Source organism: Lithobates pipiens, unplaced genomic scaffold, assembly GCF_037356315.1.
Source record: "Lithobates pipiens isolate NorthernLeopardFrog02 unplaced genomic scaffold, aLitPip1_a1.2 Scaffold_30, whole genome shotgun sequence".
Lineage (NCBI taxonomy): Eukaryota > Metazoa > Chordata > Amphibia > Anura > Ranidae > Lithobates > Lithobates pipiens.
Genome location: NW_027507791.1, coordinates 156,247,189 through 156,391,367, shown reverse-complemented (window position 1 = coordinate 156,391,367; position 144,179 = coordinate 156,247,189). Strand labels below are relative to the sequence as shown.

The 144,179-nt window shown below is 46.1% G+C and overlaps 1 long non-coding RNA gene across 1 annotated transcript; it reads right to left on the bottom strand.

Annotated features, from left to right (window-relative positions):
* Nucleotides 1-29,414: 29,414 nt before the first annotated feature.
* Nucleotides 29,415-88,777, bottom strand: LOC143942147 (uncharacterized). The gene is made up of 3 exons (XR_013264715.1): nucleotides 88,618-88,777; nucleotides 30,393-30,557; nucleotides 29,415-29,625 (listed from the first exon to the last, which is right to left on the bottom strand). It is a non-coding gene; the product is annotated as an uncharacterized LOC143942147 (long non-coding RNA).
* Nucleotides 88,778-144,179: the final 55,402 nt, after the last annotated feature.

The window sequence follows — 144,179 nt, the reverse complement described above, 5'->3', positions numbered from 1 at the left end:
TGGGGGGCCTGGGAGGAATCCCCGTCCACGGCTGAGTCCCAGAGGGAGGGGGGTCACTCACTGGATCCTGCCTCAGGCCACCTCCAGGACCGCGCGATCGGTGGTGGTTCCAGTGGTTCCCCCTGGCGATGCTCCGGTCGGGGGGGCCGCTCGACGGGGGAGAGTGGGGTCCTCGGGCGCCGGCCTTGTCCCGGAGGCGGCCGTCGGCCTGCCACGTGTGGGCGCCATCTTAGCTTCGGGGGGGGGCCCATTAGAAGATGCAGAGCGGCAGTCGGGTGGCCACGCCTCCGGGCATGTTTCTGTGCCTGGGAGGGAGGGCCAGCGGAGGAGCAGCGCGCGCGCACTCGGCGCGGCGCACGCTGATGACGTCGGCGGAAGTGAGGTCGGCGCGACCGGAAGTGATGTCCTAGTAAACAAAAAACATGGCGGCCGCCATGCACAACGACAGGAAAACGGTCGGGAGCGGCCTGGGCCGTCTGGCACACCAGCGCAGAGGCCCCCGAGGGTCAGAACACTGATGAAGGACAGCAGCATGGAAGAGGGAGAGCTGCAGGAGGACGAGTGCAATCCGGCGGCGGCAGTAGGGTCAGCGGCTGGAGAGCCTTCCAGGCAACAGCAGCCCGGTAAGTCCTTGGGGTCTGTGGGGGGGTTTCTTGCGGGGGTGGGTGGGGGGGCGAAGGGGGGGGGGAGTTGTTGGTGGTGTTGAAAGAGCTGCTGCGCAGCCTGCAAGGCGACTCGGTGCCGGTGCACGCCCCGAGTACTCCATGGGTAGGGCCGCCCGCCGCGGCTCGGGTAGAGCTGGGGACGGCTGTCCCCCCCGGGTTGGGGTTGTCGGTGGGTGGGGTGGCAGCGGAGACGCAGACGGAGAGGGAGGTGCTGGCGCGGAAGGACGGCGAGGGACCAAGTGGGGCTGCGGTGGACAAAGACAAGGATGCTGAAAAAATTTGCTTGCCAGATGCGGCGAGGAGCGAAGTTTATGTGTGCTTCGAGGGACCGTTAGGGGCGCATTTGAAGAAGGAGGTGAGGGAGAAGATTTGGAAGGACGAGTTTGTGGAGATCTTCTCGTTGTTGCCGTTGGAGAAATTTAATTTAGACAGGGTCAAGCCTGATGAGAGCAGGAAGGAAGAGGAGGAGAAGAGGAGATATAGGCTTATTCCACGCACGTTTGCGAATTGGCTGCAAGCGTTTGCGATTTTAGCTAGCGTGATTGGGGAAAAGGCGCCGGAGAATTGTTCGGCATTGTTCTGTTACCTGGAGGCCATTAGTGAGGCGCACAGGGTTTATGGGGGCTTGGCCTGGCTACGTTATGACGAACAGTTTCGTCAACGCAAAGCGGTACGGACGTCCATTAGGTGGGACCACAAGGACATCAGCCTGTGGATGAAGTTGATGACTTCGGCCCGGGCCCCGGGACAGTTTTTTCCAGGGGGGGCCGGCGCCGCCGCCTCAGCGGGATCGCTGGCCCCAAAAAAGAAGGGGGTCTGCTGGCAATTTAATGACGGGACGTGCAAGTTTGGTAACGCCTGTCGTTACAAGCACGAGTGTTCGGGATGCAGTGGAGGGCACCCCTTCGCACGTTGTTTCAGACAGGGAAAAGGTCGTACTGGAGATTTCGCTGGAAAAAGGGATGACGCCGGTGAGGCTGGAAAGGATGCTTCCTTTCCTCAGTAGGTATCCTGATCGTGCGGCGGCGGGGTTGTTGGAGGCTGGTTTTCGGGATGGGTTTAGGATTCCGAGTGCGTTGAGGGAGGTTCCCCCGCTGGCCAAGAATTTAAGGTCGGCTTTGCTGCATGAACACGTGGTGTCGGCAAAATTGGCTAAAGAGGTGGCGTTGGGCCGGATGGCCGGCCCATTTCTTGCCCCTCCGATGGCGGATCTGGTGGTCTCGCCTTTGGGGGTTGTTCCGAAGAAGGAACCGGGGCAATTCAGGATGATTCACCACCTGTCTTACCCCAGGGGCGGATCGGTAAATGATGGTATTGACCCGCAAGCTTGTGCGGTTACTTATACATCATTTGATGCAGCGATAGCGTGGGTGAGAAAGTATGGCAGGGGGGCTCTTTTGGCTAAAACGGATGTAGAGGCGGCGTTTCGTTTGTTGCCGGTACATCCAGGGAGTATGCGCTTGTTGGGTTGTTGCTGGCAGGGGTCGTATTTTGTCGATCGCTGCTTGCCCATGGGATGTTCTATCTCGTGTGCACTTTTTGAGCGGTTCAGTTCGTTTTTTGAATGGGCTGTACGGGAGACGGCGGGAGTCAACTCGGTCATACATTACCTGGATGACTTCCTGTGTGTAGGGCCGGCAGGATCCCGCGGCTGCGGGATACTACTGGGGACGTTGCAGCATTTGGCCGAACGGTTTGGGGTTCCCTTGGCGAGGGAGAAGACGGAGGGTCCCAGGTCGGAGATAGTGTTTTTGGGAATCACGATTGATTCCATGGCCATGGAATGTAGGTTGCCTGAGGAGAAGGTGGTGGCGCTGCGGCAGGAGGTGGTCGCGGCGCGGGGAAAACGAAAACTCAGGTTGAAGGAATTGCAATCGCTCCTGGGCAAATTGAATTTTGCTTGCAGGATTATGCCTATGGGGAGAATTTTTTGCAGGAGACTGGCGGCAGCCACAGCAGGGGTGAAGGTGCCCACTCATTTTGTGCGGTTGTCCAGAGAATTACGGGATGATCTGGGTGTATGGGGGGTGTTCCTGGTGGAGTTTAATGGGAGAGCGATTGTGCAGGAGGGACCGGTCAGCAACGCTGATTTGGTTTTGTTTACTGACGCAGCAGGTTCGGCAGGTTATGGAGCTTATTGCCAGGGGCAATGGAGTGCCGAACCATGGCCGGACTCTTGGAGGGGGGCGGGGTTTTTAACTAACCTGGCGTTACTGGAGCTTTTTCCCATAGTTCTGGCGGTGGAATTGTGGGGGGACAAGCTCCGGGATAAAAAAGTGCGCTTCCATTGTGATAACATGGGAGTGGTGGTGGCCATAAATAATGTTTCGGCCTCCTCCCCCCCGGTGGTTAGGTTGTTAAGGAGGTTGGTACTCAGTTGTTTACGGATTAATGCGTTTGTTTATGCGGTGCATATCCCTGGGATTGAGAATAAGTTGGCGGATGCTCTGTCTCGTTTCCAGTGGGAGGACTTTCGCAGACTGGCTCCGGACGCGAACAGATGCGGGGACCCGTGCCCTCCAGAGATGTGGGGGATTGCGTTGGAATCATCGGAGGACTGATTCAGCAGTCGTTGAGTGAAGGTACTCGAGCGGCTTATAATGCAGTGTGGAGGGAATGGTCGAACTGGTTGGGTGAGGTTGGGGGGTCGGAGGGCCCGGCGGAGCTGCTGCGGTGGGTATTGGGTTTTATCTGTTACAATTATGTGTCTGGGGTGTCGGGCTCGGCAGTCAGCAAGAAAATGTCGGCTTTGGCCTTTTTGTTTCAATGTAAGGGGTTGGCGGATGTGACTAAGAATTTTTTAGTTAAAAAGGCGTTGAGGGGTTTTAGAAAAGGGGCGGCAAAAAGGGATTTGCGGCACCCGATTTCTTTTGAAGTTTTGGGTATTTTGTTGAGCCACGTCCGGGAAGTGTGTTCTTTGGTTTTTGAACAACTACTTTTCCGAGCTGCTTTCCTGGTGGCATTTTTTGGGGCGTTTCGGATAGGAGAATTGGTATCGCCATCTAAAACAGCTCCGGGGGGTTTGGGGAGGGGTGACGTTTCATGGGCCCCTTCTTCGGTGGTAATTTTGGTCAGGAAGTCCAAAACGGACCAGTTGGGTAGAGGGGTGCGGGTAACATTGTTTCGGGGGACGGACCCTAGTTTTTGTCCGGTGGAGGCTTTAAGGGTTTATTTTGGAGGTTCGCCCGGACCGGGACGGTGTGTTATTCATGCATGCGGATGGTTCGTGCCTTTCGCGGTTTCAATTTACGGCGGTGTTGAGGAAGTGTTTGCGGAGCGGGGGTTTGTCTCCGGGAGAGTATGCTGCTCATTCCTTCCGGATAGGGGCGGCCACGGAGGCAGCTAGATGGGGATTGCCGGAAGAGGTTATTAAGCAAATTGGGAGGTGGGAGTCTCGGAGGTATCAGCTTTATGTGCGACCGCACCTCGTGTAAAAGGGGTGGGAGTACGGTTCATTGGCGTGGTCGACTATATGTTTTGGTTGTTTTGGGTTGGGTTGGTTAATTTTTGGTTATGTCATTTCAGAGCCGGGATGTCTCATTTGGATTTTGGGACATTCTTTTGTGTTCTGGGGGGCTAGACGGACGGATGTACGGCCGGACGGCAGACAACTCAGACTGTCCAGGGATGAAGGCCGGGTTCGATGGATTGGCATCCCGGGACTGATGTGGCACAGGGTGGTGCCAGAGGTTCATCGCTATGCGGGCCTGGATCGGGCACCGGACGTACTGGTCATACATGTGGGAGGTAACGACTTGGTTGTTAGGCCGATGCGCAACATCATAAAAGACATCAGGTGGGACTTCCTCAGGCTTCGTACTGCCTTCCCGGACATGATTATTGTGTGGTCCGATATTGTGGCCCGCATGTCTTGGAGGGGGGCCCGGTCTTGTGAGAAGATTAATAAGGCCCGGATAAAGGTGAACAAAGAGGTGGGGAGGTTTGTTGCCCGGAATGGTGGTATTGTGGTGAGGCATTGGGAGTTGGAAGTGGAGACGTGGAGGTATTTACGGGGGGATGGTGTCCACCTTAACCCAGTGGGGATTGACCTGTGGGCTTTGGGTTTGGAAGATGGCATTGGCAGGGCTCTGCAGGTGTGGCGGCAGGCACAAGGGTGAGGTGTCACTCTTGTGCTGCTGTGGCGGTAGGGTCCTTGACGGCTGGTATGCAATTTATCTGTTCCAAATTAGGTTTTGGAAAAGTTAGGACCCATCATGGGTATGGAGTCCTCCCGGGTGGTCTGGTGGCTGGCCAGACTGACGGGCTAATAAGTTGGGGGTCTGTGGTCAATTGGTAAGTCCCCGAGGCAAGTTGGCGGCTGGGGACGAATGCCATAAAAAGTTGGGATTACAGGCTCAAGTTGAAATGGGGTCGTCAGGGATCAACAACTGTTTATCTGATGAGCTGGTTTTGGTTACAAGAAAATATATGGTAAAATAAAATGGTTACAGAAGTTTTAAAGAAAAAGTTTTAGTTTGGTTTATTGTTTAAATAAAGGCCTGGAAAGGCCATTTACATCCAGCAGGTGTCTGTGTCATTTTTTATAAGAAAAGGTATAAAAGGGGTGTACATGTATGGATTGGCGTAGTAAGGTATCTGGCTACCTTGTCAAGACATGTACGTAGCTGTAGTGCAACGTAAGCGTAGGACATACATGACAGGGTGCAAGGCTTACGCAGCGGAATGGTACGAGGGGTTAAGAAAGTTACAAGGCTTTCCTGATTGGAGGATGGTGTAAGAGGGGGTGGAGTAGAGTTGATGTGAAGGCACGTGAGTCTAGGAGGGTCAGCAGTCTGGAGCAGCAGGTCAGGAGGAACGTTCCCGCCCGCCCGCCCGCCCTGTTAATGGGGAGGGTTGGTTGGATATGGGGTGACCATGAGTACGAGTGGCGGTAGGGTCCTTGACGGCTGGTATGCAATTTATCTGTTCCAAATTAGGTTTTGGAAAAGTTAGGACCCATCATGGGTATGGAGTCCTCCCGGGTGGTCTGGCGGCTGGCCAGACTGACGGGCTAATAAGTTGGGGGTCTGTGGTCAATTGGTAAGTCCCCGAGGCAAGTTGGCGGCTGGGGACGAATGCCATAAAAAGTTGGGATTACAGGCTCAAGTTGAAATGGGGTCGTCAGGGATCAACAACTGTTTATCTGATGAGCTGGTTTTGGTTACAAGAAAATATATGGTAAAATAAAATGGTTACAGAAGTTTTAAAGAAAAAGTTTTAGTTTGGTTTATTGTTTAAATAAAGGCCTGGAAAGGCCATTTACATCCAGCAGGTGTCTGTGTCATTTTTTATAAGAAAAGGTATAAAAGGGGTGTACATGTATGGATTGGCGTAGTAAGGCATCTGGCTACCTTGTCAAGACATGTACGTAGCTGTAGTGCAACGTAAGCGTAGGACATACATGACAGGGTGCAAGGCTTACGCAGGGGAATGGTACGAGGGGTTAAGAAAGTTACAAGGCTTACCTGATTGGAGGATGGTGTAAGAGGGGGTGGAGTAGAGTTGATGTGAAGGCACGTGAGTCTAGGAGGGTCAGCAGTCTGGAGCAGCAGGTCAGGAGGAACGTTCCCGCCCGCCCGCCCTGTTAATGGGGAGGGTTGGTTGGATATGGGGTGACCATGAGTACGAGTGGCGGTAGGGTCCTTGACGGCTGGTATGCAATTTATCTGTTCCAAATTAGGTTTTGGAAAAGTTAGGACCCATCATGGGTATGGAGTCCTCCCGGGTGGTCTGGCGGCTGGCCAGACTGACGGGCTAATAAGTTGGGGGTCTGTGGTCAATTGGTAAGTCCCCGAGGCAAGTTGGCGGCTGGGGACGAATGCCATAAAAAGTTGGGATTACAGGCTCAAGTTGAAATGGGGTCGTCAGGGATCAACAACTGTTTATCTGATGAGCTGGTTTTGGTTACAAGAAAATATATGGTAAAATAAAATGGTTACAGAAGTTTTAAAGAAAAAGTTTTAGTTTGGTTTATTGTTTAAATAAAGGCCTGGAAAGGCCATTTACATCCAGCAGGTGTCTGTGTCATTTTTTATAAGAAAAGGTATAAAAGGGGTGTACATGTATGGATTGGCGTAGTAAGGTATCTGGCTACCTTGTCATGTAACAACCAGGAGTTGTGCTTTGACTGCTTCTGCTTGACTGCTTCTGCTTGCAAGTGTTGTTTTTGGGGGTGTTTTATTTTCTCCCCTCCTTTATTTGATACATTTGCTAGCAGTTTTTAAAAGACCTTTTTTCTGACACTTTTTAAACAGCATTTTTTTCCCCTCTTTCTTCCTGCCAAATTAGGGGAGGGGTTAATTGTTCACAGGTGTATAAAGGTAGTTATACAAACTCCCCCAGGAGCTTGCTCCCTGATTGTGGCTTGCATGTGCATTTTGTGAACACAAGTGTTTTTTTTTTTAACTAAAGTGGAGAGTTAACAACCAGGAGTTGTGCTTTGACTGCTTCTGCTTGACTGCTTCTGCTTGCAAGTGTTGTTTTTGGGGGTGTTTTATTTTCTCCCCTCCTTTATTTGATACATTTGCTAGCAGTTTTTAAAAGACCTTTTTTCTGACACTTTTTAGGCCGGGTTCACACCGCTGCGATGCGGGAACGCCGCGAATCCGCGGCGTTTTCCCGCATCGCATGACTCCCGCCGGCAGTTCACACTGCCCTATGCGGACGGCTGGGAGTGTCAATGATATGTTAATGACACCCCCAGATCCGTCCGCATATCGCAGTGCGATCTGCCGACTCGCACAGGAATCGGATCGCATGGTGTGAACCCCCATGCGATCCGATTCTGTTGCGGACCAAAAAAGGGTCCCGTGCGAGTTTGCTGCGGGAGCGATGCGAATTCAGCCATACTATCTGTATGGCTGAACTCGCATCGCTACGGAGATCGGATGTGATTTGCGGTGCGAATCACATCCGGATCTCCCCCCGCAGCAGTGTGAACCCAGCCTTAAACAGCATTTTTTTCCCCTCTTTCTTCCTGCCAAATTAGGGGAGGGGTTAATTGTTCACAGGTGTATAAAAGTAGTTATACAAACTCCCCCAGGAGCTTGCTCCCTGATTGTGGCTTGCATGTGGATTTTGTGAACACAAGTGTTTTTTTTTAACTAAAGTGGAGAGTTAACAACCAGGAGTTGTGCTTTGACTGCTTCTGCTTGACTGCTTCTGCTTGCAAGTGTTGTTTTTGGGGGTGTTTTATTTTCTCCCCTCCTTTATTTGATACATTTGCTAGCAGTTTTTAAAAGACCTTTTTTCTGACACTTTTTAAACAGCATTTTTTTTCCCCTCTTTCTTCCTGCCAAATTAGGGGAGGGGTTAATTGTTTACAGGTGTATAAAGGTAGTTATACAAACTCCCCCAGGAGCTTGCTCCCTGATTGTGGCTTGCATGTGGATTTTGTGAACACAAGTGTTTTTTTTTTTTAACTAAAGTGGAGAGTTAACAACCAGGAGTTGAAAACAGGAGTTAAGACAGGAGTCTCTAACCTCTATCCTACATCCATCCTCCCATCCATTTTAAAGATCCCACTGCAAGGGGCAACCAGACAGCTTTCCAGAAACGTCAGGCTGACAGCAAGCCAGATTCACCGGAACCAGAGTGTTTAAAGGGGACAACCGCAGCCAGGTAAGCTTGCACCTCCACTCCCCCCCCCCCCCCAGTGATTGTTCCAGGGACTCCGTCCGACCGCCTACGGGGGTCAGGAAGGAATTTTTGCCCCACTGGTGCGTTTGGCTGCTACTGTCAGGGGGTTTTTCGCCTTCCTCTGGAACAACCATAGGTTAGCATACCCCTACCTCCGGCCTCCTTTCCATTTTTTACGCTATCCTAGGACGACTATTCCAGATCACAGCCAGACTTCTTTTCTGAGCGGAGACCTCCACCTTAAGTAAAGGTAGCTGGAACAGCCAGCAACCGAATACAACAAACTCCTTCCGCATCCATATAGGCATCCCCTGATCAACTTGCGCGCTAATAGCCTCAAGCACGGCGGCAAGTCTGATACCTAGCCCCACCTCAGGATCAATACCCTGATCAAGATCATCATATTAGGCCCATAGTACCATCAACAGCATCCACAAACCATGTGCTACTTCAAATACTCAGCTGAAGTTCTGCACAGACTAAGGAACATCAACACCACACTGCCATCTTCCATACAAAAAATACTTCAAAGAGAACAACTATTAAAAACCGGACGACAACCAGCTCCCAACCACAGGAAGACATCTACTCGACCACTACAATTAGATTGCGCCTTGATTAACGCCAGGTCTGCAGTCAAACATAGACTGGAAGTACACGACTTCATCATCGAGAACAATGTAGACTGCCTCTTCATCACCGAAAGCTGGTTAACCTCTGACTGCAACACCATCCTCACCGAATTGGTGCCGGAAAACTACAGGATCCTAACCGAACACCGGATAGGGAAAAAAGGAGGAGGCCTAGCAGTGATCTTTAAAGGTCACCTGGATCTCACTAAACCATCATCTCAGAACCCAGTTCCTTTTATGGAAACCCTGACGCTACATCTTCAACCAACACCCCATGACACCACTCATATTCTACTGTGCTACAGACCACCGGGACCAAAGTCCAATCTTCTTTCACCCCTCACGGAATCCTTTGCAATGCACACCCTAAAATTCTAAAATTTCATGGCACTCGGAGATTTCAACCTTTGGGCAAACTAGCCTAAAGACCCCATCGCGACTGCCTGCATCAATCAACTAGAAGAACTGGGTCTACAGCAACTGATAAAGAATCCCACTCATGGATCAGGACACACCCTGGACCTCATTTTCAAACAGAACATCGACGTCAACATACTCGACAACATAACTCTGCCATGGACGGATCACCACGCCATCAAATTCAAAATCACTACCAACATCACCAACGCAAAACGGAAACCTGTAACAACGCACTGGACCAGATCGCATAAAAAAACTGTACTCCGAAGCCTTCAAAACCACTCTGTCCAAAAAGAGATCTACAATAACCTTAAACCACTCTACGGAGGAAACACTCAACTCCCTGAACAAGGCATTACTGCAATCAGCAGACTCGGTAGCACCAAAATGCAGGGCACTCATCAGGAAGAAAAATGCTGGATGGTTTAATAGCTCCCTCTCCGTACTAAAGCAAGAACGCAGAAGAGCGGAAAGAACATGGAGAAGAAATCCCACCGAGGAAAACCTATTTAACTACAAAGGTCTGACAGGGAATTATTGGAAAGCAATCTTCAAAGCCAAAAAGGACCACTTCTCATATACAATCTCAACGGCCGCAAACCAACCACGGGAACTGTTTAAACTGGTTAATCAATCAATGAATCCGGTTTGCCTAGAACCCCCAGAAAGCGAATCCCAGGATTACTGTGACAAACTGTCGGATTTTTTCATCGATAAAGTCAAAACCATCAGGGAAACAATTTGTCAGAAGAAAACATCCAACCTCAGCCAGCAAATACATAAAGAGGATGTCTGCACCAACATACCGCAACCGCCAAAATTTTCACTATCCCCAATTACCGTAGACACCGCAAAAAACATCATTAATAAACTGCGTGACAGTACCTCACCTATTGACATCATCCCCACAAAACTACTGAAAGAATGCTCCGACATCGTGGCTCCAACCATAACCCACCTCATAAACCGATCATTCCACGAAGGGATTGTTCCCAGCATCCTCAAACAAGGCATCGTCAAACCTCTACTCAAGAAACCAAACCTGGACCCTCAGGATCCAAACAACCATAGGCCGATTACAAGCCTCAACACCATTTCTAAGATCATAGAGAAAGCTGTAGTACATCAGCTACAACTTCACCTGGATACTCACAAACTCCTGGACCCGCTGCAATCAGGCTTCTGCCCGGGTCATGGAACAGAAACAGCTCTCTTAAAGATTTGGGATGACGCCCTCGAAGCAGCAGATGACGGAGAGCCGTGTCTCCTCGTACTGCTAGACCTAAGTGCAGCGTTTGATACAGTAGATCACAATACTCTACTCGTCCGCCTCACAGAAGTAGCCGGAGTCCAAGACATAGATCTCCAATGGTTCGCGTCCTTCCTAGGAAATCGGTCACAGACAGTGAAACTAGGAAAATTCCTCTCCGAAACTCGGGCAGTCACCTGCGGAGTCCCTCAAGGCTCTCCGTTGTCACCCGTTCTCTTCAACATTTACATTCGCCCACTCCTTCAAATCATCAGATGCTCAGATCTCTGCTTCCACTCTTACGCTGACGAAACGCAACTTTATTTCCGGATCAATGGAAAAAAAGATCACCAACAACAACTTGAAAACTGCCTCAAATCAATAGAGGACTGGATGACCACCAACTCCCTCCAGCTGAACCAATCAAAGACAGAGCTTCTTATCTTACACCCAAATCATAAGCCCGCAACCAAAACCTCCTGGTCTCCACCAACCGTCTTTGGGCAGACTATCTCCCCAAAGACCAAAGCGAAGAGTCTCGGGGTTATTTTAGACGCACAAATGTCAATGGATGCGCAAATAGGATCTGTAGTCAGTCGATCTCACCATCTGCTGCGCATGCTTCGCAGACTCATCCCTTTTATCCCAAAGAATGACAAAGCAGTGGTAGTTGGAACAATCATTAATTCACGACTGGACTACGCAAACTCGCTTTACATAGGATTACCACAATATCAACTTGCGCGATTACAACTGATCCAAAACACCCGGCAAGGCTGATAACAGGAAAAAAACCCTGGGAATCCATTTCTCCTTCACTGAGGAGCTTACATTGGCTAACCGTAAAAAATCGGATCACGTTCAAGACCCTTTGCCTCACCCACAAATGCGTGCATAGAGAAGCTCCGCAATACCTAATGGAGAAAATAAATCATTACACACCAAACCGCAGTCTTCGATCAGCCAACAAAAGCCTCCTCCTCGTGCCCAAAGCCCAGTATAAATCCAAGGGTGATCGGAGATTCGCTGTCCAAGGGCCTCGGCTATGGAATGCTCTACCAATCAACATCCGCCTGGAAGAAAATCACCTGGCTTTTAGGAAAAAACTCAAGACCTTCCTCTTTTAGCAGATGATCAAAGCTCGCCACAGCGCCTAGAGGCGATTCAGTTCGCATTGTGCGCTATACAAGTATTTCATTCATTCATTCATGTTCCTCCATCCCCACTTCCCCAATTTCTTTCTAGCAAGTGCACAAAACAAGACCAAAGGGGTTGCCATAGTTTTCCCCAAAACCTGCAATTTTACACTCACCGCGGAAGTAAAAGACACAGAGGGTAGGTTTCTCGTAGTAAAAGGGACTATTGAAGGACACCTATACTCCCTCATTTACTACTATGCACCCAATAAAGGCCAGGCCACATTCTTCATTGCCATGTGTATGATATAATTATATTCTTATATATATTATATATTTTTTTTATACTAATATATGTTCCTGTATCTATTAGCCCCCAGACACTTTTTCAGTGCACAGCCTCGTCTGTGCTCATCAGCCTTCAGATTACACCTGTCATTCCCCCTTTCGTCGCTCCATCCCACAGCTATTCTCACTGTCTTTGTTCCTCTCCCTCCCGCCTCAGCCACGCCCCCTTCCCAGCCTTCACTTGTCCCTTCACTACTCTTCTCAGTCTGTATATTCTCTTCGTTTGTGTCAGCCACTCCCTCCCTTAGCCGCGCTAGCTACCCCCTCTCTAGTTTCCCCCGCCTTAGCCACGCCCCTCCCCTGCCCTCACTTGTCCTATTACTTATCCTCCCTGTCTGTGCAGCCCTTCCGTTCTAGCCATGCCCCCCAGTGCTTCTCCCACTCTAGCCATGCCCCCTCTGCTCTTTATCTATCCGTCCTTACTTTCTCTCCCCTCAGCTTGATGAAGGAGTGCGGCTGACTCCCTATCTCAGCCCGTACACTCACGAAAACCGGTTGCAGCATGCCAGTGACATCATCATCCTCCGCCTGTGTTCCTCCACCTGCTCTATCCACAGCAGTTTCTTGGATTTGACAGCTTCCAGTGTCTCAACTGGCAGGATGTGCAGACTGATCTGATGACTCCCACTCCCTGGATTGTTTTATCCATCGCACTTTCTTAACCTTTGAAATGTGAGTTTTTTTAACTTTATGTGATTAAAACTGTTTTTAAATCTACACCCAGAGGCGCCTCTCCTTTTGTGTATCTCTTATAATTTGGGACATGGTTTCTGTTTCCTTTGGGGCTGCCCTGTGTGTATGAACATCCTGTCATCGGATCCTCATCTCTAACTAAAATCCTTTATGGACACTTTATATTATATGGACTCCGTTTTGCTTAAACAGCATGTGTATATAGTCTCAAGCTACCTGCTCTGTGTGTGTAAAAAATTCTTAGTGATCTGGTTCACTGCGCATTTACTTGTATATCACATTCTTCAAGCACCTGCCTGTCCTTTCCCAGTACTGGAGGGCACAGTCATATTTGGAGGGGACTCCAACTCCGCCTTTGATCAGGCTTTAGACAGATCTAAACCCCCCACTACCCAACTGACCCGGTCAACCAAAGAGAACCTTAAAAATAGCCAGACTCATCCATGCTCAGGGCTTTGTGGACGCTTGGAGAGAACTTAACCCTGGCAAATGCAATTTTTCTCACTTCTCCAACCCCGGATTGACCACCTCCTAGTCCACCTCCTAGTCCAGACCTGCACTGTTCCTCTCCTGGTTTCAGCAAAAATACACAATACAGTGCTATCGGACCACTCACTAGTTGCCATGACACTACACAGACAACACCCGAGGCCAGGAATCGGACATTGGAGACTGAACGAATCCCTACTCTCTGACCAAGTAAGAGTGAATATGCTAGAGAGATCCCTTAAGGAATACTTTACACTTAACCAGACAGAGATATCAGCAGAAACTTTGTGGGCAGCCCACAAGACGTTTATGAGGGGAGAAATTATCAAAATGGGAAGCAGACATAAAGAGATTAGGCGACGAATATTCCTCCTTGCGTTCACAACACAAAAGACACCCCTCTCCCTCATTGAGAACTCAACTTGACAAGGTCAGATTGGAGCTCAATCTTGCCCTCATGGCTAAGGCTGAAAAACAAATAAGATGGAGCAAAAACAAATTCTATACCCGGGGGATAGATTGGGATCCATGCTGGCCTCTAAACTTACACCTAAATTCTGCTCCTTCATTATGCCCAAGATCAGAATCCCAGGACAGGGCACCTCGACTAACCCTACAAAAATCCTCAAGGTCTTTCATGACTTTTATTCCAAATTAAACAGCTCCCAGGACACAACTCGCATCTCAGAGTACCTGACGCTCTCCCTATCCCCTCTCTATCTGCCGACCATAGAGACGTACTGGAGGCCCCCTTCTTAGAAGAGGAGGTTCAAGCAGTTATCAAGGCCCTTTGGGCGGGTTTGGCACTGGGTCCGGATGGTCTATCAAACCTCTACTATAAGACATTCTCTTATATTTTGTCCCCTTTCCTGACTAAATTCTTTAATACAAAGATGCAGGGAACCTCATTTGATCCTCATCTTAACACTGCCTATATTGCAGTAATACCAAAACCGGATAAAAACCCAGAAGAAGTTAGTAATTACAGACCCATCTCTCTCATCAATAGCGATTTAAAAATCCTCACCAAAATTCTAGCAAATCGTCTGGTTTCTTTCATCAATCGGTACATACATAAGGATCAAGTGGGGTTCATTCTGGGAAGACAGGGCGCCGATCAAACCAGGATGAGCCATTCACATAATCTCCATTCTCCAGACAAACTAAGACAAACAAATTTAGGGGGCCCTAAATAATCAGGCATGCTTATTTCTCTAGACCTTCAAAAGGCCTTTGACTCGGTCTCTTGGCTGTACATCTTTGCTATCCTGGAGCGCTGGGGTTTTGGTGACAAATTTATGGGTTTGATGCGAGCACTTTACTCGAACCTGAAAGCGCACATTAAGCTACAGGGTCACTTTTCAAAATCAATACCCATAGCTAAAGGCACCAGGCAAGGTTGTCCTTTGTCATCGCTTATTTTTGAAATAGCTATAGAAACACTCACCATCTCCATTCGCCAGAACCCCAGCATACAGGGCGTTACCTGCGGTCCTCAGACTCAAAAATGCGGTCTCTTCGCAGATGACATACTCTTGTTCCTCACTTCCCCCACAACCTCCCTACCTAACCTATGCCATTCCCTAGACAAATTTTCTAAGATATCCGGTCTCCAGGTAAATTATTCTAAGGCCGCGTACACACGGGCGGATTGTCTGGCCAACTAAGTTCGTCAGACAATCCGACAGACAGTCCGTTCAAAATTTGCATGAACGGACTTGACCACACACGATGAGCAGACAGTCCGCTGAAAGCGTGCGCGATGACGTGTACAGCACGTACGACGGGACTAGAAAAACGACGTCCTATACACTGCAATGCAACCTTCGGCCGTGTAAATCCTTTCTGAGCATGCGCCATACTTAGTCCGTACAACTTGCCTACACACGAGCGGACTGTCCGCTGAAACCAAGTTTGGACGGACAAAACCAAGTTTGAACGGACAAAATTTCGGAAATTCCGTAAGACTTTGTTCGTCAGACAGTGAAAAAGTCCGCTGAAGCCCACACACGAGCGGATTGTCCGCTGAAACATGGTTCAGCGGACTAAGTTGGACAGACAATCCGCCCGTGTGTACGCGGCCTAAGTCTCACGCTCTTAACATCTCCCTTCCCCCTGAAACCGTTGATCTCCTATGAAATAACTTTAAATTCCAGTGGAATTCTTCCTCCATAAAATACCTAGGTATAAATCTTACGGCGAAAATCTAAACATTCTACAGTAGCAACTACCCTCCTATATATAAGAAACTGGACCATGATCTTACAACGTGGTCTAAACATAACTTATCTTGGCTCGGGAGGATTAATTCAGTGAAGATGGCTCTCCTCCCCAGACTCCTTTACCTGTTTCGATCAATCTCAATCCTTATAAGGAGGGACCACATTATATCTTTTCAAAGAAAAATCCTCAAATTTATTTGGGAGAAAGCAGGCTACAGGATCCCACAACAAACACTGTATCTACCCAGGAAAAAATGGGGTCTGGGATTACCTCACCTGCATAAATATTACTTGGCAGCCAGAATAGCCCAACTCTCAATGATCTATTCAAGATACGAAAAGCCGTATTGGGTCCACATAGAAAGACAGGCAATACCGCAATTTACCTTTGACTATCTGCTTTCGTTCAATCCAAAAACTCGCCCTCCAATCATGGCCCCCACCCTCTCTCATATGTTTGCGCTCTGGGACTCTCTGCGATCCAATACACCTTTAGTATCTACATACAAACCGTTAACCCACATCTTTAATAACCCGGCCTTTCCCCCAGGAGAAAATATCCAGGAATTTAAATGGTGGCTGGATAAGGGGCTATACCGAATCAGACACTTCTTTACAGCAACAGGCCTTATTACCCTTTCTTACTGTGACAAAAAGCTAGACCTACCAAACTTCAAAAGTTCAGATTTGGACAGATCTCTAATTTTCTTTCCAAACTCTGGAAGGATAGACCCCTCCCTCCACAATTTACTGAATTCGAAATGTGGTGTGGTCAGGCCATGGACCAAAAAGGGGGAATATCGATTGTCTACTCGTCACTTACATCTCTACTCATTTTCTTTCCAACGCACACATCCCAAATATCTCTAAGGCCTCCCGGAGGCTTATCCAGTTCATTCTCTTGGGAGCCAAACTTACAGTGTCAAAAGCCTGGAAAAATCCCAATATTTCTTTCCCAGCTGTTATCCTAAAGGTCTCCTGGATAATGACACAGGAGAAGTTATCCAACATAATCTCAGATTCGGTTGGTAGATTTGAATCCACCTGGGAGCCATGGCCCATTTTTGAAGGCTCTCCATTGACCACTAACTCGCTACCCTCCTGAACTGAATTGACTTGCGTAACCTAATTGATGTTCCACTTCCTTCTTCCTCTTTCTCCCCCCTTTTCCTTCTACTCCTCCTCCTAGCCCCCTCTTTCTCTCCCCCCCCCATACTCCATACACCTCACTCCTCATATGTTGATAACTGTATGGAAGGTGATGAGTTTCTCCACACATTTAATGTATTGAGTTTTATATCTCCACAGGAGAGGGTTATTTTCTTGTTCGATAAGCAATGTGACTTGGGGTGTGGGGCCTGGGCTCCTCCTACCAGACATAGATTGATCCCACTCAGGGTGCCGGGTGAGGGTGAGCCCTCCCACCACACCACTGGGAATCCTCAAATAAACCCCTTCCACCTTAAGAGTGGTCTTAAGTTAATCAATATATGGTTCTCATGACATTACCAACCTGATAGTTATGGCTATATTGTATAATCCAATTGTTACTTTATGACAATTGTATGGAACATCTTTGTCAAATACTGGTTCTTTGTTTTTCACAATAATAAAATAATTTGAAAAAAAAAAAAATGTCAAATTTAGAGGTGCGCCCATTCAACCCACGCAATTGCATTTACATTGCTTGACATTTACTAAGATTTTGGCCATGCAGTGAACAAATGCATTTGAAGGAGCGCAAGAGCCACTTGCGCATCCGCAGTGCTTACATTGATCTCACGCAATTCTAAACGTACTTGCAGGCACAGCAGGCTTGCTCTGAAAAAGTTACTTTCTCATTCTATTTTGGGCATATTTGTTACTTGGGCAGTTGTTACTAAACTTCCTCACGTCACCCCACATCACCCCATAATAGTGACACCTCCATCTTGTGTTAATATTAAATTAAAGATGTTGTGTGCCATGTCCATAGTGACGCACTGATTGCATTCTCCCGTGTGCCAAGATCACTTTAGTACATGGGGGATTTGCGCACCGTTTTCTTAAATATGAAAATGTGCATTGTGCCTCACCGGGAGCCTCTACTGATGGAACGCGGCTTGTGTAAATCAACCCCAAAGTGGCACATAATTGTGAAGTAGAAGGAAAAAGGATAAATGTTTTTTCAAAATTTTTTTACAAATAAATATTTGAAAGTGTGGCGTGCATTTCTGTTCAGAACCACCTTTTGCTGCAAGTCTTTTTGGGTATGTTTCTACCAGCTTTACACATCTAGAGAGTGATATTTTTGCCCAGGTGTGGCCAGACCAGGGTCTTGTAGAGTGGGAGAATTATCGTTTTATCTCTGGAGTGAATCCCCTTTTTAAACGTATGCCCACATTCTGTTGGCTTTGCTTGCAGCCGCTTGGCATTGCATGCCATTGCTGAGCCTGGGCTAGGACCCTCAGAGGCAAAGTAAAAGCTTTTTATTATTGTTAAAAAAAAAAATGTTCACCAAGGTATACAGCAAACTTAGATTAAAAACTGACGGGGACATGGTCTGGAGCCGGTCCAAGATGGACGCATAGACCCAGACCTCCGTCTCCCGAGGTCCAGCTTCAGTAACAGCGGCATCGTACAGCGCCGAACGAGCACCGGAACATGGTGAGAACCCCCCGGAGTGACGCGGGATCCCGTTCACGTTCCCCGCGGGGACCAGATACCCAGGCAAGCGGCTAAATCCCCGCGATCTTCAGATCGCGGCCTAATAGCAGCATGCAGGCCTCACAATCCCCGTCCTCTCGTGAGCCGCACTCCCCGAGCTCCAGCCCACACCGCAGCGGTAACCGGAGCCAGCCTGGTGCAGAGTCAGGGCAGAGTCACCCACATGCAGTGAGCCTAGCAGATCTTCACAGCGTGGCGGCAGATATAAAGAACACCCTCATGGCGGCCATCACAGACATGCGCTCAGATATACAGGCCATAGCCTTATGTGTGGAAGAGGTGGAAATCACTCAAGCCCGCCAGGATACTGCACTAGGCCACGTACAGCAATTGACGTAGTCTCATGCCGTCCATCTTAGAGAGATCAATCGCCACATGGAGGACTTAGACAATCGCGGGAGACGTCGAAACCTCAGGGTGAGAGGAATCCCAGAATCGATCGATCCTAGTTACCTCTCCCTAGCGGTCACCAATATCTTTAATGATCTCCTGGAAAGACCCCTGGACACACCAATAGTCTTTGAGCAGATTCACAGGGCGCTATGCCCGAGGGGACGAGATTTGGACCCCCCTAGAGATGTGGTTTGCTGTCTTATGGATTTTCCACTGAAAGAGGAAATTCTCCGCAAGTCAAGAAGCAGGAATCAGCTCGCATACCAGGGGGCGACGATAAAGATTTACCAGGACTTATCAAACATCACCCTACAACGCAGACGGGAGCTACGGCCCCTTCTGGAAACTTTGAGATCCAGATCTATTATCTACCACTGGAAGTTCCCCTTCTGTCTTTCGGTGACGCACCAAGGACGTACGGCAAATCTCAGAGTTCCGGAGGATCTGGAACACTTTTGTTCTACATTGGATCTCCCGATGGTCGCTCTCCCAGATTGGTATAGTGACTTCCGCTTGCCGTTACCCAAGAGAGCCACTTCCATGGAAGGAGTGGATGAAGCAGGCACCTACAGCATCAGCCGCTGCCGAGCCTACCCTCCTGCACCACTCACTCCACCACGGATACCAGGAGCCCAACGCAATGGTAGCCCAACGGCTTCCCCAGCTCACCGCAGGGCCCGCATTACCTAGACAGGTACTCAGGCCCTCCTTCTACGCTTTTTTACTTTTTGTTGTTGTTGCTTCTCTTTGTTCTATGGTCCCTTCTCATGACAGGGCCCTAGCTCTCCTCCTGGCGAGAGGAGGGGATGGGGAAAAGACTTCAGCCCGATAATAAGGTAGACTTTTCTATATTTGCAACGTATAGACGATACCTATTGCCTGGAACCAAACTGAGACAATACTTCGTGCCCACCATATCTTTAATTTGCGCGGATCGGTTATAACCCCAACATCCCTTACTCTTCCTGACTGACTCACGTAACGTATACCACTCCAAAGGAGCAGAGAAGAGGCCCTCACCTCCACGATGTGTAACTGTCATCATTGGCTCTTTACCCTCCGACTGAAACTATTATACTATTAATAAACTATTATATTTCACTTGCCTTCAATGTTTCTCTACACAAGGTATATCAAAAAGCAGATTTTTCAGCAGACTTCTACGCCTGGCTTATAGTTTACCTGAATATCCGTAACAGCTCCCCCTAGAGACACACGAAATAACAGGGAAGTAACAGGTCACTTCTCTAGGTGAAGGGCCTATCACTTAAATCACTTAACTCTCTTACTTTTTGGCCTGTCCCTTCTGCCCTCCTTTCCTTCTGTGCTCTTATCTCACTGCTTCCTGCTTTTTTTTTTTCTTTTTTTTTTTTCTTTCCTTCCCCTCTTTTCCTAACCATGTAGCTCTTGTCTTCAGGCCAACAAGAATAGGCCTATATCCAGATAATGCATGTTGCAATAACAACTTTTTCTGCCATTGTAGGAATGCGAGTATCCTTTTTGCCTATGGATCAGCTATGATGGTGGGCGTGGAGCGCCAGGGGGGGGTCGCGCACAGGTAAGACTTCCAAATGATGATAAAACGCATAACCACGCTTCTTCTAAAGAGGCAGGGTTGCGTGTGACCCCCCCTGGTGTTGTGCCTTTGTTTACTACTTCATCAGAGCATAGTCTTGTTAATGGTTACTACTTATTTGTTTTTTGTCAATGTTAGTGTTACCATGGTTGTATTCATTAATACATAGTTTTCTAGCTCTGTGTCATGGGAACCATCAATTCTAAGTGTTCAGTTATTTGTCCAGATAAGCTAAAGACATACATACACGGTGCTCACGCAACATCTCTCCCCCCCAAGGCCCTGGTATGTGTTTTTTTTTTTTTTTTTTTTAAACAAACCATAGCCCCTTCCACTTCCCTAAACAGCGGATTGAATCAAATCCAGGCTCCTCTCTAATTAGCATAGTACCTAAAATCGGACATACCCCATTATCCGAAACATACTCATGTTCACCGTATCATTGCTCTAACGACAAGTTATCTAGATTATTCAAAGGGAACGATTACCCCTCACCTGGCACCCGGAAATTCCTAACATAATAATTGCACTCATTTGCACCATAGACCTCTTAGAGACGTGAAACGCGCCCTTTTGTTGATCGTCACCTGCCAATCCCCCCAACAGTGGAATCTGGTAGATACCGCTGACATCAAACGGAGTATCCCTGACTCTTGAGTGGGATTGCAAGACAATTCCCACTTTCGGTACCCCTACATTTTTCCTCACCCCTTACCAGTAGATTCTTTCTATCATATCATAACCTACCCCTTCTCCACCCTCTAGTCCCTCTCTAGCCTCTCCAACTGTACGTCTGATCACGCTCTCCCTCACCTCTCTCCCCTACCGATCCGCGTCTCTGGCTTCCCCAAATCAATTTACTTACAGAGGCATCTCCCTACCTAAGTAAAACATGGCTTCGTCCAAGTCCAGTAGACAAAACCTCTCCCTTAAACTTGTTTCCTTGAACACCAAAGGCCTGAACACCCCAGAGAAGCATTCTCAATTACTGTCTAACATGAGAAGTATGAAAGCAGACATAATGTTTCTCCAGGAGACCCATTTTTGCTCGCAAAAAATGCCATCCCTGACTAACAGATTATACCCCGTCAGCTACCACTATACTTCCCCGAATTCAAAGTCCAAGGGGGTCTCTATACTCTTTTCCAAAAACGTTGATATTGACATTAAAGACAAAATCATTGATGACCAAGGCAGATTTATCTTTCTGAAGGGTACTTTTAAAAACCACCCCATCACATTGGCGAACATATATAGTCCCAATAAAGCCCAAGTCCCCTTCTTTCGGGCCATCACGCGAATGTTAGCTAACTTCCAGGAGGGGATCTTGATCCTTGGGGGGGATTTTAATGTTCCACTTGACCCTCTCCTGGACTCCTCCACGTGACATTCCCATTTACCCTACCGAGCCCTCAAACAAATCAAAAAATGCTTCCAAGAACTGTTAATCCACGATACATGGCGCACACTTCATCCAAACGATAGGGACTATACTTTCTTCTCCAACACCCATAAAAAATATTCTCGTCTTGATTATTTTCTTCTCACGCAACAAGACCCCCCCCAAATTGCAAACGGCAACCATAGAACCAATGACACTCTCGGACCACCACCCGATCACGATAACCCTTGTTTTCCCAGATAAGATCAACCATGCCTATATTTGGAGGCTGGATCCCACGATTTTGACAGACAGTTCAAAAGAACAAGAGATCAGGGAATGCCTTTCGAAATACTTTACTGATAATGATACCCCAGACACATCAAAATGACACAATGGGAGGCTCACAAATGCGTCATACGAGGCAAACTGATCTCCCTGACGTCAGCAATCAAAAAAGAAAAGACACTCAAACTGGCTAAGCTCTATACTAAACTCAAAAATCTTGAATCTCTTCATAAACATAACCTAGCTATACAAACACATAACTAATTTGTCACGTCGCGCACCCAGATAAAAGAGGAATTGGGACAACACTTACGGAAAAAATATACATTGTCCCAGAAACTCTTTTACGAATACGGTAACAAGTTCGGCCACCTCCTAGCACAAGCCCTACGTAAAAAAAAATCTAATGTAACAGTTCACCAGCTTCGATCCAAGATGGGCAAATCGATAACGACAAATCCTGACATAGCAGCGGAATTCAAAGCATATTACACTGCGTTGTACAACCTCAAGGGCACTGACCCGAACTCCCCACTGCCTCCCAGAAACATGGAGGCGATAAAGTCGTTCCTAGCCCAATACTTCCCTGACAAGATCTCCGCCGAAACCACTCATCTCGACTCCCCGATCACCATAACGGAATGGAACCAAGCGATAAAACAATTGAAACCAGGAAAGAGCCCAGGCCCAGATGGCCTCTCCTCGGTCTATTATAAAACATTCTCCGATACCCTACAGAAATCCTTCCTTGCTGCTTTTAACTCTATATCCCACGAGAACCCTCTCTCTAGGGAAATGTTAGAAGCACACATTGTTGTCCTCCCCAAAGAGAATAAAGACCCAACTTGTACGAGTAACTATAGACCCATATCTTTGCTAAATGCGTATGTTAAGATCTTTTCCAAGACACTTGTGAATAGAATCTTGCCAATACTGCCTTCACTCATCTCCCAGGATCAAGTGGGGTTTATCCCTGGCCGAGAAGCCAGGGATAACACTATTAAAGCAATTAAACTACACTATCTGATGACGCACACGAACTAAAAAGGTTTTTTCCTCTCTTTGGATGCGGAGAAGGCATTCGATAGAGTGTCATGGGATTATATGGGAGAGGCCCTTCGAGCATTAGGAATGGGCCCGCGCTTCATGGACCTAGTCCTACATGGAGCCCTCGGCCAAAATACGAGTAAACAACACTCTGTCGAATGCCTTCCCCATCCGTAATGGAATGAGACAGGGATGCCCCCTTTCTCTCATTCTCTTCGTACTTACACTTGAACCGTTCCTCTGTAAATTGAGACTCAACCCCGATATCACGGGTATCCGAACACCTGACAAGGAGTATAAGTATGCAGCCTATGCGGACGATATACTGCTATTTCTAACGAACCCAGTGACCTCACTACCAACTTTACTGGCGGAATTACGCAACTTTAGTCAACTATCCAACCTAAAAATCAATTTTTCAAAGTCCTTTGCCCTCAACATCTCCCTACCCTCACCTTTAGTCTCCCAATGCAAAGATAACTTTCCATTCCAATGGAAGCGGGATTCTATCTCATATCTGGGAATACAGCTGCCATCCAAGCTCTCGGATCTATACACGATGAACAAACTTCCCTTTCTGAATAAATTATCCTCTGACCTCACTTCATGGCATAAATCTTTATTTTCCTGGTTCGGTAGGGCGGCGATCCTAAAAATGAATGCTCTACCGAGAATGCTCTATATATTACAACCACCATCCGTATTCTTCAAAGCATACAGAAGCATCTGCTCCAGATTCCTATGGGGGGACCGCAAACCCAGAATTAGCTTTTCCCAACTTTCCCGCCCAAAAAGACTAGGAGGAATAGGTCTCCCAGACCTCCTAAATTATCATATGGCCATACACCTTACAAGAATAGTAGACTGGAATGTGCACTCGGCCCATAAGGACTGGGTTTCACTTGAAGCATCCTTCTCTTCCTTGGATTCTCCCTAAACATATACCCCAAAGTTTAAAACAACACCCCCTAATTGGCTCCACGCTAGAGTGTTTTCGGAAATTATGCCACATAACCCCAATATCCTCCATTCCGGGCCCACTAACACCAGTCAGACTAAACCCAGACTTTCCGCCGAGCTTGCATAGCCGATTCCTCACAGAATTCTGGCCACACGATCATATGCGGGCACACCAATTCTTCCACCAAAATAAACTACTGACAGCTTCCCAGCTGTCTACACAAGGAGATAAACCACCCATTCCTCCCTGGACATACCTATTGCTGACGCACTTTCTAAAAGCCCTTAACAAGGACATGCAATGCTCTAGGCAGCTCACACCCTTCGAAAGGTTATGCACCCAACGATCACCACAAGCCCACCTAATAGCTGTTACACATGAGCTCCTCTTCGCTAATTTGCCAGCCAACGACAGCCCATCATGCAAAGCATGGGAGAAAGACCTAGCCATATCGCTCTCAGAAGAGCAATGGGAATCAATCTTTCTGAACATCCATAAAGGTTCCGTTAACGTTAATACCCAAAAAAACGGATATAAAATACTAACCAGATGGTACCGTACACCTTCCCTCTTACACAAAATGAACCCAGCCATATCAGACGTCTGTTGGAGGTGTCATCAAGAGAAAGGCTCCTTACTTCACATCTGGTGGTCCTGCGCCTCCCTTCAAATGTTCTGGAAGGAAGTTTGCCGGATCACATCCCAGGTCACCTCATACACACTTGATTTCACTCCAGCCCAATTCCTTCTCCACCACTCATCCTTACCACACCATTCATATCACAAGTCATTGGCAATGCATATGATTAATGCAGCAAAACAATGTCCCCTTATTCTGGAACTCCAATTGTGCACCTTCACTCACGGACTGGATTTTCAGACTCAATAAAGTGGCTGAAATGGAAAAACTCATTCAAATTGCACGGGATACTCCTACGAAATACAGCACGAAATGGGCCTGCTAGTCTCATTTTCAGTCAACACCAGAATATAGGGCTATAATGGCCTCACCCACGCAGAAGAGAAATTAACAAGAGCTCACTCTTAGGCATCTTACCCGTAACTCCACTATAACCTCCTTCTTTGTCCTCCTCCCTTATCACTAGTAGGACATGCCATACAGAAGTTCATCCCTACCCCTGGCACTTAGGTCCCCTACTGGACCTTAGAGGATTAAGAGAAGTCAGAGATGCCCCCCCCCCAACATCCACCCTTGACCCGTCTCCTTTCCTTTGTCTTCCCCCCGCCCATTCCGTACCTTGTCCCCAAAACATTCCCCCGTTTTCCTTATTTACGCACTCTAACCGGCACCTTATATCTGCCGGACACATATCTAGTTCATCCCTCCCTTTTTACAAGGCCCAAGAATGAGAAGCAAATACCCATTACATGACTGGGAGAACGCCAGACATCCCTCCCACTCACTTGGTCGCATATAGTTAAAATTCTTTTAAGCCCCCTGGATTAAGCCCCCTAGACTCAGCCACAGCACACCTCCTTACAATTAAGCCCCCCTCCGCTCTAATGTTTTCTACCTCCTTCACATTCTCTGCCTAACCACCAGGCATCCGACTCAGAACAGCAGGGAAGGTTACGATTCCTGACTCCCAGTCTCACTTGCTACTGTATGTTTTTGTACTATGAATCTTGTAATAAGGTGAAAGTCTTGGGCTTTGTAACCCCTTAACGTGTGTTCATGTCTACTATTCAAGACTTCTGTAAGTTGTTTGCTTTTTCTTAATAAAGTAAAATTTCGGGAAAAAAAAAAAAACTGACAGTACCTGGAGGCTGGAGTCACATGGATGACCCAGCACAAAGCCATTGGACAAAGAACACAGGAGTATGTAAATATAAAGTGCAGCGCTAAGGTACAGCTACATACAAAAATTTGTGTATGTGAAAAAATATATATTGTAGCACTAACCCCCGAAGGAGCTACTGGTTTTATTGGGCTTACCGTTACCTTCTTCACCTCGATTTGTGTCTAGGGGTTCCCGTGGTAGATGGCCCAGAAACTTTAGAGACTGATAACAGATCCGCTTAAAGGGATTTTTATTTGCAAAAAACTTAGTTAACGAACAGTATCTTATTATAGGATCAAAGGGTTAGGAGGACAAGTACAGGTACTCTTAGTGTCAAAGTCAATAATAAAGAACTCTCTTACTTTGACTAAATCCAGAGAATAGCCATTCACAGCTGGATGTTCACTCAAGTTGGACAGTCCCTCTCTCACAAGGCCTAGCAGCCAACAAGGTGCTTAAATCAGGAAATAGTCTCTGCCACAGAAATTGTTGTAGAACATGTAAGAAACTAGAACTTGTAGAACACTCGTGTAATACCTGGATCTTTCAGACAGTTTGGCGATATCCACGAGATTGAATTCACTTAGGTACTTCAGCCCTACCAGGCTCTTGCTAAGAAACCAACCCGTATGTGGCCTTCTTCTGAAGAGTCCTCCCTGGATAGCTACGAAGTCACTGGGCCTCTCCACAACCGGAGACGGCACCGGACCACCTCAGAATCCTTTCTTTAGTTTCCTTGCCTCGGAATAGCCAGCCCTGAGACATAAAGTCGGGTGGATCCGCACCCCAGGCCCTAGCCTTCCTGGGGGCTGGTCAGGAGGACCAGGACCATTGAGTCAGGACATACTTTCTGGACCGGAAGCCCGAACCACGTGATATCTGCCAACTGTCAACAGCTCTCATTGTTACCAAGGCATTAGTTTGAGAAACATCCTCAGACAAACCTGATCTCTGCAATCAAACTAGTCTTATAGAAAAATCATATATTTTATATCAAACGCAACATAGCAAGCCATCTGGTTCTGGTGATTTATTTATGTTAAGTTTTTCAATTCTAATTCTAACTCTGTCCTCTGTTAGCCATGAGGATGCTTCCAGTGACATGCTATGAAAATTAGAATTTCTTTCTTTCTTAGAATTGCCTTTCTTTTGCTTCTATATGCATTTTTACATTGGAGTTGAGCCACCCATGATTTTTTTGAGCCCTTTTAAATTTATTTCCCATTGGAATGCACTTGCAGGTACCTTTACTTAGTATGCCCTTAAAGCACTCCCCCTTTTCCTCCCTGTTTTTTGTTCCTAGGATTTTATCCCATTTAATATCTCCTAGCAAAGAGCGCAGTTTAGGGAAGTTGGATCTTTTGAAATCCAGTGTCTTTGTATTACCCTTGTGCTTCCTATTTCTGTGATTTATACTGAAGCTAATTGACCAGTGGTCACTGTTTCCCAAGTTCTCCCCTATTTTCACATCTGCAACCTAGGTCTGTATTGTTAGTAATTCGTAGGTTTAGTAACACATTGTTTCTTGCTGGTGCATTCACCATGTAACCCATTAAATTGTCCTGCAAGATATTTAGGAAATGACGAGCCTTCGATGAATGCGCAGTCCCTTCAACCTAGTCTGTATCTGGATAGTTAAAATCCCCCATTATAATGACACTTCCCATCCTTGCTGCCATTCTAAACTCCCTCTGGTTTGGGGGCCTATAGCATACTCCCAGTATTACTTTTTTCTTAGTTTCCTCCCTTTGATGCTCTACCATAAGCACTCCACCTCCTCATTTGCTCCATTAGTGATGTCGTCCCTCACATTCACTTGCACATCATTCTTGATGTACAGGCATACCCCTCCCCCCACCCTTTTTTTACCCTCCTTATCTCTGTGATAGAGGAAATACCCCTGGATGGTTACCAACCAATCATGAGAGCTGTTAAATCAAGTCTCTGAGATTCTCACAAAATCAAAATCCTCTTCATACATCAGCAGCTCCAGTTTTCCCATCTTGTCAGTCAGACTTCTAGCATCAGTGTACAAGCCTTCTAGTTTTGTATTTTTTGTATTATTACTTTCATATGTTTGTATTTTATTTATATGGTTCATTGGTAACATTGTACAACAGTGTTTTATAGTTACACTGGTGTGAGTAATCACAGAGAGAGGGATTTGGATACATTTAATGATAATTTGTTTGCAGGGATTACACTTCATAATATTTTGTTAATTTGCACTGGGCAAAAGAAGCACAGCACATTTTATGTTTGTTTAATTATGATGTACACCAATATGGGGTTATGAGAAGTGCTAGCAGCTGCCGTTTTAGATCATCACATTGGATATAGTTGCTCGCAAGATCTTAACTGATTTATAAAAAACAAAAATAAATGGTTTCCAAATGTCAGTCTTTTAAAGGAACATGCACTAAGTTTCTGGTGTTACTCAAGACTAGCTGGAAAACAATTCTACCACAAAAAAAACATGGTGCTATATTCCTCATAAAAAAATAACTGTTCTTACCCTAGAAATAAAAGCTAAATAAAAAAAATAAAAAAAAATAAAAACAATTGTCAAAAAGCAATTTAAGTCAATATCCATGTTCAGTCCACCTGATTGTAGTGTGTCGAATTTATAGATCCATTTAGTCTCTCTTTTTTAGACCTCTTTAATTAAATCAACCCCTCTCCTTTATACTATTTATTCCATAAAAGGCTAATCCGCTCTGATCTTTTTTACATTTCTCTCTGAAATGCTTAAATGGACTATGCTATACAAATCTATTCTTTATATTATTTATACATTCACCTATTCTTGTTTTTAATGATCTTGTAGTCCTCCCTACATATTGTAGCTCGCATGGGCATTCTAGGACATAAACAACATGGGGTGTGTTACACAAAATGAATTATTTATTTTCATTTGTTTTGTACTTTTTTAGAAATTATGTTACTTCGCTTTTTGTTTTGTTTCTTAAACATTATACATGCCCTACATATATTGCGCTTATTAAATCCATTCCTTCAAAAAAAAAGATGCAGGTCACTTTGGGGGATCTATCACATTATGTCCTCATTTTGTTCAAAGTGATTCTTTTTTTCTATATACAAACTTCTTCTTTTAATAAGATGGGCCAATGTCTTTTTGCAATCTTTTCTATTCCCCTAAATTGCACATTAAAATCTGTAATAAAATCACATCCATTATTCTCTTTTTCTGTCTATCATCATTTAAAAGAGTATTCCTATCTCTTTTCTCTTTTAAAAAACCTCTCTCCTCAGATTTTCCAGGTCCTCTTATAAACTTTTTCTAATCCAAATAGTCATCATCCAAGTTTCAATTTCTTCTAATCCTTGTGAATTGACATGTGTGCTATACTCTATATCCATCTTGGACGGTGGCAACTTGTGGTAGGAATATAGCTGTTGCAGATTTCTCTTTTTCTTCCATTTTGGCTTGGATGAGTCATGCAAGTAAGAACTGGTGTTGAAGTGGGTTAAATGTGGGGTTCCTTTAGTTAGATAGAGATTTAAAGCACTTTTATACTGGGGTTTGTGACACCAGTATTAAACCTCTAGCGATTTATTAGATTGTCTGGTGGTGGTCAGCATATCAAAAGAGGTGGATTCCATAAGCATTGAAGGAATTTGAGAGATAAACACCTTGGGTGCAGTTTACAAGTTTGGCATGGGACACTTTTATTATTGGAAACAAGTGCTGGTTCATATAAAAGTTTTTTGCACATATGCACAAGACATTTTGTTACGTACCTGGGATGTGAGCCTGACGTGCAGAGGAAGGCCTCTCGTACAACTCCGGCTCGCGGACCACTGGTATTGATACAGCAGCCACAGGAGCACTGTGGGGTATGAGTGCCTGTAAACAGTTCAATAGTCCCTGTAGTAGTGGTGATCAGCAGGCAGGTAGTGGATGAACTCACACGAGCAGTACCAGATGCTGGTTTGCAGGGCTGGGAGCTGAAGCAGGCTGGATGAACGAGATGCAGGGTCAGACAGGCCGGGTCAGTAATAATCAGGCAGATCGGGCATAGACAGTAGGCAGAAGAGAGGTCAGGTCACAAGCCAAGTAGTACCGGAAGATCAGCAGACAGAATCAGCAGGCAGGATCAGAGTCAAAGGAAAGCCGGGATCAGAACAGGCAGCAGGCAATCACAGGTAACGACAAGCTGGATCAGATTCAGAGGTCACACAGGAAACAGGATACAACACAGAAGCTGCAGATCAAACAGCAATGAACCTCTGTAGGAGCCCTGTTTAAATAGCCCGCCTGACTTCAGTATTAGTGACAGGTGTGTGTCTTAAAGTGCTAGTACCCATGCATGCACGCCGGGATCTTACATGGAAAGTCCGTCTCCCCTGACATTGCCCCCTCCCTACGGGCAACCTCCGGGTGCCCAAATGGTTCCTCTTTTGCGGATTCCTGTGGAAGAAGGCATGGATCAAGTTTGTGGCATGCACATTTCGTGCAGGTTCCCAGGAATTCTCCTCTGGACCATAACCCTTCCACTTGATTAAATATTGCGTCTGACCCCTTCTTTTCCTGCAGTCTAAAACAGCCTCAACCTCAAATTCCTCATCCCCATCAATAATAATAGGTGCGGGAGGACCTGGTCTATGACCCGGAAATGGATCTGGCACAACAGGCTTCAGCAAGTATACATGAAACACTGGGTGGATTTTAAAAGACTCAGGCAAGGTTAATTCAAAAGAAACATAATTAATCTTTCTCCTTACCGGAAATGGTCCTACGAACCTTGGTGCCAGCTTCCTTGAAGGACATAGCATTTTCAAATTCGTTGTTGAAAGCCATACTTGATCTCCTGGTTGCAAGGTCAGTTCCCCCCTTCTTTTCTTGTCAAATGATTTCTTACTGTCTTCCTGTGCTTTCGCGATGGTTTCCTGTAACAACATATTATTGTGAGAGAAAAAGTCCAGAGTATCCTGGACAGCTGGAACGGAAGATTCTGCAACAAGATTAGGTAAGAAGGTGGGATGGAATCCACAATTAGCAAAGAACGGAGATTGCTTGGTGGCAGAATGGTTGGCATTATTATAGGCAAATTCCACCAGGGGTAATAATGATACCCAATCATCCTGGACAAAAGAAGTAAAACAACGGATGTATTGTTCTAGGGTTTGATTAGTCCTCTCCGTCTGCCCATTAGTTTGTGGGTGGTAAGCAGAAGAGAATGAGAGTTCAATCTGTAGGATCTCGCACAAGGCCCTCCAAAATCTGGATGTGAACTGGACACCGCGATCAGACACAATATTTGCAGGGACTCCATGGAGTCTGACAATTTCTTTTATAAACACCCGAGCAGTTTCTGAAGCCGATGGTGTACCCTTTAGAGGAATGAAATGAGCCATCTTTGATAAGCGATCCACTACCACAAAGATAGCAGTACATTCTTCAGATGGTGGAAGTTCAACTATAAAATCCATAGCAATCATCTGCCACTGTCTGTCAGGTATAGGCAGAGATCTGAGTAATCCCCAAGCTTTGTTACGGGAACTTTTACTCCGGATGCAGGTGGTGCATGCATTTACATAGGCTCCACAGTCTTTCTCCAATCCTGGCCACCAAAATGAGCGTTGTACAAGTTGGACAGTCTTATGAACCCCAAAATGGCCTGCCAAAGGGTGGTCATGACAAACCCCCCAAGATCATTGCTCGAACCTCCTTAGGTACAAAAATCTGCTTACCCCTCCATAACTGGGTGTTTCTGCAGAAGCTTGCTGTAACTGAGACAAAAGGTCAGTGTGTAATAGTAGGAAGTTTCCAGCTGGTAAAACGGTGTCTGGTATTAGGATGTCTCTTGGATCTTCAAAAATGCGCGACAACGCATCAGGCTTAGTGTTCTTTGATCCGGGCCTGTACGTAATATGGAATGAGAATCTTGAAAAAAAAGAGAGTACCCAACGAGCTTGGCATGGTTTGAGGCGCTTAGCGGATCGCAGATATTCAAGATTCTTATGATCAGTGTAGATCAGGATTGGATGGGCCGCTCCCTCCAGCAAGTACCTCCATTCCTCCAATGAAGCTTTGATCGCCAAAAGTTCCCGATCACCTACATCGTAGTTTCTTTCAGCTGACGTGAGTTTGCGTGAAAAGAATGCCACTGGATGGATCACTTCTTTGAGGCCTTGACATTGTGATAGAATGGCCCCAACTGCACTTTCTGAAGCATCCACCTCCACAATATAGGGCAAGGTAGAGTCTGGGTGACTTAAGACAGGAGCAATGGTAAACCATCTCTTCAAAGTTTCAAAAGCAGCTGGAGCCTCAGAAGTCTAACAGAAGCAGATACCTTGTTTGGTCAGCTGTGTAATAGGGTGAATGATAGCGGAAAAGTTCTTGATAAACTTGCGATAAAAATTGGCAAAGCCCACAAAGCATTGTATTCCCTTCTTATCTGTGGGGGCTGGCCAATCTAGTATCGCTGAGACTTTCTGTGGGTCCATCTTGATCCCTTCGGTCGAGATGATCAGACCTAAGAACTGGATGCTCTGCTGCTCAAAGTCGCATTTCTCGGCTTTGGCATAAAGTCCATATTTGCGGAGCCAGCACAATACACTTTTAACATGCCCTCAGTGCACCTCTAGTGATACGGAGAATATCAAAATGTCATCAAGGTAGACAACCACGAAAATATCCAGAAAGTCTTTGAAAATATTGTTAATAAAGTACTGAAAGGTGGCAGGGGCATTACAAAGGCCAAAGGGCATAACCAGATATTCAAAGTGCCCAAATCGGGTAAGGAAGGCAGTTTTCCATTCACCCCCTTCTTGTATACGAACCAGGTTATAGGCCCCTCTTAAGTCCAGCTTGGTAAAGATTCTTGCTGATTTGAGTCTTTGGAACAGTTCAGGAACTAGAGGAAGGGGATAGTGATTCTTCACTGTTATTTTATTTAGGTCACGATAGTCCACACATGGTCTCAGGGAATGATCCTTCTTTTCTACAAAAAATATACCAGCACCAGCCGGTGAGGTAGAGGGACGGATGAATCCTTTCTGCAGATTCTCATCAATATAGTCCTTCAAAACTCCTGATTCCCATTCAGATAAAGGAAAGATGCGCCCAAATGGAATCTCGGCCCGGGTAGGAGCTCAATAGGGCAGTCATAAGGTCTGTGTGGAGGAAGAGTGTCTGCTCCTCATTTGCTGAAAACGTCCAGGTATTCGTGGTAAGAATTTGGAACTACTCGACATAATTCAGGGTCTGCGTCCATACACAGCAGAGTAGCAGGTGATGGTGGTGAAGTTTCCAAACAGTGTCTCTGACAATATGCTGACTGGAACTTGACACTTCCGGATTCCCAGTCTATCTGTGGGTTGTGGGCCTGTAGCCAGGGCAAGCCCAGGATGACGGGGAACAAGGGTGAAGAGATTGCGTCTAAACGCAGCAGCTCTCGATGGTTGGTGGAGGTGATGGTCAGCATCGGTGGGGTCTCCTTGGTTACCAGTCCAGATTTAATGCGAGACCCATCGGCCAGAAATACAGTGAATCCCTGTCCTCTGGTTTGTAGAGGAATGTGTTGCTGAGCTGTGAAGGACTGGTCGATAAAACAGCTACATGCTCCAGAATCAATAATAGCGGTCACTGATACGGTTCTTCTCGACAGCTGGAAGGAAACAGGCAGAGAGATATGAGCTGAGCGGGCAGGGGTGACTGGTTGAGTGAAGAGAGGGAAAGACACCTATGCAGCTTGGCAGGACAGGTACGTACAAAGTGACCGGCTTCTCCACAGTACAGGCAGAGGTTATTTACTCTTCGGCCTTGGCGTTCTTCTGGAGTCAATGAAGAACGAATCAGGCCCAATTGCATGGGTTCAGGCGCCTCTGAAGTGGGCAAAGCAGAGTTTCCAGGAGTTGGGTTAGGAGGAGCAGGGATCTTAGGTAACATCCAGGCTGGACGGACGTGCTGTGTGGTTCTTTCAGACCTGCGTTCTCGTAGGCGGGGTCAATCTGAATGGACAGAGTGATTAGGGCTTCCAGAGAGCTTGGCACCCCGACCCTAGCGAGCTCATCTTTCAGGCTTTCCGAGAGACCCAAACTAAATGATGACGCAGGGCTACGTCATTCCAGCTAGTGTCTGCACTCCAGCGCCTAAAGTCAGTGACATAGTCCTCAGCCGCTCTACGGCCTTGCTGGAGTGCATGAAGGGTGGCTTCAGCAGTGGAGGTACGTTGGGGGTCATCATAAATCAGCGCCCTAGCATCAAAGAACATTTGCATGGTGTTTAGTTGTGCGTTGTTCTCTTCTAACAGCCAGTGGGCCCAAGACTGTGGTTCCCCTTGGAGGAGGGAAATAATGAATCCCACCTTGGTGGTTTCCAGGGAAAAAGTCTGTGGCTGGAGAGCAAAGTAGAGCTGACAGGCATTGCGGAAGGCTCTAAATTTACTCCGATCACCGGAAAACCTCTCAGGATTAGGTACACGGGGCTCAGGGGGTAACATCATTACTGTATGGCTGGCTGAAGTCCCAGCTTGGGTGGTAGAGGAGGCAGGATCAGATGCAGGAGCTGTAGTTGTTGGAGTGGACAGGGACTGTACCCGCTCTTCCAGACGCACATATTCTTCCTGCAGCGACTTAACCGCCTGTATAAGAGCAGCAAGGTGCTGACATATTTCATCCACTGGAGAGGGATGGCTGTTTGGTACTGTTACGTACCTGGGATGTGAGCCTGACGTACAGAGGAAGGCCTCTTGTACAACTCTGGCTCGCGGACCATTGGTATTAAAACAGCAGCCACAGGAGCACGGTGGGGTATGAGTGCCTGTAAACAGTTCAATAGTCCCTGTAGTAGTGGTGATCAGCAGGCAGGTAGTGGATGAACTCACACGAGCAGTTCCAGATGCCGGTTTGCAGGGCTGGGAGCTGAAGCAGGCTGGATGAACGAGATGCAGGGTCAGACAGGCTGGGTCGGTAATAATCAGGCAGATCGGGCATAGACGGTAGGCAGAAGAGAGGTCAGGTCACAAGCCAAGTAGTACCGGAAGATCAGCAGACAGAAACAGCAGGAAGGATCAGAGTCAAAGGAAAGCCGGGATCAGAACAGGCAGCAGGCAATCACAGGTAACGACAAGCTGGATCAGATTCAAAGGTCACACAGGAAACAGGATACAACACAGAAGCTGCAGACCAAACAGCAATGAACCTCTGTAGGAGCCCTGTTTAAATAGCCCACCTGACTTCAGTATTAGTTACCGGTGTGTGTCTTAAAGTGCTAGTACCCATGCGTGCACGCCGGGATCTTACATGGAAAGCCCGTCTTCCCTGACACATTTGAAGATGTGATTTAATGGGGGGGGGGGGGGGGCGTGGCCAGAAGTGATCAAGGCAGCACACGTCTCGTGTAGCTCCGTGAATCCTGGCATAATCCGTGGAATTAGGGCGAATTAATCTGTTTTTTACAACAGACATCTGAGGGAAGGAGAGAGGATCAAAATGTTGCAGTCCTCTGCATCCAAAAGGACCCAAAAGCCGCTGAAAGACCAGCGATTTACACACTCCACGTGGGAGCTGGACCCTTTCTTGCCGGCTCAGAAAACAGAGCATCTTGTCAGCACTAAGATGGTCAAGATGACTCAGCCTGAAAATCTGGTGGAGGCAGGCTCTGAAATGTATGGCCTAGAGGAGCAGGTGTTGGCTGTGGACACAGAGGCAATCACACGGCCAAAGCCATAAATGTGAGTAAATCAGAACTCATGGGGTGCATAGACCTACTCTCGTCAGAATGCACGCTAATCAGACACGATTTGGACAAAATTTGGGGCAGGCTCAACACGGTAGAGGACAGGGCCTCGGGAGTGGAGGATACTAACCACTCTTAGCCCTTGTACACACGGTCGGACATTCCGACAGAAAATGTCCGATAGGACCGTGTTGTTGGATAATCCGACTGTGTGTGGGCTTCATCTGACTTTTTCTGTCAGAATGTCCGACCAACAAAGTTTGAGAGCTGGATATAAAAAATTTCCGACAACATGAGAATTCCGATCGGACAAAGTGCTACGCATGCTCAGATCAAATTCCTAGACCAAAGCTATTGGCTACTAGCCTGAACGCCATCCCGTCGTAACTAAATAACGTCATCACATTACGAACGATTGGATTTTCCGACAACTTTGTCCGACCGTGTGTATGCAACACCAGTTTCGGACAAAATCCGTCAGACAAAATCGAACGGATTTTGTTGTCAGAATATCCGACCATGTGTACAAGGGCTTAGGGTGCACACGTAGCTGAACTCCAGGGACCTGGTGAGATCCCTACAGCGCAGACCAGATGACGCCGAGGACAGACAAAGGAGAAACAATGTCCGGGTGGTGGGCCTGCCTGAAGGAGCGGAGGGTGATAAACCTGTATTGTTTGCTGAAACTTTATTCAAAAACCTGCTCTCATTGAAGGATTTACCCCCCCCTTATGTAGTGTAAAGAGCGCACAGGGTCCCCACTGGCAACAGACCCCCCCAGAGCATACCCTCGGCCTTTTCTAGTCCAGTTTTGGAACTATAGGGACAGGGACATGATCCTACCCAAGTCCAGAAAGATCAGAGAGCTGAAACTGCAAATGCACGGGTTATGCTGTGTCCGGATTTTTCAGCGGCCACACAACAGCAATGCCGCTTCTTCAATGATGTGCGCAGGCGACTTCGTGAAAAGGAGGTACAGTACAGCATGCTATATCCAAGCAGGCTCGGACTATAATACAAAGGCAGTTTTTGACAATCCTAATGAGGCGTGCGAATGGCTGGATAAAGAACACTCCTAAAGGCAATTTGTCTGCCAAACTTGAATCTGGGAAAAGGAAGAATTGCGAGTTACTGAATAATGATTTCACCGTTTGTGCCAGCAAACTTTACCATGTTATTATAAGGCCACAGTAAAATTGGATGTTAAAATTATGTAGACTGAAGGACACATATGTCAGGGTTGTACAACTCACCATGTATACATGTAAAAAAATGGACCCTCGCGCTACTAAGTGCTAAACGTGAAAATATAACTAAGTGTGTGAAAAAAATGGAAAAATAGAAAATATACTAATATACAATCAACAGTGGAGTGATACAAAAGTGCAAGTGTTGCTAAATAAAAATGCAGCGGGACAAAATAGTTAACACCAACTATCGCATGAAAATAAATAAAGTAAAGAGTCCTGCGCAAATCGTGCCACTGAAAAATTATTGAAAAGATAAATATAAAAAATAAAAATAAAAGTCAATAAAAAATCAATCATAAAATCAGAAATAACACACCGATGAGTGGAAATAAAAGTGAAGAGCAGGAGAAAAAACTGGATCAAATGTTCCAAAATAGATAAATCCAGGCTCTCAGAACTCTCACCTCAAGATGAAATAATCGGGCAAAATGAAAATAACCCCAAAAGCTTCTCCTTTATTTCTGTTAGGAAATTCCCTTGTGATCAGTAAAAAAAACATCAGGTGTTCTGAGAAGCAGACAATTTATTTCTGATGTTGCCCACAACAGGGAGACATGCTTACAGGACGAAAGCTGAAGAAAAAGTCTCAACAAAAGAAAGTGTTCCGCCCTCACATATCCCACAAGAATAACATCTCTGTGCTTCTATTGGCTGAGGGAACATAAATAACGTGTCATGGCACAGGCTGGCACTTTATAAGCTATACATATTCCAGTACATTCTTAGGCTATCATATTTAGTTAAATCTAATCATCCTACTTACTATGGAGTTAATTAGGACAAAACAATACAATGAGTTAATACAATAATGTGCTCAGAAGTAAGCTTTTTAACAAATCAGTCTCAGGACTATTGTTTTTCTAATAGTCACACAATAAACATTTAAAACTTTTCTAACATTCCCTCCTCTTTGTGTGACTATTTTATCTCCACACATTTCGATGATAGTCCCTGTGTTATACACTTTCGGACTGTATGTCATTAAGTTGAGCTTCAATGTCCACATAGGTCTCCTCAGAGGTAGAGAGGGTTTGATACATTATTCTTGAGACTGCAATGAGTTTTTGTGAAAGTCCTCGAATACAGGGAATGCAGCAGCATCCGCAAGTGACCAAAACAGCCAAAGCCACAGCGATTGAGATCAAACATGATGTGATAAATCCAGTCCATTTACCGAACCATCCTTCAAGCCAAGTTGTGAATGGATCATTAATACCTGAGTTTTCCGCCAATTCATTCGATAGCGCAGTCAGTCCTTCCAAGGCTCTGGTCACGGTCCCTCCAGGAGCTGTATTGTTGGGGATAAAGGTACAACACATGCTACCAAACATTTTGCATACCCCTCCTCTTTCAGCTAAGACCATATCTAAAGCCATTCGGTTCTGCCAGGTCATTAGAGATGTGGGGGCCAACTGTTCTGCTAGGCCCTTCACAGCATCCCTAGTATAGTTTACAAATCGTTGTTGGTTATAATATATATATAATTAATCCAGTCAACATTTTTATCTATAGTAACCCACCAGAGAAGAGACTCAAACCCAGCTGTCACCTGATTCCTGGCTTTAAACTCGTCCGGCACCCCGCGAGGAACCCCAATCTCATCTATGTAGATCTGAGAATCAAATGACCCCAAGGGAGAGGTGTCCCTACGATACTGTCGGTGACTCTTAGTCCACGGGTATTTCTGACAGGATTCTCAGGGGCATAGCCAGCTGGACCATAGCGCAATCCCCTTGGGCATTGGCGGGTAGTCTAGCTCGCAGTTTCTTATCCCCACACATCCACCAGACATCAGCTCTCTGAATGTCATGTCCAACCCAGTCACCGTTGTCCGTGTTAATCCTCTCCACACAGTAGTCATCAGGTAGTGACCCAAGATCCACCTCGCTACGGTTCCCTGGGAGTGCAAAACAAGTAAAGTTGCCCGGATAAGCGGTAACCGCTGGAGGTATCTGAGGTCTCTGTACTGGGGGAAACAACAACCTCAATGTGTGACAAGTAGAATTTGTTTCAGGTTTATAGCTCTTATTATACAATTGCAACATACATTTTAAACCTTCTGGATCTGTATTGTGATCTAGAGGAAAAGGAACTGTTGCTAAATGTGGTCTGGCTCCGGCACAAACTAAACAGTTTTCCTTTTTCAGAGTTCTAACCGTGTACCTCAACCATTCTAACCACTCATTTTTTCCTTGGTCGCCCGTCTCCAAAGCTATGGCATCTTCTATTGTTAGGTTAGTGAATCTTATAGTTATACTCAGAACTTCTATTTTAGTATGGCCTTCTTCTTTCCCTTCTGAGTCTACCTTTTCCTGTTGTCTAGTTTTATTTGGTGGTAATACCTCAAGGAAAAATATTCCTGAGGGGTCAGTTCCTGACACCCATGCTCCCATGGAATACAACCGCTGATCTTCCTTCCTCGGCTCCTTTAATGTTATTAATAGTTGGTTACAGTTCTTACTATTGTGAAGGGGGAGTTGGCTGCTTTTGTGATTATGAGTCTCTCCTTTATACCACTCTTTTTAGCCCTTGGTTGATTATACCCCCAATCTTGATGCGCTGTAGTCCACAGGGCCTGATCCCATGCTTGACATCCTGCCTTATTCCAGAGCCAGCAGATATATTTATCTGCCCATAGAAGTCCTCTAGCCCCAGTTGTATCCCCACAATCTGCAATCTGACAGAAGTCTACCTGTATAGTGCTAGTTATTCCCTCTATAAAGTTTTGGATTTAATGCTTTTCCTGTTCTTTCCCAATCCAAAGGTTCCTCTACTCTTCCATAGCGCCTACCCCCTCTTATGGATGCCTCTCCTAGAGTCACCAGTAACCCAAGGATAATTACTGTCCCTTTCATCCTAACCAGCTACAGAGTTCCAGCGGATAGGATAGGGGAGTTGGAAGGGGAGGGAGACTTCACCGGTTTGAGACAAGTCCCACCTTGTGTGAGACCTCCCTTTGTAGCCGGACTTTCTGGACCTCTTGTAGCCAACTGGCGCTACTCTGCCTGTAAAACCTTCTTACAATGGGACTGGTGAATCCAGGTAGACCTCTCTGCAATCCTTATCACAGTAGGGGTAGTTAAAAGGACTTTGAAAGGACCATCCCACCTTGGGGAGTTACCACTGCTTTTTTCTTATTACTTTTTATTGAGACCCAATCTCCCACATGCACCTTTTCATCTTCTTTTGGGGGTGTGATATACATACTGGTCACAGCTACTAGTAAGCAATACATCCAATTATTTTTACCTATTTCTTCCATAACTTTTCTCAGTTTGCTTTTTAGAATGCCATTATGTCTTTCTACCAATCCAGCTGATTGGGGATGATAGGCACAATGGTATTTCCCTTTAATTCTCATCACTTCTATCAAATGTTGTATATTTTTTAATTACAAAATGGGGTCCATTATCACTGTAAATCCTTTCAGGGATTCCAAATCTAGGAATAATATCTCTTAGTAATGCTTTGGCTACAGTCTGTGCATCTGCACTTCCTGTCGGGAATATCTCCACCCATTTGGTCAGGGTGCCTGGGTACCAAACAATATTTCTTCCTTTCACATTTGTCTAATTCAATAAAATCCATGCAAATGTGTTGGAATGGATATTGTGGTGTAGGGAACTTCCCTTTCTGTGGTCTTATACCTCCCTGAGCATTGTGTCTTGCACATATAAGACATTGAGAGCAAAAAGTTTTTTTTTAATAATTTGTGAATCCATAGGCTGTACATACTTTATTTAACATCTCAGTCATCCCCCTGTTTGACACATACGTTACTCCATGTGTCAATACTGCTGCATACCTAAATAAAGATTTTGGTAATACCGGTTTCCCTTCAGGTGATGTGTAAATATCATCAATTATTGTGCAACCCTTTGTTTTCCAATATTGTTTTCCCCAGGGGGGGCATTTTGCTGCATATCAGTAAGGACTGTATGATCTATCACTATGATTTCTCGTCATTATTTTATGTGCAGATTCATCTGCCCTTTTATTTCCCTTTGAGATGGGGTCCGTATATTTTGTGTGTGCTTGACATTTACAGATTGCAAGCTTTTTTGGTAACTGTATTGCATCTAGGAGTTCTAAAATGAAGTCCGTATGTGAAATTGGTTTACCACTGGAGGTGACCATCCCCCTGTTTTTCCATTGTTGTGCAAAAACATGCACTGTTGAAAAGGCATATTGACTGTCAGTGTATGTGGTTACAGATTTCCTTCTGACAGTATACATGCTCTTGTCAGTACTACAAGTTCTGCAACTTGTGCTGAATAATGTTTTGGTAGTGGCCCCGCTTCCAAAATCTCATCCTGTGTCACTACTGCATATCCTGTTGCATTTGTGCCATCTGGATTTTTCTTACTAGAACCATCAACAAAAAGTATCATGTCAGGGTTAGATAATGGTACATCTTTCAGATCACTTCGTGGCAGTACCTTTTCAGCGATGGCAACAGTGCAGTCATGTTTATACCCGTCAGTAGGAAGTAGTAGTAGCGTGGATGGTTTTAATGTAGTACACCTCTGTATTGTTAAGTGAGGTTGTGTCAAGAGTATTGTCATACAGGAAAGGTGTCGTGCTGGGCTCAAATGTGATATCTTTTGCTGTAACAGGATAACAAACACTGCATGTGGTACCTTTTCAGTTAGTAAAGTTGAATAAAGACACCAGTCCATCCGGTTCAACCTGAGTGAGTGCCTAGCCTCTACCCCTGTACACCCACATCGTTCTCCACCCCCAAGGATCCAACGTCCCCATTCATATACCAGGGCCAAACCGGAACAGAAGCCAATCAACCCACCTGCATGTCCCCGGAGTGCGGGAGGAAACCAGAGCACCCGGAGGAAATCCACACAGGCACAGGGAGTACATGCAAACTCCAGGCAGGCAGCGTCATGATTAGGATTCGAACCAGTGACCCCCTTCACTGCTAGGCGAGAGTGCTAACCACTACACCGCTGATGCTACCAGTGCTTGTACACAGGGTGGAAGTACTCTCGTTGCACTGTCTATTTCTGTAGAGTAATCCTTCCTCTATGAGACCCCTCTAGTTCTGCCTCAGCAGTGTACTCTTCTGCATCCTCCTCCCTTTCATCACCTTGCATAAGAACCTTTACTTACACATTCTTTTTTGCTTTCGCTTTCAAATACTTCTCAGAATGCTTAGCACATCTAAAACTGATGCAGTTCGGTAAGTAACCATGTTTTAAACAATGTAATCCTTATGATCCTGTTTCAATCCATTTAAAAAAGCAATCTTTAGCTGTTGCTAATATGCACTATACACATCTTCAGCTTTGGGGAGCCCGGAGAACACTCTAAAAATCTCTCGTAATTTATTTAGGTAGTCACTGACACTTTCTTTGTCTTCTTGTACTGTCATATTTATTTATTTTTTGCCAATCAGTCCGTTATACCCATCTAAGCTGGCATCTGTTCAGTAGGGCAGTCAACCTGTTTCCTAAGTCTGGGCTTTCTGGAGGCAATGGATCCCCCCATCCATGTGCATTTGCTGGGGCGCAGGGGTCCCAATCCCCCTTTACCGAAGCCCAATCTGACCCTAATACTCTCCTCAGGGCTCTCTCTACTTCCACCCCATTCAATTTATAACTGTTCCGTAATCCCTCTATGTTTTCAATGAATTCAGCTGGACCTAATTTTGGATGTTTTATGTGTTCTGTAGCCTTTTGTATATCACTGTCAGTCCATGGTCGAAAAACAGTGATAGTCAAGGGATATGGCTGGCCCAGTGCATCATTCTGTCCTCCCCTTGGATTTGGGACCTCTATCAAGGGGCATTCCTCACCATCCTCCACACCATACCTAATAGGAGGTTTACTTAGTCTCTTGGCTCCTGCTGGGGCACCCAGTGCATGAGTTATGGCGTCAGTTAATGTTTCAAGGATCGATCTGTTCATCTCCAGGACTGAACTACTGTCTGGAGAGATTGAGGAAGTGGAGTTGGGGTTTTGTTCAGAGGCGGTTCCTTTGACAGGGGTGGATGTCACAGGGAAGGTGTTACTCTGGGCAGTTACTTGCACCTGAGGGGGAGGACCACCATAGGGAGGTGGTCTCTGGGTACAGCAGATGAGATCATCCTCTTTGTCCACTAGGGGCAATTGGGCTTGGCATTTTTCCTTTGTCCTTTGTCCTTCTACCCTAATTTTAGCATGCTGAAGCCAATACGCCGCCATTTTTAACCTATACTTTTTTTGAACTTTGCCTTTTGACTTTATAAATGTACCCAAATATAAACAGCATTGCATCATTAACACTTCACAGTTGAAAGTCTATGAATTCTAAAAATAACTCCAATCCAATATAAATATTTACTTTAAGACTATTTTTCAAACTCTTTTTCCCACCAAAAGTCTTAATATTTTCACAGATGCACAAATTAACCTCTGTCAGGCAATCTGCATTTTCTTGTTTCTGAGAAACAACTTCTTGACCTTCATAGCAATGAAAACATCCACAGCCTTTTTTTTTTCATTTCTTTTCACATTCATCAAGCCACCTGATAATTCTACAACATTCTATTTACTCCAAAATGCCATCTACCTTCTTTTTCTTTTATGCTAAGTTTCAATATATACAATATAACCCTTCTGTATTGTCATAGCTAATCAAGGGTTAACTTTACAACTTCTTAAAGAAAACATCCTTCCATGAGGGGAGGGGGAGTGCAGTGCTTAGGCGAAGAATGTTTTCTTATCTGCTTAGAAATATGCAGCACAAAAACCATGTCAATACAAGAGAAAAAAAAAACAACAACCCATTCCCACACTATCGAGAGAATCAGAAAGGGTTAAACATGAACCATACACATAAACATAAACATGAAACACACACAGAAGAAAATTAGCCTTGCGATCTTTGTAGATCACTTAACTAAACAGCGCTTAAAATAGTCAGGCAATCAACCTCTGACATTCGGTATACCTCAAATCTTTTTGTTATCTGTCCGGACAGCGGGCGACGTAATTTTTTACCTTAGACAACGTCCCCAAGTGTCTCTGTCTACGAGCACTGGATCATCTAGATATTATACGATCAATACCAATGTCGGCAATTACAACACATTAAACCAGAAGCAAGAGAAAGAGAAGAAAAGACTCAGAAAGAATTAAGAATAATTTAAATTATCTTGCCTCTCAAACACCTGGACTGGATCACACAAGGTTCGGAAACAGACAGTGGAATTCAGATCTATGGCCCCGCCCCTTTTTCACCAAATAACATTGATTGGGGGGACTTGTAAGGTTCGGTGAGCTTCAAAGTCCAATACTCACCGAAGTTTTGTCGGGCCGTCTGATCTGAAAACCAGCGTGTTGCTTCCGGCTCGAAAGACCAAAAATGTTAGGAAATTCCCTTGTGATCAGTAAAAAAAACATCAGGTGTTCTGAGAAGCAGACAATTTATTTCTGATGTGGCCCACAACAGGGAGACATGCTTACAGGACGAAAGCTGAAGAAAAAGTCTCAACAAAAGAAAGTGTTCCGCCCTCACATATCCCACAAGAATAACATCTCTGTGCTTCTATTGGCTGAGGGAACATAAATAACGTGTCATGGCACAGGCTGGCACTTTATAAGCTATACATATTCCCGTACATTCTTAGGCTATCATATTTACTTAAATCTAATCATCCTACTTACTATGGAGTTAATTAGGACAAAACAATACAATGAGTTAATACAATAATGTGCTCAGAAGTAAGCTTTTTAACAAATCAGTCTAAGGACTATTGTTTTTCTAATAGTCACACAATAAACATTTAAAACTTTTCTAACAATTTCTCTATATATAATGACCAAGGAATTGTAGATAAAGCATGTAGTGTACACTTCTGCCACTAGAGGGCCATTTCCAGCTCTTGAATCTAACACTGCAGCTTATGGACTTGTAATTCCGTGGTGTAGAGCTTAAAAAGAACACAGAGGAGAGGGGGAGAGGGAGAGAGAGAGGGGACTCCAATCGTGTAGTGGTTTCAATGAATGGACAAATTTATTAAGCAAATAAAAAAGACTCTCACATTTGCAACAAAAAATTAGACAGATAGAGTAAAATGAAGATCTGGCGTTTTCGCCAGTCTTACGCTGCTTCCGGTTTGTCCTACGGCCACTCCCTACGCGTTACGTCACGTCATGTGACTTCTTCATGGGGATCCCCATGAAGAAGTCACATGACATGACGTAACGCGTAGGGAGTGGCCGTAGGACAAACCGGAAGCAGCGTAAGACTGGCGAAAACGCCAGATCTTCATTTTACTCTATCTGTCTAATTTTTTCTTGCAAATGTGAGAGTCTTTTTTATTTGCTTAATAAATTTGTCCATTCATTGAAACCACTACACGATTGGAGTCCCCTCTCTCTCTCCCTCTCCCCCTCTCCTCTGTGTTATTTTTAAGCTCTACACCACGGAATTACAAGTCCATAAGCTGCAGTGTTAGATTCAAGAGCTGGAAATGGCCCTCTAGTGGCAGAAGTGTACACTACATGCTTTATCTACAATTCCTTGGTCATTATATATAGAGAAATAAAGGAGAAGCTTTTGGGGTTATTTTCATTTTGTCTGATTATTTCATCTTGAGGTGAGAGTTCTGAGAGCCTGGATTTATCTATTTTGGAACATTTGATCCCGTTTTTTCTCCTGCTCTTCACTTTTATTTCCACTCATCGGTGTGTTATTTCTGATTTTATGATTGATTTTTTATTGACTTTTATTTTTATTTTTTATATTCATCTTTTCAATAATTTTTCAGTGGCACGATTTGCGCAGGACTCTTTACTTTATTTTTATTTTTTATCACCATGTATACAGTCACAGCCTACTCCACGGACTACCGCAATGTAAAACCCGAATGGATCTGCTTTACTGAAGTCATTTTCTATAGTGGCCGGAAGGACTCCTGAGTTCTTTAACCCGAATACGAGTGGCCCCCTCAACTTTACAAACACAGCATCTTTGCTACCTTTATCTTCTTCCATTGCTTGTTTACAAAAAATTTTTTCTTTTGGTCATATACTGAGGACGCCTAAGGTCTATATACCTCCCAGCAGAAGTTAATTAAGGGTACCATAATCTCGCGCAACAGGGGGAATTTACCCCCCCCCCCCCCCAATCCAGCTTGCTCTCTATTGAATTGGTTCTCTTCGTTGGTCTACTTTGTCTGTCCTACTCTGTTCCTCATTGGAATCATACTTGAGTCTTAGAGCTCCACCTTTCAGATTAACGAGCACACAGTAGATGGGACAACTACATCAAAGAATCTGCCAAACTTTGATGCGGCTGGAACTTTCCAATGGGATTTACCAGTTGTTTTTTTGGGAAGAAGCTACCTGCCAGAGATTTTTTGATTTTTGTTTTTTACTTCAGGTTGTTTGTTTCTGGCATAATAGCAGGGGAGGGGGGAGTTTTAATTGTCACAGCTCATACAGATATATTTAGGTTGAGATATTCTCTAGTATACATACTAGTTTCCACAGCCATTACTGTAAAAAAGATAATGGTTCCAATGACTCACAGCAAAGATGCCTTTTTTGAACAAAGGAATGATGGCAGATAAACTAACAGTTGTTTCTTGGAACATCAGAGGCCTGAATAATAAATTCAAAAGGGCCTCAGTGTTCCAATACTTGAAGCAGTCAAAACTGCACATAATTTTTATGCAGGAGATGCATCTGGACAGGGGTGTGGTGATGTCTCTACGCAAACCGTGGATTCAAAGAGCCATACACTCTACATACTCTACCTTTGCTAGAGGCATTTCCATACTTATCAGCAGATCAATCCCATGCACGATTCACAAAGTTATTTCTGACCCAGAAGGCAGGTATGTGGCAGTGGTGTTGGATGTGTATCCTACCCAAATTTTATTGGTAAATGTATATGTACCCCCCATTCCAGGTTCAGCTCCTATATGATATATTAACCAGGTTGGCACAGTTTTTACATCTTCCGATGCTCCTGATGGGAGATTTCAATGCTGTACTCGATGCAGCCTTGGACTCTTCCAATCCGAATAGGGCGAGCTCGGAGGACCTGAATGGGTGGGCCTCCATGGATGGGTTGGATGAGGTATGGAGTCACGGGTCCACGGGATGTCGGCTAGAATTGATCTGGCATTCTGTTCTTTGCACTAAATGAAGGTTCTGTAGATAGCCCTTCTACCCTTGGTGTGCCCATAAGGCCTTTATTAGGGTGATTATTTTGTAACTGTTCAAGGGTGAAGAGGCTGAGGACGCAGAAGCTAGACTACATTCTTGGGGAAATTAGGTCCCTTGAATCCCTGTACAAGAGTAATACTGACCGAAAAATTACCAGCAAATTGTCCCAACTGTGCCTAGATCTTAGATGCCTGCTCGACGACCAATACAACAAACATGTGTGAGCATTTAAAATGGCCCATTATTCGTCAGGTAACAAAGCAGGCAAACATTTAGCTCTCAGATTGAGAAAAGCTAGAACTAAAGCCAAGATTCCCTTTATATATCACCCCGTAGATCAAAAGAAAAGATTCAACCCACAGGACATAGCCGATGCCTTTGCAGAGTATTATTCCTCCCTGTAAAATCTTCAGTCCGACCCAAAAACTCCACAACCAACAAACAAAAACATCCTTGCCTTCTTGTCTAGCGTTAAAGTAGTTGTATACCCTTACAAACCATTTTGACCCACAGGTAAGCCTAGATTAAGGCTTACCTGTAGGTCCAGAAAATATCTCCTAAACCTACTGTATATGGTTTAGGAGAGATTTACTAAAAGACAGTGACAGCGGCGTGCAGGCGCACTATCGCCGTTAGCAGCATGCCGCTGCTAACAGTGATATGCCGTTAGTGGCGGCTCCCGTGCGCAGGCGTGGGAGTGATGTCATCGCTGCTCTGCGCTGTGAGCGGCCGGAGCAGCGATACCCGGAAGAAGATGGATGCTCCGGACTACAGGGGACAGCGGTGACATCGCTGGCTCCTGTGTCAGGTTAGTGACACATAATGGGCTACTATGAGATGCATAGTAGCCCATTATGCTTTACCTTTGCAGGGAGACATTTCAGACATTGCCCCACTCCCCAACCACTTTAAAGCGCTCAACGCACTGATGTCCCGATTCATCTGGAGATCCAACGCCCCAGATGCTCTAAAGTTTTATTAGTTAAACATAGGCTGGCTGGGGGTATGGGCCTGGTTGATATCCGTGATTACTACCACGCAGCCATCATCACCCAACTAAAACTATGGTTCAATCCCGCCCCCACCTATCTCTGGAGTGACATTGAGGGAACCTGGAGCCCTACTAAAAACCTGAAACTTCTCCTATTTTTTGAACACAATCGACCCCCTCCTTCTTTGGCAACTCCCAGAAACTTTGCAGGCTTCCCTGCTGGTGTGGAGGGATCTCCATCAGTTAACGCCTCATTCTGCAAACAAGATAGTAGTCCCCATTCCTTTTAGCATCTTAGAACACATGATTCCTAACTTCTCCACAAAAGGGTGGATAAATAGAGGCATAGAGTGGTTGGCAGACTTATTTCAAGAACAAGCTCTGATCCCATTCCCTGAACTGCGGAGTAGATTTGGCCTAGCGCTTAATGATCTGTACAAATACAACCAAATCTCCTATCTCTTTAGAAGAGCGCAAACAACATAGTATCCAGCCAGTGGACAACGTATGATGGTTTTTCCATGCACAGCCCACCCCCCAAAGGGAATTGCCCTTTTCTATAGCTTTTTTCAACAGAAACACACCTTTACTAAATCCCATCCATATCGGAGATGGAAGTCCGATTTAGAGATCTCTATCTCTGATGATCAATGGCGACATGCGCTTAAGGCTAACTACAAAGCTTCCAAGTGTGTGGGTCATTGGGAAATAGCACAGAAGATAGCCCCTAGGTGGTATCTTATACTGTATAATATCTCCAAGTTTGGTCGGGGCACTTCTCCGCTCTGCTGGAGGAACTGTGGAGAGGTGGGCAACCTTCTCCACATGTTCTGGACCTGCAGACATCTGAAAAGTTTCTGGAACACCATATTTCATAACATATTATTAGGGATGAGCCGAACAAAGGGACTCTTGGTGGGCGCTGCAGCGCCCTGCTGTGAACGATTATATCAAGAATTGTAATTACATGCCATTGTTGAACAGTGGTAGAAAAATTGGGCCTTTGGTGGTTGTGGTGGTGCCACAACACTATAAGTCCTCACAGTTACTCTCGGTGGGCACAGGAATGGGCCGTGCTGTGAAATATTATAATCAAGAATTGTAATTACATGCCCGTTAAACAGTGGCTGAAAAAGTGGGCCTTAGGCACTGGTGCTGGTGCCACGACACTGCAACCTCTCCCAAATACTCTAGTTGGAGTGCAGGAATGAGCCCTGCTGCAAAGCATTGCATCAAAAATTGTAATTACATGCCCCTGTTAAACAGTGGCTGAAAAAGTGGGCCTTAGGCACTGATGCTGGTGCCACGACACTGCAACCTCTCCCAGATACACTAGTTGTAGTGCAGGAATGAGCCCTGCTGCAAAGACTGTTAAAACAGGGGCTGAAAAAATTAGCCTTAGCCACTGGTGGCTTCACCCAAAAATGTTCTTCCAAGCCATCAGTGGGATGAATGAGGAGGAAGAGGATAGTCAGTCAACATAACAGGACAGTCACTCAGCATCGGCATAGGCAGTCTTGAAGGGATGTGACATTTCAAAAAAAAAATTATTCAGTTACATCAGCTTCAGGTGCTTGGTAACTGGTGGTGATCCAAGACTGATTCATCTTTATGAAGGTCAGTCGATCAACCGAATTGTCTGAACGCATCGGTCAGACGGCCACCTTCTGCAAGGCCTCCCGGAGAGGTCTCATCCTCTGCTCCCTCTGCGATGGCAAGATAATGTCTGCAACTTTACTCTTGTACCGTGGATCAAGGAGAGGGCCAGCCAGTAATGGTCCCTCTCCTTGATCCAAAGAATACAAGGATCCTTCCGCAGGCTTTGCAGGATCAGGGAGGCCATGGAGCATAGGTTAGCTGAGGCATTTAATGTGGTGTCCTCTAGGTCACTAAGGACGACATGATCCGCAGCCACCTCCTCCCAGCCACGTACAAGTCTTGGGACTTTCTTGGGACTGTAAATCATCCCTGAAAGACTGCTGCTGCTGATGCCTAGTGCCAGCCTCCACCTCCCTGCTGACAAAATCCTTCTCCTCCTCCTCGTCCTCTTCCTGTGTGATGGGTGGGACAGCAGGAACACTGCCCTGTCCATTATTACATGCAGCGTATGCTCCAACAGGTGGACAAGAGGTACAGTGTCACTGATGCATGCACTGTCACTGCTCACCATCCTCGTGGCCTCCTCAAATGGTGACAGGACAGTGCATCCATCCCTGATCATACCCCACTGGCATGGTAAAAAAAACCGAGCTCCCCTGACCCTGTCCTGGTGCCGTAGTCGCACAGGTACTCATTGATGGCCCTTTGCTGCGTGCGCAGCTGCTGCAGCATGGCCAACGTTGACTTGCACCTGGTGGGCATGTCACATATAAGACGGTTCTTGGGCAGGTTCAACTCCTTTTGGAGCTCAGCCAGCCAAGCACTTGCATTAAATAATCAACGGAAATGCACAGAGACTTTCCTGGCCTGCCTCAGGACATCCTGTAAGCACAAGAACCGCTGCAACACCAGGTTAAGGACATGAGCCACACAGGGCACATGGGTCAGTTGTCCCTGTCAGAGGGCGGAGAGGGGGTTGGTGCCATTGTCGCAAACCACCAATCCTGGCTTAAGCTGGCATGGCGTCAACCACCTCTCGGCCTGCTCCTGCAGAGCTCAAAAAATATCTGCCCCAGTGTGGCTCCTGTCCACCAAACAAACCAGCGCAAGCACGGCATGGCATCTTTTTGCCAACGTACTTGCGTAGCCCCTTGAATGCCTACGGAGCACCGCTGGTTCCGAGGAGAGAGCACTGGAAGAGGCCATGGAGGAAGACGAAGAGGAGGGGGTGGAGGAGAGAGATGTGTCACAACCAGTAGTAGCATTTTGGAGGCGTGGTGGCCGAACAACCTCCAACACTACTGCACCTTGTCCTGCATCCTTCCCAGCTGCCAGAGGAGTGGCCCAATGGGCCGTGAAAGATAGGTAACATCCCTGTCCATGCCTGCTGGAGCATGAGTCAGCGGTAATATGCACCTTACCAGCGAGGCATGGACATTGCCTTCCACATGCTGGTAGAGAGCTGGAATCACCTTCCGTGAGAAAAAGTGGCATTTGGGGACCTGTCACTGAGGAACCGCACATTAAACAAACTCACAGAAGGGGGCCGAGTTTACCAACTGAAAAAGCAGCAGCTGAAGTGCTAGAAATTTAGCCAAACTAGCATTCAACTGCTGGGCATGTGGATCGCTGGGAGTGAACTTCTTTTGACGGTCCAGCAGCTGGGGCAGGGAAATTTGCCTGGTACAATCGGACGTCAGTGTACTGCTAGCAGAGTGCCGGCAAGTACTTGGCTGTGACACACCTAATTCTACATCTTCATTCCTCTCAGTGCAGGTTTCAGAGAGGACTGAAGGTCTAGTGGGGTTGGAGATCCCAGCTGATGAGGAGCAAGGAGAGGTCCGCTTTGTTCTTTGGTGTGGGTCTTTAAGGTACACTTGCCAACGAGCTGCATGGAAGGTCAACATATGTCTAGTCAAGCTTGTGGTGCCCAAGAGGCTGATGTTTTGGCCATGCGAGATACGCATTGAGACATATGTTGCAGATAGCAGCGGTGCAACCTGATGCACTTGTTTTTAAAAAAAAGGCCCACACCAAAGAACTTTTGGAATAACGCGCAGAGGCAGCGCTCTGCACAGGTGATGTGGTGTGATTCAGTCGGTGTGCTGCCCCTAAGCTGGCCCTAGGAGGGCATCCTGCCTCGTTGGAGATGTGCCTCCTCCTCTCAGGCACCCATGTGGAGTCAGTGACCTCATCATCTCCTCCCTCTTCAACACTGGAGCAAACCTGGCAGTATGCTGCAGCTGGTGAAACATGACTGCCAGATTGCTGTCCTTCTTGAGCATCCCCTCTCTTCGCTCACGCTACTGCCTTTCTCTAGCTGGGTATCATCATCAGAGTCTTCAAAAATCAGAGGGAAGAGGACGCATTGACAGCTGCTTTGCTAGTACCCTGAGCCTGGGTGAGAGAGGATGAGGAGGATGAGGAGGGCTTGGTCATCCACTCAACCAAGTCTTCGGCAGGATGCGGCTCAACACGTCCAGCTGCCAAATATAAGCACCAGCGTGTCCCATGGCTACGTGCTGATAACAATGCACCGCGTCCATGACCAGCACTGTTGCCTCTAGACATAGAGGCTGTTTGCGCGCTTTTATTGGCTCGTGCCTGTCTGCATCTCCTTGTTGGCCTTCCAGACATAGTAATGGCCTGCAGGGAGATGGGAAAACCAGCAATTGGGTAGCTTTAGGTGCACACTGAGCAGATGACACAGTACACCGACTGTAATTACTGCAGATGCCTGCCTGTGTTACAGAAACAGAACAACACCATCAATAAGGGGTATCTTCAGGTGTATACTGTGCAGGAGGCACACAGCACCCACTGTAAATGTTGCAGATGCCTGTATTACAGAACACCAGCAATAAGGGGTATATTCAGGTGTATATTGTGCTGGAGGCACACAATACCCATTTTCACAGCGCTAGGGTCACAAGAAAAGAACACACTGTCCCTGCCTATCCTGCTCTCTCCCTGAACGCCGCAACACACTACACAAGGCCACTGCGCTGGCGGCCTTATATAGTGTGGGGCATGTACTAAACCCCCTGAGCTATAATTGGCCACAGGCATCCTGCCTGTGGCCAATTATAGCTCTCCTCACTGCTGGCGCTGTGGTTGGCCAAGCCTGCGGGGTCACAGTGCATGCTTGGCCAATCATGAGCCAGAAAAGTTTCCCCCTAATTTTTGAGTGGTGGTCTCCCATATCTTACTAGTTGCCAGAACTTCAATTGCAAGGTATTGGAACTTGTAGACATGTGCAAAAGGAAAAAATTTGTTTAGTTTCGTTTTAATTCGTTAATTCTTTAATTTCGTTTAGTTATATTCGTTAACTTCCTTAAATTCGTTTTCGGATTTCGTTTCGTTTTCTATCGAATTCGAAAAATCGGCCACATTCGAAAATATTTCAACCAAATTCGAAAATATTTCTACAGGATTCGAAATGATTTCAACATGATTCGACATTATTTCAACCACATTCGAAAATATTTTGTGACCCGACTTTAGGGCCATGTATCTCGGGGTCACTTGGTGCTAGAAACTCCAAATTTGGATATGTTATAGTGCTAGTACTATTATGTTTGCATACCAAATTTGGGGTTTCTAGCTATAAGTGACCCCGAGATATGTGGCCCCAAAATCGGGTCGCAAAATGTCATTCTCTGCTCTAACAACTAATAACATTTTGCGACCCGATTTTGGGGCCACATATCTCGGGGTCACTTATAGCTAGAAACCCTAAATTTGGTATACAAACACAATACTAGCACTATAACATATCCAAATTTGGAGTTTCTAGCACCAAGTGACCCCGAGATACATGGCCCTAAAGTCGGGTCACAAAATATTTTCGAATGTGGTTGAAATAATGTTGAATCATGTTGAAATAATTTCGAATGCATTCGAAATTATTTAGAATCATGTCGAATTCATTCGAATACATTCGTTATATTTCTTTCGTATTCGTTGTAATTTGTTATTTTTTTATTCGGACATTCGGATGCATCCGAATGTCCGAAAGACGCAAAATCGGCCAAATTTCGATTCGTTACGAAACTAATTGCACAAGCCTAATTGGAAAAGCAACTAAGCACCTAGAACCTCGGAGGTACTGGTGAATACCCAACTTCCCTACACTTATGAAAGATTTATAGCTAGAAGTGACTTCTCTAGGAAAAAGTTTGATATGAATTGGCGAATATGGGACAACTTATATAAGAGGAATAGTTGACTTGCAATTATCTCTTTTCCTTGATTTATACAGAGAATTGGGATTGTGGACCTGCTACACAGGCAGGCCCACTTGATCTGGAACTTGGGACAGACCAACCAGTATTGTTATTGTCTTTATTAATTTGTTGTTTATACTTTTAACTTTTTCTATCTTGGTCACACCATAATGGTGACGGATCACTTTCTGTAATAAAACAAAGAAAAAAAGAAGACAAAAAAAAAAAGGGAAAAAACACAAAAAACCTCAAAAAAAATTGTTGGTTGTGTTGGACTTTTTAGGCATACTACTGTGATTGAATATATAGCATAAAAAATAATGAAGAAAAAATGATATATATATTAAGCGTAAAAATATATATTTATTTAAAAAAAAACTGGAGGAAGACACTGGAGGGGCTAGATGGTCCCTCTCCCTTTAAACCTTCAAACTTTTAACCATCAAAATAAATTTACTAAAGTATTAATGTATATTTGTTTACTTTCTGGGTACATATAGCTGATGGAAATAGACATGGATATGATGTAAAACTGTATGAAGATAGACAGGTTATATAAAAACAGTACTCAATGTGTTTTATAATTTTTTTTTTTTAATAAATATATTTTTTTACGCTATATATATATATATATATATATATATATATATATATATATATATATATATATATATATATATATATATATATATATATATATATAATTTTTTCTTCATTATTTTTTATGCTATATATTCAATCACACGTAGTATGCCTAAAAAGTCCAACACAACCAACAATTTTTTTTTAGGTTTTTTGTGTTTTTCCCTTTTTTTGTCTTCTTTTTTTCTTTGTTTTATTTCAAATTATTGAAAGGACGTGGCATTTGGAATTTTTGTTTTGCAGTGTATCCACAGAACCACCCTGTGTTAGATACACACTATATACCGTATATACTCGAGTATAGGCCGACCCGAATATAAGCCGAGGCCCCCAATTTACCCCCAAAAAAACTGGCAAACTTATTGACTCGTGTATAAGCCGAGGGTGAGACATGCCTGTCCATCCCTGTGTGTGTGTCCGTCCATCCCTGTGTGTCCGTCCATCCCTGTGTGTCCGTCCATCCCTGTGTGTCCGTCCATCCATCCCTGTGTGTGTGTGTGTCCATCCATCCATCCATCCCTGTGTGTGTGTGTGTCCATCTATCCATCCATCCCTGTGTGTGTGTGTGTCCATCCATCCATCCATCCCTGTGTGTGTGTGTCTCCATCCATCCATCCATCCCTGTGTGTGTGTGTCTCCATCCATCCATCCATCCCTGTGTGTGTGTGTATCCATCCATCCCTGTGTGTGTGTGTCTCCATCCATCCATCCCTGTGTGTGTGTGTCCGTGTCCGTGTGTGTGTGTGTGTGTGTGTGTGTGTGTGTGTGTGTCCAGCCTACCTGTGTCCCGAGCCTGTGTCCCGAGCCTCCGTCCCGTGCCTTGCCTCCTTGCCTCCGTCCCGTGCCGTGCCTTGCCTCCGTCCCGTGTCGTGCCTTGCCTCCGTCCCGTGCCGTGCCGTGCCTTGCCTTGCCTCCGTCCCGTGCCTTGCCAGGATCGCCGCTCTTCGTCGGCGCCTCGGCGGCCATTGTAAAATTCAAAAGCCGCGCCTCCGCCTTCGCCTGTGATAGGCGGAACACTGAATTTCCCAGCAGCCTGTGTTCCGCCTATCACGGACATCGTCTCATCCTCATCCGTAGTACGAGGATGAGACGATGTCCGTGATAGGCGGAACACAGGCTGCTGGGAAATTCAGTGTTCCGCCTATCACAGGCGAAGGCGGAGCCGGAGGCGCGGCTTTTGAATTATAGAATGGCCGCTGTCTGTCTGCTCGACACGCTGATCGAGCAGGCAGACAGCGATGACTCGAGTATAAGCCGAGGGGGGCACTTTCAGCCTCAAAAAAGAGGCTGAAAATCTCGGCTTATACTCGAGTATATACGGTACTTTTTATTGTTAAGGATCACTTTCTGTGGTGTAGCTTATGGATTAGCGGATAAGTGCTATCAACCTTGTTTTATGCAACCACTAAGCAACTTTGTGTTGAGCTGGAGGGCACTGGTGGGGGGGGGGGGGAGGCTGTGGTCCTCTCACCCTAGCAGTGAGGCGGTATGCTTAGTGGCCATACAGTAATGCAAAGTGTAATTAGACATGATCCCTACTGTAACATGTGATGGCTGTATACTTGTTTTCTATGTTCTATGGCTGTGCCAACCTTTACTGTATTAAATAAAAAAAAATTCAATAAAAAGGATTTAAACAACAAAAAAAAATGTCTCAACGATAAGCATCAATCAAATGGTAGGAACTTACTGGATTAAATATAAATTAATAACATTAAAAAGGGCAATAATATGTCTCAACAATAAGCACCAAACAAAAATATATGCCTCAACGATAAGCACCAATCAAAAAAAAAAAAATGTAGCGCCCACGACTTTAGGTGGGTGCTAATAGTGTAAAAGTTAAGCTAAATTGCCAGTGCCTTACTGTAATCTGTACAGGCCTGGAGGTTTGTTTGGGTTAGAGAGGAGTTATAGATTAGAGGGGGGTGTGATCACCTGTTAATCACCCTGGGAGAACACTCCCTTGTTCTCCAGAGGAATCTTCTGGAAAGGAGGTGGGTCAGGCTCTGAAGGACAGGCAGTGTGTATGGGTCCTTGACCAATCGTTAATTTGCTTGGTCAGGGGCAGGGCTCATACATATACACTGGGGTCACATGTTCCTTGAGGAGTTGGATATGGGAAGAGAACTAATCCACACAGGCAGAAAGATGTGACGTTAAGGCCTAGGGCTGGAATGCCTGGAAGTTCAGAGATTCCAGGGCTGGAAAGCCACACAGATCTTCACCGGAAGGTGAGGAGGTTCAGAGACTCCAGAGCTGGAAGGTTTCCACCATGTTCCAAAGCAAGAAGTAGCTGCAAACTGACCAGAGTGAACCAGGGTGTTGGCCTGGACCTTTCCTGAGATGGCCTGGGAGGAAAAGGGCAGGAGAAGGCAGATGAGGCCTGGGACTGCTAGCATTTCAATACCACATGCTTTTCAGAGGGGCATGCTTGTCAGCTCACTAAAGGAGAGGGACTATTCACTCACATACATCTGTATCCAGAGGCAACTCCTATTCTGTGCATCACTAATGTGATAGTACCTGCCGGAATCTGGAATAAAGTTAAAGTTTTGAACTGTTCTGCACGTGTCTGTGTCTTACTACAGCGGGAGTGGAAGAAAAGAAGCAGGGGTAAACCAGACTTACTGTATGAACAACTAGCAGCTCCGAAGGGAGTAGTGCTCTTCATTATATATATATATATATATATATATATATATATATATATATATATATATATATATATATATATATATATATATACATATATACACACACACACCAATTTACCAATTGGATAAAAAAACTGTTGAGATCCAGCTCAATGTTAAGGCCATGGGGGCTTAAAGTGCGAAGTCAATGGATCCATTGTGACTCATTCTGAGAGATAGATATTTTCATGTTGGAACAGCGCCAGTGTTCCTCCACCCTATCTATCCCACAGAACGTAAAGGGAGGCCCTGAATATAAAAACAGAATGAAAATAGATGAAGGGCCAGGCATGATGAGGTTTCAAGTGAGGCAAGGAGAGGGTTAAGACAGGAGGTAGATGGAGAAAGGTGGAGGAGTCATGATGAAAGGAGCTGGGGGGCGGAGCAGTATTTAGTAGGTGGTCGGGACAATCGGGAACAAAAAGGGGAGAAGCGCCGAGGAGCGAGTTTGCAAGGAGGGAGGGTGTTATCCAGCGTGGTGTTCGTTTTCCTCATTTAGCGGTAAGTAGCCCCAGAGATGGCGGACATTGACTGTTTACTGGTGGGCGGCAGCGGCTTCAAAGGGCACAGAGTGGATGGAAAGCCAGGTGGCGGCGCTCACGGCGGATGAGGTGGGGGGGATGAGACATCACACACTCGGAGGTCTCGGCCGCTAGAGCGCTTTTCTCTAGGTCCCTCCACAAGAGCTCAGCGCCTTCCTAGGAGCCTGGCAATGGATCCGTCTGCCCCGGCTAAGAGGACAGCTACCACAGCTGCAGGGGGGTCCAGACGGAATCCTCCACAACGGCGGAGCTCGGGGGGGCAGGGCTACGGGGCAAGATGGCGTCTGCTCCCCACCGGCGTGAGAGGGAGAGAGAGCGTTCCCTCCTTCTTCACCAACCACAGGAGCACAGGGGGAGATTTGGTGCAGGAGGAGCTGCGTCACACCTGCAGTGCAGCTACCAGACGCTGCTGGCAGGTCTGTTGAGCGGAGCAGCAGGAGAGATGGTGGGCAAGACAGAGCGAGAGCAACTGGGACCACGCCTGCACAGCGTGGATGGGCAGGGGACAGTCGGTCGGCAGGGAGAGGACGATGCTGAGGGGAGCAGGCCCAGGCAGCCAGGTAAGACCCTTAATGTATCTTCGAATGTTTTAATTGCAGCATTGTGTAGGATATTGGAGGTGGGGGGCGGGGGGAGCATGGGAACAGGGAGCACAGCTGAGGCCGGAACGGGGGGGGGGGGGGGGTCGGCTGGCCCACGGGGGCAGGCAGCCCGCCCATCACCCAGGGGTCACGGGAGCCATTGCAGGAATTGCTGGGGGGTCTAAATGATTTGATACAGCAGTTCTCAGGCAACCAGGTAGCACCCCCGCAAACGGCACCATGGGTCGGGGGTGCTCCCTGCAGGCTGCAGGAACAGGGACTGTGGAACATCCTGGGGCGATGGTAGAGCCGCCGGCCACGACTTTGGGAGGGGTATTGGTAAGTACGGCGGGGGGGAAAAGGCTGGAGAGAAGACGGCAAGGGCTGATGTGCTCAAGTTAGTGGATGCACGAAGTGCGAGGTATACGTGTGCTATGAAGGTCCGTTGGGTGCACATCTGAAACAGGAGGTGAGAGACAATATTGGAAAGGATGAGTACGTCAAGATTTTTTCCCTTTTGCCCCTGGAGAAATTTAAATTTGGACAGAGTGAAGCCTGACGACTCCAAAAAGTACGACGATGAGAAGAGGAGGTACCGTCTGATACCTAGGACATTCGCAAACTGGTTGCAGGCGTTCGCTATCATGGCCAGCGTGATAGGTGAAAAGTCCCCAGAACATTTCTCAGCGTTGTTCTGCTATATGGACACAATAGGCAAGGCTCACAGAGTGTACGGCGGGAACGCATGGCTGCGTTATGATGAGCAGTTCAGGCAGCATAGAGCAGTTCGGCCGGATATCAGGTGGGACCACAAGGATATCAGCCTATGGATGCACTTGACATCGTCAGTCAGGGCCCATAACCAGTTTTTTCAGCGGGGGGGCCGGGGGAACTCCCACCTCTGGACTTCCGGCCGGGAAAAAATGGGGGGGGGGGGGTATGTTGGCAATTTAACGAAGGATCCTGCAAGTTTGGGGGTTCCAGTCGTTTCAGGCATAAGTGCTCGGGTTGTGGGGGGAATCATCCGTTGCTTCAAAAAAGGTAAGTGTACCGGCAAAGCTGCTTACAAGAGGGATAACCCCAATGAAGGTGGAAAGGATATGGCCTTTCCTAAATAGGTACCTGGATAAAGCAGAAGCACGGCTGTTGGGGGAGGGGTTTTCGGTAGGCTTTAGGATTCCATGTTCATTGTCAGTAGTTCCACCGATGGCGCGGAACCTGGGGTCGGCGCTCCAGAATCCAGGGGTAGTTTCTGACAAATTGGCGATGGAGGTGGTTTTAGGGCATATGGGTGGGCCGTTTGCCGAGAGGCCGCTACAGGATTTGGTAGTGTCACCGTTGGGGGTGGTGCCTAAGAAGGAACTGAACAAGTTTCGCCTCATCACCTCTTGTTTCCGAAAGGGGGCTCGGTGAATGATGCCATAGATCCTGAAGCTTGTACGGTGTCATACGCGTCCTTTGATGCTGCGGTGGGGTGGGTTAGGCACTATGGGTGGGTCGGGCGCTCATGGCTAGGTCTGACATTGAATCAGCATTTCAATTTCTACCTGTGCACCCGGAGAGCTTTCGCCTTTTGGGGTGTTGTTGGCAGGAGCAGTTTTATGTGGACCAATGCTTGCCCATGGGATGTTCCATCTCCTGTGCCTTGTTTGAACTATTTAGTTAATTCCTGGAATGGGTGGTGTGGGATGTGTCTGGCTGGATTTCCGTCATCCATTACTTGGACGACTTTCTGGTTGTTGGCCCCCCTTCCTCCAATGTGTGTGCGATCCTCTTGGCCACGTTGCAGCACATTGCAGAAAATGTGGGGTTCCGTTAGCAACAGACAAGATGGAGGGTCCAACGACAGATCTTAGTTTCTTGGGCATTGAAATAGACACAGTCAACATTGAATGCCGCCTGCCGATGGATAAGGTGGAAGGGCTCAAGGTGGAGATTAGGGAGATGAAGGCGCAACTTCGGAAGTTACAATCCGTTTTGGGTAAGTTGAACTTCGCCTGCCGCATTATCCCGATGGGCAGGGTTTTTTGCCGACGGCTGTCTGCAGCCATAGCAGGGGTGCAGGCTCCGACCCATTTCATTAGGCTGACCAGGGAACATATTGAGGATTTAGGGGTCTGGCACTCTTTCCTGGAGACATACAATGAATGATCGGTTTGGATGGATGAGCTGGTGAGTAATTTCGATCTGGAATTGGTCACGGTTGCTATGGGGCCTTCTTCCAGGGGCAATGGAGCATGGAGGCTTGGTCCGACATCGTGGGTGGAAGCAGGTTTTTATGTGGAATCTAGTACTGCTGGAATCGTTTCCGGTGCTGCTGGCTTTGGAATTGTGTGGCACGGTTTGCCAGAATTTTAAAATTAGGTTTAACGTTGATAATATGGGGGTGGTGCAGGTAATCAATCGGGTCTCAGCGTCTTCTCGGCCGGTGATCCGGTGAACTAGTTATGGTGTTTACAGCTGAACGTTTTTCTGTATGCTGTCCACATCCCGGGCATTGAGAATAACCTGGCTGATTCCTTGTCTCGGTTTCAGTGGCAGAGGTTCAGGGAACTTGCACCAGCCGCGGAACAAGAGGTGATCCCTTCTCCGGGGTGGCTCTGGGAGATTGCATTGGAGTCGCCGCAGGATGGATCAGGAGGTTGGTGAGTGGTTCAACTTGGGCGTCTTACAGTAAAGTATGGAAGGAGGGGTTAGGCTTTACACAGCTGGCGGATGCCAAGCTGGGCAGGTCCGATTTGGGTTTACTAGTGCTGTATTTTGTGTCCAGACAGATGGAGAAAAGGGGGTCAGTATCTGTCATCGAGCGAAAACTGGCACCCTTGGCGTTTTTGTATAAACTCCAGGGCATGCAGGTATTCACAAAAGATTTCTGGGTGAGACAGGCGGTAAAAGGGTACCGAAAAGGTTATCCACAAAAAGGATATGAGGAGACCGGTGTCCTTTTCAATTCTACAGGTGATTTGTGAAAAATTAGGTGTCATCTGTAAGTCGGTCTAAAAGGTACGGTTGTTCAGCGCTGTATTTTCGATTGTGTTTTTTGGTGCGTTTCGTGTTGGCGAGCTGGTCAGTCCAGTTAAGCGTGTAGGAGGTGATCTGCTGATACAGGACATACATATAGGGGAAGATAGGATTGGGCTGAAGCTTCGCAGGTAAAAATCTATCAAAAAGGGAGGGGGGTTGATGTTCAGTTGTATACGCTACTGGGGTCAGTGGTCTGTCCGGTGAGGGTGGTAAAGGACTTTGTTAGGTTCAACCAGGGGGGGGGGCCCACTATTAGTTCATAGTGATGGGACCTTCCTATCTAGGTTTCAATTTGTGGCAGTTTTTCGCAAATACCTTACGGATGGGGGCTGGAGAGTACGCAGTTTACCTCACACTCCTTCCGCATAGGGGCGGCTACAGAGGCTGCCAGATGTGGGTTGGATGAGGCTGCTGCAAAAAGGATCAGGAGGTGGGAATCCAGGAGGTTCAGGTCCTACGTGCACCCGCACTTGTTGTCAGAGGGATTTAAAAAAAAAAAAGGGGGGTTATGGGGTGACTGCAAAGTTTATGTAGGGTTTCCGGTGATGTGGATCTTTTTTGGTGTCTTTTCAGATGGAGGTCACAGACGCCTCGTCTGGATTCTAGGGCACTCTTATGTGTTTTGGGGAGCCAGGAGAGTGGATCTCAGGCCGGAGGGCAGACAGCTGGAGATTTCACGCAGAGAGGCATGCATCAGGTGGTTGGGTATTCCCGGTATGAAGTGGAGTAGAGTAGTGCCGGAAGTTGAACTGTACGGTAACCTAGATAGGCCACCGGATGTGTTGGTGCTGCATGTGGGAGGGAACGACTTAGGGGTCCGGTCTACCAGGGACTTGATCGCAGATGTAAAATGCGACTTTTTGACGCTTCGCAGGGCTTTTCTGGGGATGGTACTGGTCTGGTCCGACATAGTCGCGCGAACCTCTTGGCATATGGCAAGATCGGTTGTTAGGCTTAACAAAGCAAGTATTAAAGTGAACAAGGCATTGGGCATGTTTGTCAATAGGAATGGTGGTTCGGTTATTCGACACACAGAGTTGGAGGTTAATGTGAGAAATGTGCCTTCAGGATGGGATTGAAAGGGCTCTGTGGGTGTGGAGGGGCCCTTAAAGAGGAAGTATACCCTGATGGGTTTACTTCCTCCTTGATTCCCTGCAAAGGTAAAGCATAAAGGACTACTATGCATCGTATAGTAGTCCATTATGTGTCACTTACCTGACACAGGAGCCAGCGAAGTCACCGCTGTCCCCTGTAGTCCGGAGCATCCATCTTCTCGGTGGGTCTCGCTGCTCTGCCGCTGTCATTCGGCAAAGGTGCGATGACTTCACTCCCGCGCATGTGCACGGGAGCCGCCACTCGCGGCATATCGCCGTTGACAGCGGCGCACTCAGTGCGCCTGCGCGCCTCTGTCTACGGCACATGCACCGTAGACAGCGGTGCCTGTCTTTCGGCAAATATCTCCTAAACCGTGTAGGTTTAGGAGATGATATTTCTTGGACCTACAGGTAAGCCTTAATCTAGGCTTACCTGTAGGTCAAAGTTGGTTGTAAGGGTTTACAACCACTTTAAGGCTAAGGTGGTCATCCTTGCGGGCTATGGTGATGTGTTTGGTCGTTGATGGTGGAAAGAAAACACATGTGATGAAAGTGGTGGGGGACTTATAGGTGGTATATGCCCCCTTTTTGGTGTATTCCAGGGGAATGTTAGGCTGGAATATGGAATGGTTGCACTGCGGGAAAATGGGTTGTCTCAGGGCTGATAAATGGCCGGAGGCCTGGTATGGAAAGATTTGGTCCCGCAGTGTTGGTTTATATAGTTGTTTAATAATAGCAGCTATGGCCAACGTCGACGTAAGGTAAAGCAAAAGGGGAAAAAAGGTTGAATGGGGGTTGGGTAAGGTCAAAAAGGGGATTATGGGAGAGTGGTGATATCTTGAATGCATTGGTCAGGACAATAGGGTCCCTATTATGAACCAGCCTAAAATGGTTAAAGAGACCATGATGTTGATATCCTTTCTTAATTCTGTTAACATGTTCCCTCAATCTTACCCTTAGTTGTCTGGTGGTCCTCCCCACTAGGGATGAGCTTCGTGTTCGAGTCGAACGTACGTTCGACTCGAACATTGGCTGTTCGGCGAATTCCAAACGTTTGGGCCGTTCGCGTCAAAATTCGAGTGACGCGCGCGCGGACCACAATGCACTGCGGTGGCGCAGTGCATTGCTGCCCCATGATTGGCCAAGCATGCACTGTGACCCCGCATGCTTGGCCAATCGCAGCGCCGGCAGCGAGGAGAGCCATGATTGGCCACAGGCATCCTGCCTGTGGCCAATCATAGCTCAGGCTGTGTAGTGCACGCCCCACACTATATAAGGCCGCCTTTGAGGCGGCCTCGTGTAGTGTGTTACTTAGCATCTGAAGCAGTGGGTGTTCTGTGTACCTTCAACACAGTACACACCAATCGTTTTTGGCTGATTTCCTATCTTGCTGCTGTGTAGTGGTTGTTGTCTGTGCCCTGACTGCAGTATACACCACTATATTCACCTCACCTATATAGCTAGTGATCTAGCTTTAACCACTTAACAACTGCCCATTGCTGATTAACGGCTTCAGGGGGGTTGTTTAACTCTGAGAGGCCGTTAATTAACGGCCTCCCAGAATTCTGCTCTCGCGTGCCCCGAGGTGTGCGCACTCGAGAGCATCCGTGACCGCCGGGTCGCATCACGGATCATGGTAAACGGCCGCTCATAGCGGCCGTTTACCACGTGATTGCTCCGTCAAATGACGGAGTGATCACTTGGAAACAAACCGGCGTCATGTTATGACGCCGGTTCCTCCCTCCCCTCTCTGTACCGATCGGTACAGCGGAGGGGAAAGAGATCGGTGTCAGCAGCGATGTGGGCTGCAGTGCCCACATCGCTGCTCACCGAATTTAACCCCTCAATTCCCTGCCAATACTCTGCAATACCAGTGCATACTCTGCAGTACCCTGCCATTACTCTGCAGTGCAGTACCCTGCCATTACTCTGCAGTGCAGTACCCTGCCATTAATCTGCAGTGCAGTACCCTGCCATTAATCTGCAGTGCAGTACCCTCCCATTAATCTGCAGTGCAGTACCCTCCCATTACTCTGCAGTAACCCCCATTACTCTGCAGTACCCGCCATTACTCTGCAGTACCCGCCATTACTCTGCAGTACCCCCAATACTCTGCAGTACCCCCAATACTCTGCAGTACCCCCAATACTCTGCAGTACCCTGCCATTACTCTGTAGTACCCCCCAATACTCTGCAGTACCCTGCTATTACTCTGTAGTACCCCGCCAATACCCCGCCAATACTCTGTAATACCCTGCCATAAATTGCCATACCCAGCCATACTCAGAGATACCCAGCCATACTCGGTGATACCCTGAAATACCCAGCCATAGACGCCCCCCACCCCTCACCGCCCTCCGGTGCTTCTACCAACTCGCCAGTACGATCAAAGCCAGAATCTTTTTTTTATTTTTTATTTCAGGCTTCCCAGCCTAGAGGTGAGATGTGGGGTCATATTGACCCCCCAGATTTCACTGTAAAGAGGACCTGTCACCCCATATTCCTATTACAAGGGATGTTTACATTTCTTGTAATAGGAATAAAAGTGATAAAAAATATATTTTTGGGGAAAAAAATGTCAAACTAAAATAAATAAAGTAAAATGAACAATAAAAAAATTAAATAAAAATTAAAGCGCCCATGTCCCCATGTGCTCGCATGTGCCACACATGTGAGGTATCGCCGAGAATGTTAGAGCGAGAGCAATAATTCTAGTCCTAGACCTCCTCTGCAACTCAAAACATGTAACCAGTAAAAAAAAAAAATTAAAGCGTCGCCTATGGGGATTTTTTAAGTAGCGACGTTTGGCGCCATTCCACGGGCATGTGCAATTTTGAAGAGTGACATGTTTGATATCTATTTACTCAGCATAACTTCATCTTTCACTTTATGCAAACATTGGGCTAACAAGTGGTTAATAATAGAGCTTGCAGTCAGTAGTGTTAGGAGATAGTGCGTGCTGTCTGCGTGCTCTGTACCCAGTACATACCGCTATAATATAGGGCAGGCCCCTACTTTCAAACATCCAACTTACAAACATCTCCTACTTGCAAACGCAAGGAGACAGCAGCAAGTGAGATGAAAAAAGATGGACGACAAAACAAATTATACAGGGGTGATAACCCTTCCCTATGTTTTCCAAAAAGCTTAAAGATAGTTTTTTTGACTGGAGCTACACTTTAAAAATGTACCGGTTGAAAATGACAAACAGATTCAACTTAACACAACAAACCTACACAGTCCCTGTCTTGTTTGCACCGCCTGTATACTGCTGTTCTGAGTATATAGGGCCTGGGGGCCACACGCATTTCCTTTTTTAATATGGGTACGGGGTTCCCCTTAATATGCGTACAAGACCCAAATAGGCTGGTAATGGGCAGGGAGGGCTACCCATGCCATGTTTCTCAATGATTTTCAACCATATTGCAGGAACCAGATATAACATTAAAACCGCAAGCAGTTTTAAATGGTGTTATTTCCGTTTAATGTCATTTTGTGCAGGGACTGTTCTAAACACGGGAAACACGTGGCACTTCACAGGCATACTACAGACACCCCCCAGGCACCATATTTAAAGGAATATTTCACTTTTTTTTTTTCCACTTTAATCGTCATTAAAATCAGTGCTCCCGCCAAAACGGTAGTTTTTAAAACTTTTTTTTGCAGTGACCCATGTCCCCTGAGGCAGGAGGCAGGTCCCCAAACCCTTTTTAGGACACTATCTTGCATATTAGCCGTTAAAATTAGCACTTTCGAACGTTCGAGTCCCATAGACTTCAATGGGGTTCTAACGTTCGTACCGAACGCGGGGGTCGTTCGCAAGTTCTGGTGCGAACCGAACCGAGGGGTGTTCGGCTCATCCCTACTCCCCACATACTTGAGACCACACAGACAGGACAGACATAAGTAACATGTGGTCCCACATGTAATACATTTTTTAATCTCAAAATACCTCCCCTCAGTAAGTGATCTAAAATGCATGGTTTTCCTTTTTCTGAATCTGGAGGTCCTACACATCACATATCTCCCAGGACGGTAAAAAACTGTTTGATTCAGAAACATGAATACCTTTTTGGGGGGATTCACAACATTATGTGCCAATTGAAGCCTGTCGGTAGTTTGGTATAACCCTTTCATGACTAAGCCCATTTCTGACATTTGGCGTTTACAAGTTAAAATCCGTATTTTTTGCTAGAATATTATTTAGAGCCCCCAAACATTATATATATTTTTTAGCAGAGACCACAGAGAATAAAATAGCAATTGTTGAAATATTTTATGTCACATGGTATTTGTGCAGCAGTGTTTTAAACGCAACTTTTTTAGAAAAGGGACACTTTCATGGATTAAAAAAAAATGAAACAGTAAAGTTAACCCAATTTTTTCAGTAATTCTGAATACTGTATATTTTTTTAAAACCAGTGCTATTGGCAGCCGAGTAAACAGGAAGTGACATTGTGACGTTGCTTCTGTGTTAAGAATCAGGAGGCTGGAAAGAAGCCATTTCCGGCTTCGTTCCAGTCTGTCCCTAGCCGCCAGAAGCGGCAGATTGTCAATTGGCCTTCCCGTGCTACCGTCATTTAGCCGCATCGGTTGCTATCCCTGGATAGCCGATCTCCCACTCTAAACAACGGTACCAGATGATGCCTGCAGCTGCGGGCATCATTCTGGTATAACCCCCGAAAGCCGAGAACGCACATCTGTGTACGCTCGTCGGGAATGGGATAAATAAACTTAGGTTGAGTGGGTAAAACTATTTTTAACTCATTATCTTCCAATAACAGAGGCCAATGTTCCTTAACCACTTGGCACTTAAACACCCTTAATAACCAGACCAATTTTCAGCTTTCGGTGCTCTCACGTTTTGAATGACTCAGTCATGCAACACTGTTCCCATATGAAATTTTTGTCCTTTTTTTCCCACACAAATAGAGCTTTGTTTTGGTGGTATTTAAAGTGGAGGGCCACCCTGAAAAAAAAAAAAATATATAAAAAAATTACAAAAAAAAATAAAAATAAATAAATAAATAAATAAAAAAAAATTTTTTTTTTACTTACCAGAAGTGCCTGTTGCTAGGCACATAATCCTAATCTTCCTCTTCCTCCTCCGCAGAGATCTTCTGTCTTCTCTCCTCCGTGCGGTGTCTTCTGGGTAATGGGTCGCGCTGTGTTCTGGGAACTGTGTGTTCCAGAACACAGCGTGTCCCATTCACAAAGCGCTGCGTGACTCACGCATGCGCAGTAGGAAACGGGCAGTGAAGCCGTAAGGCTCCACTGCCTGTTTCCCTTACAAGGAATGGCGGCGCCGGGACCCGAGAGCAGAGGGACGGGTCGGCCTCGGGCGGCCGATATTGCGGGTGCCCTGGACAGGTAAGTGGGTTGATTAAGTCAGCAGTTGCAGCTGCTGACTTTTTTCTTTTTTTTTTTTTAAACGGCCCTCCGCTTTAATCACCGCTGGGTTTTTTGTGCTATAAAAGAAAAAAGACCGAAAATTCTGTAAAAAAAAATATTTTTCTTTGTTTCTGTTATAAAATTTAGCAGATTCTTCATTTTTCTTCATAAATTTTGGCCAAAATTTACACTACTACATATCTTTGGTAAAAATAAGTACAAATTGGTGTATATTATTTGGTCTTTGTGAAAGTTATAGAGTCCACAAGCTATGGTGCCAATATCTGAAAATTGATCACACCTCAAGTACTGACGGCCTATCTCATTTCTTGAGACCCTAACATGCCAGAAAAGTACAAGTACCCCCCAAATGACCCCTTTTTGGAAAGAAGACATTCCAAGGTATTTAGTAAGAGGCACGATGAGTTTTTTGAAGTTGTCATTTTTTCCCACAGTTCTTTGCAAAATCAAGATTTTTTTCCTTTTTTTTCACAAAATTGTCATATTATCAGGTTATTTCTCACACAAAGCATATGCATACCACAAATTACACCCCAAAACACATTTCCGTCATTTAATGGAGTGAGAGCGGAATTCTGGGAGGATGTCATATGACGATAGGCACTGGTGGGCACTCATGGGTGGCACAGGTGAGCACTGTTGGGCACTGAAAGGATGAAAAGTTAGGTACTTATGGGTGGCACTGATAGGCATCGATACATGGCACTGATACATGGTACTGATATGAGACACTGATGGGCATCCCTGGTGGCACTGGCAGTGGTAGGCATTGTCAGTGGGCACTGATTGGCAGCTGCCTGGGCACAGATGTGCATTTCCCTGGGGGTCTAGGGGGGCATACCTGGTGGTCCTGGGCGGCATTATGGTGGTCCTGGGTGGGATACGTGGGGGGGCTGCGCTGATAAACAATCAGCACAGACCCTCCGTCAGAAGAGCCACCGATCGGCTCTCCTCTACCCGCATCTCTCAGATGCGAGTGAAGAAAATCCAATCACCGACTCTTCCTATTTACATCGTAATCGTAATCAGCTGTGATTGGACATGGCTGACCACATGGTAAAGAGTCTCCGTCAGAAACTTTTTACCTAGATCAGTGTTGCTGGGTGTAAGACTGACCGTAACAACGATCGCCGCGATGTGCACCCCCGGGGGCACACATCGGCTTAATATTTTGAGGACATCATATGACGCCCAGTCAGGATATTGAAACCACTTTGCTGCCACCATTCTGCTATATGGCGGGTGGCAAGTAGTTAATAATTTTTTCAAAATCCCTATACTGTTGATTGTAGCCAGTCAAAAAGACTACACCGTAATCTTGTTGTTTTTTTACCTTCTTTTTGAACAGATTTTCCCTATCCATCTCATCAATAAAGTGGCACAGCAAAATGAAATTTCTAAAGGAAAAAAGTTTAATTCAAACTTGCTTGCAGCTGTAACTTATTTCCTGCTCCCGGAAATATTGATGAAAAATCTAAGAAAAAAACAGCGAGGGTTCCCCCCCAGTCCATACCAGGCCCTTCTGGTCTGGCATGGATTTTTTTTTTCAAATAACGTTTTATTCAATATATTTGCAATACACTTGAAACAGGAAAGGGTAGACAGTGTACAATATATATTGGCTCATGTAGAAAGTAATAAAAAGGAGAGAAACACAAAAACAAGAAAAAAAAAAAAACAAGTCTGAACCAGCTGAAAGAAAAATTCTTATCAGCAATTGCGGGTTTTTTTTTTTCACAGGTCACTATTAGCTAAACCGTTTTTGGCCAATTTTGAATCGTGGGACCTGTATCCAGAGAGCATATAATCAAATGTATCTGAGTTTGCAAATGAACGAGAGTCATAAGATTACTCTCAAGTAAATAGAGGGAAGGGGAGTGAAAAGAGAGAAAATAAAGAGAGAGAAAATAATAAAGAGATCACCCAGGTGGCCCAGCGTATCCAAACAGATCCAGTCCTCCCGGAGATTCCAAGGACTCCATACCTTGTCATGGGCTTCCAGCCTGTCCCGCATCCTGGCAGTCATCTTCTCCATCAGCTCCACATCTTTGATTCTGGCGTGTAGGGCACCAGGGGTGGGGGGGTATTTCTTTTTCAAATGACGAGATCGTTTTTTTTTGGGCTAAGGATAATCGTGGGTGAGGTATGCCTAGCAAAAAAAGATTTGGGGGTCAGGGGAAACTGTGTATCCAAGAGGCGGGCTAGCAGCTGTTGGACCTCCTTCCAAAAGGGGATAATCAGTGGGCAGCTCCAATAAATATGGAAAAGTGTGCATTTGTCCGAATGGCAGCACCAGCAACAGCTGGAGGTAGTGGGGTAGATGGCATGGAGAACATCAGGGGTCATGTACCAAAAAAAAAAAAAAAGTATTTTGTATGCATTTTCTTTGTATAAGGTGCATAGAGAGCTTTTGGCTGCCTGCGACCATATCATCCGCCACTGTTCCATGGGAATTTCCTCATTTTTTTTTCCAATTTGAGCATATATGCATGCTTGCCTTTTAGATTCCATAGAAAAGGCATTTATTATTTTATAGATGTCTGATATTAAACCCTTCTGGGCCGTGCCCACTAGCATTAGATTTTCAAAGGGAGATGGAGGGGGAAATAGTAGATCGGATGAAATGGTTAGGGCAAAGTGGCGTATTTGTAAGTAACTATAAAATGCCTGGCGTGGTAGATCAAATTTGGTGTGGAGGTCAGCAAAAGGCAATAACCTACGTGACCTGGGGTCTATTAGGGTCCCAAAATGAAAAAGATTTTGCGATGCCCATGGGTAAGACATTTGGTGAGTTAGACTGTCTGGCACCTTGGGATTACAAACAAATGATGTTAGGAGCGATCTTTCAGATGTCAGCTTATGTGTCTGAAATCCTGCGCCAGAGGGGACGCAGCAGAGACATAGAACCCAGTAAGCGTTCGGGGGACCTCTGCACTCGCACTCCAGAGCAGACTATTAGGGGTGGATTGGGGCCATCCATATTTTTTCAATTTCTGACCACCTATTGTAGGATCCTTGTGTGAATCATGAAGCGACTGCACGCAATTGGGTTGCTTGGTAGTAATTAATAAGGTTAGGGAATGCAAGGCCCCCATCTAGACGTGATGCCGTCAATACTGATTGGGGTATTCTATGACGCTTGTGGTTCCATGTGAATTTAGGTAAATCCGCTTGTAATCTTCTCAGATGATTATAAGGTATGGGAATAGGTAATGTTTGAAAGAGGTAGAGAAGTTTTGGAAGGATTGTCATCTTTACCGAAGATTTCCTGCCTAGGAGGGAGATACTGTGTTTTTGCCATTGCAGGAGCAGGGTCCTTATCGAGCTAAAGAGGGGGGGGGGGGGGGATTTGCCTGATAAAGGGAGGTATAGCTTGGGGGGATTTGTACCCCTAAGTACTTCAAGGATGTGGATTTCCAGTGGTAAGAGAAGTTGGATTGCAGATGTGCTACTTCTAAAGTTGGGATGTTAATTGAGAGGGCCTCTGATTTAGATGTGTTTATTTTATAACCCGAGAGGGCGACGTAGCTGTCAAGTTCTTTGTGTAGATTAGGGAAGGAAATCCTGGGTTGTGTCAAGGTAAGGATAACGTTGTTTGCAAATAGCGAACTCGTAAATTCATTGCCCCTGACAGCTATTCCTCTTATAGCTGGATTTTGCCGGATGGATGCTGCTAGGGGTTCTACACATAGGGCAAATAGCAAGGGCGACAATGGGCAACCCTGTTGAGTAACATTAGAGACAGAGAGTGGAGGAGAGATTGCAATTGGGGTCCTGATTTGGGAGGTGGGGTTGGAATAAAGATGGCATATTGCCTGCGTGAAAGGTCCGCCAAACCCAATGTGCTGTAGGGGGGCAAACAGGAAAGGCCAGCCCAACCTGTCAAAGGCCTTTTCGGAGTCCAGGCTAAGTAGAAGGGATGGCAAGCCTTCCCTGTTCACCACATCAACTAGGCCAATCATCTTCCTGGTGTTATCCCCTGTCTGTCGGAGAGGAACAAAGCCCACCTGATCTTTGTGGATGAGAGAGGGGAGGACCATATTCAAGTATACAGACAGCAGTTTTGTGAACATTTTTAGGTCCGAGTTTAATAGCACAATGGGCCTATAGTTGGCACAAAGGATAGAATCCTTATCAGGTTTGGGGATTAAAGTGATAAAGGAGCGCTGCATGTCCAATGGGATGGGGGAGTCTTGTAGGAATGCATTAAAGAGTTTGCACATATAAGGGAGTAGGAGAGGGAGGAAGGATTTATAATATTCATAGGGCAGACTGTCTGGGCCTGGGGACTTATGGGCTGTTAAAGATTTAATGTCTCGCTAAGAGGGAATGGGCCTTGTTACCTTTGTCATAATATGCCGGTTTTATTCTAAGGAGTGCCTTCTCTACCTGGCCCAGTGCCAGGTCGTTTAGTGTCATATGTAAGGAGCTTCAGGTTTGGGGACATTTGAAGTTGCAGTTCTAGCCCTCTAAGCTCTTTTTCAGTACTGAGTTTTGTAGCGATAGCCTCCCTCTTCATGGCAGAAGATAGTGCCATACATCTACCACGGATAACGGCTTTATGGGATTCCCAAAGTGTGGGGAGTGAAATATCAGGCGTGTTGTTTTCTGCAAAGTAGTGTTTTAGAGTGGAGACTAGTTCTGATTTTGAGGGGAGGTGCTGTAGGAGAAAGGCGTTTAGTTTCCAATTGCAGGGTCTAATCATAGGGAGCCCAAGTCCAAGGCGATTGAGATTGTGGCATGGTCCGACCAGGAGATTGGGAGGGTCTGTGCAGTATGTGTTATTTTGAGCGTGGGGTTTTTAACAAAGAGATAATCAATGCGAGAGTGCATCTGGTGGGGGGCTGAGTAGAACGTGTACTGGCGGTCCCCTGGGTGGAGAGCCCACCAGGCATCGAAGAGCGCATATCGTCTAGTGAGTTGGCGGAAGAGCTTAGAGTCCCTAAGGGCTCTAGCCGAGGATGCGTGGGAGGTCGCCACAAGGCGGTCCAAGGTTGCCGAATGGGCCAGATTGAAATCACCACCCACCACGAGATAGCTATATTCAGATTTAAAAAGGTGGGCCAATACTTTAGAAAGGAAGCTATGTTGCTGGGCATTTGGTGCCTATACGGTGCAGAGGGTAATATTTTGGGTTTGCCACGTTCTCTGGAGAATAAGGAAGCTACCATGGGGGTCGCTATAATGGTCTAGGTAGATGAAGCGCTGTTCTTAATAAGGATAGCTACCCCAGCCCGTTTATGAGGACCTGAGGAGTGGTAAGCTTGGGGAAAGTGTCTGGAGGCGAATGCGAAGGTTCCCCCTTTATCAAAGTGCGTCTCTTGGAGGAAAATGATATCTGCTCCCGATTTTCTGAATTCCCTTAGCGCCAGGTGTCTTTTCTTATTGGAGTTTAAACCGTGAACGTTCAGGGATAAAATCTTAGCCATGGTGTCATTTTGGGAAAGGGGGGGGGGTCTCACCTGATGTCGGGAGCCGGTGATGACAAGTAGCTAAGGAGTGTCCAGGGACTAGTACGCGAGTCATCAAAAAGCAAAAAGCTTCTTCTTTAATCGGAGAAGGGAGGATTTTAGGATTGCTCAGCCGTTTCTGTGTTTGGCGCTTTTCTGGGACGCCTCTCTGTTCCTGGGTCTTTGTCGCGAGGGGACTCTTCACCAAACAGTGAGATCCCATTCTGGCAGTTGGGGAGTGAACTCCCAGATCTTCACAAAAAGCTTGTAAATCCTCTGGGTATCTCAAAGTTGCAGATTTGCCTTGGTGCTTGGCTGTGAGGCTAAAGGGAAATCCCCAACGATATGGGATATTTTCATCTTGTAGAGTGTGTAGCAAGGGTTGGAGGAGTCTGCGCTTTTGCAGGGTGATCCATGAAAGATCATGGAAAAGTTGCACTGGAGAATCTTTAAAAGTCACTTTGTGGGCCAGACGCGCTAGACGCATTATCTCCTCTTTCAGGGGAAAAGCGTTAATCCTGCAGATAATGTCTCTGGGGTTCAAAGAGTCGTTCTTAGGGCGAAGAGCTCAGTGTGCCCTATCCATTGCAATGTGCCTAGTGGCGGGTTCCCCTAAAAGGTTGTTAAACACATCCTGCAAGATGGTTTGTATGTCCTCGGGGCCTTCAGCTTCCCGGGATACCTCTTACTCTGATGTTGTTCCTGCGCCCCATATTGTCTAGGTCTTCTATGTGTTGTTGCATGTCCCGTAACAAGGTACGGTGGTCAGCCCCTTGGGCTTGGACCCTAGTATGGATTATAAAGAAAACTCCACACCAAAATTTAACAAAAAAAACATTGTGGGGTCCCCCCCCAAAAAAAATACCAGGCCCTTTGGGTCTGGCATAGATTTTAAGGGGAACTCCAAACCAAGATTTTAAAAAAAAAATTAGCTTGGGGTGCCCCCCTAAAATCTATACCAGACCCTTATCTGAGCACGCAACCTGGCAGGCCGCAGGAAAAGAGGGGGCGACAAGGGCCTCTTCCCAACAACCCTGGCCATTGGTTGTCGGGGTCTGAGGGTGGGGGCTTATCGGGTACCGCGGTGTACATCTATAATTAATCACGCCACCCCATGGACATGAAAATAGAAAAAAGAAACCAAAAAAATCCTCCTTTATGGTAGGGCCACCTGGTGACTGCTGTCTTTTGGCTTTGACAGTTGTTATATAGGTAAAGGTGGGGCCACCTTCTGACGTAACCAGATGACCCCGTCTGACATCACATGAAGAAGGGGGAGGTCACTCGGTTACATCACCTGGTGGCCCCACGGCTGTCACAGCCAAGAGACAGCAGTTGCCGAGAGGCCTCCCATCGAGGCGGAACTTTTAAAAAAAATTTGGGTCCATCGAGCGGTGTGATTAAAGATGGATTGACATCGCAGGACACTTTTTTTTTTTTAAATAAAGGAATTGTCAAAAACTGTCTATTGTGGTTTTTACTTTGACAGTTTTTTGGATGCATGGGTAGGGGTACAATGTTGCCCATACCCATTCACATGGGAGGCGGGATCTGGGAGCCCCCTTGTTAAAGGGGGCTTTCAGATTCCGATAAGCCCCCCACCCACAGAGCCTGACACCCAATGGCCAGGGCTGTCGGGGAGAGGCCCTTGTCCCCATCCCCAACCTCCCCATATTAAGGCCTGGTATGGTTCAGGAGGGGGAGCGCTCGCTCATCATCCCCCTTTCCTGGCCTGCCAGGCTGCTTGCCTGGATAAGGGTCTGGTATGGATTTTGGGGGGGACCCTATACTGTTTTTTTAAATTCTGGCATAGAGTTCCCCTTGAAATCTATACCAGACCCAACTGAAGGTGAATTGGGCATCTGGCACTCCAGGAGGCACTGGGGCTGATTTACTAAGATGAATGCACTGTGCCGGTTCATACCTCCATTTGTGCACCAGGTAAATTGTCAAGTAAGTGTATGAACCGCCGCACGCATACGCGCAACACATAATATGCCGGCGCAATTCATAGTAGCGAGCGCCGTATCATTAACAGTGCATTCACACAGGGGCAGCACGACTTCCAGCGCGACTTTGGGAGACAACTTGGACATAACTTGAGTGTGAATCACAGCGCGACTTACAACGTGACTTTAAGTCACCCCAGGCCAGGCGATTTTAATTAAAAAAAATGGCATGGGTTCCCCTCCAAGAGCATACCAGGCCTTCAGGTCTGGCATGGATATTAAGGGGAACCCTGCGGCAAAAAAAAAAAGGCATGGGGTCCCCCTCAAAATCCATACCAGACCCTTATCCGAGCACGTAACCTGGCAGGCCGCAGGAAAAGAATGGGGGGCGAGAGAGCCTCCCTCATGAACCGTACCAGGCCATATGCCCTCAACATTGGGAGGGTGCTTTGGGGTAGTGGCCCCCCAAAGCACCTTGTTCCCATGTTGATGAGGACAAGGGCCTCATCCCCACAACCCTGGCCGGTGGTTGTGGTGGTCTGCTTATCGGGGTCTGCTTAACATGTACCCCTACCATTTCACCAAAAAAGTGACAAAAAAGTGTTAAAAATTACAGGAGACAGTCTTTGACAAGTCCTTTACTAAAGTCTTCTTTCATCTTCTTTCTTCTGGTCTTTTTCCTTCTTCCATCCTTCTGTTTCTTCATCTTCTTCCTCCGATCCGCTTCTTCTTGCTCCGGTGTTCTCGTTGGGGGGGGGGGCATTACCCCAAAGCACCCTCCCAATGTTGAGGGCATGTTGCCTGGTACGTTTCAGGGGGGGCACTCTCTCGCCCCCTCTTTTCCTGCGGCCTGGGTGCTCGGATAAGGGTCTGGATTTTGAGGGGAACCCCCATGCCATTTTTTTTGGGCATGGGTTCCCCTTAGTATCCATGCCAGACCTGAAGGGCCTGGTATGGATTTTGAGGGGGACCCCCACACCATTTATTTTTTTGGGCGCGGGGTTCCCCTTAATATCCATACCAGACCTGAAGGGCCTGGTATGGATTTTGAGGAGGACCCCCACACCATTTTTGTTTTTTGGCGCGGGGTTCCCCTTAATATCCATACCAGACCTGAAGGGCCTGGTATGGATTTTGAGGAGGACCCCCACACCATTTTTGTTTTTTGGCGCGGGGTTCCCCTTAATATCCATACCAGACCTGAAGGGCCTGCTCATGGAATTTCAGAGGACCCCCACGCATTTTTTTTTCTTCAATTTTTTTCTTAATGCTAACATGACCTGTGTGCAAATAGTCTTAAAAAAAAACATAGACGGGGGCGTGTCCTGACGTTGATGGCGGCGGATGTGGATTTCAACAGCTCCCAAGACTCAAGAAGAAATCCACCGCCATCCGCACGATTAACGGCACTTTCGGACAACATTACACCACCACAGCAACTGGCACAAACAGCAGCTCATACCTGGGCAATTATTTCGAGCACATTTGCTCCACGGATGCCTTTGTCCCCTCGCCGAGGATCCTGCTTGTCCGCCGCCATCTTGTTTACACGAGGCCTCCCGGAGATTCCGATATTAACACCCTCCTGAAGGTAAGAGACGACCATCTGTCCACCTTCCGTCACTCTCCCGCACCCCACATAGGGTCCGGTGGCCGCCCAGTGCTTTTTTAATCCCCGGGGGAGCCGTAGCTGGTCGCGGCCTAGTCGGGCCTGGGAATCACCGGCCTTTCCTGGGGCAGTCGCCCAGAAGAGTGGATAGCGGCGGGCCCGCACCTCACTGGACGTTCATCTGTCCTTCCAAGCCATCCATCCCATCTGGATATAGGACCCAGAGGCCGCCCAGGACTTCTATAACCCCATCAGCGCTGCTGCCGGTCCCGGCCTGGTGCGGCCTACTTAGGCCTCAGAATCCCCGGCCTTGCCTAAATTGGCTACCCGGGAAGGGTTCCACAACCGGCCTGGCCTTTTCCTGTGGCCTTATACAGTAACCCACAACTGGCCAATCCTCTTTTAATGAGACACACATAGAGGCTCAGTAAAAGACTTACTATCCCAACAATCAAAGCCTCTCCTGAATCAACAGGCACCCCAGGCTTGAGTGATTAAGACACCCTCTCTACCTCAGTGACACCCAGGCTCAGGGGGATGTCCATTGCCCTTATGAAACATACCTGACTATATTGAGAAGAGTGCCTCAAATCTTTCAGCCTGACCTTCCCCCACCCCAACAGCAGGTAAATTTATTTGCCTTTACAACCACCCTTTTTTTTTTTTTTTTTTTATGGGGAGCATGCGCGGCGTGGAGCGGGGCAGCCGCACTTAAGGAGAACCCCAGCATACACGGGGCTTTCAGCCACAATCCCGGGGCTATAAACACCAGATAACGCTTGTTTTATACACACCTCCGACGATAAGACTTTGTGCATGCCTAATTCGCAGAAAGGGAGACGTGGGAGCCACCAGAAGTCCCGTTCTCTATACCCTCTCAGATCACAGACTCCAGGAAGCATGGCAAAAAATGGCACCGGCAGCGGTCTTCCGTCATCTGCTACCTTCCCTCACACTACAGAGCCTCAGCAACATGACTCAACTCCTGCAAACAACAGTGAGTACAATCCACTTTTAAAAGCTGAACTGGATGCTAGCTTAGAGGCATTATATACTAAACTACATTCCAACTTTCAAACTGAGATACAAAAATCTACACACACGCTGTCTCAGGAGATAGCAGCCATTGGAACGCGCACAGACCTATTAGAGAACAAGCATGATGAGCTTGCAATCGCTTTTAACGATCTCTCAAGAGAACATGAAACACTTTCTTCAGCATTTACACAGTTACAAGCGCACGTGGAAGATTTGGACAATCGTAACAGAAGAAACAACCTTAGAATCAGAGGCGCTCCAGAATCGATCACAGATTTAATCGCCTATTCCATTCCCTACTACCCGAGCAAGACCCTACCTCCTTTAAAATGTGCCCGAATTCACCGCGCTCTGAGGGCTAAACCTCCTCCTGACAAACCCCCAAGAGACATTGTCTTATGTCTAAAAGATTTTCTTATTAAAGAAGAAATAATGCGGGCAGCACGTGGTATCAGGAATATCACATTGGATGGGGTACAACTGCAACTCTTCCCAGACATCTCCCAAGCAACGCTGGATAGACGCAGAAATATGAAGGAGATTACTTCGGCTCTCTTCACAGCCAGAATCAGATATAGATGGGGCTTTCCCTTTAAGCTGATAATCCCTCATAATGGCACCACATATATAGCTACCAACAAATCAGAAGGAAGAGACATTCTAACCAAACTAGGCCTCCTGGATCCCAGCAACATTCCTCGCACCCCAGTTACACCACGCCCTGCTCCAATATGGAACACCCCAGCATCAAGGAGAGATGGTCGCAGAGCGAGACATGAAAGCGCACAATGGAACTAATACCCTGTTTCCCCGATAGTAAGACACCCCCGATTGTAAGACGTATCGGGAGTTTCAGAGGGGTCGGCTAATATAAGCCGTACCCCGAAAGTAAGACATATGTCTTACTTTTGGGGAAACACGGGGGTATTGCCGCCTCCCTCTCATCTAGCTGCGCGCCGCCTCCTGCCCACGTCCGCACCGTCCCCCTCTCCATACGTCGCCACGTCTGCCATTTCCCTCTGATCTTAATGAGCGCCGCCTCCTATCCACGCCTGAGCCGCCCCCCTCTCCATACGTCACCGCGCCGTCCCCTGCACTTGTCACTGCCGCCTCCTGCTTAAAATACGGTAATGCACACAGTATTAATCATACATCAGTAAAACATACACACTGGCATACTGGGGAATCATCTGCTGTATGTAACCCAGTGGGTATCAGCAGGTGTCACACTGGATTAAATACAGCAGGTGGTACTGTATCAAACATAAATCTGTTTTATCTTCCAGTATTCCACTGTTCGTTCGTACCATTTTTCATTGTTTTACATGTTATGCAATGTTGTAACAAGACATTCTTGGCACTTCCTTTTATAAAACTGTTTTGTGGTGAATACAATACTGTTCAGGTTGTTAATAAATGTTAATTTTATGGTTAAAACAAAAAATTCGACAATTTTTTTCCAATATAAGACATACCCCGAAAGTAAGACATAGTGGGGCTTTTGGGGATAAAAAGAAAGTAAGACACTGTCTTACTTTCGGGGAAACACGGTAGTCTCCCCTCTCTTACATGAAGATTGACTAAACATTCTCTACGGGTATACCATTCTACCTCCAACAAGCGGAATTTTTTCCTTTTTTCTTCTTTTTTGCATTTTCAGACTTCACTAACTTTAATAATTTTTCCCTTTTTCCATCTAACTTTTGTTTTCAAATTTATTTATTTTTTATTATATATATCCCCCTTTTTCTCCTCCATATATTCAGCCCAACAATACGAAGGTTATTTTCCCAGATTTTATAGTGTTCAGAGCTATTTTCAATACTACATTTAGTAGTTAGATTGATTTTTCACAGAAGTTACTCATATTTACATGTTTTTTTCTACCAAAGCTCTGGTTTACCCAATACTGCCATTTTGTGTCTGTTTATCGGAACTGCAGAACCTCTGACAGATTTGGTTGAATACATTAGGTTTGCTCTTTTTAAATTAATAAGAGAACCTTTTCTCTCACACCCTTTCCCTTCTTTAGCTTTTTTCAAGCCTTTTTTTTTGCACTTAAGCTTACTCTCCGCATATATACATATTTTTTTTATTTTTTCTAATTTTTATTATTTTTCCTTTAATTTCTGTCTACACTTTTTTCATATATTCTTGATTTCTCCCTATACATATGCAGCCTAGCAACACAAAGGTTGATATCCTAGATTTTATAATGAGCAAAGTTGTCCTCAATACTACATGTTTTGGCTATACCTGATTTCACAAATACCACTTATTTATACATGTTCTTTTCTACCAGAGCCCTGCTTTACCTAATGCTGCCATCTTGTGGTTATTTAGAGGTGCTGCAGAGCCTTTGATAGATTTTTGCTGAATATACTGTTTGTTCTATTTAAATCATCAAGAATACCTCTCCACTTTTTTATTTTTATTTTCCTTTTTCCACCCTGTCCCTCATTTAATTTTTTATTTAAGCTTTTTTGCATTCTGGCTTTCTCTTTACTTATACATATAATTTTTTATTTTATGTATTTATTTATTTATTTTTCTTTCTTCTCTCTCTCTTTTTTTTTTTTTTTCCTTTCCTCTCATTTTCACTATTTACTCTTGTTTCTTACAGGCAGCACAAAATTATATATCACTTTTAACCAAAGTGGCTGCCCCGCCCTATGCCGTCATGATTTACCCCCACTCAGTTACTATGTTCTCCCTACACAAAGGGACTTCTCAACTATTACCCTATTTTGATTTCAAAGTTTATACATTCAGATATATTATACTGTTTTTGGTACTTTTTTGTAATTTTCTTACACTGAGTTTTAGACCGGCTGGTCTAAACAAATTTCTCTGTCGGTTGAGGAACCTTTTTTTTCTCAACCCCTTACAATTTTTATTTTTATTATTATCATTACGTCCATTGTTATTACTCTGGTTATTATTACATGTTCATATTTGGCAGAACCAAAAATCTACTGAATCATTTCTAATGTTTTTGTTTAATTATAGATATGGTACAACTTTTCTATTAAGCTTAGATATGCATAGTTTAAGAAGAAAAATATTGACTAATTCATCATACACATTAATACACCCAATCACACTTCATTATTGGTGGTATGAGTTCACCGAATACTTTGCATTACCTTTACTTTCAGCTGATCCCAAGACCCATAAAAAATTACAATGACTATTACAATAGTATCACACAATGTTCAGGGCTTCAACTCCCTGAACAAAAGGAAAAAAGCTTTCGTACAATATAAAAAAACTCAATGCAAAAATAGTAATGTTACAAGAAACTCATTTCATGAAGGACAATCACCCTACCTTTTTCCATAAAACATTCAATCAATCCTTTTACACAACCTCCTCCTCCAAGACCAAAGGAGTTGCTATTTTTTTACACCATTCCTTCCCACTAGAAGTTCAACAGGTTTACAAGGATCCAGACAGTAGGTTTATAATCATTAAAGGCTCCCTCTCAGGTAGAGACATCACAATCGCTAATATATATGCCCCTAGCGACGCCCAATCCACTTTTTCCCTACAATTTTTCAATACACTTCAACAATTTCACTCACCACATATTATTTTAGGAGGCGACTTTAACTCAGTCCCCCAACCCAATCTCGACCGCAGCAGACAAAACCCAAATTCTAAATCTTTCTCAAAAACAACCACCTCACACATTAATGACTTACAACTGATTGATTCCTGGAGAGCACTGAATATAGGCGCACGAGAGTACACCTTCTACTCTCACCCACATGACTCTTATTCCCGGATTGACCACATACTATGTACCCCAATAATTCTAGCTAATGCAAAAGACGCCACTATACTTCCCTGCTCTTGGTCAGATCACCATATTGTCACATTTAGTACCCAATTTATTGGTTTAACCTCTACCCCGTACTCATGGAGACTCAACGAATCTCTACTAACAGATCCTACCCACCAACATGAAATTGAAACGGAAATAAAAGAATATTTTTCATTAAACTCAACACCAGATATTTCCCCATCTACGCTTTGGATGGCACACAAAGCAGTTCTAAGAGGTCACCTTATCAAACGTGCTGCCCAAAGTAACAGACTGAAATGGGAAAAAATCCACGCTATCACTAAAGACCTTAACAAATTATACAAAGTCCATACAAACACTCATGACCCCGACATCTTTAATATGATATCCCAAAAACGTAATGAACTGGATTCCTTATTAACGTTTAACCACTTGCTTACTGGGCACTTAAACCCCCCTCAGTCCCAGACCAATTTTCAGCTTTCAGCGCTGATGCACTTTGAATGACAATTGCGCGGGCATACAACACTGTACCCAAATGAAATTTTTATCATTTTTTTTCCCACAAATAGAGCTTTCTTTTGGTGGTATTTAGTTACAGCTCGGAGTTTTATTTTTTGCTAAACAAACAAAAAAAGATGCAAAAAAAAAATAAAAAAAAAAATCATGTTTTAATAGTTTGTTATAAAATTTTGCAAACGGGTCATTTTTCTCCTTCATTGAAGTGCGCTGATTAGGCGGCACTGATGGCTGCATTGGTGGGCACTGATAGGCTGCATTGGTGGGCACTGATAGGCTGCACTGGTGGGCACTGATAGGCATAGTTAAGGCGGCACTAATAGGCACAGATAAGGCGGCACCGATGGGCACAGATAAGGCGGCACTAATGGGCAAAGATGGGCACAGATAAGATGGCATGGATGGGTGGCACGGATAAGTGGCACGGATGGGTGGCACGGATGGGCACTGATAGGTACCACTGATAGATGGGACTGATGGGCACTGATAGGTGGCACTGATAGGTGGCTCTGATAGGTGGCACTGCTGGGCACTGATGGGCGGCACTGCTGGGCACTGATGGGCGGCACTGCTGGGCACTGATGGGCGGCACCTTTGAGGCACATTGTGAGCACTGTGGGTGGCACTGCTGGATGGCACTGTGGGTGGCACTGTGGGCACTATGGGCACTGCTGGGTGGCACTGATGGGGGGCACTTACTTTTATTCAGGATGGCACTGCGGTGGGCAGGTGGGCACTGGCAGGGGGCAGGTGGTCAGCTGTATTGCTGGCCGTGATCGGGACTGATGTCCCGATCACGGCCGCCGGTGATCGGCTTTTTTTTTCTCTCCTCGCGCTGTCAGCGCGAGGAGGAATAATAGCCAATTACCGGCTCCATTCTATCACATGATCAGCTGTCATTGGCTGACAGCTGATCACGTGATAAGGGGTCGGGATCGACCCCTTGCACGGATCGGTGATCAGACGAGTCTCACGGACTCGCCGATCACAGAGCGCGCCGCGCGCGCCCCTCAGGGCGCGCGCAGGCCGCTCGTACCCGGGACGACGTCAATAGACGTAGTCCCGGAAAAGTAGATCCGCGCTAATGCCGTCATTTGGCAATAGCGCGGATCCCAAGTGGTTAAAGCTGAAAAGGCACTTAGATGGTCGAAGGCTAAATTTTTCTTATCTAGCAACAATTACTCCACAATGTTCGCACGGAAGCTTAACCAATCCATCAAGCCTACACATGTTTATAAACTCAAAAATAATTCCAATCAAATAATCACTCACCCACAAGAAGTACTCTCCATTTTCAGGAATTTTTACTCTAATTTGCTGTCAACCCCATCCTCACCTATCCCTCCCACATCACTCTCTTGGCTAGACAACCTTCACTTTCCCAAACTTACACAAACACAATTAGATACTTTAAATGCCCCATGCACAGAAGAGGAATTACTTACAACAATTAAATCCCTCAAAAAAAATTCCGCCCCAGGTCCGGATGGATTCTCCTCCTTCTATTACAAACAATTCCACCAAGTATTAATACCAAATTTAATAAAGCTATATAATAATGTTCTAAAAGGGAACCACTTCCCAGAAGAGATGTTACATGCAAATATGTCACTCATTCCGAAACCAAATAAAGACCATACATTACCACAGAACTACAGACCAATCTCAGTAATAAACAATGATCTTAAAATATTCAGTCGAATCTTGTCAAATAGATTGGCGTCAATAATCCCCTCCTTAATTTCTCCCTATCAATCAGGCTTCATCCCAGGCAGACAGATCACGGACAATATAAGATTAGTTACAAATGTTATTCAAGATGCCAATATTAACTCCAAATCAGTTCTCCTCCTTAGTCTGGACATTAACAAAGCTTTCGACAGCGTATCATGGAACTTTCTAGATATAATTTTAGATAAATATGGTTTCAAAGGGGAATTTACACATGCATTCCATGCACTATACCATAACCCATCCACCAGAATTAGACTACCAGGTTGTAATTCAGATTTTTTTAACGTAGGGAGAGGCACTCGGCAAGGCTGTCCCCTTTCCCCATTACTTTTCGCGTTAGCGATAGAACCCTTAGCAACAGCTATTCTACTAAACCCTGACATTAAAGGCTATACTACAAATAACAACACATATAAATTAAGTATGTATGCAGATGACATGATCCTCTTCCTTACACAACCAAACATTTCTCTACCGAACCTGCTTCAAACACTCAACACCTTTGCGTCTCTATCAGGGCTAACAGTAAACGTTTCCAAGTCTGTAGGTATGCCAATTAATATCCCACCAACTCAATTAGATACCCTACGCTCTACATTTAATTTTTCCTGGTCGCTAGAATCACTCCCCTACTTGGGCATCTTCCTTACCCCCAACATCAATGATTTATATTCCAAAAATTATATACCTTTAATTAATAAAATAAGATCTACCCTCAAAATGTGGAAATCATTAAAAATTTCATTCTTAGGCAGAATCACAGCAGTTAAAATGACCATTCTACCAAAAATTTTATATCTATTTAGAGCACTACCAATCAGACTAAATAAAATAATGATCTCAAGATTCCAGACAATTATTAATAAATATGTGTGGCTGGACTCCCACCCACGCCTACCCAAACTGGTATTATATAAACCACAGAGAAAAACGGAGGATTAGGCCTTCCGGACTTTTGGTTATACTATCTGTCTGAAAGATGGGCGCAAATGGCCCAATGGCATATTTACAACTCTAAGATACCATGGGTCAGATTTGAACAAGAGTCTATCAAACCACTATCTATCTCTGGTATTCTCTGGGGCAACAAAATCCCAATAAACACTATTGATGCTCTCAACCAAATAGTCGCACACTCTTATCAATTATGGACTTTACAAAATAAAAAATTCAATCTTATTTCGAGATCTCCACCCCACGCTTCCTTTGTAGGAGATCCAAGATCCCCACAAAACAACAATGATATGGTGGACTTGTCATGGTGGATCAACCATAATTTGACCTCCCTTAAGAACTCTATAGAAAACCACAATTTCTCCTCATTTGCATCTCTTAAATCAAAACATCAGATCCCAAATACAGAATTTTGTGGATATCAGCAGATTAGACATTTCTTCAATACATATTTCCAAACAACAAATCCCCCTCCCCCCTCGTTTTTTGAAAATATCTGCCTTAAAACACCAAGGAATCCCGGACTCATCTCAGAAATATATCATAACCTTCTCAATCACACTGAAATGACCAAACTCCCATACATGATCAAATGGGAACAGGAAACAAATCTCTTGCTCTCATCTCACGACTGGGACATTTGTATTAGCAATCTACACAAATGTACGAGATCAATCACAGTCAAAGAGACAGCACTAAAATTATTTACCAGATGGTACTATACCCCAGTAAAATTACATTCAATATACCCCACAACACCTCGTACATGCTTTAGAGGCTGTAATTCCCCGGGCTCATTCTCACATATCTTCTGGGATTGTCCCAAAATTACACACATATGGAAACAGTTAGAAAATTTTGCCTCAGTGATCACAAATAAAAACATAAAACTAACCCTACAGAATTGCCTCCTATATGCCCCTATCCCCTCTCTTTCCACCTACAATATGAGATTGATTCATACAATATGTGTCGCAATCCATTGGCTAATTGCTTTTAATTGGAAATCGCATTCCGTCCCCTTGGATCACCTTAAAATCAGAATTAATAACATTAATCTGATGGAAAAGATATTCCATATCACACAGAATTCCACACATTTATATAGTAAGAAATGGGATCCCTGGTTTAACCACTCTACCTCCTTTTTTAATACTCCCTGAAATTTGGTCTCCTATACAGGATTGTCTACGGTTTACTGCACTATTATGGCTTTAGCCTATCACCTTACCAAATTAAAACACAAAATATTGAAATATATATGCACTGCATCTTGTACAAATTTTGTATCTATGGTGATTTTCTATGTTTGTCTTGATATACATTGCACTTATGTTTAGGGATGCACCGAAATTTCGGCCGCCGAAAAATATCGGCCGAAAATGCCCTTTTCGGCAATTTGCCGAAAGAGAAAAACGGCCGATAATGGAGCCGGAAATGGGGCAGGGCCAGGGTAGGGGGCGGGGCTCCGCCCCCCACCGCTGGTGCGCCCATCATGAAAAGCTATAACATTCCAAATAGTGCAGGAGAGCCGTCTCCACCACCTGTTTGATCACAGAGCGGGAACATCACAGCTTTTATTTCAATAGCTGTGTGTTCCCGGCCGTGCGCCGTCACGTACAGCCCCTCCCCCTTGTCCGGGCACTTTGATAGACAGATCACCAGTAGGATTGGACGGATGATCTGTCTATCAAAGTGCCCTGACAAGGGGGAGGGGCTTACGTGACGGCGCACGGCCGGGAACACACAGCTATTGAACTGAAAGCTGTGATGTTCCCCTGCTGTGATCAAACAGGCGGCGGAGGCGACTCTCCTCTTCTCTCTTCTCTTTACAGGTTAGCTGCTATGAGGGGACACACTGGCTGCTATGAGGGGACACACTGGCTGCTATGAGGGGACACACTGGCTGCTATGAGGGGACACACTGGCTGCTATGAGGGGACACACTGGCTGCTATGAGGGGACACACTGGCTGCTATGAGGGGAAACACTGGCTGCACCGGGGGACACACTGGCTGCACCGGGGGACACACTGGCTGCAACGGGGGACACTGGCTGGCTGCATTGTATCAATTGTATCATGTGTCATGTATCATGTGTGCAATTTCTGACCATCTCCTGTACCACGTCCCCAGTCTCTGACCATCTCCTGTACCACGTCCCCAGTCTCTGACCATCTCCTGTACCACGTCCGCAGTCTCTGACCATCTCCTGTACCACGTCCGCAGTCTCTGACCATCTCCTGTACCACGTCCGCAGTCTCTGACCATCTCCTGTACCACGTCCGCAGTCTCTGACCATCTCCTGTACCACGTCCCCAGTCTCTGACCATCTCCTGTACCACGTCCCCAGTCTCTGACCATCTCCTGTACCACGTCCCCAGTCTCTGACCATCTCCTGTACCACGTCCCCAGTCTCTGACCATCTCCTGTACCACGTCCCCAGTCTCTGACCATCTCCTGTACCACGTCCCCAGTCTCTGACCATCTCCTGTACCACGTCCCCAGTCTCTGACCATCTCCTGTACCACGTCCCCAGTCTCTGACCATCTCCTGTACCACGTCCCCAGTCTCTGACCATCTCCTGTACCACGTCCCCAGTCTCTGACCATCTCCTGTACCACGTCCCCAGTCTCTGACCATCTCCTGTACCACGTCCCCAGTCTCTGACCATCTCCTGTACCACGTCCCCAGTCTCTGACCATCTCCTGTACCACGTCCCCAGTCTCTGACCATCTCCTGTACCACGTCCCCAGTCTCTGACCATCTCCTGTACCACGTCCCCAGTCTCTGACCATCTCCTGTACCACGTCCCCAGTCTCTGACCATCTCCTGTACAACGTCCCCAGTCTCTGACCATCTCCTGTACCACGTCCCCAGTCTCTGACCACCTCCTGTACCACGTCCCCAGCCTCTGACCACCTCCTGTACCACGTCCCCAGCCTCTGACCACCTCCTGTACCACGTCCCCAGCCTCTGACCACCTCCTGTACCATGTCCCCAGTCTCTGACCACCTCCTGTATAAAAATATTTTTTAAAAACAGTCATTTTCGGTATCGGTGCTGTTTCGGTATCGGTTTCGGTTTTCGGCCTCGTGTATTTTTCATTTTCGGTATCGGTTTCGGCACCAAAAAACCCATTCGGTGCATCCCTACTTATGTTATATCTATGCTTACTCTCTGTACTCTCTCTATGTACCAAATAAAAATCGTTTGTAAACAAAAAAAACAAACAAAAAAAAACCCATAGAATTGAACCATTGCAACAAAAAAAAAAGTCAAGTTGAGAGGTGCGCCTGTTCAACTTATGCAGATGAACCTACGTGACTTGACATATACGAAGATTTTGCCAGCGCAGTGAACCAGAGCACTTGAACAGGCGCAAATGGCATTTGTGCATGTGCAGTGCATAACATGATCTCACGCAGTTCCGAGTGTATTTGCAGGCACAGCAGGCTTACTCTGAGAAAGTTAATATTCTGTCCTATTTTTGCCATATTTGTTACTTGGACAGTCATATCTATACTTCCTCACATCACCCCCATAATATTCGCACTTCCAGCTTCTTTTAATTCTGAGTTGAAGATGCCGTGCGCCAGGTCTATAGCGGTGCACAGATCATGGCTGACAACATGATAGTAAATGGGGAATTGCGCTGTGCTACAGGTGCAAATGCTTTGTGAATACAAAAACGACTGTTGCGTGTCGGCGTGCGCCGCTACTCATGGCGTAAATGCTTTGTAAATCAGCCCCAATGCCCTTGGTTTGAAATAATTTACATTTGATTAGTCAGTCTTTAGGTAGAAACAAAGTTGAACCATGGTAAGGGGGTGATTTAAAAAGAGGCAGTTATCCTCAGAGTGTGTCCAGCAAATTTGCAAAACATATAAAATAAACAAGAGGGAGGGAGGCGACCTCTCTAAGCGTAGTATTAAATCAATATCATTTATTGCACAAGATTAAAAACACTTACAAGATATAAGCAGGAGTCATGCTCATCATAAGTATGTAGTCCTGGCAGTTCTACTGCATCCCACATGCTCCTTGCATGATCCAGGTAGCTGGGAAAGGTTCTGGTGTGATGTTGTGCTGAATAGCTGTACATTCAGGAAAACCAGGAAGTAGTAGTCATCTCCATGCTTTCCAGCTTGAACTGGAAGAGGAAATTATGTCACCTGCAGGGGGCAGGAGGAAGGGGTCAGGACTGTCTCTGGGGAATGAAAACTACATGCTAGAAGCTCACAGCTCCTTGTACTGGCCTGTTGTTCTCTGGAGGAAAGCATCATTAAATACACCCTCCTGAGCATGATGTCCACAGCCGTAGAATTTTGGAAAAGTAGTAGATAATAAATAGTTGGGCTTACAAAGGTTGACAGCTGATGCAAAATAGAGCACATATTGAGCTAAAAGAACAATAGGCCTGTAGAAGGAGCTGTGAGCTCCAAGTGCGTAGCCTTTCATTCCACAGAGACAGTCCTTCCTCCCACCCCCTGCAGGTGTCATCATTTCCTCTTCCGGTTCAAGCTGGACAGCATGGAGCTGAATATTTCCTGGTTTTCCTGAATGTACAGCTATTCAGCACAACATCACACAGAACCTTTCCCGGTGTGGTAAAATTTCCTGCGACCTGTAAATTTCGCTCACCCCGTCACTTCCAGTGCGGCTCCGTCACTGTAACAGCTGATGGCGGGCCTTTACTGCGCATGCGCCAAGTCCGTGATCTTAACGGCGCATGCGCAAGAGCTTTATTTACGCGGTGGTTAAAAATTATACACGGAGACTTGCGGGTGGGCGGGCGGAGCTGAACAGATGCTTAGAACATCAGCAGCAGCCCCGCCCACCCCACTAACATGCCCCTGAATCTTAAGCGGTGGTTAAAAATTATACTCAAGTGGGCGGAGACTTGCGGGTGGGCGGGCGGAGCTTATGGTGAAGAAAAATTATGGCTTCAGCTGCTATTAATAGCAATCGCGCATGCGCGGGATCTTTTCTTATGGTGAAGAAAAATTATGGCTTCAGCTGCTATTAACAGCTGGGGACAGGGACCCCCTTCTCTCCTGGGGACAGGGACCCCCTTCTCTCCTGGGGACAGGAACTCCATCTCCCCTGGGAACAGGGACTTCATCTCACCTAGGGACCCCATCTGCCCTGGGGATCAGGACCCCACCTCCCCTAAGAACAGGAACCTGATCACCCTGTGTGCGCCAACCTCACTGCCCTGCCAGCCATGTGTCCTGTGTGAGGGCCCTCCTGTGACAGCTCTTATAAGGACTTCACCCCACTGTGTGATCCCCCTACATGACTGATCCCTCTGTGTCCAAAACTTACACGGGGAACCCCTCTGTTTGCTCCCCCTACATGTCTGCATACTCTGACCACCCCCTGTACCATTTCCACATCCACTGACTGCCTCCTGTATCCTGTGCACATGTTCCGACCCCCTCTTGTACCATGTCTGTAGCCTCTAGCCACCTCCTGTGTCCTGTCTGCAATCTCTGACTATCTCTTGTCTTTTAACGTGTCTGCAGTCTCTTAGGGGGAGTCTGGAGAGGAATCAAGAGTGAGAGCACCGCCAGGATTGGGATTACGCGAGGAGTCAGATGTGTATGGACTGTGGAGAAGAGACTATAGAATAAAAACCAGAACCACCAACCTGGAGCCGTCTAACTGAGCCCTGCACACTGCACTGGAGAGGAGGTCAGTGACAAGAGGGCAATCATATAAAGGTTTCCCATCATCTCAGTAACACCCCCCCCCCCCCTAGTGTATTCACTCTGCGGAAGGTGGTCTCTGGTCACCAGAGTTCCCCCACCCCCCCATAACATTTCCCGGCATTCCCCTTTACATCAGAATCCGCAGGATTCTTCCCCAAGGCAAAGGAAAATGCTACAGAGCATGATCTAAGGAGGAACTCTGATGTAAGGGGTGCTCTGGTCACCAGAGACCACCTTATATCAGAGTCCACTGCATTCCCATTTACATCAGAGTTCCCACTTACATCAGGGTCTGCAGCATTGCCCTTTGCATCAGGGTTCGCAGAGTTCCCCCTGTTAGATTAGAAGGGATGGAGGCCCAGAGACATGTCCAGAGTACACAGAGGATAGATTAGAAGGGATGGAGGCCCAGATACATGTCCAGAATACACAGAGGATACATGGGATAGATTAGAAGGGATGAAGGCCCAGAGACATGTCCAGAGAACACAGAGGATACATGGGATAGATTAGAAGGGATGAAGGCCCAGAGACATGTCCAGAGTAGGGATGAGCTTCGTGTTCGAGTCGAACATACGTTCGACTCGAACATCGGCTGTTCGCCCGTTTGGCGAATTCCGAACGTTATGGGCCGTTCGCACCAAATTCGTGTGGCGCTCACGGCCCACAATGTACTGTGATGGCGCAGTGCATTGCTGGCTCATGATTGGCCAAGCATGCACTGCGACCCCACATGCTTGGCCAATCACAGCGCCGGCAGCGAGGAGACCCATGATTGGCCACAGGCAGGATGCCTGTGGCCAATCATAGCTCAGGCTGTGTAGTACACGCCCCACACTATATAAGGCAGCCTGCGCGGCGGCCTTGTGTAGTGTGTTGGCATCTGTAGCAGTTAGTGGGTGTTCTGTGTACCTTCAACACAGTATACACCGATCGTTATCGGCCGATTTTACGTTCTTGCTCTTCTGTAGTGGTTGTTGTCTGCGTGCCCTGACCGCAGTATACACCGCTATATCCACCTATATCGCTAAATATCTTGCTCGTTTTAAATAGAGCTTTCAGTCAGTGTTAGGAGATTGTGCATGCTCTCTGCGTGCTCTGAACGCAGTATACACCGCTATATCCACCTATATAGCTAACTATCTTGCTCGGTTAGGTTCGCACCAGAACTTTCGAACGGGCCCCAAATTCGTACGAACGTTAGAACCCCATTGAAGTCTATGGGACTGGAACGTTCGAAATGAAAAGTGTTAATTTTAATGGCTAATATGCAAGATACTGTCCTAAAAGGGGTTTGGGGACCTGGCTCCTGCCCCAGGGGACATGGGTCAATGCAAAAAAATCTTTTAAAAACGGCCGTTTTGGCGGGAGCACTGATTTTAATGACGATTAAAGTGAAAAAAAGTGAAATATTCCTTTAAATATCGTGCCTGGGGGGTGTCTGTAGTATGCCTGTGAAGTGCCACGTGTTTCCCGTGTTTAGAACAGTCCCTGCACAAAATGACATTAAACGGAAATAACATCATTTAAAGCTGCTTGCGGTTTTAATGTTATATCTGGTTCCTGCAATATGGTTGAAAATCATTGAGAAAAATGGCATGGGTAGCCCTCCCTGCCCATTACCAGCCCCTTTGGGTCTTGTACGCATATTAAGGGGAACCCCGTACCCATATTAAAAAAAGGAAATACGTGTGGCCCCCAGGCCCTATATACTCAGAACAGCAGTATACAGGCGGTGCAAACAAGACAGGGACTGTGTAGGTTTGTTGTGTTAAGTTGAATCTGTTTGTAATTTTCAACTGATACATTTTTAAAGTGTAGCTCCAGTCAAAAAAACTATTTTTAAGCTTTTTGGAAAACATAGGGAAGGGTTATCACACCTGTATAATTTGATTTGCCGTCCGTCTTTTTCAGAGCACGCAGACAGCACGCACAATCTCCTACCGCTGACTGCAAGCTCTATTTAAAACGAGCAAGATAGTTAGCTATATAGGTGGATATAGCGGTGTATACTGCGTTCAGAGAAGGCAGACAGCACGCACAATCTCCTAACACTGACTGCAAGCTCTATTATAAAAGATAGATATATCGCTAGATATATAGGTGAATATATCAGTGTATACTGCGGTCAGGGCACGCAGACAACAACCACTACAGAAGAGCAAGAACGTAAAATCGGCCGATAACGATTGGTGTATACTGTGTTGAAGGTACACAGAACACCCACTAACTGCTACAGATGCCAACACACTACACAAGGCCGCCGCGCTGGTGGCCTTATATAGTGTGGGGCGTGTACTACACAGCCTGAGCTATGATTGGCCACAGGCATCCTGCCTGTGGCCAATCATGGCTCTCCTCGCTGCCGGCGCTGTGATTGGCCAAGCATGTGGGGTCACACGAATTTGGTGCGAACAGCCCATAACGTTCGGAATTCGCCGAACGGGTGAACAGCCAGCTCATCCCTACTCTGGACATGTCTCTGGGCCTTCATCCCTTCTAATCTATCCCATGTATCCTCTGTGCACTCTGGACATGTATCTGGGCCTCCATCCCTTCTAATCTATCCCATGTATCCTCTGTGTACTCTGGACATGTCTCTGGGCCTCCATCCCTTCTAATCTAACAGGGGGAACTCTGTGAACCCTGATGCAAAGGGTAATGCTGCAGACCCTGATGTAAGTGGGAACTCTGATGTAAATGGGAATGCAGTGGACTCTGATATAAGGTGGTCTCTGGTGACCAGAGCACCCCTTACATCAGAGTTCCTCCTTAGATCATGCTCTGTAGCATTTTCCTTTGCCTTGGGGAAGAATCCTGCGGACTCTGATGTAAAGGGGAATGCCGGGAAATGTTATGGGGGGTGGGGGAACTCTGGTGACCAGAGACCACCTTCCGCAGAGTGAATACACTAGGGGGGGGGGGGGGTGTTACTGAGATGATGGGAAACCTTTATATGAGTGCCCTCTTGTCACTGACCTCCTCTCCAGTGCAGCGTGCAGGGCTCAGTTAGACGGCTCCAGGTTGGTGGTTCTGGTTTTTATTCTATAGTCTCTTCTCCACAGTCCATACACATCTGACTCCTCGCGTAATCCCAATCCTGGCAGTGCTCTCACTCTTGATTCCTCTCCAGACTCCCCCTAAGAGACTGCAGACACGTTAAAAGACAAGAGATAGTCAGAGATTGCAGACAGGACACAGGAGGTGGCTAGAGGCTACAGACATGGTATAAGAGGGGGTCGGAACATGTGCACAGGATACAGGAGGCAGTCAGTGGATGTGGAAATGGTACAGGGGGTGGTCAGAGTATGCAGACATGTAGGGGGAGCAAACAGAGGGGTTCCCCATGTAAGTTTTGGACACAGAGGGATCAGTCATGTAGGGGGATCACACAGTGGGGTGAAGTCCTTATAAGAGCTGTCACAGGAGGGCCCTCACACAGGACACATGGCTGGCAGGGCAGTGAGGTTGGCGCACACAGGGTGATCAGGTTCCTGTTCTTAGGGGAGGTGGGGTCCTGATCCCCAGGGCAGATGGGGTCCCTAGGTGAGATGAAGTCCCCGTTCCCAGGGGAGATGGAGTTCCTGTCCCCAGGAGAGAAGGGGGTCCCTGTCCCCAGGAGAGAAGGGGGTCCCTGTCCTCAGGAGAGAAGGGGGTCCCTGTCCTCAGGAGAGAAGGTTTCCCTGTCCTCAGGGGGGAGAAAGTTTCCCTGTCCTCAGGGGGAGAAGGGGGTCTCTGTCTTGGGGGGAGGGGGTCCTCAGAGGGGGGGGGGTTCCCTCTCCTGGGGGGGGGTTGGAAGGGGGTCCCTGTTCTGGGGAAAGATGGAGTGGGATATGGGATGGTCTCACTTACCATGACATGCAGGTCCCTCATTTATGCCCGTCTGGGCTCCCTCCAGCAGCACAGATGGGTGATCAGCATATCCCCAGGGAGCACAGCTACGGCTTGACAATCTGGCAGCAATTGATGGGTACAGTGGCTGTGTTTGATAGCACAGTGGCGGCAATTTATGGGCACAGTGGTTGCGTTTGAAGGGCACAGTGAGCCAAGGTTTGCTGGGCATGGTGAGGCGGTGTTCGCTGGGCACAGCGGGGTGTTTGCTGGGCACAGTGAGGCGGCGATTTCTAGTCACAGTGAGGTGGTGTTTGCCGCATTGTGCCCCAAACGCACACACTGTCCCCATACGCAGGCATTGTGCCCCAAACGCACACACTGTCCCCAAACGCAGACATTGTGCCCATATTCTGCTGATTTAATAAATACACTGCATATTCTGATTAACCACTTGAGACCCGCGCTATAGCCGAATGATGGCTACAGCGCAGATCTCCTTTTCCGGGACGACGTCAATAGACGTAGTCCCGTGCACGAGCGGCCTGCGCGCCCCCTGAGGGGCGCGCGCGCTCTGTGATCGGCGAGTCTATGAGACTCGCCTGATCACCGATCCGTGCAAGGGGTCGATCCCGACCCCTTATCACGTGATCAGCTGTCAGCCAATGAAAGCTGATCATGTGATATAACGGAGCCGGTAATCGGCTATTATTCCTCCTCGCGCTGACAGCGCGAGGAGAAAAAAAAAGCCGATCACCGGCAGCCGTGATCGGGACATCAGTCCCGATCACGGCCAGCCCTGCTAGTGCCCACCTGCCCCCTGCCAGTGCCCACCTGCCCCCTGCCAGTGCCACATTAATAAAAAGTGCCCACAGTGCCACCCAGCAGTGCCCACAGTGCCACTCAGCAGTGCCCACAATCTGCCTCAACAAAGGTGCTTCACCCCAGTGCCACATATCCGTGCCCATCAGTGTCATCTACCAGTGCCCAGCAGTGCCGCCCATCAGTACCCAGCAGTGCCACCTATCAGTGCCCATCAGTCCCATCTATCAGTGGTACCTATCAGTGCCTATCAGTGCCATCCATGCCACCCATCTGTGCCACCCATCTGTGCCACCTATCCGTGCCATCTTATCTGTGCCCATCAGTGCCGCCTTATCTGTGCCGCCTTATCTGTGCCTATTAGTGCCGCCTTAACTATGCCTATCAGTGCCCACCAGTGCAGCCTATCAGTGCCCACCAATGCAGCCCATCAGTGCCCACCAATGCAGCCCATCAGTGCCCACCAGTGCAGCCTATCAGTGCCGCCTCATCAGCGCACTTCAATGAAGGAGAAAAATGACCCGTTTGCAAAATTTTATAACAAACTATTAAAACATGATTTTTTTTTTTGCATCTTTTTTTGTTTGTTTAGCAAAAAATAAAACTCCCAGCTGTAATTAAATACCACCAAAAGAAAGCTCTATTTGTGGGAAAAAAATTATAAAAATTTCATTTGGGTACAGTGTTGTATGCCCGCGCAATTGTCATTCAAAGTGCATCAGCGCTGAAAGCTGAAAATTGGTCTGGGACTGAGGGGGGTTTAAGTGCCCAGTAAGCAAGTGGTTAAAAAAATACTATACATATTGGTGCTGCCGAAGTTATAATAAAGCCATCGCCCGCCCGAGTCTATCAATTTTCATCACCAATAAGAATGTGCTTGAATGCATAATTTTTCTGATCAGTACACAATGATCCCGCGCATGCGCGATTGCTGTTAATAGCAGCTGAAGCCATAATTTTTCTTCACCATAAGAAAAGATCCCGCGCATGCGCGATTGCTGTTAATAGCAGCTGAAGCCATAATTTTTCTTCACCATAAGCTCCGCCCGCCCACCCGCAAGTCTCCGCCCACTTGAGTATAATTTTTAACCACCGCTTAAGATTCAGGGGCATGTTAGTGGGGTGGGCGGGGCTGCTGCTGACGTTCTAAGCATCTGTTCAGCTCCGCCCGCCCACCCGCAAGTCTCCGTGTACAATTTTTAACCACCGCGTAAATAAAGCTCTTGCGCATGCGCCGTTAAGATCACGGACTTGGCGCATGCGCAGTAAAGGCCCGCCGTCAGCTGTTACAGTGACGGAGCCGCACCGGAAGTGACGGGGTGAGCGAAATTCACAGGTCGCAGGAAATTTTACCACACCGGCTACCCAGGTCATGCAAGGAGCCTGTGGGAAGCAGTACAACTGCCAGGACTACATACATACATACACTACATACATTTTTTTTTTAAAGCGCCCCTGTCCCCGTGAGCTCATACGCTGAAGCGAACGCATACGTAAGTCCCACCCACATATGAAAACGGTGTTCAAACCACACATGTGAGGTATCGACACGAACATTAGAGCGAGAACAATAATTCTAGCCCTAGACTTCCTCTGTAACTCAAAACATGTAACCAGTAAAAAAAATGTAAAGTGTCGCCTATGGGGATTTTTAAATACCAAAGTTTGGCGCCATGTGCGTGTGCAATTTTTGAAGCGTGACATGTTGGGCATCTATTTACTCTGCGCATCTTCACCTTTCACATTATGCAAAAAAATTGGGCTAACTTTACTGTTTTTTTTAAGCATAAAAATTACTGCGCAAATACCGTGCAAGATAAAAAGTTGCAATGACTGCCATTGTATTCTCTAGAGTCTTTGCTAAAAAAACATATATAAGGTTTGGGGGTTCTATGTAATTTTCTAGCTAAAAAAAATATGAATTCTACATGTAGGAGAGAAATGTCAGAATTGGCCTCGGTGTGAAGTGCTTAAATTACATGCCCCTGTTAAACAGGTGCAGACAAATTGGGCCTTGGGTGTTGGTGGTGCCAGAACAGTGTAACCCCTCACAGTTACTCTTGTTAGGTGCAGGACTTGATAGCTACTGATCCAGGATTGATTCATTTTTATAAATGTGAGCCTATCAACGTGGTCTGTGGTCAGGTGCACTCTTTGATCCGTTACAAACCCTCCAGCAGAACTGAATGTTCGTTCATAAAGCACGCTGGATGAAGGACAGGCCATTAGCTCAATTGCATATTGAGCAAGTTCTGGCCAGTGGTCATCCTCAAGACCCAGTAGATGTTCAGTTGGAAAGGTCTCTAAGTCTGCTGATGGCCTCTAGATAGTCCTACACCATATAAGACAGACGCTGCTGATGGTTACTTGCCCTGGGCACCGAGGACTAAAAAATAGTTTAAAGGCACCGGTCAGCCGGCCACCTTCTCCACTGTCCAGCACCAAGGTCTGGAAAGTCATTACACAAACTTTTCTTCAAAATGCCTTGAAGATGTTTCATCCTCGGTTCCCTCTGCGAAAGCAGGATGAGCTCTGCAACTTTACTCTTGTAACATGGATCAAGAAGAGTTGCCAGCCAGTAATGATCCCTCTCCTTTATACCACAAATCCTAGGGTCCTTTTGCAGGCTTTGCAGAATCAGTGAGCCCATGCAGCATAAGTATGCAGAGGCATTTGATTCTGAGCCCTCTGGATCACTAGGGATGACATTATCAGGAACTACCCCCTCCCAGCCATGTACAACTCCTAGGGTTTCTGGGGACTGAAACCACCCCTTGGAGACTGCTGTGTGTTATCCTGTACATCCATGCTGACACAATCCTCCTCTTCTTCTTCCTGTGTGTTTGGCTGTCCCGCAGGCATGCTATCTGGATAAAGGGGGCCTTGAGAGGAAAGGAAGTCCTCCTCTTTCGCTGTTCTGCCTCAGGTGCCCTGTCCATGATTCCATCATTCTATCTAGTCTTCCAGCAGGAAGACTAGAGGGACAGTGTTACTGATGTATGCATTGTTGCTTCTTACCATCCTTGGGGCCTCCTAAAATGGTGACAGGACAGTTCATGCATCCTTAATCAGTAGTCACTGGTGTGGTGAAAAGAGGCCAAGCTCCCCTGACCCTGTCCTGATGCCATATACACACAGGTACTCATTGATGGCCCTCTATTGTGGGTGCAGCCACATCAGCGTTGCCAATGTTGAATTCCGCATGTCACAAATGAGGCTGTTAGTGGGCAGGTTGAGTTCCCGCTGAAAACCAGCCAGCCGAGCATTGGCATTGCGCGACCGCCATAAATGTCCACAGACTTTTCTGGCCTGCCTCAGCAGATCTTGTAAGCCTGGGTACCTGGTCAAGAAACTCTGCACCACCAAATTCAGGATGTGTGAGAGACTCTCTATGTCAAGAGCACAACCTGGCTTAACAGAACCGGATACCCAACATGTTTTGGAAAAATCATTACAATTCCTTCTTCAGGGGTATGAAGATATATGCTGCAATGTCTAGCATAAAGACAAATAAGTACAAATTAGAAATCTAATATATGAAATTCATGCATCATGAAAAATGGCGGCTGATAGTGTATGAATCAATACCACTGAGGGGGAAGAAAAGTAAGCCGCCATGCATTGGTTAGGAAATCCACAAGGGGCAGCAAACCTCAAACCAAGATCTTTTAAACAAAAATAATAGTAATAGTATCAGACGGGGGTGTAAATTATATACACCGAAAAAAACACACAATATATAGCATAAAGAAATGTGTATAATATATGTTAACCAATATATACAAATTTGGAAACACATATTATATATATATATATATATATATATATATATACACACACACACACACACACACACACACACACACACACACACACACACACACACACACACACACACACACACACACACACACAAGTGGGGCTGGCTACAACAGCCAAAACAATACCATTACCCAAATATATATAGGTCAGAAAGAGAAACTTAAGTGTATATAAATTTGAAGGGACAGGTGAACCTCAATATGTTATAAAATAAATATCGTAGGAGTGCGTGTAGTCAGTTTGCATTTGTTTGTCATTGCGGCCTATATTTATATAATACGCTTTGATTTTCAGTGCTGTGTGGTCAGCTCGTTTTTGTTTTTCAGTTCATTCTTTCAGGCCTTGCTGTTTATCGCTGCTTTCTGTTAGTCCGTTCTGACCAGCCAACCGTTTTGAAGCCATGTTGCTTGTAGGTACTCGTCGTAGAGTTCGTGCTGTGCAGGGGATTGGTGTTGGGCTTTTAGTTTTGACACAAGCCCAGTTCATGAACAGGGCAAGGAGAAGTTCATGGAGCAAGAATTGGTTGCTCCAATGTGACCAATTCTCGCACATGCCTTTGCTTCGTGTGATCTGGGAGAATAATCCTGATGATTTCAGGAATAGGGATGAGCTTCGTGTTCGAGTCGAACATACGTTCGACCCGAACATCGGCTGTTCGCCCGTTCGGCGAAGTCCGAACGTTTTGGTCCGTTCGCGACAAATTCGTGTGGCGCTCACGGCCCACAATGCACTGCGATGGCGCAGTGCATTGCTGGCTCGTGATTGGCCAAGCATGCACTGTGACCCCGCATGCTTGGCCAATCGCAGCGCCAGCAGCGAGGAGAGCCATGATTGGCCACAGGCAGGATGCCTGTGACCAATCATAGCTCAGGCTGTGTAGTGCACGCCCCACACTATATAAGGCCACCAGCGCGGCGGCCTTGTGTAGTGTGTTGGCGTCTGAAGCAGTGGGTGTTCTGTGTACCTTCAACACAGTACACACCAATCGTTTTTGGACGATTTTCGATCTTGCTGTTGTGTAGTGGTTGTTGTCTGCATGCCCTGACCGCAGTATACACCGCTATATTCACCTCACCTATATAGCTAGTGATCTATCTTTTAGAATAGAGCTTGCAGTCAGTAGTGTTAGGAGCTTGTGCGTGCTGTCTGCGTGCTCTGTACCCAGTACATACCGCTATATCCACCTACATAGCTCTTCTCTATTTGAGCCCACTTGCCATCTGCAGGAGTTATTGGAAGTTGTGTGTGCCTCCAGCACAGCACAGTATACATCTGTATATAACCCTTTATCTCTGGTGTTCTATAATAAAGGCATCTGCAGGAGTTAGTGGGTGTTGTGTGCCTCTAGCACAATATACACTACCCAACTGCTTTTTTACCCAACTCCCTTCAGGCCATTACCATGTCTGGAAGGCCAGCAAGGAGAGGCAGACAGGCGCGAGCCGATAAAAGAGGGCAAGCAGGCTCTGTGTCTAGAGACAACAGTGCTGGTCGTGGATGCGGTGCATTGTCATCAGCACGTGGCCATGGGACACGCTTGTCCTTCTTTTCGGCAGCTGGACATGTTGAGCCGCAACATGCCAACGACTTGGTAGAGTGGATGATCAAGCCCTCTTCATCCTCCTCATCCTCTCTCACCCAGTCTCAGGGTACTAGCAAAGCAGCTGCCAACACATCGTCTTCCCTCCTCTCAATGTCATCATCAGTGACTCCTTCCCTAGACCCACCACGTCCTCCTGAGGAGTCTCCTGAACTCTTTGAGCACAGTGTTGGGTACATGCTCCAGGAGGATGCCCAGTGTTTTGTAGCCTCTGATGATGACACTCAGCTAGAGGAAGGCAGTAGCGTGAATGCAGAGAGAGGGGATGCAATCTGGCAGTCATGTTCCACAAGCTGCAGCATACTGCCAGGTTTGCTACAGCGATGAAGAGGGAGGGGATGATGAGGGCACTGACTCCACGTGGGTGCCTGGTAGGAGAGAGGAGGAGGAGGAGGAGGAGGCACATGTCCAACGAGGCAGGATGCCCTCCGGGGGCCAGCTTAGGGGCAGCACACCTACTAAATCACACCGCAGAGCTCCGCCTGTGCAGGGCGCTGCCTCTGCACGTTATTCTAAAAGTTCTTTGGTGTGGGCCTTTTTTGAGACGAGTGCATCAGATCACACCGCTGCTATTTGCAACATATGTCTCAAGCGTATCTCGCGTGGCCAAAACATCAGCCGCTTGGGCACCACATGCTTGACCAGACATATGTTGACCTGCCATGCAGCTCGTTGGCAACCTCAAAGACCCACACCAAAGAACAAAGCAGACCTCTCCTTGCTCCTCATCAGCTGGCATCTCCAACCCCACTAGACCTTCAGTCCTCTCTGAAACCTGCTCTGAGAGGAATGAAGGTGTAGAATTAGGTGTGTCACAGCCAAGTGCTTCCGGGCACTCTGCTAGCAGTACACCCACATCCGATTATAGCAGACAAATGTCCCTGCCCCAGCTGCTGGACCGGCGAAAGAAGTTCACTCCCAGCCATCCACATGCCCAGTGGTTGAATGCTAGCTTGGCTAAATTGCTAGCACTTCAACTGCTGCCTTTTCAGTTGGTAGACTCGGCCCCCTTCCGAGTTTGTACAATGTGCGGTTCCTCAGTGGCAGGTCCCCAAACGCCACTTTTTCTCACGGAAGGCGATTCCGGCTCTCTACCGGCATGTGGAAGGCAATGTTCTTGCCTCGCTGGACAGGACGGTCAGCGGTAAGGTGCATATTACCGCTGACTCATGGTCCAGCAGGCATGGACAGGGACGTTACCTGTCTTTCACGGCCCATTGGGTCACTCTTCTGGCAGCTGGGAAGGATGCAGGACAAGGTGCAGTAGTGTTGGAGGTTGTTCCGCCACCACGCCTCCAAAATGCTACTATTGGTTGTGACCCACCTCTCTCCTCCACCCCCTCCTCTTCTTCTTCCTCCATGGCCTCTTCCAGTGCTCTGTCCTCAGAACCAGCGGTGCTCCATAGGCGTTCCAGGGGCTACGCAAGTACGCAGGCAAAACTATGCCATGCCGTGCTTGCGCTGGTTTGTTTGGGGGACAGGAGCCACACTGGGGCGGATGTTTTGTCAGCTCTGCAGGGGCAGGCCGAGAGGTGGTTGACGCCACGCCAGCTTAAGCCAGAAATGGTGGTTTGCGACAATGGCACCAACCTCCTCTCCGCCCTCCGACAGGGACAACTGACCCATGTGCCCTGCGTAGCTCATGTCCTTAACCTGGTGGTACAGCGGTTCTTGGGCAGGTACCCCGGCTTACAGGATGTCCTGAAGCAGGCCAGGAAAGTCTGGGTGCATTTCCGCCGATCATTTAATGCCTGTGCTCGGCTGGCTGAGCTCCAAAAGGAGTTGAACCTGCCCAAGAACCGCCTTATATGTGACATGCCCACCACGTGGAACTCAACGTTGGCCATGCTGCAGCGGCTGCCCACGCAGCAGAGGGCCATCAATGAGTACCTGTGCGACTACGGCACCAGGACAGGGTCAGGGGAGCTCGGTTTTTTCTCACCACGCCAGTGGGGCATGATCAGGGATGCATGCACTGTCCTGTCACCGTTTGAGGAGGCCACAAGGATGGTGAGCAGTGACAGTGCATGCATCAGTGACACTGTACGTCTTGTCCACCTCTTGGAGCATACGCTGCGTGGAATAATGGACAGGGCACTTGAGGCAGAACAGAGGCAGGAAGAGGAGGACTTCCTTGCCTCTCAAGCCCCCTTTATCCAGACAGTGTTCCTGCTGTGCCACCCATCACACAGGAAGAGGATGAGGAGGAGGAAGAGGAGGAGGAGGATGATTGTGTCAGCATGGAGCAGCAGCAGCAGCAGTCTTGTAGGGATGATTTACAGTCCCAAGAAACACGTGGACTTGTACGTGGCTGGGAGGAGGTAGCTGCGGATCATGTTGTCCTTAGTGACCCAGAGGACTCCGGACCGAATGCCTCAGCTAAGCTTATGCTGCATGGCCTCCCTGATCCTGCAAAGCCTGCGGAAGGATCCTCGTATTCTTTGGATCAAGGAAAGGGACCATTACTGGCTGGCCACTCTCCTTGATCCACGGTACAAGGGTAAGGTTGCCGACCTTATCTTGCCATCGCAGAGGGAGCAGAGGATGAGACATCTCCGGGAGGCCTTGCAGAAAGGTCTGTGCAACGCGTTCCCAGAGACTGGGAGGTTACAAATTCCTGGTCCTGGACAACGTGTTGCTGAGGCATCGGTCAGAAGGAGCGGTGGAGAAGGTGGCCGTCTGACTTATGCTTTCAGACAATTTTTTAGTCCGCAGCCCCAAGGTATGATCGGTTCCAGCAACCATCGCCAGCGTCTGATTTACATGGTGCAGGAATACCTAGGGGCAAGGTCAGACTTGGACACCTTTCCCACCGAAAATCCTCTGGCTTACTGGGTCTTGAGGATGGATCACTGGCCAGAGCTTGCACAGTATGCAATTGAGCTACTGGCCTATCCTGCATCCAGCGTTCTTTCGGAATGCACCTTCAGTGCTGCTGGTGGCTTTATTACCGATCACAGGGTGCGGCTGTCTACCGAATCAGTTGATCGACTGACCTTCATCAAGATGAATCAGTCTTGGATCACCCACAGCTACCAAGCACCTGAAGCTGATGTAACCGAATAATTTTTTTTGAAATATCACATCCCCTCAAGACTGCCTATGCTGATGCTGAGTGACTGTCCTGTTATGTTGATTGTCTATCCTCTTCCTCCTCCGATGATATGTTGGAAGAACATTTCTGTTTCTGGGTGATGCCATCAGCCCAATTTTTCTGCCCCTGTTTAACAGGGGCATTTAAGTACAATTTTTGATGCAATACTTTGCAGCAGGGCTAATTCCTGCAATAAAACAAGAGTATATGGGAGAGGTTGCAGTGTCGTGGCACCAGCACCAGTGCCTAAGGCCCAATTTTTCTGCCCCTGTTCAACAGGGGCTTTAAGTACAATTTTTGATGCAATGTTTTGCAGCAGGGCTAATTCCTGCAATAAAACAAGAGTATATGGGAGAGGTTGCAGTGTCGTGGCACCAGCACCAGTGCCTAAGGCCCAATTTTTCTGCCCCTATTTAACAGGGACATGTAATTACAATTCTTGATATAATATTTCACAGGAGGGCCCGTTCCTGTGCCCACCCAGAGTAACTGTGAGGACTTATAGTGTTGTGGCACCAGCACCACAACCACCAAAGGTCAATTTTTCTACCACTGTTCAACAATGGCATGTAATTACAATTCTTGATATAATCGTTCACAGCAGGGCGCTCCAGCGCCCACCAAGAGTCACTTTGAGGGCTTACAATGTTGTAGCAAAACCAACACCTTGTTCCGCCATTTCTGCAGAGCATATAGGGCAGGCCCCTACTTTCAAACATCCAACTTACAAACATCTCCTACTTGCAAACGGAAGGAGACAACAGCATGTGAGATGAAAAAAGATGGACAACAAAACAAATTATACAGGGGTGATAACCCTTCCCTATGTTTTCCAAAAAGCTTAAAAAAATTTTTTTGACTGGAGCTACACTTTAAAAATGTACCAGTTGAAAATTACAAACAGATTCAACTTAACACAACAAACCTACACAGTCCCTGTCTTGTTTGCACCGCCTGTATACTGCTGTTCTGAGTATATAGGGCCTGGGGGCCACACGCATTTACTTTTTTTAATATGGGTACGGGGTTCCCCTTAATATGCGTACAAGACCCAAAGGGGCTGGTAATGGGCAGGGAGGGCTACCCATGCCATTTTTCTCAATGATTTTCAACCATATTGCAGGAACCAGATATAACATTAAAACTGCAAGCAGCTTTAAATGACGTTATTTCCGTTAAATGTCATTTTGTGCAGGGACTGTTCTAAACACGGGAAACATGTGGCACTTCACAGGCATACTACAGACACCCCCCAGGCACCATATTTAAAGGAATATTTCACTTTTTTTTTCCACTTTAATCGTCATTAAAATCAGTGCTCCCGCCAAAACTGCCATTTTTAAAACTTTTTTTTGCATTGACCCATGTCCCCTGTGGCAGGAGCCAGGTCCCCAAACCCTTTTTAGGACAGTATCTTGCATATTAGCCGTTAAAATTAGCACTTTTAATTTCGAACGTTCGAGTCCCATAGACTTCAATGGGGTTCTAACGTTCGTACGAATTTGGGGTCCGTTCCAAAGTTCTGGTGCAAACCGAACCGGGGGGTGTTCGGCTCATCCCTATTCAGGAATTATGTCAGGTCTGTTGGCTTTGCTGACCCCTTATATCAGCATGGATTATGACACTTCCTACCTGTCCAGTGGGCTGCCAATAGTGTAAGTAAGGAGGGGCTGACCAAAGTATCACACATTATTTATGCATTCAGCTCTCAATGAAGTGAGAAAACACCCCCCCCCCCCCCCCCGCCTAATTTTTTGCAATGGGACATCAGATGGGGTGAGGAATCTGATAAGGGGACCTTATACTTTTGGCTTTAAATACTCATTTGCAAAAATGTTATACTGATCTTTGCCAAAAATGTTTGTGTCTAATCTGCTTGCAATGTTGATGTGCAAAATGACTCTTTTTGTTTTCTTGTTTGACTCCACAGTTTCCTTCAACGCCACAGGAATGGCAGACTGTGGCCTCCCACTTTGCCACCCATTGGGACTTTCCCAATTGTGGAGGTGCAATTGATGGGAAACCGCATCGTCCCACCCCCCAACTCGGGGTCCTACTATTATAATTACAAGGGTTATAATAGTATCGTGATGTTGGCGGTGGCGTCAGCGACATACGAGTTCCTGTATGTGGACGTGGGGAAAAATGGCCGGATGTCAGATGGTGGAGTGATCATGCAGACGGAGTTCTACTGGCATCTCCAGAGTCGCAGTTTGGGCTTACCACCTCCAGAGGAGAATGTGGAAGGACTCTCATTCGTCTTTGTCGCGGATGAATTGTTTGCGCTGGGTGACCATCTTATGCGGCAATTCCCGATGAGGACCCTCACCCTGGACCAGAGAGTTTTTAAATACCAGCTGGCCAGAGCCAGAAGAGTATTGGAGAACACTTTCAGGATAATGGCCAGCCGGTTCCACCTATTTTTGACACCTATACACATGGCGGAATATAAACTGAACCAGATAGTCCTTTCCTGCTGCATTCTGCACAATAAAAAAAAAAAAAAGTACTCTCCAAACTATGTGGCCTCAGTTGGGCCTGACGCAGGCTTTCCAGAACATGCCAACCTGATGGCACTTGAAGCTGGCCGTCCTGGCTTGCCCCCCCCCCCCCCCCCCAAAGCTCCTGCGATGGTCAGAAACCGATACACGGAGTACTTTGTGGGGGGGGGAGGGGGGTCATTTACTGCATGAGTTTGTTTTAGGTGTCTCCTAGCTTTTTTTATTTTTATTTTTATTTTTTTATGTATTTTTCTTTAACAGTGCAAACCAAATTTCTGTGCGAGATGAGGTGGCAGTCTCTTCTTCAGATAATATTTATTATGTTGTGGGTTTGCTACACACACACCTTGTTTTTGTTGTTAATGTATGTAGTGGATTACTGACAAAAATATTCCTCATTTTCAGCACCATGACAGAAATGTGTGGAGTCATGAAAATGGCGTGACTGGGGAAAATTATAAAGCACTGTGGGTGTTATTTACGGGAAATCCACCATGCACTACAAGTGCACTGCAAAAGTGCACTTGAAACTGCACTTGGAGTGCAAAGTGGATTTGCCTTTAGTAAATAACATCCATTGTCACAGAAAACAACAACTTTACTACAAATACTGCTTTTGCGCATTGAAAAAGGAAGCCACACATTGTTGATAATTAAACTTTTTACTCAAAGCACATTCACATGTGCGTTTTTAAAAGGGTTTTACAACAAACCAACATATTTGGTGCATATAACATTATTTTTGGTAACATTAATATAACTTGCCGTTTTTGTGGAAACAGGCATGTATCAAAGCATAACATATAGAACTCAGGAACTTACAAAGTTCAACTTTGAAAAGTGAAGACCATATCAGACATGAGTATGTCTAAACTGTGTTGATATTGCCTTCATCACATGGGGTGTCACCCCTGTAAAAGCCAAATATGGAAGATGCACACAAATTGTTATTCAAACTGGGCATTTTCCTCCTGATACCATGCCTGATGTCAACATGTGCTATCTCCCATCATGGGAGATCAATGTACGTGTTTTGGGGGTGCAACCCCTTCATCTCAGCCACTTTAGTAGCAAGGAAGGGGTTGCACCCACAAAACGTGTACATTGATCCCCCATGATGGGAGATAGCACATGTTGACACACTGTGTGCATCGTTCAAATTTGGCTTTTGTCAAAATAAAATGTTTTTTAAAAAATAAAATGAATGATAACTAGTTTTGGGTGTTTCAGCTTCTCCCTAAAACATCAATGATGTTCTTTATTTTTTGTTGAACACCGTTGATGTTTTCTTGAGATTTTGATTGCACCCCATTATCTTCCCGATGATGATCTGGGCTAGGGATGAGCCGAACACCCCCCCGGTTCGGTTCGCACCAGAACTTTCGAACGGACCCCAAATTCGTACGAACTTTAGAACCCCATTGAAGTCTATGGGACTCGAACGTTCGAAATTAAAAGTGCTAATTTTAACAGCTAATATGCAAGATACTGCCCTAAAAAGGGTTTGGGGACCTGGCACCTGTCCCAGGGGACATGGGTCAATGCCTAAAATGTTTTTAAAAATGGCCGTTTTGGCGGGAGCACTGATTTTAATGATGATTAAAGTGAAAAAAAAAATGAAATATTCCTTTAAATATCGTGCCTGGGGGGTGTCTGTGGTATGCCTGTGAAGTGCCACGTGTTTCCCGTGTTTAGAACAGTCCCTGCACAAAATGACATTAAACGGAAATAACATCATTTAAAACTGCTTGCGGTTTTAATGTTATATTGGTTCCTGCAATATGGTTGAAAATCATTGAGAAAAATGGCATGGGTAGCCCTCCCTGCCCATTACCAGCCCCTTTGGGTCTTGTACGCATATTAAGGGGAACCCTGTACCCATATTAAAAAAAAGGAAATGCGTGTGGCCCCCAGGCCCTATATACTCAGAAAAGCAGTATACAGGCGGTGCAAACAAGACAGGGACTGTGTAGGTTTGTTGTGTTAAATTGAATCTGTTTGTAATTTTCAACTGGTACATTTTTAAAGTGTAGCTCCAGTCAAAAAAACTATTTTTAAGCTTTTTGGAAAATATAGGGAAGGGTTATCACCCCTGTATAATTTGTTTTGTCGTCCATCTTTTTTCATCTCACTTGCTGTTGTCTCCTTCCGTTTGCAAGTAGGAGATGTTTGTAAGTTGGATGTTTGAAAGTAGGGGCCTGCCCTATATGCTCTACAGAAATGGCAGAACAAGGTGTTGGTTTTGCCACAACATTGTAAGCCCTCAAAGTGACTCTTAGTGGGTGCTGGGGCGCCCTGCTGTGAACAATTATATCAAGAATTGTAATTACATGCCATTGTTGAACAGTGGTAGAAAAATTGACCTTTGGTGGTTGATGTGCTGGTGCCACAACACTATAAGTCCTCACAGTTACTCTGGGTGGGCACAGGAACGGGCCCTCCTGTGAAATATTATATCAAGAATTGTAATTACATGTCCCTGTTAAATAGGGGCAGAAAAATTGGGCCTTAGGCACTGGTGCTGGTGCCACGACACTGCAACATCTCCCATATACTCTAGTTTTAGTGCAGGAATTAGCCCTGCTGCAAAGCATTGCATCAAAAACTGTAATTAAACGCCCCTGTTAAACAGGGGCAGAAAAATTGGGCCTTAGGCACTGGTGCTGGTGCCACGACACTGCAACCTCTCCCATATACTCTATTTTTATTGCAGGAATTAGCCCTGCTGCAAAGCATTGCATCAAAAATTGCAATTAAACGCCCCTGTTAAACAGGGGTAGAAAAATTGGGCCTTAGGCACTGGTGCTGGTGCCACCACACTGCAACCTCTCCCATATACTCTAGTTTTATTGCAGGAATTAGCCCTGCTGCAAAGCATTGCATCAAAAATTGTAATTAAACGCCCCTGTTAAACAGGGGCAGAAAAATTGGGCTGATGGCATCACCCAGAACCAGAAATGTTCTTCCAACATATCAGCGGAGGAGGAAGAGGATAGACAATCAACATAATAGGACAGTCACTCAGCATCAGCATAGGCAGCCTTGAAGGGATGTGATATTTCAAAAAAAATTATTCGGTTACATCAGCTTCAGGTGCTTGGTAGCTGTGGGTGATCCAAGACTGATTCATCTTGATGAAGGTCAGTCGATCAACTGATTCGGTGGACAGGCGCACCCTGTGATCGGTAACAAAGCCACCAGCAGCACTGAAGGTGCGTTCCCGAAAGAACGCTGGATGCAGGACAGGCCAGTAGCTCAATTGCATACTGTGCAAGCTCTGGCCAGTGATCCATCCTCAAGACCCAGTAAGCCAGAGGATTTTCGGTGGGAAAGGTGTCCAAGTCTGACCTTGCCCCTAGGTATTCCTGCACCATGTAAATCAGACGCTGGCGATGGTTGCTGGAACCGATCATACCTTGGGGCTGCAGACTAAAAAATTGTCTGAAAGCATCAGTCAGACGGCCACCTTCTCCACCACTCCTTCTGACCGATGCCTCAGCAACACGTTGTCCAGGATCAGGAGTGTGTAACCTCCCAGTCTCTGGGAACACGTTGCACAGACCTTTCTGCAAGGCCTCACGGAGATTTCTCATCCTCTGCTCCCTCTGCGATGGCAAGATAAGGTCGGCAACCTTACCCTTGTACCGTGGATCAAGGAGAGTGGCCAGCCAGTAATGGTCCCTCTCCTTGATCCAAAGAATACGAGGATCCTTCCGCAGGCTTTGCAGGATCAGGGAGGCCATGCAGCGTAAGCTTAGCTGAGGCATTCGGTCCGGAGTCCTCTGGGTCACTAAGGACAACATGATCCGCAGCTACCTCCTCCCAGCCACGTACAAGTCCACGTGTTTCTTGGGACTGTAAATCATCACTACAAGACTGCTGCTGCTGCTGCTGATGCTGAGTGCCAGCCTCCACCTCCATGCTGACACAATCATCCTCCTCCTCCTCTTCCTCCTCCTCATCCTCTTCCTGTGTGATGGGTGGCACAGCAGGAACACTGTCTGGATAAAGGGGGCCTTGAGAGGCAAGGAAGTCCTCCTCTTCCTGCCTCTGTTCTGCCTCAAGTGCCCTGTCCATTATTCCACGCAGCGTATGCTCCAAGAGGTGGACAAGAGGTACAGTGTCACTGATGCATGCACTGTCACTGCTCACCATCCTTGTGGCCTCCTCAAACAGTGACAGGACAGTGCATGCATCCCTGATCATGCCCCACTGGCGTGGTGAGAAAAAACCGAGCTCCCCTGACCCTGTCCTGATGCCGTAGTCGCACAGGTACTCATTGATGGCCCTCTGCTGCGTGTGCAGCCGCTGCAGCATGGCCAACGTTGAGTTCCACCTGCTGGGCATGTCACATATAAGGCGGTTCTTGGGCAGGTTCAACTCCTTTTGGAGCTCAGCCAGCCGAGCACAGGCATAAAATGATCGGCGGAAATGCACACAGACTTTCCTGGCCTGCTTCAGGACATCCTGTAAGCCGGGGTACCTGCCCAAGAACCGCTGCACCACCAGGTTAAGGACGTGAGCTACACAGGGCACATGGGTCAGTTGTCCCTGTCGGAGGGCGGAGAGGAGGTTGGTGCCATTGTCGCAAACCACCATTCCTGGCTTAAGCTGGCGTGGCGTCAACCACCTCTTGGCCTGCCCCTGCAGAGCTGACAAAACATCCGCCCCAGTGTGTGGCTTCTGTCCCCCAAACAAACCAGCGCAAGCACGACATGGCATAGTTTTGCCTGCGTACTTGCGTAGCCCCTGGAACGCCTATGGAGCACCGCTGGTTCTGAAGACAGAGCACTGGAAGAGGCCATGGAGGAAGAAGAAGGGGTGGAGGAGAGAGGTGTGTCACAACCAATAGTAGCATTTTGGAGGCATGGTGGCGGAACAACCTCCAACACTACTGCACCTTGTCCTGCATCCTTCCCAGCTGCCAGAAGAGTGACCCAATGGGTCGTGAAAGACAGGTAACGTCCCTGTCCATGCCTGCTGGGCCATGAGTCAGCGGTAATATGCACCTTATCGCTGACCGCCCTGTCCAGCGAGGCAAGGACATTGCCTTCCACATGCCGGTAGAGAGCCGGAATCGCCTTCCGTGAGAAAAAGTGGCGTTTGGGGACCTGCCACTGAGGAACCGCACATTGTTCAAACTCACGGAAGGGGGCAGAGTCTACCAACTGAAAAGGCAGCAGTTGAAGTGCTAGCAATTTAGCCAAGCTAGCATTCAACCGCTGGGCATGTGGATGGCTGGGAGTGAACTTCTTTCGCCGGTCCAGCAGCTGGGGCAGGGACATTTGCCTGCTATAATCGGACGTGGGTGTACTGCTAGCAGAGTGCCCGGAAGCACTTGGCTGTGACACACCTAATTCTACACCTTCATTCCTCTCAGAGCAGGTTTCAGAGAGGACTGAAGGTCTAGTGGGGTTGGAGATGCCAGCTGATGAGGAGCAAGGAGAGGTCCGCTTTGTTCTTTGGTGTGGGTCTTTGAGGTACGCTTGCCAACGAGCTGCATGGCAGGTCAACATATGTCTGGTCAAGCATGTGGTGCCCAAGCAGCTGATGTTTTGGCCACGCGAGATACGCTTGAGACATATGTTGCAAATAGCAGCGGTGCGATCTGATGCACTCGTCTCAAAAAAGGCCCACACCAAAGAACTTTTTGAATAACGCGCAGAGGCAGCGCCCTGCACAGGCGGAGCTCTGCGGTGTGATTCAGTCGGTGTGCTGCCCCTAAGCTGGCCCCCAGAGGGCATCCTGCCTCGTTGGACATGTGCCTCCTCCTCCTCCTCTCTCCTACCAGGCACCCACGTGGAGTCAGTGCCCTCATCATCCCCTCCCTCTTCATCGCTGTAGCAAACCTGGCAATATGCTGCAGCTTGTGGAACATGACTGCCAGATTGCTGTCCTTCTTGAGCATCCCCTCTCTCCGCATTCACGCTACTGCCTTCCTCTAGCTGAGTGTCATCATCAGAGCCTACAAAACACTGAGCATCCTCCTGTACCCAACACTGTGCTCAAAGAGTCCAGGAGACTCCTCAGGAGGACGTGGTGGGTCTAGGGAAGGAGATGATGATGACATTGAGACGAGGGAAGACGATGCGTTGGCAGCTGCTTTGCTAGTACCCTGAGACTGGGTGAGAGAGGATGAGGAGGATGAAGAGGGCTTGGTCATCCACTCTACCAAGTCGTTGGCATGTTGCGGCTCAACATGTCCAGCTGCCGAAAAGAAGGACAAGCGTGTCCTATTGCCACGTGCTGATGACGATGCACCGCGTCCACGACCAGCACTGTTGTCTCTAGACACAGAGCCTGCTTGCCCTCTTTTATCGGCTCGCGCCTGTCTGCCTCTCCTTGCTGGCCTTCCAGACATGGTAATGGCCTGAAGGGAGTTGGGTAAAACAGCAATTGGGTAGTGTATATTGTGCTGGAGGCACACAACACCCACTAACTCCTGCAGATGCCTTTATTATAGAACACCAGCAATAAAGGGTAGATAAAGGGGTATACTGTACTGGAGGCACACAACACCCACTAAGCCCTGCAGATGGCTCTATTAGAGAACAGCAATAAAGGGTAGATACAGGTGTATATTGCGCTGGAGGCACACAACACCCACTAACTCCTGCAGATGCCTTTATTATAGAACACCAGAGATAAAGGGGTATACTGTACTGGAGGCAAACAAAACACCCACTAAGCCCTGCAGATGGCTCTATTAGAGAACAGCAATAAAGGGTAGATACAGGTGTATATTGTGCTGGGGGCACACAACACCCACTAACTCCTGCAGATGCCTTTATTATAGAACACCAGAGATAAAGGGGTATACTGTACTGGAGGCACACAACACCCACTAAGCCCTGCAGATGGCTCTATTAGAGAACAGCAATAAAGGGTAAATACAGGTGTATATTGTGCTGGATGCACACAACACCCACTAACTCCTGCAGATGCCTTTATTATAGAACACCAGCAATAAAGGGTAAATACAGATGTATACTGTGCTGTGCTGGAGGCACACACAACTTCCAATAACTCCTGCAGATGGCAGATGGCTCAAATAGAGAAGAGCTATGTAGGTGGATATAGCGGTATGTACTGGGTACAGAGCTCGCAGACAGCACGCACAAGCTCCTAACACTGACTGCAAGCTCTATTATAAAAGATAGATATATCGCTAGCTATATAGGTGAGGTGAATATAGCGGTGTATACTGCGGTCAGGGCACGCAGACAACAACCACTACAGAAGAGCAAGATCGAAAAATCGGCCGATAACGATCGGTGTATACTGTGTTGAAGGTACACAGAACACCCACTAACTGCTTCAGACACCAACACACTACACAAGGCCGCCGCCCTGGTGGCCTTATATAGTGTGGGGCGTGTACTACACAACCTGAGGCCCTGAGCTATGATTGGCCACAGGCATCCTGCCTGTGGCCAATCATGGCTCTCCTCGCTGCCGGCACTGTGATTGGCCAAGCATGCGGGGTCACAGTGCATGCTTGGCCAATCATGAGCCAGCAATGCACTGCGCCATCGCAGTGCATTGTGGGCCGTGAGCGCCACACGAATTTGGCGCGAACGGCCCATAATGTTTGGAATTCGCCGAACGGGCGAACAGCCGATGTTCGAGTCGAACGTATGTTCGACTCGAACACGAAGCTCATCCCTAATCTGGGCACTTTCACTTGTAAAAAGCGATTCTTCTTTCACAACATCCACATCACCTAAAAATAAACCGAAAACCACCATGTATTATAAAAATACAGGCATACATGTATTACCTGAAGCTGTGGTCTCAAACACTCACCTGTTGTGGTGTCAATTTGGCCAATTTCAACAACCTCTCCTTCCTCCTCCTCCTCCTCCTCTGCTTCTGGTTTTTGGATTTCCCCTTCTTTGGGAGGTGTGGGGTCCCTGGTGTCCTCAGACATTCTGAGTCTTCTCTTCCCTATGAGAATGTAAAAAAGGAATACTTTTAGCACACAGATATTTGAGGGCAGAAATAGGAATATGAAACATTGCTTGGAAGTGTTGTACAATTGTCTTTTTTTGGCAGAGTTCAAAGCTGAAAACTTTATTTTAGAGACTTTCTAAAGCTGGAATACTTACCTGTTTTTTGCAAGTTTAACAGATGGAGACACCTCTATAGTATCCACTGGAGCACGTGTATGGGACACCCTAATAAAAAGGGTGTTCTGGTGTCCCACACTAGTGCTCCTGAGTCCAGATGTGTAAACAGCTACTGAGTGTCCTCTCCTTTTACACTGAATCAAGTTTGCATTTCATTCTAGTTACAAACCCCTCTAGACAACAAGCTTCCTTTGACTGGAAATAGGCTTGAACAAATGTAGTTAACTGGAACTTTCAAAAACATTGTATCTGAAGTTGGCGAATGAACAATGTTTACTACAAACGATTGAACCCATGAACATGAAAGTGGCCATTTTAAATTGTACAACATTAAATAAAAGCACACGGAGCAGTATGCAAACAATAATAATAATATGAACACACGACAACTACTTACTTTTTTTAATAATTCGCTTGATCCTTTTGTACTGATCGTGCTCCCTCAGTTTCAGGTCTGACCAGCGTTTTCTTAGTTGATCCTTGGATCGTCGTACCCCAAAATTCTTCTGAAGACTCTTCACAACTTTAGACATGATCTTGGCCTTTCTGATATTTGGGTTTGGGTAAGGTCCATATTTCCCATCATAGTCGTTCCTCTTCAATATGTCCACCATCTCCAACATCTCGACAAAAGACATATTTAAGGCCTTAAATCTTCTCCTCCAGTATCGGGACGTTTCTGGCTCTGGGCTTTCCTCATACTCCGCCTCGTTAGTGGAATAATCAATGCGCACCTGCTGTGTCTCTGCCATGTGCTCTCCCCACTGCGCCAAAAGAGAAGGGGCGGGGAATAGACTAGAAAGAATGTCAGGGGCAGGCAGAGTTTCACACATGCGCACTGTATATAAAACGTAACACGCGTGCGTCGTACATACAATCTGTGAGCGGAGGAAGGAGGAACTGAAGCGCCAATCGTTCGAACAAAGGTGCGATTTTAACTTGGTACATCACTAGCATATACTGCTTCTAGATTGAGGCTTATATTGGGACAAGATTAGGAGAGTTTAGCCTGACATTAGGGTTTGTCTTGTGTTGTGTCTTGCAGAGAGTATGGATGGGTTCAATGACCACAGTTTCCTCCCCCTATTCATAGACAAGTACAGGGAGCTGCCCTGTCTATGGCAAACGAAACACCCGCATTACAGCAACAAATTAAAGAGGCAGGCAGTGATGGAGAACCTGCTGGAGTTGGTGAATCCGGTGGTCCCCAGGGCAGACATCACCTATTTAAAAGTGAAAATTGGTGGCCTGAGGAGTACATATCTGATCCAGAAGTTCCAGAAGTCCATGAGATCTGGAGCTGCAGCAGATAACGTTTATGTCCCCAGGCTGTGGTACTCTGACAGGCTGCATTTTCTGGCAGACCAGACTGAGGTCAGGGAATCACTCTCCACTCTTCTTTCCACGCTTCCTTCTACGCTTCGTTCCACTCCTGCTGAGGCTTCTGACGCCCAACCTGGGCCTTCCAGCCAGGAAGAAGTGGAGGAGCCCAGCTTGAGCCAGGTATAGTATTGTTCTACATATTCTTGGAGTAAAAATGCATGATGTTAACTTGATTTTTGCTCACCTATTTCTGATTTTACAAAGTGTTTTACATATCAATAGACAGTAGTGACCAAAATATTTGGGACAAGAATGAAAAATGCTGGGCTCAGAATAATAGTCTTTTCTATTTAACAATTTGCAACAGTCAAGAGCTGAAAATTGTGTGTGATTAATGAACCAAAAACTACAAGTATGTCCCTTTTTCATACACAGGAAGACCGCAGCCAGTAGGAGAGAGCGTGGAATGTGACAGCCAGGAGGTGGCTGTGGAATGTGGCAGCCAGGAGGAGGCAGGGGTTAGTGGCAGCCAAGATGTGGCAGGCCTAGGAGCCTGACAGAATCCCAGGTCCCTCCCCTCCGCCTTGCAACCAAAAGTGCCAGAAAGGGTGGGAACGTGGAGGAGTCAGCGCTCAGGCTGATTCAGGAGGCTTCTGTGGCCCTCAAAGCCACCCCCACTCATCAAGAGGCCTTTGCCGCCTTGGCTGCCTGCAAACTGCATGAAATGGAGGAGGAGCAACACCTCATGTGTGAGGAAATCATTTTCCAAACACTAAACAAGGGGGTGAGGGGCCAAATGACACCAAAAACACACCTGTGTGATTTGGACCATACTCCTCCTCCTTCTCCTCCTCATCCTCCACCTTCTGCCACACCTCCAACACCACAGCCACAGCCTGGAAGGAGGCGTGGAAGGAAGACCAGAGAGTGATGGCTTGAATTCAGTCTGGTCTGACAGAAGATGCAGGCTCTTGTATGACCACAGCCTGGGGACATAGATGTTATCTGCTACTGTTCCTGATCTCTTGGACTTCTGGACCAGACTGTTCTCCCTTAGATATGGACTCCTCAGGCCACCCATTTTTGCCTTTAAATAATTGATGTGTGCCCTGGGGGCCACCAAAAGCTTTGCCAATTTCACCAGTTTCTCCAGCGTTGCCTCCATCTTTATTTGATTATGAAATCTAATAACGTTTTTTTGGTTAAAAAAATACTTGCCTATGTGTTTTAATTAAAAAAGGACAGTTTATTTGTGAGTAGGCAGGTATATTTATAAAATACAAAGTCAAATTAATAAGGGACGCCCAACACCAAACAACCTCCTTGAGATTAAAAAATAAAACAATAAAATAAAAAGATAATAATGGTGTTGTGGTAAGTTGACACACAAAACACACCAAAAAAATTACGAAGATGACCAAAACGTAAAAAAAGGAGATCTTGATTTAAAAGCAACCACAAAATAAAAAAAATAAAATAAACATAAAAATCCAAAATGATTCAGGAGCTCTGATGAATAAAAATATTCTATTCATGAAATCAGGAAAAAGAATAAAGAAATAAGTTTTGGAGAAGTCTGTGGGAGTATGAGCAGCAAAACAACTTCATTCTTCTAGCATTATAAAGAAAAAGAGAATGCGCTGCATTAAACAATTTTTAACATTGCAGCGTGACGAATGTGCTATATCCATTATGAACGCTAGTTTTACCTGACCGAGCGCTTCCGACTCATAATTTATTCTGAGCATGCGTGGCACTTTGTCCGTCAGACTAGGCTACACGTGATCGTAACTGACGCGATTGGATCATGTTGTCGGAAAATTTGAGATCCAGCTCTCAAACTTTGTGCTTCGGAAATTCCGACGGAAAAAGTCAGATGGAGCCCACAAATGGTCAGATTTTCTGACAACATGATCCGATCACATATTTTGCGTTGGAAATTCCGACCGCGTGTACAAGGCATTGCGTTCGATACAGTTCCCCACACACGGCTCATGTGTAAGGTAAAGTCTACAGGTTTGGAAATATCAGTTTGTAAATGGATAGAAAATTGGCTAAAAGACAGAATTCAGAGAGTAGTGGTTAATGATTCTTACTCTGAATGGTCTAAGGTTATCAGTGGTGTACCCCAAGGTTCAGTGCTGGGACCCTTACTTTTTAACATCTTTATAAATGATATAGGGTCTGGGATCAAAAGTAACATTTCTGTCTTTGCAGATGACACCAAGATATGCAGTGGAATAACGTCCTTACAGGATGTCTCCAATTTACAAGCCGACCTCAATACACTGTCTAATTGGGCGACTATGTGGCAGATGAGGTTTAATGTTGATAAATGTAAAGTTATGCACTTGGGGGCTAAGAATATGCATGCATCATACATGCTAGGGGGAGTACAACTGGGGGAATCCATAGTGGAGAAGGATCTGGGGGTTTTGGTAGACCATAAGCTCAATAACAACATGCAATGCCAAGCTGCTGTTTCCAAAGCGAGCAAAGTCCTTTCTTGTATTAAGAGAGGTATGTACTCCAGAGAGAGAGATATAATTTTGCCCCTGTTCAAATCATTAATAAGACCTCACCTGGAATATGCAGTTCAGTTTTGGGCACCAGTTCTCAAAAAGGATATCGGGGAACTGGAGAAAGTGCAGAGAATCCATATAGTGAACTTGGTGTTGAGTTGTTCTCTGTACAGTCAACCCAGAGGACACGGGGCACTCTTTACGTCTAGAGGAAAAGAGATTTCATCTTCAAGTACGGAAAGGTTTCTTCACAGTTAGAGCTGTGAAAATGTGGAATAGACTCCCGCCAGAGGTGGTTCTGGCCAGCTCAGTAGATTGCTTTAAGAAAGACCTGGATACCTTCCTGATGGTACATAATATAACTAGGTACTAACATAGGTAAAGTTGATCCAGGGAAAATCCGACCGCCTCTTGGGGGATCAGGAAGGAATTTTTTTCCCCTGCTGTAGCAAATTGGAGCATGCTCTGCTGGGCATAAAATTGGGTATTTGGATTGTACGATTATTTTTTTTTATTATTTATTTGTTTTTAAGGTTGAACTGGATGGACTTGTGTCTTTTTTCAACCTGACTAATTATGTAACTATGTAACTATGCATTAGAATGGAAACCGAGGTGTGGGATAGTTCTGTAAAAATAGAATCACAACAGTCAGCATGATAGACAATACAAAAATATTAGCTGCGCTGAAAGGTCACAGATATATATTAACTAAAATTACAAATGAAGAATTTAACCACTTACATACCGGACCATTTTGCTGGTCGAAGACCAGACCCCTTTTTACGATTCGGCACTGCGTCGCTTTAACTGACAATTGCGTGGTCGTGCGACGTGGCTCCCAAACAAAATTGACGTCCTTTTTTCCCACAAATAGAGCTTTCTTTTGGTGGTATTTGATCACCCCTGCGGTTTTTATTTTTTGCGCTATAAACAAAAATAGAGCGACAATTTTGAAAAAAAACACATTATTTTTTACTTTTTGTTATAATAAATATCCCCCAAAAATATATAAAAAAACATTTTTTTCCCTCAGTTTAGGCCGATACGTATTCTTCTACATATTTTTGGTAAAAAAATCGCAATAAGCGATTATTGATTGGTTTGCGCAAAAGTTATAGCGTTTACAAAATAGGGATAGTTTATGGCATTTTTATGAATCATTTTTTATTATTTATTTTTTTACTAGTAATGGCGGTGATCAGCGATTTTTATTATGACTGCGACATTGCGGCGGACACATCGGACATTTTTGACACATTTTTGGGACCATTGTCATTTCTACAGTAATCACTGCTATATAAATGCAGTGATTCCTGTGTAAATGACACTGGCAGTGAAGGGGTTAACCAGTGGGTGGCAGTGTAGGGGTTAAGTGTTCCTAGGGGTGTGTTACTAACTGTGGGGGGGTTGGGCTTTCATTTATTGAACACTGATCTCTGCTCCAATCACATGGATCAGAGATCAGCGTCACTAGTTGCTAGGTAGAATGGAGAAATGCTGTTTACACGGCATTTCCTCCATTCAGCCGTCCCGTGAGACGATCGAGTCTGCCCGCGGCGATCGAGTCTGCGGGACCCACGACCGGACTCACGGGGGTCGCGACCGGCGCGCGAGCGATTGCAGGATGGCATTGAAGATTGGACGTACCTGTACGCCAATATGCCTGCCCGTGCCATTCTGCCGACGTACATCGGTGTGCGCTGATCGGGAACCGGTTAAGCGATTAAATATAAGTGAAAAATTCGTAACAATCAGTGTAATAACATGACCTGAAATGGAAAAAGTAAATAGTAAAGTCCAAAAAAGTCCAAAATCTATATTCCACTAGATGCAATTGGATCCTTAGTAGTCTGTTTACTAGTGACTCCACACAATAACACCCAAGAAGCAGTGACAAGTTCTGATAGAAAAAGTCTTCCACCACTGTTCACACTGCCGCTTGATTTGAAGATCTCTTTTTAAGGAGATCTCCAAAAGCTTGTGGCTCTTTCCCCAGCCAGGGTATCTGTATAAGACCAGGAGAGTAATCCCCACTATGCCGTCTCCAATGGTGACAATAGATTCTAGGCAACGCTCATCCCCCATGTAAAAGATAGAAGAGCCTCCATAGTGTAACTCTCACAAAAACATTTTATTCAAAACATATATATCGCACTTACAAAAATTCCTTCGTTATAAAAGCTCATTAAAACATCAAGCCGGCTGGCTCTTGGTTGCTGCCCGTGTCTTCCGGGACCAGCGCGGTATACGGTGACGTCAGCACGTCGCTCCTCCCTATGCCGTTTTTGTCACAGATGACGTCTTCCAGGGGCGCATGATAACATATGTATCAATAATTGAACAGCATACACGTACAGTACAACAATCTTATATGTGGGATGAAATGCAAATATGACAGTAAAATATAGAAGGCAACATAACAGAGGCAATCACATATCTAGCAAATGAATCTATATAAAAATACGTCAGTGAGAAATATGCAGGTAGGGTAGAAAGGAAAGGCTGTGATAGATGATTGATAAACAGCTGGCAATTATTATAAATCCCCTTCATATCCACTCGATGTAAAGCCTTGAAGAAAAGGTATAAAACTTAACACTTCGTTCAACTCTGGAGGGGAGGTTGCGTCAAGATTAGAGATCCATCTCATTTTGTTTGTTTTGATACACTCTCCCTGCTGCATTTTATATTATTATGTGTTAACATGTGCTAGCCTCTATTTGTTTGGGAGTTTTTTTAACTAATATTCCGGGATTTCTGGCAATTTATTTTTTAACATATTGAGGTTCACCTGTCCCTTCAAATTTATATACACTTAAGTATCTCTTTCTGACCTATATATATTTGGGTAATGGTGTTGTTTTGGCTGTTTTAGCTAGACATGTGCAGAGTAAAATATTTTGTTTCGGAATTTCGTTTTCGTCCGAAAAATTTAATTATTTAGTTACTCCCGAAATTAGTTTTTTAATTAAAAAATTGCATTCGTCCAAAAATCCACATGAATTACGGTCAAATCTGTCTTTGAAGGCTTATGGTGTCTGTCGAATGTATAAAGAAGATTCGACGGAGCTAGTATATAGCATACTTCGTGTGAACTTTAGAACCCTATTAAAGTCTATGGGACTCCAACGTTCAAAATCTAAAGTGCTAATTTTAAAGGCTAATATGTAAGTTACTGTCCTAAAAAGTGTTTGGGGACCCGGGTCCTGCCCCAGGGGACATGGATCAATGCAAAAAAAAGTTTTAAAGACGGCCGTTTTTTCGGGAGCAGTGATTTTAACCACTTAACAACCGGCCCATAGCCGAATGATGGCTACAGGGTGGTTGTTTAACTCTGGGAGGCCGTCATATGACGTCCTCCAAGAATTCCGCTCTCGCGCGCCCCCTGGGGCGCGCACTCGAGAGCATCCACGACCGCCAGGTCCACAGGACCCGGCGCATCACGGATCACGGTAAACGGCCGCTCATCGCGGTCGTTTACCACGTGATCGCTCCGTCAAATGATGGAGTGATCACTTGTAAACAAACCGGGAACATAACATGACGCCGGTTCCTCCCTCCCCTCTCTGTACCGATCGGAAAAGCGGAGGGGGAAGAGATCGGTGTCAGCAGCGATGTGGGCTGCATCTGCATCAGCGCTGAAATTTAACCCCTCAATTCCCTGCCAATACTCTGCAATACTCTGCATTACTCTGCATTACTGTGCAATACTCTGCATTACTGTGCAATACTCTGCATTACTCTGCATTACTCTGCAATACCCTGCAACACTCTGCAATACCCTGCAATACCCTGCAACACTGCAATACCCTGCAACACTCTGCAATGCTCTGCAACACCCGCCAATACCCTGCAATACTCTGCCAAGCTCTGCAACACCCGCCAATACCCTGCAACACTCTGCAATGCTCTGCAACACCCGCCAATACCCTGCAACACTCTGCAACACCCGTCAATACCCTGCAACACTCTGCAACACCCGCCAATACCCTGCAACACTCTGAAATGCTCTGCAACACCCGCCAATACCCTGCAACACTCTGCAATGCTCTGCAACACCCGCCAATACTCTGCAACACTCTGCAATGTTCTGCAACACCCGCCAATATCCTGCAATGCTCTGCAATGCAATACTCAGCAACGCCATACTCTGAGATACCCAGCCATACCCAGCCATAGTCGGTAATACCCTGCAATACCCAGCCATAGACATCCCCCCCCCTCCCGCCGCCCTCCGGTGCTTCTACCGACTCGCCAATACGATCAAAGCCAGAATCTTTTTTTATTTTTATTTTTTTCAGGCTTCCCAGCTTAGAGGTGAGAGGTCTTATTGACCCCATATCTCACTGTAAAGAGGACCTGTCATGCCATATTCCTATTACAAGGGATGTTTACATTCCTTGTAATAGGAATAAAAGTGATAAAAGAAAATATTTTTGGGGGAAAAAAAGTCAAACTAAAATAAATAAAGTAAAATGAACAATAATTTTTTTTTTTTTTTTAAAGCGCCCCTGTCCCCATGTGCTCGCATGCAGAAGTGAACACATACGTAAGTCCCGCCCACATATGAAAACGGTCTCCAAACCACACATGTGAGGTATCGCTGCGAACGTTAGAGCGAGAGCAATAATTCTAGCCCTAGACCTCCTCTGTAACTCAAAACATATAACCAGTAAAAAAAAATTAAATCGTCGCCTATGGGGATTTTTAAGTAGCGATGTTTGGCGCCATTCCACGAGCGTGTGCAATTTTGAAGAGTGACATGTTAGGTATCTATTTACTCAGCGTAACTTCATCTTTCAAATTATGCAAAAATTGGGCTAACTTTACTGTGTTTTTTTTTTAAGCACAAAACTTTTTTTTCCAAAAAAAAGCATTCGAAAAATTGCTGCGCAAATACCGTGCGAGATAAAAAGTTGCAACGAGCACCATTGTATTCTCCAGGGTGTTTGCTAAAAAAAACATATATATAATGTTTTGGGATTCTATGTAATTTTCTAGCAAATAAATGATGATTTTTACATGTAGGAGAGAAATGTCAGAATTGTCCTGGGTGCTCCAGAACGCCTGATGGCGCTCCCTGCATGTTGGGCCTCTGTATGTGGCCACGCTGTGTAAAAGTCTCACACATGTGGTATCTCCGTACTCGGGAGTAATAGCAGAATGTGTTTTGGGGTGTAATTTGTGGTATGCATATGCTGTGTGTGAGAAATAAACTGATAATATGACAATTTTGTGAAAAAAAAATAAAAGTAAAAAAAATCTTGATTTTGTAAAGAATTGTGGGAAAAATGACAACTTCAAAAAACTCATCATGCCTCTTACTAAATACCTTGGAATGTCTTCTTTCCAAAAAGGGGTCATTTGGGGGGTATTTCTAATTTTATGGCATGTTAGGGTCTCAAGAATTGAAATAGACCGTCAGTGCTTCAGGTGTGATCAATTTTCAGATATTGGCACCATAGCTTGTGGACTCTATAACTTTCACAAAGACCAAATAATATCTACCAATTTGTACTTATTTTTACCAAAGATATGAAGTAGTATAAATTTTGGCCAAAATTTATGAAGAAAAAATTACTAATCTGCTAAATTTTATAACAGAAACAAAGAAAAATTCATTTTTTTACAGAATTTTCTGTATTTTTTCTTTTATAGCACAAAAAATAAAAAACCGAGCGGTGATTAAATACCACCAAAAGAAAGCTCCATTTGTGTGAAAAAAAGGACAAAAATTTCATATAGGTCCAGTGTTGCATGACTGAGTAATTGTCATTCAAAATGTGAGAGCACCGAAAGCTGAAAATTGGTCTGGTTATTAAGGGTGTTTAAGTGCTCAGTGGTCAAGTGGTTAATAATGATTAAAGTTAAACAATAAAAGTGTAATGTTCCTTTAAATTTCGTAGGGGGGGGGGGGGTGTCTATAGTATGCCTGTGAAGGGGCTCATGTTTCTGGTGCTTAGAACTGTCCCTGCACAAAGTGTCATTTATGCAGGAAAAAAAGTCCTTTAACCACTTGCCGACCAGCGCACGACGATGTACGTCGACAGAATGGCACGGGCAGGCAAATGGGCGTACATGTACGTCCCTTTAAATTTGCCGCCCTGCCATCGGGAGCGCGCCGCGAGTCCGGTCGCGGGACCTGCGGACTCGATCGCCGCGGGCATACCCGCGATCGTCTCACGGAGCGGCCGAATGAAGAAATGCCTTTGTAAACAACATTTCTCCATTCTGCCTAGCAACTAGTGACGCTGATCTCTGCTCCATGTGATTGGAGCAGAGATCAGTGTTCACTAAATGAAAGCCCAACCCCCCCATAGTTAGTAACACACCCCTAGGAACACTTAACCCCTACACTGCCACCCACTGGTTAACCCCTTCACTGCCAGTGTCATATACACAGGAATCACTGCATTTATATAGCAGTGATTACTGTATAAATGACAATGGTCCCAAAAATGTGTCAAAAATGTCCGATGGGTCCCCCACAATGTCGCAGTCACAATAAAAATCGCTGATCGCCGCCATTACTAGTAAAAAAAAAATACAAAAAAATTATTAATAAAAATGCTATAAAACTATCCCTATTTTGTAAACACTATAACTTTTGCGCAAACCAATCAATAATCGCTTATTGCGATTTTTTTTTACCAAAAATATGTAGAAGAATACGTATCGGCCTAAACTGGGTTAAAAAAATGTTTTTTTATATATTTTTGGGGGATATTTATTATAACAAAAAGTAAAAAAACGCTCTATTTTTGTTTATAGCGCAAAAAAATAAAAACCGCAGGGGTGATCAAATACCACCAAAAAAAAGCTCTATTTGTGGGAAAAAAAGGACGTCAATTTTGTTTGGGAGCCACGTTGCACGACCGCGCAATTGTCAGTTAAAGCGACGCAGTGCCGAATCGCAAAAAGTGGTCTGGTCTTTGACCAGCAAAATGGTCCGGTCTGAAAGTGGTTAAAATCACTCGCAGCTATTATGAATTGTCGGCTCCGTAATACAGAGAACACTCATTGAAAGTCATTGATAACAAAAAAATTTAAAAAAAGCGTGGGGGTCCCCCAAATTCGAATACCAAGCCCTTCAGGTCCGCTATGGATATTAAGGGGAACCTTGCATCAAATAAAAAAAAATGAAGTGGGGTTCCCCCTAAATATCCATACCAGACCTGAAGGGTCTAGAATGGATATTAAGGGGAACCCCGCGTCAAATTTTTTAAAAAAATTGACGTGGGGGTCCCCCTAAAAATCCATACCAGACCCTTTATCCGAGCACGCAACCTGGCAGGCCGCAGGAAAAGAGGGGGGGCGAGAGAGCGGCCCCCCCTCCCTCCTGAACCGTACCAGGCCACATGCCCTCAACATTGGGAGGATGCTTTGGCGTTGTTTAATTAATCTGCATCGGCCGATTGTGCTGTTAAAAAAGGCTGATGATATATTCAGCACGACTTGCAAATGACTTCAGTAATAGAAGTCAGTGCAAGTTGCCTGGGGACTTGAGTGAAGACTTGTCTCCTCTCTGGGCAGTCTGCCAAGAAAAGAGCAAAGAGATACAATGTTTTCACTTTGAATGAATTCAACTCAGTGTGTAGAAGTTCTCAGTTTAACCATTTAAAGACTAAATCTTTTTTGACACTTGATGCTTACAAATAAAAATCCTGTATTTTCTGCTAGAAATTCACTTAGAACCCCCAAAACTTATATATATATTTTTAGCAGAGATCCTAGGGAATAAAATAGAGGTTGTTGCAATATTTTATGTCATTTTATGTATTTGCGCAGCGGTCTTTCAAACTCAATTTTTTGGGGAAAAAATACACTGATTTAAAAATAAAAAAAAAACAGTAAAGTTAGCCCATTTTTTTTCATCCAAAAATTTTGATTACCTGTTTTTGTGTAATATACAAATATAAATATAAATATATATATATATATATATATAGAGAGAGAGAGAGAGAGAGAGAGAGAGAGAGAAAGAGAGAGAGAGAGAGAGAGATAGATATATATTCTAAATTATACATACAAGTGAACCGTTTGGATGTTTGTTTTGTTTAATAAATGTAAGAAATTTTCTGTATCACTTAAAGGCTGCTTTCACACTGGAGCGGGCAGGCGTTGACGGTAAAACACTGCCAGTTTTAGTGGCGCTTTACCGTCATTTTAGCGGCGCTATTCGGCTGCTAGCGGGGCACTTATAATCCAGCTAGTGGCCGAGGAAGGGGTTAAATGTGCCCGTGAAGCGCCACTGCCAAATCGCATTGCAGGTGCTTCGGCAGCGGTGCCCATTCATTTCAATGGGCAGGAGTGGTGGAGGAGCGGTTTACACCACTCCAAAGATGCTGCTTGCAGGACTTTTTTTTAACGTCCTGCCAGCACATCACCTCAGTGTGAAAGCACTCGGGGCTTCCACACAGACTGCAGTGTCTCCTCCGTGGAGACAGAAGATGGATGGATTCACTGCGCTGGATCAGATCAGCATCGCTGGAGAGATGATCATCCATCGCTGGATAGCAAGAGTGGATTACCACCGTTGGAATCTTTTTTTTATTTATTTTTATTTTTAATAAAGGAAAAAGTGTGTTTGTCTTATTTAACTATTTTTTACACTTTCTTTGTGAAATGGTAGGGTACCCCCTTACCATTTCAAATGGGGGGGCAGGATCTGGGGGTCCCCTTGTTAAAGGGGGCTTCCAGATTCTAATAAGCCCCCCGCCTGCAGACCCCCACAACCCTGGCTGGTGGTTGTGGGGATGAGGCCCTTCCCCACATCAACATGGGGACAAGGTGCTTTGAGGGGTCACAGACCCCCAAAGCATCCTCCCAATGTTGAGGGCATGTGGCCTGGTACGGTTCAGGAGGAAGGGGGCCACTCTCTCATCCCCCCTCTTTTCCTTCAGCCTGCCAGGTTGCGTGCTCGGATAAATGGACTGGTATGGATTTTTAGGGGGACCCCAGGTCAATTTTTTTTTTAATTTGATGCAGGGTTCCCCTTAATATCCATACCAGACCTGAAGGGCCTGGTAATTGAATTTGGGGGACCCCCACGCTTTTTTATTTATTTATTTATTTATTTTTTTATCAATGACTTTCAATGAGTGTTCTCTGTATTACGGAGCCGACAATTCATAATAGCTGCGAGTGATTTTAAAGGACTTTTTTTCCTGCATAAATGACACTTTGTGCAGGGACAGTTCTAAGCACCAGAAACATGCTCCCCTTCACAGGCATACTATAGACACCCCCCAGGTACGAAATTTAAAGGAATATTACACTTTTATTGTTTCACTTTAATCATAATTAAAATCACTGCTCCCGAAAAAAATGCAGTTTTTAAAACTTTTTTTTGCATCGATACATGTCCCCTGGGGCAGGACCCGGGTCCCCAAACACTTTTTAGGACAGTAACTTGCAGAATCTTTTCTCTCTGTTAAATCTTTTTTCTCTGTCGAATATTTTCTCTATATAATCTTGGACTAATAGAGGTAAGGTTAGGCACATTCGACCACGGGTTCTTTAGACACAGATTGTTATTGTCAGAGTCACGTCGAATCTCCTATTCTATATCGAACTGTTGTAACAATGAAAACGAAAATAAAGCATTTATTTATGTCGGATCTTTCTTTTTTCAGATTCTGTGCTTTCGTTATTGTTTTCGAAAACGAAAATTCCTGAAATTCGGACGAAAACGAATGCACATGTCTAGTTTTAGCCAACCCCTCCATGTATGTATATGTACATGTGTTTTATATAGTCTCCAAATATTTATATATTGGTTAACATATATTATACACATCTCTCCATGCTTTATATTGTGTCGTTTTTTCAGTGTATATAATTTACTGATGCTCTTACTATTATTTTTGTTTAAAGGGATCTTGGTTTGAGGTTTGCTGCTCCTTGTGGATTTCCTATCAGATTTTTTGGATTGGTATTATTTTTTGATTTGACTGGCTGCCTAATATAGGCTTACCATATGTGCCTGTCCATAAATATTTTTGCGCAAAAAAACTTCAATACTTGAAAAATTTTAAATAGTAAGTCTTGGAAACCGGGGCACTGGAATATTGCTCTGAATGAATGAATGAATGAAATACTTGTATAGCGCACAATGCGAACTGAATCGCCTCTAGGCGCTGTGGCGAGCTTTGATCATCTGCTAAAAGAGGAAGGTCTTGAGTTTTTTCCTAAAAGCCAGGTGATTTTCTTCCAGGCGGATGTTGATTGGTAGAGCATTCCATAGCCGAGGCCCTTGGACAGCGAATCTCCGATCACCCTTGGATTTATACCGGGCTTTGGGCACGAGGAGGAGGTTTTTGTTGGCTGATCGAAGACTGCGGTTTGGTGTGTAATGATTTATTTTCTCCATTAGGTATTGCAGAGCTTCTCTATGCACGCATTTGTGGGTGAGGCAAAGGGTCTTGAAGGTGATCCGATTTTTTACGGTTAGCCAATGTAAGCTACTCAGTGAAGGAGAAATGGATTCCCAGGGTTTTTTTCCTGTTATCAGCCTTGCCGCCGTGTTTTGGATCAGTTGTAATCGCGCAAGTTGATATTGTGGTAATCCTATGTAAAGCGAGTTTGCGTAGTCCAGTCGTGAATTAATGATTGTTCCAACTACCACTGCTTTGTCATTCTTTGGGATAAAAGGGAGGAGTCTGCGAAGCATTCGCAGCAGATGGTGAGATCGACTGACTACAGATCCTATTTGCGCATCCATTGACATTTGTGCGTCTAAAATAACCCCGAGACTCTTCGCTTTGGTCTTTGGGGAGATAGTCTGCCCAAAGACGGTTGGTGGAGACCAGGAGGTTTTGGTTGCGGGCTTATGATTTGGGTGTAAGATAAGAAGCTCTGTCTTTGATTGATTCAGCTGGAGGGAGTTGGTGGTCATCCAGTCCTCTATTGATTTGAGGCAGTTTTCAAGTTGTTGTTGGTGATCTTTTTTTCCATTGATCCGGAAATAAAGTTGCGTGTCGTCAGCGTAAGAATGGAAGCAGAGATCTGAGCATCTGATGATTTGAAGGAGTGGGCGAATGTAAATGTTGAAGAGAACGGGTGACAACGGAGAGCCTTGAGGGACTCCGCAGGTGACTGCCCGAGTTTCGGAGAGTAAGTTTCCTAGTTTCACTGTCTGTGACCGATTTCCTAGGAAGGACGTGAACCATTGGAGATCTATGTCTTGGACTCCGGCTACTTCTGTGAGGCGGACGAGTAGAGTATTGTGATCTACTGTATCAAACGCTGCACTTAGGTCTAGCAGTACGAGGAGACACGGCTCTCCGTCATCTGCTGCTTCTAGGGCGTCATCCCAAATCTTGAGGAGAGCTGTTTCTGTTCCATGACCCGGGCGGAAGCCTGATTGCAGCGGGTCCAGGAGTTTGTGAGTATCCAGGTGAAGTTGTAGCTGATGTACTACAGCTTTCTCTATGATCTTAGAAATGGTGTTGAGGCTTGTAATCGGCCTACGGTTGTTTGGATCCTGAGTTTCCAGGTTTGGTTTCTTGAGTAGAGGTTTGACGATGCCTTGTTTGAGGATGCTGGGAACAATCCCTTCGTGGAATGATCGGTTTATAAGGTGGGTTATGGTTGGAGCCACGATGTCGGAGCATTCTTTCAGTAGTTTTGTGGGGATGATGTCAATAGGTGAGGTACTGTCACGCAGTTTATTAATGATGTTTTTTGCGGTGTCTACGGTAATTGGGGATAGTGAAAATGTTGGACGGTTGCGGTATGTTGGTGCAGACATCCTCTTTATGTATTTGCTGGCTGAGGTTGGATGTTTTCTTCTGACAAATTGTTTCCCTGATGGTTTTGACTTTATCGATGAAAAAATCCGACAGTTTGTCACAGTAATCCTGGGATTCGCTTTCTGGGGGTTCTAGGCACACCGGATTCATTGATTGATTAACCAGTTTAAACGGTTCCAGTGGTTGGTTTGTGGCCGTTGAGATTGTATATGAGAAGTGGTCCTTTTTGGCTTTGAAGATTGCTTTCCGATAATTCTCTGTCAGACCTTTGTAGTTAAATAGGTTTTCCTCGGTGGGATTTCTTCTCCATGTTCTTTCTGCTCTTCTGCGTTCTTGCTTTAGTACGGAGAGGGAGCTATTAAACCATCCAGCATTTTTCTTCCTGATGAGTGCCCTGCGTTTTGGTGCTACCGAGTCTGCTGATTGCAGTAATGCCTTGTTCAGGGAGTTGAGTGTTTCCTCCGTAGAGTGGTTTAAGGTTATTGTAGATATCTTTTTGGACAGAGTGGTTTTGAAGGCTTCGGAGTACAGTTTTTTATGCGATCTGGTCCAGTGCGTTGTTACAGGTTTCCGTTTTGCGTTGGTGATGTTGGTAGTGATTTTGAATTTGATGGCGTGGTGATCCGTCCATGGCAGAGTTATGTTGTCGAGTATGTTGACGTCGATGTTCTGTTTGAAAATGAGGTCCAGGGTGTGTCCTGACCCATGCGTGGGATTCTTTATCAGTTGCTGTAGACCCAGTTCTTCTAGTTGATTGATGCAGGCAGTCGCGATGGGGTCTTTAGGCTCGTTTGCCCAAAGGTTGAAATCTCAGAGTGCCAGGAAATTTTTGAATTTTAGGGTGTGCATTGCAAAGGATTCCGTGAGGGGTGAAAGAAGATTGGACTTTGGTCCCGGTGGTCTGTAGCACAGTAGAATATGAGTGGTGTCATGGGGTGTTGGTTGAAGATGTAGCATCAGGGTTTCCATAAAAGGAATTGGGTTCTGAGATGATGGTTTAGTGAGATCCAGGTGACCTTTAAAGATCACTGCTAGGCCTCCTCCTTTTTTCCCTATCCGGTGTTCGGTTAGGATCCTGTAGTTTTCCGGCACCAATTCGGTGAGGATGGTGTTGCAGTCAGAGGTTAACCAGCTTTCGGTGATGAAGAGGCAGTCTACATTGTTCTCGATGATGAAGTAGTGTACTTCCAGTCTATGTTTGACTGCAGACCTGGCGTTAATCAAGGCGCAATCTAATTGTAGTGGTCGAGTAGATGTCTTCCTGTGGTTGGGAGCTGATTGTCGTCCGGTTTTTAATAGTTGTTCTCTTTGAAGTATTTTTTGTATGGAAGATGGCAATGTGGTGTTGATGTTCCTTAGTCTGTGCAGAACTTCAGCTGAGTATTTGAAGTAGCACATGGTTTGTGGATGCTGTTGATGGTACTATGGGCCTAAGATGATGATCCTGATCAGGGTATTGATCCTGAGGTGGGGCTAGGTATCAGACTTGCCGCCGTGCTTGAGGCTGTTAGCGCGCAAGTTGATCAGGGGATGCCTATATGGATGCGGAAGGAGTTGTTGTATTCGGTTGCTGGCTGTTCCCGCTACCTTTACTTAAGGTGGAGGTCTCCGCTCAGAAAAGAAGTCTGGCTGTGATCTGGAATAGTCGTCCTAGGATAGCGTAAAAAATGGAAAGGAGGCCGGAGGTAGGGGTATGCTAACCTATGGTTGTTCCAGAGGAAGGCGAAAAACCCCCTGACAGTAGCAGCCAAAAGCACCAGTGGGGCAAAAATTCCTTCCTGACCCCCGTAGGCGGTCGGACGGAGTCCCTGGAACAATCACTGGGGGGGGGGGGGAGTGGAGGTGCAAGCTTACCTGGCTGCGGTTGTCCCCTTTAAACACTCTGGTTCCGGTGAATCTGGCTTGCTGTCAGCCTGACGTTTCTGGAAAGCTGTCTGGTTACCCCTTGCAGTGGGATCTTTAAAATGGAGGGGAGGATGGAGGTAGGATAGAGGTTAGAGACTCCTGTCTTAACTCCTGTTTTCAACTCCTGGTTATTAACTCTCCACTTTAGTTCAAAAAATCCACATGCAAGCCACAATCAGGGAGCTCTGCCTGAATCAAGTTATCATCTTGTAACAGCATCATATGAATTGTAATCAAATATTTCTAGTAAGTGCCTCAGCTTTTCATTTCAAATCTATCGCCATGTGTATATATTTGTGTTCTAATGTTTCAATGCATGAATTTCATATATTATATTTCTAATTTGAACTTATTTGTCTTTATGCTTGACATTACAGCATATATCTTCATACTTCTGAAGAAGGAATTGTAATGATTTTTCCGAAACATGTTGGGTATCCTGTTCTGTTAAGCCAGGTGGCGCTCTTGACATAGAGAGTCTATCTGATCTGCTTTACGGGAGATTTAGCTGTACTGCATTGTCCTATTTATTTTATTATGAATTGGTATTTTTATATATTTTTTGAATACAATTTTCTTATTTTTTTCTAAATTTTCTATACTTCTTTACTTATTGATATTCACTAAAACCCTTACTATCCCCGGGGGGCTCCTTTCCTCTGTTCTGTCACCTAGACTGACCAATTGAAGCACTGCATGGCATCTTTTAACCTTACTGCTTGCGTAGCCCCTTGAACGCTTAGGGAGCACTGCTGGTTCAGAGGACAATTCTGCAGGGGAGGCCATAGAGGAAGAAGAAGAGGAGAGGGTGAAGCAGACAGATGTGGCAGAATCACCACCAGCTTTTTGGAGACGTGGTGGCAGAACAAGCTCCAACACTGAACTCTGTCCTGCATCCTTCCCAGCTGCCAGCAGAGTTTCCGTGTGCGATGTGAAGGAAAGGTAATGTCCCTCATCATGTCTGCTGGACCATGAGTCAGTGGTAATTAGACATGTGCATTGGTTATCGTACAAATGCATTTTCTTCCAAACTTCAGGGATTTTCATGTTCATTTTAACAAAATGATAACAAACGTGCAGAATCCGAAATTGAGACATTTTTTCCATTGCCCTAAAGCCCTGTACACACGATCTGACTTTCTGACGGGAAATGTTTGATGACAGGCTGTTGGTAAATCCAACCGTGTGCATGCTCCATTGGACAATTCCGCCAACAAATATTGGCTAGCAGGTTTTTAAATTTTCCACGGACAAATGTGTGTTGTCGGATTTTCCGAGTGTGTGTGCACAAGTCCGTCGGACAAAAGTCAAAAGTACAAACACGCATGCTCGGAAGCAAGGACAAGCCAGAAACATTCATCATGATGTGGCAAACTATGAAATCTCCAAATGCACAATTCTTCTTACAGTGGTTGTAAACCCTTACAACCAACTTTGACCTACAGGTAAGCCTAGATTAAGGCTTACCTGTAGGTCCAAGAAATATCTCCTAAACCTACACGGTTTAGGAGATATTTGCCAAAAGACAGGCACCGCTGTCTACGGCGCATACGCCGTAGACAGCGGCTCGCAGGCGCACTGTGCGTGCCGCTGTCAACAGTGATATGCCGCGAGTGGCGGCTCCCGAGCACATGCACGGGAGTGGCGTCATCGTGGCTTCTCCGAATGACAGCGCTGGAGCAGCGAGACCCACCGAGAAGATGGATGCTCCGGACTACAGGGGGCAGCGGTGACTTCGCTGGCTCCTGTGTCAGGTAAGTGACACATAATGGACTACTATGCAATGCATAGTAGCCCATTATGCTTTACCTTTGCAGGGAATCAAAGAGAAAGTAAACCCATCAGGGTTTACTTCCTCTTTAATAGGATAATAATGAAGCTGGTGATACTGATGGAGTTATTGCAAACACATTTTCAAAGGCTTTTTTTTTCTAGTGATATCAAGAATAATATTATTATGTTATTGTTGTCCTTTAATTCAGGCAGGGTGCCTGGCCGTGTATATTCAGTGTGTATTCATATTTTTGGATTCTGACACTTCTTATCTGTCTAGTGGGCTGCCAATAGTGTAAGTAATGAGGGGCTGGCCAAAGTAACTCACATTATTTATGCATTCAGCCCTCAATGAAGTGGAGCGAGTTACCTGTCCAAAACACCTCCCCCCTCCCCTAAAATTTTGAAATGGGCCATCAGAGGGGGGTGAGGAATCTGATAAGTGGACCTTATATTCTTTTCTTTAAATACTCCTTAAAATAAATGTTTTATACTTATGTTGGCCAAGAATATTTGTGTCTAACCTGCTTGCAATATTATGTGCAAAAGTACTAATTTTCTTTTTCTTGTTTCACTCTACAGTTTCCTTCAACGCCACAGAAATGGCAGACTGTGGCTTCTCAATTTGGGACTTTCCCAACTGCGGAGGGGCAATCGATGGGAAACACGTCCACATCATGCCACCCCCCAACTCGGGGTGTTACTATTATAATTACAAGGGGTTTAATAGTACTGTGATGTTGACGGTGGTGTCTGCGTTATTAGTTTCTCTATGTGGACGTGGGAAAGAATGGCTGGATGTCGGATGGTGGAGTCATCGCCCAGACGGAGTTCTATGTTCGGCTCCAGAGTGGTGGCTGGGGCTTGACACCTGCATAAGACAACGTGGCTGGTCTTCCGTTCCTCTTTGTCACTGATGAAGTATTTGGGCTGGGTGATCACCTGATGCGGCCGTTCCCGATGAGGACCCTCACCCCGGACCAGAGTGTTTTTAACTACCGGCTGGCCAGAGCCAGAAGAGTGGTGGAGAATGCTTTTGGGCTAATGGCCAGCTGGTTCCACCTGTTCCTGATGCCAATCAACATGGCGGAATATAATCTAAACCATATTATACTTGCATGCTGCATTCTACACAACTTTCTCAGGAGAAATGCTACAAACTATGTGGCCTCATTTGGGCCTGAGGCTGGATTTCCAGAAAAAAACACAATCCTGACGGCGCTTGAAGCTGGTCGATCTGGCTTGCCCCCCAAAGTTCCGTCAAAAATATATGGAATACTTTGCGGGTAGGGGGCCATTGACATGCCAGCAAATGTTTGATAAACCTTTTTAAAGTAACATTTTTGGTTAAAATGAAAGAATATTTCATTTGATTTACTGCTTGTGTTTCTGTTAGCTGTCTCCTAGGTTTTCCAATGGGCTTTTATTTTTGGCCATTTTCTTTAATACGTAATTTAGTTGATACATGAGGTGACAATCTCTTCTTCAGCTATTATGTTGTGGGTCTGCTACAAACACACAATGTTTTTGTTGTTAATGTGTAATGCATTAATGATAAAAAAACACATAATTTCAGGCATCATGAAGTAATTGTTTTGAGTCCCCAAACTGGCCTGATTGGGGCAAATTTTAGAGCATTGTGGGGGTTATTTACTAAAGGCAAATCCACTTTGCACTGCAAGTGCACTTGAAAGTGCCGTGAAACAGCACTGAAAGTGCACTTGTAGTGCAAAGTGAATTTGCCTTTAGTAAATAACCCCCATTGTCACTGTAAACACCAAATTAAACTGGTATTGAGTATTGAAAGAAGAAGCCACACTGAGTAGAAAACATTTTACTCAAAGCACATTCACATGTGCGTTAGAAAAGGGTTTTTGAACAAACCAACATATTTGTTGTATAACATTTTTAGGTTTGACAGTACAAATAGCCTTTTTTGGGGTAAACAGGCATGTTTAAAACCATAAACATACACAACGCAGGAACTTACAAACTTCAACTTTGACAAAGTGAAGGCAATATCAGACATTAGTATGTCCAATCTGTGTTGATATTGCCATCATCAGATGGGGTGATGTCACCCTTGTGAAAGACAAATTTTAAAGATGCACACAAATTGGGAGTCAAAATGTGGATTTCCCTCCTGATCCCATGCCTAATGTCAACATGTGCTAACTCCCATCATGGGGGATCAATGGACGTGTTTCAGGGTACAAACCTTTCCTCTCATCTACTTTAGTTGCGAGGAAGAGGTTGCTTCCCCAAAACGTGTACCTTGATATCCTGTGACGGCAGATAGCACATGTTGACACACTGTGTGCACCTTCAAAATTTGGCTTTCTAAAAAAAATGTAAAATGTGTGAAAATAATAAAAATACAAACAAACTAGAAGAATTTTGGGGTGTTTTAGATTTTGCCTAAAACATCAATGATGTTTTTGAGTCTTTTTTTCCACATCATTGATGTCTTCCTTGATCTTCTCTAAATAATGATTGCACACCATGATCTCCCCGATGAGGACGTGTGCACTTGGACTTGTGAAATGAGATTATTCCACAACATCCACATCACCTAAAATATAAAAAAACGCACCATGTATTGTAAATATGCAGGCATACATCTATTACCTGAAGCTGTGGTCTCGGACACTCACCTGTTGTGGTCATTATTTCACCCACATCATAAACCTCTCCTTCCTCCACATCCTGAGGTTGTAGTGTTGGGGATCCCTGGTGACCTCAGATGTCCCAAGTTTTTTCTCCCCTATGTGAATTAAAAAATAGGGGACACACAGATATTTGAGGCCAGAAATAGGAATATGAAACATTGCTTGAAGTGTCATACAATTGTCTGTTTTGGCAGAGTTTCAAGCTGAAAACATGATTTTCTTGCCTTTCGAAAGCTGTAATAATTACCTTTTTTGTGCAAATTTCACAGATGGAGACACCCCTAGTATCCACTGGAGCACCTGTGTGGGACACCCTAAAAAGTTTGTTCTGGTGTCCCACACTAGTGCTCCTGCGTCCAGATGTGTAAACAGCTACTGAGTGTCCTCTCCTTACTTTGAATCAAGTTTGCGTTTCATTATAGTTACAAACACATTGTTGTCTAGATGGAATAAACTTCTTTTAATACAAATAGAAATGAACAAATGTAGTTAACCTGCATCTGCCAAAAACATTGTATTAGTGGGCGAACGAACAATGTTTACTACGAACGATTACTGTGTCCACAAACCTGAAACTTGCCATTTTAAACTGTACAACAGTAAAGAAAAGCACATGGAGCAGCATGGACGTAATAATAATAGGAACACACAACAAAATAATTTTTTGTAGCAATCTCTTGATTCTTCTGTACTGATCCTGCTCCCTCAATTTGAGGTGTGACCATCGTTTCCTCAGTTGATCCTTGGATCGCCGTACCCCAAAATTCTTCTGCAGACTTTTCACAACTTTAGCCATGATCTTGGTCTTTCTCACATTTGGATTTGGGTAAGGTCCATCCTTCATGTCATAGTGGCCCTCTTCAAGATGTCCCCCATTGCCACCATCTCACCAAAGGACATATTAGAGGCCTTCAATTTCCTGTTTTACGCATGCGCAGTGTATATAAAGCGTTACATGCGTGCATCGATCTGTGAGCGGAGGACTGAGTAGCACAATTTCAACTTGGGACATCAGTGGTCTATACTGTTTCTAGATTGAGGCCTATATTTGGACAAGATTAGAAGAGTTTAGCCTGACATTAGGGTTTGTCTTGTGTTGTGTCTTGCAGAGAAAACGGATCGATTCAATGATCACAACTTCCTCCCCCTATTTGATCAAAGATTGTGTGGCTCAGGGCAGTGGGAAACAAAGTCTTGCTTTGGAAGTTTGCAGTCACGGTATCCAAGCTGAGGTTTCCTCCCACACACCAATAGACAAATGGTCATCAAATAAAAGAAGCAGCCGGCAACTCCATAACATCAAGCGTATTTATTTTCACGTCTTCACAGTGAGTACAGTCAGCAGCAGACTAGTTTCGGCAATAAGCCTTGTTCACTGCAACAGCCTCTCCCAATTCATTGATATGTACAGAGAGCTTCCCTGGCTGTGGCAGAGGAAACACCCCTTTTATATTAATAAAAGATCAATTGCTGGAATTGGTGAAGCCACAGCTTCCCATGGCAAACATCAACTATTTGAAGGCCAAAATTAGTGGCGTGAGGAGCACATATAATAGGGAGTGCAAGAAAGTCCAGGATTCCATGAGATCAGGAGCAGCAGCAGGTGATGTTTATGTCCCCAGGCTGTGGTACTATGACAGACTGCGTTTTTGTCAGACCATACTGAAATCAGGCCATCACTCTCAACCCTTCCTTCCACACTTCCTTCCACTCTTCCTTCCACCTCAGATGAGGCATCAGAAGTCCAACTTGGGCCTTCCACCCAGGAACAAGATGTGGAGGAGCCCAGCTTTAACATATTTTTCAAAATTGTGTTTGATTGATGAACAATAAACTAAAAATATGTCCCATTTCCATACACAGGAAAGTCTCAACCAGGAGGAGGCTGTGGAAAGTGGCAGCCAGGAGGTGGTCGGGCCCAGTAGCTTGACCGAATCCCAGGTTCCTTCCCTCCGCCTTCCAACAAAAAGTACCAGGATGGGGAGGAATGTGGAGGAGTCGGTGCTTTCTTTGATTTGGGAGGCTACTGCAGCCCTCAGAACCACCCCCAATCTTCAAGAGGCCTATGCCTACATGGTAGCCAGCAAAATGTAGGAAATGGAGGTGGCCAATGCCTCTTTTGTTAGGAAGTGATCTATCTGGCCCTAAATAAGGGGTTGAGGGTCGAACTCACAAGCAAAACCCACCTGTGTGAGTTTGACCATCCTCCTCCCACTCCACCTCCTCCACCTCCTGCCACAACTCTAACACCAGAGCCACAGCCCAGAAGCAAGCGTGGAAGGAAGACAAGAGAGTGATGGCCTGGGTTCAGTCTGGTCTGACAAAAGACGTAGGCTGTTGTAAGACCACAGCCTCAGGACATACATGTTATCTGCTGCTGCTCCCGATCTCTTGGAGTCCAGGACCGTATTGTGCTCCCTATTAAATTGACTCCTCAGGCTACCAATTTTGTCTGTCGATTAATTGATGTGTGCCCTGGGGTACAAAGGCTTCGCCAGTTTCACCAATTTATTCAGCGTTGCCTTCCTCTTTATTTTATCATGACCTCTAATAAATGCCTAGTTTATTTTTCACAAATACTTGGCTATGTGTTTTAGTTCAAAAGGAACAGTTTGTTTGTGAATAGGCAGGTACATTTCAAAAAGACAATGTGAAATTAACAAGGGACACCAACAGCAACCAATATCTTTGAGGTTAAAAAATACAAGATAATAATGGTGTTGTGGTAACTTGACACACAAAAAGCGAAAATATATTATGGAGAACACTATAAAAAAAACAAAAAAAACTAAAAAAAACAGAGAGCGGAAGAAGACACAGGAGAGCGGGAGAAGAGGCCGAATACTGGGAGAAGAGACCGAACAGAGCAGAGTAGTCAGAAGAAGACCCCCGAAGTTGGAAGAAGACCCCCGGAGCTGATTACTTTAAAAAACCTGTTGTGTTTTTTTTAACACTTTTTTCCCCAGGTGAATGGGTAGGGTACATTGTAACCCATACTCATTCACACAGGGTAGGGGGCCGGAATCTGGGGGCCCCCTTATTAAAGGGGCTCCCGGATTCCGATAAGCCCCCCGCCCACAGACCCTGACAACCAATGGCCAGGGTTGTCGGGAAGAACATCAACATGGGGACAGGGTGCTTTGGGGTGGGCGGCCCCCCTTCTCCAAAGCACTCCCCCATGTTGAGGGCACGTGGCCTGGTACAGCTCAGGAGGGGGGGCACTCGCTTGTCCCCACCCCCTTTCCTGACCGGCCAGGCTGCGTGCTTGGGTAAGGGTCTGCTATGGACTTTGGGGGGACCCCCGTGCCGTTTTTTCGGCGTATGGGTTCCCCTTTAAATCCATACCCGGCAACGGGGCTCGCAAGGTGTCAATTTCGCTGATGGAGGTGGTGGCATTCACTTCCCTCGCTAGTCCCATTTATAGAATATTTTAAAATAAAATCAGTTACTTTGCTGAGTAACTAATTACTTTTCCAATGGGAAAAGTAATTTGTAACTTAACGAATTACTTTTTTAAAGTAAGATGACCAACACTGATTGTCTGTCATGTTCTCCTTAGGTCCAGTAGTCATTTCGTGTCTGGTCATTTGTGCATTTTGTTTCTTTTATCCCATCCTACTCTCTACTATTGTTTGCTGTCGGTTCACTTTTAAATTCAGATCACTGTATGATTTGTCACGTCATTACCAGACACTCCTCGGTAAGGCTCTCCCTGCGGGTCCAGTTTGATTCCAGTCTCAACAAGGCACATCGGACCCCGTAGCTTCAGACCAACCGTTCTCAAAGCCATTTTCCTTCAAATTCCATTCATGGTTTGAAATTTGTTTGTTTAACCGTCTCTCACCTCCCGATAAGGTTTCCCTTGAGGTCGCTATAAACGCATTTCTCTAAGTCACATGACCCGGCCACTCATTCACCTTCTAATGGCATAAAGCCACTCTCCGTTGTCCATCTGCCATTTCTCCTCTAGCTCAGTTGAGTTCAGGTAGTTCCATCCTGCACCAGGTTGGATGTTATTCCCCCAATTTCCGGTCGACTGAGCTTTCGACCTTGAAAACCAGAACTTCACAACTAGGGTACAAGTCAGCCAGAGCCATGTCACAGGCCGGCAGCAAAAACCTCACATTTGTCCCTCTGTCACCCTCTCCAGTTTCAGAGAGCGGCAGTGTGCAGTCCCTCAGGGGATGGAACATCCCCAAGTTAACAGCGGAACTAAGGTGCAGGGGTATGCCCTTCCCCGCTACAGCCAGGTAAACCGAGCTATTCAGACTCCTCTTCCCACCACCAGCAACATAGACAGGCCCTGCTCCCAGCAGGTGGCTCTTCAGTCCATGTCCTCGGCCATTTCTCAGCTTCACATAAAATTTTTGTTTGGTGTACGACCTGCCTGCACCTCAATCTTCCCACATCCTCCTGAGTTTGAATTCCTTAAAGGGGTTGCAAACGTTTGTTTTTTATTTTCTAAATAGGTTCCCTTAGGCTAATGCATTGTTGGTTCACTTACCTTTTCCTTCGATTTTCCTTCTAAATGTTTTTTTTCTTTGTCTGAATTTCTCACTTCCTGTTTCTCCTCAGTAAACTTCATACCATCATCCGAGTGGTGTTTAGTCAGCCAGAACAGCTTACTGAGGAGGAACAAGAAGTGAGAAATTCAGAAAAACAAAACAAAGAAAAAAACATTTAGACGGGAAATCGAAGGAAAAGGTAAGTGAACCAAGAATGCACTAGCTTAAAGGAACCTAAGTTGCATGCCTCCAACCTCGCAGGACCCGACGGATCGGGAGCTCTGTTATCATGTCCTACCACCCAAGGAGCTGAAACCAGAAGGACAAAGGAGACATGGTCAACGAAAACGTGGAATCATAAGGACGTTTTTGTAGCAAATAAACGAAATAAAGGAATGAAAATAAAGCCACACGTCTTTCCAGTGAAGACGAGATGGAAAACTCACCGCCCATTCGTCCCCACGTGACAGTATGATGCCCCAAGGGGACAGAGATGCCCGGGGGAGGTCTAGCAAACATCGGAAATGATGGTCCACAAGTAGGCCGGACAGGGGAGGCCCTCCAGGAAGCCGATGGGGCGGGGACGAGGGCATGGAAACGATAAAGCTGTGAACGACAGAGAGAATTGACAATATCAGCAGTTCACGGGACATGCCTAGCTCTAAAGCAAACATTAAAATGAAGGCACTTTAAAACCAAAAAACACAGCATTGACGTGACCAGAGGGAATCGAAGACTGTTGATCGACCACCTGCACCACGCTAATGTTATCGGACTAGAAAACCACCTGGCGATTGTACAACCGCTTGCCCCACAGCTCAATGGCAACAATAATCAGAAAGAGCTCCAGCAGTCTGAGGTTGCTCAAAATATCCATGTGTGCTCATGAGGCCGGCCAACATTCAGCAGACCACTCCCCTCGGAAAAAGGCACTGAAACCACAGGAGCCTGTCGCATCAGTGTATAGCTCCAGCTGTGGGTTTGGTACCTCCTCCAGCAACCAACATGACTGGCCATTGTGGGACTGGAGAAAGGATAGTCACATCCCAAAGTCATCCCACATGGGCTTGGTTATACGGATATAATGGTAGGGGGCAGCCACTCCCTTTGTGGCCTATGCCAGACGTCTACAGAAAGCTTTTCCCATGCGGTTGACACAGCAGGCAAAGACCAAGTGACCCAGCAAATACTGAAGTTGTTTCAACTGTAGCTTTTTAGCCCCTTTTGCCAAGCAAACCAGGGAGAGTAGCCTGGCCAGCTTGTCACTGGGCAGCCGGAAAACCATCTCCACAGTGTCAATTTCAATACCCAAGAAGGTCAGAAGTTCCACAGGGCCCTCGGTCTTGTCAGCTGACAGCGGGATGGCAGGTGTCCTGAAAAAGAGACAAGAGCTGCTGCCACTCACCGCTTTCAGCTGGGCCCATGAAGAGGAAGTAATCCAAATAGTTTAACACGGACTGTGAACCAGCCGCCTGGACAACTACCCATTCAAGGAAACTACTGAAGAGTTCAAATAAATAACAAGAAATGGTGCAGCCCATGGGAAGGCACATGTCAAAAAAGTAGCTTCCCTCAAAGTAGCATCCCAGCAGATGGAAGCATTCTGAGTGGACCGGGAGGAGGTGAAGGATGTCAAATGAGGCGTAGTGGAGCCTGGATTCCTCCTTGTCGATGCCGTCATTGACTGAGGAGCCAGAAGGAAAGGACAAGTGGTGGATGAGGTGGAATTTTCCCTCAGCCCTTTTGGGGACCACACCGAGAGGGGGAAACACTCAGGTTGTGGAAAGGGGGAGATCGAACGGGCCCGCCATGTGCCCCAAGTCCAATTCCTTCTGGAGTTTGTTGGCCACCACGGACTCGAATTGAACAGCTGTTTTTAAATTGGGTGGATGGTCGGCACATCCGAAGGAGTAAAGGGGATACAAAAACCACAGTCTAAACCATCAAGATCAAGGCTTCTCTAAAATGTCAAGAGGTGTACCACTTGCAGTGACTCTCATTGAACAGCCAGCATAGACCTTTTTTGGAGGCAGCCAATGCTTTGGAGGGAGCGCCACCTGGGGATTGGAAGGACGAAGGCCTGTGGAGGCACATAAGCAATCCGTCCTGGCAATCAAAGCGAAACTCCTTCCTTGATGCTATTTTTTGGCAAAACTGCATGTCGTAGTGGAACCAACACTGGCCCCTTTAAACTTTGTAGGCACCCCAAATGAGATCAAGATAGCAAAAAAGTGATGCAGCTAACTCCGTAAAACACTCGCAAAGCACTCCGTTGTAAGCACAGGACCCCTGCAGCCAGTTCCGGAAAATCCAAGGAAACTGCTTAGATTTTTCGCACTGCGCCACCATGTCAACCTGATGGGATTTGTCTATTGTCTTGTGGTCAGGAGGGATTAAGGCGAGGAAATCCATAAATTCACGACACAAGATTTTATCCTTGACGTCTTCCGACAGGTGCATGCCAGTAGGCGACACCGCCCACAAATTGCCACCCATGGAGGAGGCCGGACTACATGCCGGACCCGACACACCCATGTGAGACAGGACAGATTTTACGACCATGACAATGCGTTCGTCCAGCAGATCCGATACAGCAGTGTCACCAGACCTACCCCAAATCAAATTACAATTGCTTGGGGGGGGGGCAGCTGAAGAAGAAGGGTGACCAACAGCAGGTCCAGGAGGAACACCCAGTACAGGATCGTCCGTGGGAGGATTTGGCAGGAGCCCGCAACGTCCATTGCCTTGAAGGATGTTGACGGCTGCTGAGATCAAAGGATGCTGGCGGAAGGATAGGTCCAGAGGGGGTGGTCCGGCCCCCAAACCTGAGGAGCCTGAGGGGCTGGAGACGGCAGCCGAGCAGCATCTGGAGCAGTCGGAGTCCCCGGATGGAGGGCTCGCAGTGGGCGCAGCCCACATTCCCGGCGTGCTGGACACAGGGAGATGGTGCTGCGCAGCAGGCAGGTGCAAGGCCGCATTGGCAGGCCTCCAATTTGAATCTCCTGCCCTGCCCGATTGGAGGGAGATGGTGGGTGAGGCTGTGGCAGCGGGTGTCAGAAAGGAAGCTGGGCACAGGGAGATGTGAGGAGGCAGGGGGCCAAGAGACGTGTCCAGCAGTGTCATCCCCCACCCATCCGGGTGCAGGGGGATGTGGGAAGGCAGAGGTAAGTGGCAGGGGGTGATTGGCATATGCAGCTCTAAGGCCGCGTACACACGGGCGGACTGTCCGCCCAACTAGGTTCGTCAAACAGTTTGACAAACAGTCCGTTCAAAATTTGCATGAGCGGACTTGACCACACACGACGAACGAACAGTCCGCTGAAAACTTGCGCGATGACGTGAACGGCACGTACGACGGGACGAGAGATTCGAAGTCCTATACACTGCAATGCAACCTTCGGCGTGTAAATCCTTTCTGAGCATGCGCGGAACTTAGTTTGACGAACAAGCCTACACATGAGCGGACTGTCCGCTCAAACCAAGTTTCAGCGGACAGTCTTACGGAAATTCCGAAAAACTTTGTTCGTCAGACTGTCCGCTGAAGCCCACACATGAGCGGACTGTCCGCTG